Consider the following 121,896-nt stretch of genomic DNA (forward strand, 5'->3'; position numbering starts at 1 on the left):
CCAGCCAATAAAAGCCAATTTAAGCCAAAAGATAACTGAGATCTAGTATTAGTAAGATAATTTTGACATCACTTAACCCCATACACTTAATGTTGTACAAAGTGCAATTCTGAATTTCAAAAACAAGAACACATAATTTCAGAGCACAACGGTTTTCCCCACAGTGGCTCCTGAGGGGATTGTTCCGGTTATTTATCGCTGGGTAACAAAGCACCCCAAAATATGGTGACCCGAAACAACAACCATTTTGTTATTTCTCCTGATTTTGTGGGTCAGCGGTTTGGGCAGATTTGAAGTCTCTCCACTTAAAGTTTCTTCTTGAAATCTTTTAATTAAAAATGAGCTTTTTAAATGATATGAGCAATAGTAATTGAGATGAGATGAAACATGCAGTATTTCTGAAGGATTACAGGTGATTCTTCTGTTTCTCGTGGTCACTCAGTGGTCAGCTGGCAGATGAAAGTCTGAAGAACCCAGGGTGACTCATTCACATGTGTGGTGCCTTGGCAGGGGTGTCTGCAAGGCTGGGACCAGCTGAGGCTGTCACCAGAGCATCCATGTGTTGCCTCTCCCACACAGGGATCACGGGGTAGTGTGACTTCTTACAGAACCACTGCCAGTGGGACTTTTTGGAGACTCAGGCCTCCAAGAGACAAGGCAGAAACTGCATGGCCTTTTGGGACTCAGCCTTGGAAGTTGCACAACACCATTTACACCCCACTCTATTGGTGGAGGAGTCCCAAATCTCCTCAGATTCAACGAGGGGAACATAGATGCTACCTCTTAATGGAAGATGAGTCAAAGAATTTAAGGCCTTGTTTAAAGCTGCCAAAGGTATAGAATCCATTGAAGGATAGAGGCACATATACCAAAGCACAAGAGCTTATTCACTCCACGTATTTTAGCTCCTAAGTAAAGGGCCTCTATGGATGTCTGATGTAGGAAAAAGGACAGTCAGCCTAACTAGGCAGAGGAATTCTGAACTCTCCTGGTACCTATTTCTCATATGTGCTGATTGCTGGTGAAATGAGTTAGAGGAAAACTTGGCTTCAGATCTCTTTTTTATTTTAAAAAATATACCTCCACCTAAATGTATAGTAGCAGATTCCCTTAAGTATCCCTAACAACTTGAAAATAACACTGCCTAATTTTCCAATAAGGAGTAATTAGGTAAGAACAACTTAGTATTGCAGAGTTCGTATTTTCTTTGTATTTGGTAAAACACAAGCTGGGGTTTTTTGTGCATATTTGTGGGGATTTTTTCCCCTTTGGTACACTTTTATTACCCTGAAAATGAAGATTCTTATATTTGTGGAGAAAATATTTTTAAACTTAGAATCTTAGTTCTTTTCTCTTTTTATTTGGCTCCCATTGGTCTGTTAAATGCTTTAATTGTTACGTTTATCACTGAACTGAGTTCCAAAGTACTGTTCCTAGACTTGCTTTCATGGAATTGCATTCATGATGGAATATGTCAGATATGGTATAAGTTAATCAACCTACAAAACGGAAGTGCCTTATTTTACACACCAAAGAGGAATTCTGACTTCATTTGTCACTGTCATCATCCTCCCTTGCATCATACAGGCAATGATATGTGCACATCAGGACAAGGCATCCTTGGCTTTATCAATTCAGAATTCCAGTTTGAAAGAGAACTGAGACAACTAGCAGCTAGTGGGTCCAGTAGGAAGGACACCTAAGCAGATCTGGAATCTGTCTGAGAAGGAAAGCTAACAAAAACAAGGATTTAATTCAGACTTAAGAGTTATTCCCAGTTTGAGAATGATGGTCTCATTGATATTCAAACCAAATCTTGATTGTCCTAAGTCCCCACAAGCTCATAAAGATACTCAAAGTCCCAGAAGAGTTCCCAAGAAAGGTCTTGCACACACTTAAGAATCAATCTGTGCCACCATTTGCACTGGTCTCTATGACACCATTTCTTGCAGTGTTTCTGAGGGACCTTGGACAATGTCCAAAGGTGCAAAACTAGATAGAGATATTCCGTGGAGAAGGTACGTTGGGTATAGTGCTGCCTCTGCTGGCTTCTGGAAACCCAAGCCATGCAGCACTGCTGGCCTCTGTCACTCCCAGCTCTGCATGGCCGCTACTGAGATGCAGATTGGTGCTCATTGCCTGGGATACTGCTGCTAGACATCTTCGCCATGCTCTGACATCTCTGCAACTACTTGCAAAGTGAAGAAGATGCACTTTATTCTCTGCTGTAGACTATTTGGAGGATCCCACTTCAGCGGTTGCTTGAATTTCAAAACAAGAAGAACTTTCATTCACACACCAAAATCCAGCAATGCTGGAAAAGATTGCACGAGTGTAGAGCCTACTGCCACTCTTTATATAAAACAACTTGCCTCCATCTCTCAGTCCTTTTGCTAATTTAACTCAGAATACCAGATTCCACTTTCCTACAATATGGCTTTTGTCATGTCCCCTGACACACTGCAAATGTAGCACACATATACCCTGAATATGTTTGAACATGTCTACATCCAATTTTAAACACACTTCTGAGTTCTTCTCCACTCTTTTGTGTGGTTAGAATAGATTCCTAAGGAGAGAAACATTTTGTTTTTGTACTTTAAATGTAACCAAGCCTCAATTGCAGCCCACCTAGGATACTACTCTGCCCCTATTGTTACCTTTACTATTCGGCATTGAAGAGCACCACTTTACCTGTCTGTCTCCACATCTCGACTGTGAGCTGCTCCAAGGGAGGAGACTTAGCCAAGTCTCTTGGTCACTAGTACCATCTAGTATTCCCAGTACCCAGCATGGTCCCAGGCATGTGGCAGGTGTCCATAAAATATCTGTTGAATTACTGACAAAGGAGAATTCAAAATGATGCCATAGGTCTATACAATAACAAAAGAATTGCAATCATTTATGTAACTGTCAAGGATCTGTTTTCCATAGTAGTAAGCATATAAGAATTTCTTCACAAAATGACAATGTATGTTGCTTAATAAACATGGAATAAATGATGACAACAATACCAGCTGGAACTCCAAGCATGACCTCTCCAAAACAGTGGGGTTTCAACAGTCTATTCATCTTTGTATCATCTGTGAAATGTCAATGTTTTATAAATATAACCAGAGCCCTTCCTACAAATGATTTTTTTTAAGTGAAGAAGACAAACAACCGAAGGAGGATAAAGTTTAAAAGTAGAGGCGTTCAAGTTCTCTGGAAGGGAAAGAGCATTACGGTGTGAAGAGACATCTGTGATTGTTGACTATAAGTGAACAACAAATTTAATGCAAGTTATATGCAAACGAGAGTCTATCATTCCCATTAAACATCCTATTCAGGTGCTTTCTATAACAATAGCAAAATAACAATAGTAATCATAATCTCTGCCAAAATGGTAATCAATATGATATTTTTTTCAATGGGATTTGGAGGATGAGACATCCCCAAAATGAAGCCCATCAAACAAACAAAAGACAAAATGCACTGATTTTCCGGAGTGATGTGTGGGCTGGAGCCTGTGAGCAGGGCAGGCAGCTCACACCAGAGCTGAGGGCCACACACCAGGACAACAAGCCTCCTCACAATGGTGTGTCAGTGTTTCCTCACCCGGGCACAGAGATGGAGGCATAGCGATGACTACCCTGTCCCTGGCCTCCTCCTGGGTATGCCAACAATGGTGCCACTTGGTACCAGCTGTGAGGCCCTGGGGCTCTGAGAAGGGACCACCTCATTTGCTGTGGATGAGAAAATATGAGAAAATGGTTTGCAGACAATGGTCAAGTTGCCACTAACCTCAATTGATTTCCACATAATCTAGAGACCCCCAAAGTCAGCCTTTCAAAGAATGATACTGCTTAGGTAACAGCCATTCTTTGGAGGGCATGTTTATTAGACAAATCTAACATTAATATAAAGATCTCCTGTTTGGCATTTGACCTGATTCAACCTTCAGGAGAAGCCAGGAGATACATAAAAGCCTGAAATTATCTTATACCCCCAAAAGAAAATACTTAAGATGCTCAGTACAAGAGATAATGTATCATACTTAAAATTAATATATATATATGTGCATTTTCTTAAACATTTCCACATGAAACTGGAAATATACAAACTTTTATTATGCTGTGGTTTGACAAAGAAAGGGTGGCTGTCAGTTTCTGCAGAGCTGCTGGATTGACAGCAGAACTGATGTCAATTCTTATAAGCAGCTAGCCAATTCAGCTAAACAATGAGTCATTTAAATCAAATGCTTGGTCTGATTATCTCTTTTTAGATGAATTAACTTGTTGCTTGATGAAAATGCTCAAAGAGGATCTGACATTTTAATGTTGGTAGATATGTCAGTCTTCATTAACAATTTTTTTTAAAAAGAGAGAGCAATCAAAACTGCCCAGTATATATTTTAGATGCCTCTTTACGTAAAATGCACCACCATGACCACCACCATTTCCCATAAAACAATTCAAAAACTTTCCCACCATTTCACTTCAGTTGTTCCACTCAACAGCAATGTGGAGCAAAAAGTCTGATGCTGTGTGATCAATGTCTGATTTTAGTAAGCAGCAAGAAAAGGGATTAAAATAAAATATATTGTAGGGCAAACCTTCCACAACGCAAGTTCCTACCTTAGCCCATAAAGTAGAAGTTTTTGCCTCTTCTGGGTGTTGGGAAGAACTGCCTCCCTCCCTTCCTCCCTCCCTCCCTTCATCATCCCTGCTCAGGAGCAAACTACTCAATTAGTCCGACCAGGCCTATGAAGCAGAAACTGAGGGTGCAGGACACAGTCTCTGTCTCTCCATCTCTTTCCTTCAGTTCCTGTCACTCAGAGTGGCCTGACCTCAGGACAAGCACACACTGCCCAATGTGCAGGCAGTGGCCTGGGCCTGTGAGGGGGACTCATAGCCTGGGATGGTCTGGTCCTGCCAGCAAACATGTGGGTGACCTCTGTTTGGGGGCAAGGAATTAGGAAGCCCATTTGACCACAGATGGACGTTGTGACCTCTGGTCAGTTTTATTAGTAATTAAGTTAAGATATTGATCTTCTATTTTTCAGTTGGCTCCAAACTAAGGAGGCAGAGAAAGGGGCATTATTTGTTACTCCTCCCAGAAACTCTAAAAATCTACTACTGCAGTCTCTGACCCCTGGGACACACAGCAGAGATGCAGCAGGAGGCGGGCGGTGGGCAAGCGAAGCCCCACCTGCACCCACAGTTAATCCCCATTGCTCCCCACTCCCTGTCTGTGGAAAAACTGTCTTCCATGAAACTGGTCTCTGTTGTCGTAAAGGTTGGGGACTGCTGATCTAATATGTTTATGCTCTAATGGTCTATTATATTTAATATGTAGATTCTTCATTTGACTTTCTAATTTTGGCACCAGATTAATCCTGAATACAGGATTAGGAAAACCTTGTATATCTACATACAAATATTGACATGTTGGTAAACGTTCAACAACCAGCTTTCTGGGCATAAAAAGCCTTGGTTTATAGCATTTGATTATTTCTGTGGTATAAATACTCCTACCATGGACAACTGCAAGCTGCCAAAGTGAATCATTGAATGCAATATGAGAAAGAGAGGCACACAACTTAGTCTCACAAGTGTGAAAGTTGTCAGAATCAAAATGGAGTCACTTGGGTCAAGCCCTGACAAACAGAGCCAGGGAAGGCCATGAGGGGAGGGTTCTCATGCACATATACCTGATAACAAGACTCTCACAAAAGACTGCAAAAACCACAACACTGCACAAAGACCACCATAACCTTACACACAAAAAATATATATTAATACTTCTGCGAGCACATCTGCCCAGCAACTGCCTGTCCAACCTTGAACTGACATCACCCATGCTATTGATTCTTGTAGCCAAGGATAATGGATTCAAAACAATAATTTTTCTAGTGTTTTTGCTTTAAAAATCCTTGTCTTCCTTTACCTCCCTGAATACACACATAGTTTATTTTACTATGGCATGAAAATCATGAGATGTGTGAAATACTTGAAGGAATCTCTTGCGGGGTCATTTTATTTATTTATTTATTTTCTATTTTTTTGAGACAGAGTTTCCCTCTGTTGCCCGGGCTAGAGTGCCGTGGCATCAGCCTAGCTCACAGCAACCTCAAACTCCTGGGCTTAAGCGATCCTACTGCCTCAGCCTCCCGAGTAGCTGGGACTACAGGCATGCGCCACCATGCCCGGCTGATTTTTTCCATATATTTTTAGTTGTCCAGCTAATTTCTTTCTATTTTTTTAGTAGAGACAGGGTCTTGCTCTTACTGGTCTTGAACTCCTGACCCTCAAGCGAGGGATCCTCCTTGCAGGGTCATTTTACAAAGTCATTGAGATTGTCTTTGTCTCAGGTATGCAAACATCAGGCCTTCTCTTTCAGGCTTTCCTGGCTCCAATTTGTTTATATCTGCAAATTTTGCATCCCCTTGGGTCATTGAGTGGCTTCCTGGATGGCCTAGATCCCCCCTGGTGTATCCTGTCATACCTGCCCCATGGGAAGCTCAACATATTTTGGTCATTTCCTGAGCCCTCTCCTTTATTACTAAAATTCGCAGTCTCTTATCCATCCCTTTACTCCCTGATCTTAATGTAGCTGAATAAACTTGAACTAGATAAACTGATACCAAAATTGAGATGTGTCAGAATCCCAGATAACATAAGTGTTTTGCAAATGGGATACTCCAAATCTTAACATAAGGACTGACTAATGTGAAAATTTTGAACACCAAGGCTAGAAAGGGGCAGTTATTAAACTGAGGGAACTATTTATTACCCCCGAAATTACACCATGGAATGGTATCTCAAGCTCCTAGTCTATCTCATATTTCCTGGCTTAATCTCCTCTATTTCACACGGTTCCACCAGGGTTATTCTTTCCATGACATGGCTCCAAACACATCACATCATTCCTTGTCTCAAAAACGCATAACATCTTTTCCTGCTTCCATCCTACCCTCCCTCAGTTGGCAGAACACACCTTGCCAGTGCCCCCAACCACACCACTGGGATGGGAAGCTGTTAGGACCAAAGAATATAATATATTTTCACACTGTCTCCCTTCCTCTACAGACATTACAGAAGAACTTTCTGCCCAAGAATTTGTTGAGACTCCAAAAGTAGAGAAAGAGATTGACTTTACAAGGGGGAGAGGGAAGTGTTTGGGCAATCTTTTTTTCTCCATTTTTTAACTGAAACTTTTATTGAGACTATTGTAAATTCACATGCAGTTGTAAGAAATAATACAAAGAGATCTCTTGTACATTTTGTCCAGTTTCTACCAATGGTTACACTTTATAAACTATAGTATAATAAATATTCTGACCAGTATATTGACATTGATACATATCCACTTATCTTACTCAGATTTCCCAAGTTTTACTTTTTTACTTCTTGTCTTCATTTACATTTGTGTTTGTATGTGTGTATTAAGTTCTACATGATTTTATCAACAGTGTACGTTTGTGTATCTACCACCATAGTCAAGATAATGACAACACTACAAGGATCTTTCATGTTGTCTCTTCACCAACCACACTCATCTTCCTTACCCTCTCCCCCATCCCTAAGACCTGTCAATCACTAATCTGTTCTCCATTTGTAAAATTTTGCCTTTTCAAAAATGTCATATAAATGGATCACACAACACTAACCTGGAGAGTCATCCAAGTTGTTGCATGTACAAAAGTTTGATCCTTTTTATTGCTAAGTAGTATTCCAGATATGTATAAGCAACAATTTATTTAACCAGTCATCATCTGTTGAAGGACATTTGAGCTGATTCCAGTTTTTTCCTACTACAAATAAAGCTGCACTGAACATTTGTGTATATGGTTTTTGTTTTTATTTCTCTGGGGTAAATGCCCAAGCGTGCAATTGCTGGATTGAATAATAGTTGCATGTTTAGTTTTTTTAAGAAATTGCCAACCTGTTTTCCAGAAAGTACTATTTACATTCCCACCAGCAATGTATGAGTGATCCATGAATTTACTTTTAGATCTCCTTTTAGTTCTTGTTTAGCCAAGATGTGCTATCAGAAGGTGGATGGCTCTTTAATGTCCAGCACTCATGAAGTTTCCTGATCAAAGCCTGAAAGCAGGAGGGTAAACAAAAGAAAACTATTTTGAATACTAATAACAGCTGGCATTTTCTGAGTGTTTGCTGTATGCCTGGTACTGTGCTAAAGACTTCCTGTGTTCAAATCCATTTGTTACTCATAGCAACCCTAAGACTAGGTCCTATTATCATCCACAGTTTATGGATTAGGAAGCTGAGTCTTAAAAATAGAAGTATCTTTCTCACAGTTACAGCTAGTAAGTGGCAAAGCTAAGATATGAACCTAGGAGACTGTGTGCTCAACTACCAGATTATTCTGCCTCCTGTATAATAATGAAAGACACATCTCTGTGTTTGCAGAAGCAGTTGTACAAGTTATGTTATAGTAGGGGCAATGTTCGTATTTTCAAATATAAATATAGATTTTACCATCTCTGGGAATTAATGTATATCCTTGCAATGTGTGTGTATGCATGTGTGTGTGTGCTTATCATTTAATAGGTATGCAATGATCTTCCCCCAAAGCCTGTACGTAACCCCGGCTAATGTCTATTCCTATCTGGTCTTCATCTGTAACTTGGAGAGGACAAAAACATTTCCTAAATAGTATGGGAAGGGAGTCAAGAAGAATTTATCCATAATACTTCAAAGTAAGGAGAAAGTCTTGGCAAACACTTCCCCTGTTAAGCATGAGCAAGAGGAAAATAAATGATACAATGATTATGCAAATATGTTTTAGCAAAATAAATAAATTCATTAAAAGGAGAGCAGATGAGAACAAGCATATAAAAGACAAGCAAAGGGCCCAGTCTGGAAGAAAATATATAGTATGTGTCTTCCATGTACCTTTTCCTAACCTGTCTACCTGATTTCCTTCTTCGAAATCCCATAGCACATTTTTACAACTGTCTTATGGCCATTCATTCACTCAACAAATGTCTGTTGAATATATACCATGAGCCTTATATTATATTTGTTTGTATATACATCTTATCCTGTCTGCCATAGAACAGTTACTTGAAGGCAGGAATTATGTCATACTCATTTGGTATGTCTACAGCACCCAGCAAAATACCTTCTAAAGAACAATGGTCAAAACATGTTTATTGGTTAATTAAATAAATGAACACTCAATAAGCATCTGTTAAATTGAACTGATTATACATTTTTGGAAGGTTGAAAGTCTTTTAATTTTAAAAGCCAAGTGACTCACATGCCTTCAGAATTATTCCAACTTTCTCTAAAGAGCAACTATGCCCCTTTCCTCTAAAAACACTGGCTGGATCAAAATCCTTGTAGAGGCAGAAGGTCAAAATAGCTAAATAGTAGAATAGTGATTTTTATTTACATCGCTTCTTCCTGGGGAGGTACAAAAGTCCTGAAAATTGACACAAAGAAGAATTTCTCCCTAGTGCTCCAAACCCTCACAGTCAATATCGGCTCAGAGACAGATTTCCAAAATGAGTTCACATTACTTAGAGTTTTCATCTCCTAATTGGGTGCTTTAATCACAAAAAGCTACATTTGAGCTATATTGCTCAAAACCTAAATAAAGCTAATTTGGCATATTGGTGATGAGATAATGTGAATGGAATTTAAAATAAAAGCAACACAAATACAAAATAATTTGCAGAATTAAAGGAATACCTTTTTTTGTTTTTGTTTTTGTTTTTCTTTTTCTTTTTTTTCTGAGACAGAGTCTTACTCTGTTGCTGGGACTACAGAGTAAGACTCTGTTGTTGTGCAGTGCTGCAGTCACAGCTCGCTGCAGCCTCAAACCCCTGAGCTCAAGCAATCCTCTCTTCTCAGCCTCCCATAAAGGAATACCTTCCTGAGATAATGAGAATTAGGTAACAAAATTATTTGTCTATTTTCTAGTTAGGGCTGTCTTTCCAAAAAAGGGCTTGTTGAAAGACATATTTCCCCCCTAACTCCCTGAACAGTGAGCAAAGAGTAATGTGCTGCCATCTACTGACAACTTAATGAAACAGCAGCTCAAGACACATTAAAATTAATTTTTTAAAAAACTGTTAAAATCTTCGAAACAGGTGTTTAGCTTACCTAGTTTTAAACATAGTAATTCATACCTGCAAGATTCTTAACTTTGGGGGGGATAATCATCATTAAAATTGGTGTAATTGAAGAAGAAAATCAATGGATGTGTGCGAATGACCACACAAATTTAAAGATTAGAAAGCTTAACTGTGGGCTTCATGGAGGACTCAAGTAACAGCTGACTCATCCCATTAAAAAGAAAAAGGGACAAAGGAACAGGGGCATTTCCATAGTAAGATGAGCTGGTAGTCCAGTCAGTCCAATGTTACATCACTGAGGAATTTTGTGCAGGAGGAAGAGGGTCACTCTCCATACGCTATGCCTCATGGAGAGAGGGCTCTGTCCTCACACAGCACGATGTTCCCTCAATGACCCTTTACATATCTATCCAATGTATCTAAACTTTTCTTTTATTTCAGAATATTACAGGGATACAAATGTCTTTGTCACATGAATTGCTTTTGTATAACCTGAGTCAAAGATGCAAGTGTGCCCATTACCCAGATAGTGTACATTGTACCCATTGGGCATAATTTCACCATCCTCTCCTCCCCACTCCCACCTGCGTAATTTCTGTTGAGTTTTACTTTCACCTGTGCACATAAGAGCTGATCAGTTAGTTCCAATTTAATAGTGAGTATATGTGATATTTGTTTTTCTATTCTTGCAATACTCCACTTAGTAGAATGGTCTCTGGTTCCATCCAGATTGTTGCAAAAGGTATTAATTCATTTTTTATGGTGGAGTACTGTATGGTATACATACACCACATTTTACTTTATTAATCCACTCATGAATTGATGGGCACATGGGTTGATTCCACACCTTTGCAACTGTGCTGCAATAAACATTCTAGTGCAAGTGTCTTTCTGATAAAATGACTTTTTTTCCTATGGGTAACTACCCAGTAGTGGGATTGCTGGATCAAATGGTAGGTCTACTTTGAGGAGTTCTTTGAGGAATCTCCATACTATTTTCCATAGAGGTTTGCAGTCCCACCAACAGTGTATAAGAGTTCCTTTCTCTCCCTGTCCATGCCAGCATCTATTGTTTCGGGACTTTTTGATAAAAGCCATTATTGCTGGGGTTCGGTGATATCTCATTGTGGTTTTGATTTGTATTTCTCTGATGATTAGTAACAATAAGCATTTTTCATATGTTTATTGTTTATTAGTCTGTCTTCTTTTGAAAAGCTCTGTTCATGTCTTTTGTCCACTTTTTAATGGGGTTGTTTGATTTTTCTTGCTGATTTGCTTGAGCTCTTTGTAGCTGCTGGTTATTAGCCCTTTATTGGATGTATAACATGTGAATATTTTCTGACATTCTGTAGGCTGTCTATTTGCTCTGTTGACTATTTCCTTGCTGTGCAGAAGCTTTTTAATTTAATCAAGTCCCATTTATTTTTGTTGTTGCTGTGATTGCCCTTGGAGTCTTCTTCATAAATTCTATGCCTATGCTTGTATCCAGAAGAGTTTTTCCAACATTTTCTTATAGAATTCTTATGGTTTCATGCCTTACATTTAAGTCTGTTATCCATCTTGGCTTAATTTTTATCAGTGGTGAGAGATATGGATCCTGTTTCAATCTTCTGTATGTGGCTATCCAATTCTCCCAGCATCATTTATTGAATATGGATTCTTTTCCCCAGTGTATATTGCTGTCTATTTTGTCAAAGATCAGATGCCTCTATGTGGATGGTTTTATATCTGGGTTCTCTGTTCTGTTCCATTGGTCTGTCTCTATTTTTGTGCTTGTGCCATGCTGTTTTGGTTACTATAGACTTGTAAGTATAGCTTAAAGTCAGGTAAAGTGATGCCTCCAGATTTGTTCCTTTTGCTTAATTAAGGTTGCTTTGGCTATTTGGGCACTTTTCTGGTTCCAAAGGAAGTGTAGAATTATTTTTTCTAGATCTGAGAAAAATAATGTTGATTCAACGCAATCCCCAACAAAATACCAACATCATTTTTCGCAGATCTAAACCTTTCTTGAAACCATCTTTCCAGCTAGCTCTCTGACTGAGTAAATTTTCACAATCAACACTCAATGAATAATATAAGCTGAGGTGGGCAGGGACCTGACATTTTATATTCACCAATATATTTCTAGTGCTGTAATGCAGTCCCCACCACATGGTAGGTAGTTTATAAATTTTACCTGAATAAATAAATATGTAGAGATTCTTTCTATTTCTTTTCAATCTTCTGTATCTGAGCTCCAAGGGGTGCCTCAGAATCCTAGCATCTTAAAATTCAGCACACATGGCCCAGTGGTTCATATTTTGTTTTGATTATTAGGATATTTCTGGTAAAAGATTATCTTGGGTCTGCATCACTAAGATAACTCCTGATTTTCCAGTTCGGTCAACATTATTTGTCAATTAAATTTTTAATACATTGTAAATTGAAGTATAAAAGTTAGTTCAGCGCTGTAGGTTAACTTTCCATGTGTCATCCAGAGGCGAAATCAAAGAAGAAAGTTGGAGAAGATCCTGTACCTAATTAAGAGAATTAGAAAGGGCCTTGAAAGCAATTAACTTAGACTTTCTGACTAAAAGAAAGTGACTGAGTTTGGAGAGGTACTTTCCCTTTTTCAGTCCACCGAAACTGGATTCATATAGCCAAACCCAGGGAGAGGCTGGGCAATGTTTACATTGCGTTATCTTCCAGTAATCACTTGCTTACCTTGGCAGAAGCCTAGAGCATGGCCTGGATGATCCGTACCATGTCTATTCTGCTCAGGGGTCCTCAGCTCTGAATTGTGTATTGATTAAAGAGATGTGCATAGACATGGAGCAAAGAGTCTGACACCTGGAGCCATAGCAATTTTTCTGGGAACTTTATATTCAACCATCCAATTTAATGCACTTCCCATGTTTGAGTAAGAAAGCAATCCCTGCCTTAGAAAAGAAGGGGATTTAACCAGTAACAAAAGATAGATAAAATGAGCAAAGTATTATAATTTTTGAAGATTCAAAGGAAGGGGATATCACATCTGTTTGGAGGGATCCTGACCAATGTTATGAGGGGATAGAATTTTTATTGATCTTTACAGATAAGTAGAGTTTTGTAGTTCTGGGATTTGGGTGAGGAGAAAAAACATAACAAATGACATATAGGAGACACTGAATATGTTTGTGAACAGGATGTGTTCAGTTTAGCTACTATGAGCCAAATCTTTACCACCGAAAAGTGACAGCTAAATTGGAATGGCAACATAATGTGCTGGCTCTGAAATCAGGTGCCTGGGTTGAGTCCTAACCCCCTCACTTATTTGCTGTGTGACTTTGGGTAAGTTATTTAGCATCCCTGGTCCTCAATCTCCTTTTCTGTAAAGTGAGAACAATAAAAAGGCCTATCTCGTAGGGTTTTTTGAGGATTAAATAGAAGAATTCATGTGCTTTGATTGATCAGTGCCTAGTATATAGTAAATGCTCAGTAAATATGATCTATCAAATTTGGCGAGTTTGCACTTGATTTACTAAACAATGGGGAGTTAGTAAAGGTTTCTGAGCAGAAGAGCTATTTGCCTGAAGCTGAAACTCAGGGTAATTAATTTGTCAATAAGGTTTAGGTTGAATTAAAGAAAGTTGAAGAAGCTACAATTAAGGATACCAGGTAGGGGGGTTGCACAACTGTCCAGGGGAGAAGTATGAGAACCAGAATTATAGGTAAGGTGGTAATAGAAGAAGGAAGAGGAGCAGAAAAGAACAGAAAATTTTGAAAAACTTTGAGAAGAATCATTGATAGCACTGAGTGTGAAGTTAAGGGATGGTAGGGGGTGGTCAGGGATAACTCTAAGCCCTTGAACCTGGGTCTTAGAAAATCATGAAGGAGGAAAAATAGAGATATGAAGAGAAAGTGGTTCAGGGGAAAGTTGTCCAGGTAGAGATCTCAATAGACAGTCACAAGTTTAAATATGGACCTCAAAAGGGAAGTCAAAGCTAGGTTAAGTACATTAAACTGAGGGGTAAAAGTGAAGCCTTGGGTGGAGATGAAATCATAGAGGATGTGAAGGTTGCCAAGGTCAAACTAACTGACTCAAAATTCCTCATTCTTTCTGCCTATAGGTATTACTTGAGTTCGTATACAACAGTGGAAAGAGAAAAGGGCTTGTAAATTTTAAAAAGTGAAGTTCAACTTCTGATTTCCCCATCTAGCCAGGTGGCACTTTAGCAATCAGCTCCCTTGTCTGAAAAAACAGAAACAATGTTAATACCTTCCTTGCAGAGTTACTCTTGAGTATCAAGTGAGGTTCTGGTCTCTTTCTAGCTAGTTCCACAGTGATCATCTGCAGGTGCAGGATGAAATTTTTCCACCTGCAGGTCCCTGAGGCTCTGGGCTTGTTCCTCCATACAGTACTCCCATGTCCACATTTCTCTTTTCTTCACCACTAAACATTTGAACGCATCTCTCCCAAATTTCCAAGGCTTGGTCAAATTCTACAGGCTGCTATACCAACTTCTCCTGACTAACCCCAAACATCCTGTCCATGGACCTCCTCTGCCCAACCACCCTTCCAACAGAAATTCAGATACTTTCGACCGGGTACTAGAAAAATGTTAATGAGAAAAAACTGAGATACAAGGAGAAAGTGGTTCAGGAAAAAGTAATTCTTTTAATTCCTTCACTCTTTCTCTCCTTTTTCATTGTGTCTTTCATAAAAATTCTCATTCCAGAGTCATATTTAACTTTATTTTATCAGTCCCGTAATTACTTAGTGCCTGTCAGTGAACCCTTCTCCCAATACAAAGTTAGCATCCCCCACACCACACACACACACACACACACACACACACACACACATGCACACGCACACACACAACAGTTATTTTGTGTATGGAGAAAAGAGCTATTACTGACCTCAGGACAGGCTTTTTTCTATTCTTTGGCCATAAAAGAAACCCCAATGACCCTAATGTGAGTCAATTGGTTCATTCTCCCCTTCCCCCGTCTTGCACAACAAATTCTAAACAAGTGGTGTTTTAATCTGTTTAATTTCATCTTGAGTGGAGCCCAGGACCTTCATAGATCAGCTTATTTCTACTTAATAGGCACCTTCAAATTTACTGTAAATTGCTGCAGACTTGAGGTGTCTTTCAGTTTCCAGGAAAGCCAGAATGCTCCTTTCTATGCTCTCACAGCATGGTGACCTGTAATTTTAGAATCTTTTGCGGCCTATATTTTGGTTTCCCTGACCATTCATTAGCCTGACAAATGCCTGTTATCACCTGAAGCATTTATATTCCAACCCTAAAATCAGTCTTCTACTCAGCCTCTCTTTGTCCTCTGGAAAGCATCTGGGTCCTACTAATGGATTTTCAAGGAAAAGCACGTTATAGTCTATCCAGTACAGTGGAACCCTGGATGCTCACTGCAAACTTCAACATCAAGTGTAGCCTTGACACATATCTTGCATCCCATCATAGTCAACAGCATGTATTAGTAGGTGCCCATTACAGGCTCTGCACTGCATTATGTGATGTGTGGGATGCAGAAGTAGAAATAAGGACCACATCTGTTTTGAACATGACTTTATACCCAGCACCTGCTATAGGGTCTGGCACAGAAGAGACAATAAAAATATTACTGATTGAGTGAATAGAAGCTCTGAGAAACCTAACACATGAGAAACTGTAGAGAACAACAAGTTAATTCACAGTTAAGGGCTCTCCTATATGGGTGCATCTATAAAGGGTACAGGAATTCAGAGAAGTGAAAGACAGGCTGAAGTCATTGTGGGTGAACCACGCACACGACCTTTAACGATAACTGCTACTGGAGGAAGTACTAGAGAGAGGACTGGAATTTCAGGTGGCAGAGGAAGATCACAGTGAAGGCTGAAAGGTAAGTCAGTAAGAAATCAGCTAACTGGAAGCTAGGGAGACACAACAGAGTAAGAAATGAGGTTGGATAATACTTGGGACTTGAAAATAATAGATATTAAAAGATAGAAGAATTGTCCGTAGGTCATGTGCCAAAGTTTGTTTTCTAGTTAGTTGTTTAGAATTCAAAATGGTTTTCTTTCATATGAAACAAGGCTACAAGTTGTGACCTAATTCATGAGTAGCCCAAATGGACATATTCTGCTCTTCATGAAATGACTAGATGGATAGATCCGCAGTTAATTATCAAGCATGTCTGTTCCTCTTTGGAGAATTTTCGTTTTCTAAAATTCTCAGAATAATATTAGAACAAGCCCAGCTAAGCCCCAGGAACATCTCAGGAATCCTTTCAACCAATCTTTAGTCTGCCTCTCTTCCTTCATCCCTCAATGACCATTTCAAACTTTCATCGATATCCTCAAGATTCTTGCCTCTGCCCATAGCAGATGACTTCAACAACATTTCCTGATAAATTTCAAACATCAGTGAATTCCTTAAATCTCTCAGCATGCCCCCCAAATGTATATATTACCCCTCTTCTAAACTTCTTTCCCTGCCCCTATTTCCTATTTTTTACTTTTTCCCTCCCTTCCTCTCCTTTCCCTTTTCTTCTCAGTCTAATCACCCTTTTTTCATGGGCTCTTCTACATTCCACAGCCTCAGCTACATATATATGAATACCTCCTTAAAAATGTATCACCAGATAAAATTTTTCACTGAGCTCGAGTCCTCTTTCCAGCAACATATCATAAAATCCACTTGGATATACCAAAGAGACTTTAAACTCAACATGTCCAAAATATAACTTGCCATCTGTGGTAGGCAGAATAGTCGCCCCATCAAAGATGTCCATGTCCTAATTTCTGTAACCTGTGATTGTATCAGGCTACATAGTAATGAGGTTCCATCAACTGAATTTAAATTAGAAACTATATTGGATTATCTAGGTGGGCCCAATGTAATCACAGTTAAAAAGGGAAAAAAATTCTTTCTATACTCTCAACACTTCTGACACTAAACATGTGGGTCTTCTCCACACCAAGCAATGCTCCAGTTCTCTGAACATCAACCGAGTGTCCTACAATTCAATTCCATTCTGACTATGTACACGTGGAGTTAGCATCATATCCCACAAGTTAAGGTCTCAGTGCTACAAAACTGTGCTCCTACTTCAGAGGCCAGCTGCAAGTCTGTGCATCCCATACTTTCTACCAAACGGCTACAAATTGGGAGGTCCCGTGACTCCCACTGTTAAGTTCAACAATTTTCTAGAATGGCTCACAGAACTCAAGGATACATTTACTTGTTTACCAAATAGGTATAAACTTGTATAAGTACAAAGTTGTACCCTTTATTATAAGGATACAATTCAAGAACAGCCAAATGGAAGAAATGCACAGAGCAAGGTATGTAGGAGAGGCATGGGGTTTCCATGCCCTCTCTGGGCACACCACACTCCCAGCACCTCCAGAACTACCAACCTCCATGTGTTCATCTACCTGGAAGCTCTCCAGACCCCTTCCTTTAGGGTTTTTATAAAGGTTCCATTGTGTGGGCATAATTGATTAAATCACTGGACATTGGCAATTGCGCTCAATCTGCAGCACCCCTCTGGAGGTAGAGGTGAAGGTGGTGCAGGGACTGAGAGCTCCAACCCACTGATCAGGTTTATAACTCAAAGAATGTGAGTACTATTTCAGTGTTAAGAAGCACATTAGATGAAATTGAGATATTTAGTAATATGATGCCTAAAATGATACCTGCTTATGTAAAATATATCTCTTCTCATTCCTTATAGTTTTTTAGTGTGCTCTTTTCCTTAAATTAACTATCTTGCTCAGAAATAGTTTATGTGTCTTTGCATTAAAAACATCTTCTTTTGTTTCAGTTATTACAATGTTGAGTGACTGCTCATTCTCTTCATCTGCCTTTGTATTTTTTACTTCTACTGACCAGTATTTTGGAGGAAAACAAAGAAATAGGATTGTGGAAAGATGGTAGGCCAAGACATGGAGACCTCCTTCTATAGACATTTAAAAAACAAAAACAAGTAAGTCTATATCTGGTCTTGCAAAAAGGGACTGGGGTAAATTCCAGGTGCGGAAATGAAGCAAGAACTGAAAACTAGGGCAGTAATTATATGACAGATGCTGTGATATTCTGGGAGGTGTTTATTAGTCTCCATAATCCTCTTACTTTTAACTCGTCACGGAGGGGTAGAAGATGACTCCTTCAGGCCTGTGTGAGGTGAGGTTGAAACTGAAAACTCTCCATAAAGCCAGGAGTCTAAAGGGCTTCCCCTCAGTGAAACTGCATTCTAGAAAAACAGGGAGCAGGAAAGAAAGCCTTTCACTTAGTGAAAAAATTATGTCACAGAGAAATCAACCCCCTGGTTCTATTCCTTGCACAAGCTTAGGACTGAAATCCCTCAGGGTCTAGGAATTCCCACGGCGAAAAAGTATAATTAAAAATTGGTCCAGGCAAGTGCCGCCCGTGTGTGAAGGACACAAAGCTACTATGGAGGGACACTCCCACAACACACGTCCTGTGTGATTTCTACCAAAGAACAAGCAAGCCCGCCATCAAAAATAACCAAACACGAGGGGAAACAGCCCACCATTAGTGAGTGCCAAAAGACACTAAAAAATAAGATAAGCTACATCCCCAGTGACATGAGATGAAAGAGCAACTAGAAAAAGACTACACCATTAGTATGTTTAAAATTATTTGAATCATATAATAAATTATTAAAATAGTAAGAAAATAAGATCCTGAAAGAAAAAACATGGAGATTTTACAGGATCTAAACAGAACTTCTAGAAAGAAAAAGATACATAGTCCTTGATGTTTTGGTGAAACATGGAAAATTTAACACAAGTGTGTATATCTACTTCTGAAACCCCACCAACATGAAAGTAAAGAAATTTTTTAAATGGCTTAAACATATAAGGACAAGATAATGGGAGAGAAGACAATAAATGCCAACAAAAATTTAGAAGCTAGAACTTAGATCAAGAAATGATAATTGATTTATTGGGTTGGAGAAAGTGAAAATCCAGATCCATGGTGTTGGTGCTGAGAGAGAGAGTGGTGGGGAATGAAAGAAACTATAAAGAATCAGGGCAATTCAAGCTACTGAACTGCAGAAAGTCCAGGAACGGCGAGCACCAGGGCCTCTGAAGACAGGGATGGCAGTGGGCCGAGGAAGGAGAATTGGCTGGAAGTCTTTAAAAAGTAAGATTAATGCTCAAATGTTCTTCTAACACCCAAGTAGCCAAGTGACTACCTCTAACTCACCAGGCAGAGGAATGAAAGTTAAACCAGAAAAGTTCTGAATTGGGGGACACCAGGCACTACTAAAAACAGAAGAATTAAAAGAAAGTTTACATACTGGATAGTGAAATACCCCTCCGTCTACTCTGCCCCCAGAATGCTGGCACCCAAGTTTATACAAATACCAAAACAAAAAGAAAAATTTTAAAGCAAAAATAACCCCAAAATACATATTACTCATGAGGAACAAACATTAGACACATAGATTTCTCAACAGCAACATTCAAGGTGGGATGACCAACCATTCGAAGTGGGATGACCAAACATTCCAGCTTGCCAGGGACTGAGGGGATCCCAAGAACTCTGAACATTTTGGTGCTGAAACCAGGAAAGTCCCCATAAACTGGGACAAGTCGGTCACCCTAATGCAAATGAAAGAGTATCACTCTAATGAAAGAGTATCACAGAAGTGTCAAAGAAAAATAACTTCCTCTTCCTGTTATCTCAATATATTACAGGAAAGATCAAGAATGAACCAGACCTGGCCCAAATCATTTAAAATATCTGTCTCTCAGGTTAATTTAATTTGCAAAGAGAATCATGTATAAGTCAATATGTTTCCCCCTTCCGTTCATCCTCCCTAGCAGCCATTTATTGCCCCTAAACAGAATTACCTATACTCTTCATCTTCCCCTTCTCTCCAAAAGGACAGGTATAAAAATATCTGGATCCCATTGGGATACTGAGTAATCACTCTGTGATTCTCCCTATGCACATGGTAAATAAACCTCTCTCATTAATCTACCTTACTTGTGAATTGATCTTTCAGCGAACTTTCAGGGGAAATGGCAAGTTTCCTCTCCTCCCTACAGAATATTCCTTTTAGGTAGTTCAACTACTCTGAGATTGCCATGTTGTAAGGAAGTCCAAGCCAGTCATGAGAAGAGAGGTATATGAGAGAGAGGGAGAGACAAGAGATTCCTAACCAGTCGCAGCTGTTCCCAACCATCCTAGCCCAGGCAACACGCTAGTTAGTGAAGAAGCCTTCATAGACATTCCAGGTCCAGCAAGTGCAACCTGAGAAGAAATATGGAACCCAAATGAAAGATAAATTGGAGCTCCAGACATAGAGCCTCAGCTAAACTGTTCCAGCCTTCTAAAGCGGTTTGAGCCAACATCAAACAAGCTGAAGCCCTGACAAACAAGCCATCACCACTGTGTCCTGCCAGAATTCCTGATGCACCCTATCATAAGCATAGCTGCTGTTTTAAGTCACTAACTTTGCAGATGGTTTTTAGGCAGCGATGGATAACCAGAACAGCACATGAATATTTATATTATTTTCTGTAGTTCATATTAAAAAATAACATACTTAAATGTCTTAACATTTTGAAGAAAAACTAAAGAAATAAACACATACTAGATTTTTGAAGAAGAATAAGCACAAATCAGAGGGCCAAAACTGATTGAGCCAAAAACACAGCTATCAACTGTCTTGTCAAAATTAAATGAATGAATGAAGTCCCTAAACATTAGGTTTCCTTTTTCTTTGAAGACACAGCTTCCATTTGTTTGCTCTTCTGTAATCTCAGTTGTGCTGCTAAAATACAAAAATATTGATTCTTGCTGAAGTTTTAGTAACTTAAATATGGAAGCAGCCAGAGCTCCAACCAACATTAGTTTCTTTCCCAAGTTTCTTTCAAAACTACTATTGCTACTCCTCCATCTATCCAGCCCAGATACTTAGACATTGTCTTAGATGCTTCACTTTTCTTTACTCTTCAAAATACCATTGATTCTAATTATTTGAAGATTCTGTATTTGCAAATTCACTTCTTCACTAAAATTTATTTGTAACCCAAAATAAAACTCATGGGACTTTCATGGTCATACCAGAGAAGTGCGGAGCAGCAAAAACTTGGAATCGTCCAACACACTCATTCCCAGTTGGACAGGGCGAAGCTCTCTGCCTTTTTGTTTCAAGTCTCATGCTATAAACAAATTCCCTATTCACATTCTATTTAGTGCCATGTTTTTGCATTTTTGTGCTTCTTGTTGGTGATTTCACTGTTTAAAATGACCCCCAAGCACAGTACTGAAGTGCTGTCTAGTGCCCCTTGCCAAGAAGGCTGCAGTGTGCCTTACAGAGAAAATATGTGTGTTACATAAATTTTGTTCAGATATAAAATATAATGCTATTAGCCTGAGTCCAATGTTAATGAACCAATATACATACATACATATATAAAATAAGGTATCTTTAAATAGAAATATACACAAAACAAGGTCATATGTTGATCAGTTAACAAAAATATTGTGACTAGAGGCTTGCAGGCACTTAACCCTTTATTTTCCCTAGGAGCAATGGTTCAGTATTCAATAATTCAATGTTCACGGTGACTTTATAGAACATAACTACCATGAATAACAAGAATGGATTGTAATTTATTACCATAGCTCAGAGGATTATTTAGCAGAGTAATTGTGAAAGACTGGGCTTTCTGGAGACTTGGAACCATTAAGGTTTGAATATTAAAGTTAATAGGAATTCATCTACACTGCACTCACCAGATGGTACAGCTGGCATCACTGTTCTTGTCCATTAGACTATAAACATCACAAAGGCAGGGAACAAATCTGTTGTATTATAGTCATGTCCCTGGAATCTATCATAGTCTCTGACACATAGTAAATGCTCAATAAATATCTGATTCACTCATTGATTTGTTCATTCATTTATTCATTCAACACACACCTATTGAGCGTTTCCTATGTGCCAGACTTTATGTTAGGTGATGGATATATACAGCAGTAATAAAACAGGCAACCTTCTTGTCCTCGGGAGCTTACATTCTTGTGGGAGAAACCAGGCAATAAACAAAAACTGTGAAACATAATATGTCAGGTGGTTATATGAAAAAACCTAAAAAGGATAAGCAGAATGAAAAGTACTAGGTTTAGAGAGGGTTGCTATTTTGGTCAAAGGCCTTTCTAATAAAGAAAACTTTGAAAATAAAGCTGAAGGAAATAAGGCAGTGATCCAGGTGGATTTCTGGGATAAGTACAAAGGGCTTGAGACCGGAGAGAACTTGGCCTGCGTGTGGAACAGCAGAGGTTAGAGGGCACAGTGCCTGTCTTAAAAAAGAAAGAAAAAGTGCCTCTCAAATGAGGAATGAAAGTGTATGCCTGGTTCTGCAGAGATAAATAAAAAACATTCCCACTTTTACTCTTTTGGTGAGAGAGTCAAACAGCAATATTAAATACAAATAGTATTTATAGTCAAGTAGAATTACCCAGCATTTGAGAAGGGCCATCCCTTCTTAGAGTACAGAAAGGGGGTAATATGATTTGATTGATAGGGTCTCTTCTTTCTCACGTGAAAGCCTGTAAAATACACAAAATACAATCCTGGGAGAATATTAACTATTTATGAAAGCAAAATATATGCTTTTAACCTATGACACTTGAGTTCTGAGCAAGAGGCTGTAACTGCTGTATTTTCAAATTTTGTTTCCCAGGAAAACATGAGAAAAAAAAAAGATAACAAAGAAAACAGGAAGTAGTCACAAGTTAACCTGTAATATTTCAGTTTTATTAGCAATACACTTCTTTAAAAAAGAAAATTTCTAGAGGTTTCCATAGCCAATAGTATTCATTTACCATTTCTTATGTTACAGTGACCAATCAAATATGCAAATGAGTATTATAAACCTGGACATTCACTAAGAGGTTATTTCCCACAGGTATTCATCTTTTTGATAAATAATAAGTCTATTTATTTTTATTGCTAAAAATACTAATGCTAACATCATCAAAATTCAAAAAGTTGATACAGAATGTTAAAAACAAAATCCTAGTTGAAATACAGATCACATAGGCCATAGTATCATTGTGTATCCATAATTTAATCATTGATAATTTAATCATTGATGATACAGTCAACACTGCCTGATTTCTCCGGGCCCTTCCATGTCTGAAAGAGTATTCCATTCTCTGCCTTCTCTTCTGGAACATGAGGGAAGGAAAATACTAGAGGAAAGACATCATATTTTTGGAGCGCCTGCACCCAGCAGTGCATTTGGCAAGAGCAATCCATTAAAGCTCATTACTTCTGCATGTGAATAGAGGGATAGAGTTGCAAACATACTGAATTACAACCTCATGAATTACACAACTTGTGTAAATTCAAATTGAATTTCAAGCCTAGAGCCAGCAGTGACAAGAATTCAAGTCCAGGTACCATAAAAAATCTACCAAGCAATTCCCCCCAGAGCTTTAGCGTGGAACCACACACACCAGACTGATTGCTTCTTGGCCAAGGGCCAAAGGAAATCCATCCTCACTCCAAAAGCCTAAAAGCACTGCTTATTTACTTGAAAGAAGTGTAAGAGACCTGAGTGGCTGACACGTGTGCCATGTTATGGAAATAACAATGAGCTAAAGCACCCTTGCCAGCCCCAAAGGCAAATATTATGGAAAAGAGAGCAGGGCCATTTATATTTTGCTTTGGCTTTCTCCTCCCCTCTTGCTCTGCCAGAATTCTCTGACATGACGTTTGCCTTCAGGGTTCGGGGAGCATCGTCTCCGCGGTCTGGCCTCTGCACATGAGTAAAAGTCAGTTTTCCATTTGCTAAATTATGTATGAGCTCAGCTGCTGTTGGAATTTTTTTTATTGAATAATGTTTAAATAAATATTTTATAAGCAGCCAGAGGCTATTGGTATTTGATACATTTCAGAAAATTGAAGAATAAAATTTAAATTGTAGTGTCAAAAGACAAAAAGATCAACATATCCTTGTTGATAAAACATTGGCACTATAAATGCAGTGGATGGATTTAGACAATTTTAAAAAGACTGCTTATCAAACCATGTTTTTTGAATTTAGATAAATTCTCCTTCAATAGGGAAATGAAGAAAATTATAGCACTTCAATTTCTGCTTTGATATTAAGTACCAAGTTGGATTTTGATGTTTTTGGTGCTTTAAGAATTAGATATAGCTTCTGGGCTTTATTCTGAATCTCAAACTGGCTAGTTTACATTGTTTTCAAGCTGTTGCTCTAGTAGTGGTTTTATCAATGATAAATTGCCTACATTTTCCAAGTTTCCTACATTTCACCTAAAACTGAAAGTTTGAGTTCTTTTTTAAAATATGAACTTAGTGCTTGCTAGCTAGGGTGTGAAATAAAAAGGATGAAAACTCAGAAGTTAAATGCCTTTGAAAACTGACTGAATAAGGAAGACAAGAGAGGAGTCAGATAAAACACTGAGACCTCAAGCCTGTGTGACTGGGAGAATGCTGATGTAAGAGCACGAACAGGATAAGCAGAATAAAAAGTACTAGGTTTAGGAAGGGTTGCTATTTTGGTCAAATACCAAATACCAGGTACCTGCTACCTCTGTAGTTGCTCCTGCAGTCACCTTTCCTGTCCCCTCAACCAATAGAGATCTGTTATACCAACAACATATGACATATTCTTTAACAAACTAGTGTACTGAATTTACTCCAACAAAGGGATGAGCCCCACTACAAAGAACTCTGTAGCTGGAAGACCTTAGTACAAGCCCTAACTTCTCTACCTTCTAGCTTTTTGTCATTGAGCAAGTCATTTTAAATTTCTGTGTTCTCACATGCAGGATATAATGATGTTAAAGCCCCATCTACCTTATGCGGTTCTTGCGAGGCTCGAGTAAGATCATTCACGTGAAATGCCCTACAAATATGAAAAGCATAAAACAAACATAAGATGATATTACTAGTTCTTACTTTTAAGGGCTTATAGTTATCTATGTTTCTGAAACTGCCAAAAAAATTAAAAACTACATAGCAATTGGCTTCCAGAATAAAGTCTCTCCTCCTTTTGTGTTCATGCACATAATCTCCATAAAAGGAAATGACAATATCTAAATTGTAAACCTCCTCGGTGAAGCTGAGTTAGGGAACTGCCACGAAAGAGCAAGTGAAGCTACATGAGTCACAGGATGATTGCTATGCACCTGTAGATACATGTATGGAGAGGAAAGCAGAAAATCTAAATTGGTAACAGAATTTTCATTGAATTCTCTTAATTAGCTCCACTCCAGGGGGTGTGAATATAATCCACTCTCCCCATTTCTGGAGGGTTCCAATGTGTCAGGAGTCTATCTATTTTTATTACACGAATTGCTTTACAAATAAGCACAGCGCGAAGCATCAATGCTTTATAAAAACTGCATTAATGCACTAACTTGTTCAGAAGCCAAGAAGTGAGTGAGATCACAGCCTAGAGAGAATTTAATGGACCCAGCTGGAACTTTTTCCCAGCCAACACCACTGAACACCTGTTAACAATCATGAAGAAGTTACAGAGACTATCAAACATGTAGTGTATTTACATCGCACTAAATTCCACGGTACAGCAGTGTGGATTTATTTTCTCCTTAGGTTCCCATGGCTAAATGTTCTCACCAAAGGGTTATCATGGAAAAACATCTCTCTCCCTACAAGACTCTCAGAGACATTCAGGATGGACCAAAACTGAAAAAGGCCACCCAAATAGTGTTCTCTAAATACCATTTTCCACTAAAAGGAAACAGTGCTCCCTGAAAAGTGACTGATCCCAGGTCTCAGGTAAGAAATGTACAAGATTGCAAGAAAACCCTCAGAGACAATTGCATTCATGTCAAAAGAACTCAGAAACCAACTTAAAGAGACTCCCACTAGCCATAGTTTGAGGCTCAATGAGAATAATAACTGCAATAGAGTGAAACACATCAAATATGTTTAATTTCATGCGTTTATAATAATATTCGAAAGGAAATGAAAGAAAAAGATGGCTCCATTGATTTAAGATGTGCCAGTGAATAAAGAAGAAAAATTCAACCATTTATCCTGCCTTTCTTACACAAATTGTACCACTGGGTAATAAAGTAGACAATGAGGAGAGATCTCTCTTTGTAGAAATATTCTACAATAAATTTGAATTAGAACATCGCTATTTTGTAACCCCTAGTGACATCATGGATTAGGTAACGATTGTCGACAGCTGATAATATCACCAGTTGAGAGATAACCAAATATTACGTGCCTCTTAATGAAAGAACAAAATAGTCTCCCCCATCTCCCCCCAAAACAAACCTGAACCTGAGTCTGATTAAGACTCTGGATCCAACGACCAGTTTACAGGAAATACAAAGGACAAAGGAACATGTTTAACAACATAGTGTTAACATTTGCTGATTGTATTTAACAAGAATATAATTAGAAAAATCCATACTGTAGGGAACAACCACAGAAAACTGGTTTCTTCAACAAATTGCAAATTAAAAGAGAAAGAAGATGGAGTTGAAACCTATAGATTAAAAGAGAGTTAAGAAGCATATCAACCAATTACACTGAAGGGACCTAACATGTATCCTAATTCAAATGGAGAGAGAGAAAGAAAGGAAGAAAGAAAGAGTTATTGTTATTTTTTTATTTTTTGGGCTACATACTGAAATATTTACAAACGAAATAATATCATTTCTGAGATTTGCTTCAAAATAATATGGGAGGGGAAAAGTGAGAAGGGTAGTGGTGTTCTGATAAATGCTTAACAACCTGCTTGCGGGTGGGTGGGGGCCTCATTTGTATTATTTGTGTCATCTGCTGATCGCCAGGGTGTCCCTACTCCCACCAGGACAAATTTCAAGCTATCAATGTTGTGTGACAGAACTTGGACTTGGGAAGAGATGTTTACCATCCATTCTTTCCAGGTGGTGTGAGCTGGTCCCAGCATACCACTGGAGAAGTTGCATAGGTTAAACAAGGTTGGCCATGAATTGGTAAGTTTTTCACTCGGGTGGTCAAGCAATTTCATTACATTACCCTATAGATTTGAAATTCTCCACAATAAAATATTTTTAAATGCAATTATTAACTTTTCTTCCCTAAGAAAACATGCAAAATGGTTGGGACACATTAGACACCCAAGGAAATAAGAAGTTGGAGTTTTCTCCGTCAAGTACTGTTTTGCACTCAAGTATATTCTCAATCATCATCTCAATAAAGAATTCTTCCTTACTGTTGCTTTTTCCTAAGGCACAGGGAAAAATGAGTGAAATGATATTTTTTTAAAAGTTATGTACATATTCTTATATACATTTTCAAACTGATGGACAAATTACATTAAAAAAACTTAGGGCTGGCATGGTGGCTCACGCTTGTAATCCTAGTATTTTGGGAGGCCGAGTTGGGAGTATTGGTTGAGACCAGGAGTTTGACGTTGCAATGAGATGGGATGATGCCACCGCACTCTAGTCTGGGCAACAGAGTCAGACCTTGTCTTTAAAAAAAAAATCAGAACTGAAATGGTCAACCTACAACTATAAAATTAAAATGTGAAGTCTTTTCAATTCTTTGTCTATGTCTCTATTTTCTTTTCTGCCTACCCTGTATCTACTTTTTCTCTTGATATTAAAATAAAACTCACTATTTACCATATTACTGATTCAAGACTATTTAAAAATCTTGTTTTCTTATACAGTTCAGCCAATTCTAATTAAAATAGAAACATTAAAAACTCATTTAAAACTAAAAATATGAAATTAAATTAAAAAATTAAAATCAAACTGCCATGAAAACTACTTTACCCAGCCATGCACAGTGGCTTATGCCTGTAACCCCAGCACTTTGGGAGTCCAAGGTAGGAGGATCACTTGAGCCCAGGAGTTTGAGGTTGCAGTGAGATATGATCACATCATTGCCCTCATTGCCCTCTGGCTTGGGCAACAGAGTGAGACCTTGTCTCTAAACATAAATAAAGAAATAAAAATAAAAAATAAATTAAGCCGGCAAGTGTGGCAACACATGCCTGTAGTTCAAGCTACTTACAAGGCTGAGGCAGGAGGATTGCTTGAGCCCAGGAGTACAAGGCTGTAGGGAGCTATGATCATGCCACTGCACTCCAGCCTAGAAGACAGAGCAAGACCTTGTCTCTTATATAAATATATAAACAAACAAACAAACAAACAAATAGGAAGCACAGCCTTTTGGAAAGTAAAATCCAGTTTTCTGAATTAACTTATATACTACCATTATTTACAAGTAATAACCCTATCATCATTCAGCTAATATTTCAACCTCTAGTTCCTAGTTTTGTGTTTATTATGTGTGTGTTTACTGGGGTGCAATCCCGAGGAAGGAGGAAGAGCCAATACAAGGGTGCACCACCAAGCAGGTCACAGCATGACTGATTGCTTCATCTCGTGGAAGTGTCTTCTCAGAGGCCACATAAATGAAGCCACCTCAAGACAATTCACCCAAGGAAAGAAATGGAGAGGAATTTATCTGCCAGCTTTTGTTCCCATTGGGCAAAGTTTCACCCAGTTGGGCGTTAACTCCCCTACCCTACCAGGTTGCTCATGCACGGGCCCCCAGCAGGTTCCATATCATCTCCCACCTCAGTGTTGTCAGTGTAGACTCTCTGGGGCAGGGGGCAAGAGAAGAGAAGTGACAGAGGAGAAGGCCATGTGAAGATGCAAGCAGAGGGTTTTGCAGCCACAAGCCAAGGAATGCCCCGAGTCACCAGAAGCGGAAGAGGCAGGGGAGGATTCTCCTACGGAGTCTTCAGAGGGAGAATGGCTTTGCTGATACCTTGACTTTGGACTTCTGGGCTCGGAACAGTTAGAGAATAAATTCTGTTGTTTAAAAAAATATAGTTTTTTTTTTTTTTTGAGACAGAGTCTCACTTTGTTGCCCAGGCTAGAGTGAGTGCTGTGGCGTCAGCCTAGCTCACAGCAACCTCAAACTCCTGGGCTCAAGGGATCCTACTGCCTCAGCCTCCCGAGTAGCTGGGACTACAGGCATGTGCCACCATGCCCGGCTAATTTTTTCTATATATATATTTTAGTTGGCCAGATAATTTCTTTCTATTTTTAGTAGAGACGGGGTCTCGCTCTTGCTCAGGCTGGTCTCAAACTCCTGACCTCGAGCGATCCACCCACCTCGGCCTCCCAGAGTGCTAGGATTACAGGCGTGAGCCACCACACTCGGCCAAAAAAATATAGTTTTTACTATTTTACAAAGTATGCAGACATCAATTTGAACTCTTTTATTTATATATATATATTTATTTATTTATTTATTTGAGACAGAGTCTCGCTCTGTGCCCTGGCTAGAGTGCCGTGGCGTCAGCCTAGCTCACAGCAACCTCAAACTCCTGGGCTTAAGCGATCCTACTGCCTCAGCCTCCCGAGTAGCTGGGACTACAGGCATGCGCCACCATGCCCAGCTAATTTTTTCTATATATATTTTTAGTTGGCCAGATAATTTATTTCTATTTTTTTTTTTCAGTAGAGATGGGGTCTCGCTCAGGCTGGTCTTGAACTCCTGACCTCGAGCGATCCACCCGCCTCGGCCTCCCAGAGGGCTAGGATTACAGGCGTGAGCCACCGCGCCTGGCCTGAACTCTTTTTGATGAGAAAGTTAGGATGCAAAGAGACATTGTTATCATGAATTTACTTCAAATTTCCTATCTGCCATTATCCGATTGCCTCTTAGGCATCACCAGATATTCATGAATCAGAAAACTTCACACCCACAATTTACACAGAATTTTACAACCTAAAGAGCAGCTTTTTGTTTCCTGATGAAATTTTTAACTTCTCTAGGTTTCTATCCCCATTGTTCTTTTTTCTTTAAAGATTCACCTGAAAAGGACCCAAAGCAACATTTTATAATGCTACATCATTCACTCTATTAATCAAGATATTAATATTAAACCTAGAGAGAGCAGTCCCACTCAAGTCCCACTTGAAGTGTCACATATTGTTATTATTGTGACCTCTTTATCTATAGAGTCTCAGCCAGTTTTCATTGAATTGTTTCATTTTGTGATTGCTCATGTTTCTAATCTGAGTTATTTAAAATTGCATGAAGAATTGGCAAATGATTTGCTAATGTTCAAATATAACTTCCTTCCCATAAGGGAGTGATTTCATAATTCTATCAAAATTGCAATCGGTTTTGTCAGAAGCAATTTGTTTTACAGAACACATTGCCTACTCCAAATTACAATTCCTGTAGCCTTCAGATATTTGCATTTTCTTTTAATGTTTCTGACATTATGTTATGGTGCTGAACTTAAACAGATTTATTGCTGGTCTTTCATATTTAAACATGATGGTACATTATGTGTAAGAACAGCTGAAAAGACTGAAGGTGATGTGCAGTGTGCAGTGTCTATTCGAATGCTACAAACAGGATATTTATTAAGTGTTCTCTGACTAACGGCTACCACTGTTTGTGTGTTTGGTTTTGCTCTGGAGGCTGCATGAAATTTACGTGGGACTTGAGCCTCCCGAGTCTCCAATTACAGCATCTCAACATAATCTGCCGGCTACTGCCAAATCCTAGTAATACTCCACTAGGCCGCATAACTCACACTAATATTTTTCCTGGGCCACTTTCATTTAGTTGTTAAAATTCTGGGGTATCTTCTTGTCATAATCATTACTGCTGTTGTTACCATTTCATTGTCATTATAATCACCATCATCAGGCAATGTATTCCAAACTTTTATATATGCTAGATTGGCACATATCACAGAAAAGTCTCATTTTCTGCTCTTGAAAGAAGATAAAATGTTTGGGTACATTTATCACTAACCTTGTTTCACCAATAATTACCATTTATTATTATGTGCCATGTGCCATTTTAAACAATTTATGAGCATTATTTTATTTAATCCTCAAAGTAGGAACTTCTGTCTGCATTTTACAGATGATAATTGAAATTCACTGAGGGTAGGTCATTTCCTCAAGGTCGCACAGCGGTGCATGGATGGAGCCGCCCTTTGATTCTTACGGGTAAAGGATATGTAAGTATGGAAGGACTTCTGGCCACAGGGGACAGAAGAGGGGCGCTGCAATCCATATTACGTTTATAGAATGTGGAGGGTGAAGCAGATGGGAAGCTCAAGGAGAGAGAAAGGATAAGCTCCCAAGTGGACCGATGGAAGAAAGCAGGGAGGGATAAAGGAAAGAGTAGCATTGTTACAGAGGTCTTAACTTCATTAACATAAAATATCCCTCTTGGTTTTATTTAATAGTTTTCACCTTGATTCAAAATTCATCTGACTTTAATGCAACAGTTATATTGAACGAGTTGAACTTAATAGAATATAAGAATAAGACAAATTTATTCTATCTCACCACTCATTAGTAAACTTACTCCATCAAACCGTCCATTCTTTGCCCTTGGATGAAATCTTGGACAGGTCTCATAGTTCTTTGGATCACTCTTAGATAACATATAAATCGTCTTTTTGTTTTGACATTTGGAGGTGCAATCTAGCGTAATCATGAGAACTCCAGACTCTACTTGACTTGGTTTCTCCCTTCTGCAGGCTTGGGTCTGCTTCATTGATGGAAGTCTATGGCAGGGCAGAGAAATGTGGTCAACTTCGTTCTTCTTTCCTCACCTCTTTCCTCCAGGGCTGGGTCTGGAGGAAAGGGACATGGTATTATCTACTGGTATTATTGTGACCTGGATATTCCAAGTTGACTGTTTTTCTTGAGGATCAATTTTGTGGGTTTCTCGGAGATATTACCACTAGAAACATCTGCTGTTGGTCCCTCAATACCAGCTGGCTGCTCCCCACTCTTCCTCAGCTCTGGACTCCAATGGGTGACCACTGAGGTGGGTGCCATCATTCCTCCTAGTAGTTCTTTGGAGCAGATTCCTTTTCTAGACTTCAGGACAGTTCTTCCACCCCACCCCCACCTCATGTGGCTCATTGTTGGTACAAAAGAAACATACACATTGCCCAGCTGTCACGCACCATCACTGTGGCTCACTCGCTAAGCCGCCTTGCCTCTCTCTCCTCAGTTACTTCAAGCCAATCTTGCCATGGTTCTTACATAGCCCATATGCTCTCATAATTCCGGGGACACCAATCACACTCTCTCAATGAGGCCCTCCTCACTTGATAAGAGGTGAAGGGGAATCACACTCTCCCCTCTCCCCATGACAGTGGAAGAAGCACACAGCATCCCAACAACTCTCTACAAAGTGCACCTTTCACTCCCTATTTTGTTGGAGACTAGAGAAACAGTCTTACACTGTGAGCATGTCCTGCTTGGAGGGTCTGGTACCTCACCTTAGATTGCGGATGTCTTAGCCCATTTTTTCCTACTATTACAGATTACCACAGACTGGGCAATTTATAATAAATGGAAATTCATCAGCTCATGATTCTGGAAGCTGGAAAGTCTAAGAGCAAGGGGCCAGCATTTGGCAAGGGCCTTCTAGCTTATTTCTCTTTATAATGGTTTTCCTTCTTATTTCAACATTCATATTTTTAAAAATCGGCGCTGTCAATGTCTAGGATTGATCAGAACCCATATCCTCCTTAATAAATAAGAACCATAACAAGGTTTTATTGCCCTTGGCACTCAACCAACTCCCTCCCATCACCCAAGTTGATTTAATGTTTTTGGATTTTAATTACAGATTATTATTAATCTTTTACAACCTATACGAGTTTCCAGGCTGTGGCATCAGTTTTGTAATGTTGTTTTCCTAAACAGACCCTAAGCAAATGATCATCTTCCTCTGGACTCCACATACTTTTCTCTTTGCTTTGAAGAGTTTATAAAATCAAATTGGGGTGGTTATCATTGGGAGACGCAGAGAGCACAGTGGGTAAGGCCTCTGTAGCTGAGCTTCAGCTCCTGGCCTCGCTCTCCACTGCCCACTTACGGGGAACGTTTGCTTGTTTCCCTGTTCCCTGACCTGCTGCCGTCTGAACATGGTCCTGACCACTATCCAAGCCCCTATGCCCCCACCCCAGTTCTTATTCTTTATTTTACTTCCCAGCGCCTTCTGTTACTTATTTAATGATTTCAGTGTAGGATGTGTGAAGGTGGGGAGTTATTTGCGTGTTTCACCGCAGCCATAAAGCAATTCTCACCCCTAGCCCAGGCCCATGAATCCCCTGCCTTAGTCATTGTTTCCAAAGTAGGAAGTCACTCAGTCCACTGAACCTTAAGGCTCTGGATATTTTGAGATCCTGCTTGTCCTGCTCCACATGGTCAGGCTGAGCGGCATCCTTACGCCTTATTATTACAGCCACACTGTCTATTGCCCTTGCTTTTTGGCTGGCTAATAATTCTCCAGGCCATAGGAGGAGATGATGCCTTGTCCAGCTCCCCAACATCAGGCTCTGGCACCCTCTAGTGGTCACTGGTAGGCATGCAATTTCAGCACTGCATTCTAGACCCTCGCCTCCTCACCATCCTCCTCAAAGGTATCACCTCCCATCAGTAACAATCCAACTGCAGGAGCAAGGACTGGAATCACCTCCAACATTGTCCCCTCTCTTGCTAGTACTCTGGAAGAAATTCACAGAGCCCTTGGAGACGCTCCAATCTTCCTCTTTTACAACAGAAGTGCTTACACCTGATTTCCAGGCAAGGCAAAAAGGGCTGTCGTCTGGGTCTTAAAACTGGGAAGGAAGCTGAAGGTGAGCAGCGCCTCCCTTTGGCACTGGACAGCCAGAAAACCTCCCTGGCTTCTTAGCAGCATTAAGATGCAGGTCCAGTGTCCCCACCAAGTGATACAACCACCAATACTCTCTGAGGACTTTGTCAGGGAATCTGGCAGGGACCTCTACCCACAGGTCAGGCACCCCACCTAATGCTGAAAGAGAACTATTCAGTCATGAGGTTTTACTTCCTAGAAGGACTCCAGTGGGACTGCATGAGAGGAGGAGGTAATATACATTGTTAATAGCTTGGACTTGCCTTCCCTACAACAATCCCACTCTGACCCTTGCCCAGTGCTCCAGCCGTATGGAGTGGCATTCCACCTTCCCGTGGCAATCTGGTTAGTGGGGGACGTTCTTCTGAGTAGGTAATCAGACACTCAGAGACGTTGGGCAGATCTGTACCTCCCACAGCACAAAGCTGCACTAACAATGGGTGACAACGGATACCACCATGAGGGGAGCAGGGGGCTGCTCTTGCCACCCTGTGGTCCTCGGCCATAACCAGTGATTTCCTAGAACAGGGGTTGGCAAGGTGTGGCCCATGGGTGAAACCTGGCCTGCCACTTGTTTTTGTATGGCCCACGAGCTAAGAATGCTTTTGATCATTTTAAGTGGTTGGCAAAAAAGTAAAAAGAATAAAATGTTGACACACGAAAATGATATGAAACTAAAACTTCCACGTCCATAAATAAGGTTTTACATTCATTTGTTTATATGTCGTCTATGGCTGCTTTAGTAGCGCAGCGGCAGAGCTGAATAGCTGCAACAGAGACTACATGTGGCTCGCAAAGCCAAAGATATTTACTATCCGGCCCTTGATAGAAAAAGTTTGTTGCCCTTTCTCCTATAAGACCCATGCCTTCTAATTCATCACAGACTTTGGGGACACCATTGGATGAGGTAAAGAATTTGTACTGGAGCCTCGCAGGGAATGAGTTCACATTGTGAAGGCCCTAACTGAAGATTTTAGATGAATCCATTAGTCCACGTGGAGCCTTCAAAGTTGGTGCCAGGATGAAAGCAGCACATTCTAGAGACTTTTAACATGGCAGCAGTAGGTAGGAGGAAATGAGTTAGAGAATTCAAGGAAGGAAGACCAGGGGTGAGGAAGAACAGCTTGACATAAAGAGCATCCAGGAAGAGAAAGAAATGGTCACTGGTGGCATGCTGGGGACAATGGCAGCAGGCAGCAGGCAGGCTGTGATCAGAGAGGCAGGAAAAAGGAAGGCAAGGCCATACACAAAATGTAGTCATGCAACATGAAGAGCCTGTGTCCCTGAGGCACCAGAACATCTCTGAGGGTAAGTGATTAGCCAGCTGGCATCATCCTTAACTGGAGGATCCTGCAGGTAGATTTACTTTTGCTTTCCACTAGCATCTTTTTTTTTTTTTTTGAGACAGAGTCTCACTTTGTTGCCCGGACTAGAGTGCCGTGGTGTCATCCTAGCTCACGGCAATCTCAAACTCCTGGGCTCAAACAATCCTTCTGCCTCAGCCTCCCAAGTACCTGGGACTATAGGCATGCACCACCATGCCTGGCTAATTTTTTCTATATATATTTTTAGTTGTCCAGCTAATTTCTATTTCTTTTTCTTTTCCTTTTTTTTTTTTTTTTTCAGTAGAGATGAAGTCTTGCTTTTGCTCAGGCTGGTCTCTAAGTCCTGAGCTTAAACAATCAGCCCGCCTTGGCCTCCCAGAGTGCTAGGATTACAGGCATGAGCCACCGTGCCTGGCCCCACTAGCATCTTTAACGTACAACTTAGCTCCTGACAGGTTATGGATATGGAGCAAAGGGATGGACATAAGAGGTAAATAGTTTGAGATTGATTACACAACTTTACATCATTGTATAAAATTATAGGTAGAGATGGCTGGAGAACTCTCTAATTCAATAAGTTTCTTCATAATCCTCCCAAAATAATAATGCTTCTGCCCAGATACCTCTGGACTCCTTGCCATACTTTTCTATGGGGTTGACATGAACTAGTTTGATTTGAGTTATTAAGGAGAGAGAATCACATAATTTTCCAAAGAAAATAAGGCTACATAATTGTTCCTATAAAACATCAGAAAATATGATATTATTTCAGCTTGGAAAAGTTTTATGAGCAAATGTATTTACTTCAGGAAAGGTGAAAACCATGAAACTAATGTGTTTTAAAAGAAAGTACATTGCAAAATGAAAATAACTTTATCATATTACTTAAACTTGACATATAGTACTATTTCCACTACTCTGAACATAGTCTCAGTTTGTGAATGTATGAGAAATTATAAAGTCCAAATTAAACTTTGAGTTTAAGACTTTAGTGAATTGAACTTCAGTGAAAAGTATAGTTGATTTTTACCTTTTATATTTCCATCTTAGGGTGGAGAAATTTTTCTACAAAAGTGGTTTACAGCAGCACAGATCTTTGAAACAAACATGGATGGAATCTTTTCAAATGACAATTCATTGTTGTAAAATAGTTACATAGCATTAATTTGGGGATAAGTCCCTAAGATTTTTGTGTATGTTTAACTTTCTCTTATCAGCCTCAAATTTCTTACACAGCTCTTAGTTCATCAACATCTTTCTATAGAACTTTCTTAAAATACTTTTTAAAATGTTGTTATATCTAAGAGCCTGTAAGATAAGAAGACTTTCTGAGATTTTTAGCCATAAAAAGCCAACAATTCCCATAGCCTATCCAATGCTATACTAGAAGCAATGGCCAGAATGAGATTAATACGTTCAGAACCCCTAAGCTACATCAGATGTGGAAGACTCCAAATGGCTTTTAAAATCATTATTTTCAGAGGGGATTCTTAACATAAAAACATAAACACTTTAAATGTATAGACAGAAATGCCACACTAAAAGAGGTAAAAGGGAAAGAGAAATTTAAAAATAGGAAAGACAGGTGAATAAAAAGTAAAAATAGAGAGAACACTGGCCCACTCTTGTTCTTTCCATCCTTGCCTTTCCCAGCGTTAGATTATTCATATGGACTCTCCTTCCTCATAAGAAGATGTCAGTGAAGTTCCTGGCTTCTGGCACCCATTGGTGGCTATTGCTGAAATCACAGTGTTGTCTTTGCAGAAAAGCAGTCAGATAAAGTAAATAAATGATAAGGGCCAAGATAATCTATGGGAATTTGGGAGTACTTGGAAGAGCATTTTATCCAGACTATTATTTCAGAACAATTTAACACTACTAAATAGAACAAATTAATATAATGGAAGGGTTAAGTTTTCAACCTTTGTTCTCTGAATTCTGCCACTTCCTAGTTCACTTAAATGAGTGAGTTAATCTCTCTAAGCCACAGACTCATAATTTATAATATAGAAATAATATTATAATGTATTAAATTATATTTACATGTCTCATGTAAATATATAATATATATTAATACCTGGGCCTTATAGGATTGTTTAGAGGACTAACTGAAGTAAAGCAATAATGTTTAGCATGGTGTTTTGCACATAATAGGCACACAATAAATATAAACAATTATTAGCTTTACTTCTCTAATTGCTTCATCTTCTAGAGTGTAATGATGAAGCAACTTGCTACTTGCACATGATAACAAGCTTTTGTCTCTAATTTTAATAATAGACACTGCAATTTTTAAGTGTCTACTATATACTGGGTGCCCTATATACCACCTCTCATTTAATCTCCAAAGAACACCACTGAATAAATATTATCATTCTCACTTTATAAATTAGGACCCTGAACTCAAGGAAATTAAGTAACTTACCCAGAGTTTCACAGATTGTAACTGTTAAACCTGGAATTAAATTGAGATATGTCTGATTTCATAGTCCATGTTCTAGGACAAAGATAGCACATAGGTTTTAATTAAAATTTCAAATTAGGCAGCCAAAAAAGCTATCAAATACCAGGCCACATCAAAAGGACTTAGAATCACATTTGAGAGAGCTTGTACTGGCCACAGATGAGACAACCTCCTCAGCATCAGAAACAATAGTTTAGATATCTTTACCAGTGTTCTTTATTTCTTCATGTGGATCTGAGGCTTAAAGACTGCATTTAGCATTTCTTGTAGAGCAGGTCTACTAGTGCTCTCAAAATTTATCTAGGGACATCTTAATCTCTCCTTTATCTTTGAAGAATAGTCTTGCAAAATATAGAATTCTTGATTGTCTTAGTCTGCTAGCATTGACATATCACAGACTGGGAGGCTTAAGCAACAGAAATTTACTTTCTCACAGTTCTGGGGTATAAGATCAAGGTGCCAGCAGAACTGCTTTCTAGTGAGGGCCTCTCTCTTTGACTAGCAAATAGCACCATCTTGCTGTACCCTCACATGGCCTTTTCTTTCTGTGTGTGTGTGTACTGAGACAGAGATCTATGGTATCTCTTCCTCCATTTATAAAGATACTAGTTGGATTAGGGCCCTACTCTTATGACCTCACTTAACCTTAGTTACCTCCTTAAAGGCCCTATACCTTAATACAGTGACATTAGAGGTTAGAACATATGAATTTTAGAAGGGAACACAATTCAGTCTGTAACAATTGTCTTTTGACAATTTCATTATAGTATGTCTTGATGTGTACCTCTATTTTACTTAGAGTTTGTTGAGATTCTTAGATGTGTATAGTCATGTGTTTCATCACTTTTGGCCATTAGTTTTTCAAGTATTCTTTCTGCCTTTTTATTTTCTCTCCTCTGGGACTCTATGATGCATATGTTGTTATATGTTATATAAATGGGCTAGAGATAACCCTTCAATTTTGACCTAAAATGGCTCCCATGTTGCTTATTTCTTCACAACAGACCTGGACCATTAGCCCAAAGTCCACTGGTGCCAAACTCAAATTCTCACACATCCAATTGCTTTATCTATAGTCCAAACAAACATATTTTTCACCATTTACGGCCTGCTTACTTTACACATTCCATGAAACTGCTCCCAATATCTACTTGCCATAGATAAGAGAAACCCTGTTAACTATTTTTAAAAAAAAACCCAAAAGCTACCCTTTGAAGCTCTCTGACTTACAGACTACCACATTGCTGCTCAGCAGTATCACCTAGACAACTAAGACCCCTCCCCCATTCCCCCTTCTCCCCTGGTAGTTCACTTATCCTATTTCCCTTCTGGGTAGTGATCTCACAACGTTGTCTCTGGAAGATTTCTTGTTGGGAGTGAATTCTCTCATGTGGCCTAAGCACTGCCCAATAATGCACTGCTTGTGTGTTACTTCCTCTCATGGTCCTGTCTCTTCTTTGATCCTAGATGCTTGTTGGTGGTTCACAGGTATCTTAAGCTCTGTTCATTTTTTCTTCATTCTTTTTTCTTTCTACTACTCACACTGGATAATAAAAATGGACATATCTTCAAGTCCAGGGATTCTTTCTTCTGCCTGCTCAAATCTGCTGTTGAATCTCTTAGTTAATGTATTTTTCAAATTCAGAATTTCTATTTGATATTTTTCTATAATTTCTTACTCTCTATTGATATTCTTTGATAAGACATTGCTCTCACGGTTTCCTTTAGTTCTCTGTACATTGTTTCCTTAAGCTCTTTGAGCATACTTAAGATAGTTCAAGCGTAATAAGTCCAATGCCTGAGCTTCCTCAGGGACACTTTCTATTAATTTTTTTCTTCCTGAGGATGGACTATACTTTACTGTTTCTTTGCATGCTTCATAATGTTATGTTAAAAGCTGGATGTTTTGAATATTAGAATTCAAAATGGGGCAATGTTATAATGTCCTCCACTCTCCCCAGCTTTGTTGTTGCTGCTTATTATAGCTGTTGCTTGTTTGTTCATTTAATAGCTTTTCTAAACCAATTTCTAAAGTCTGTGTTCTTTGTCATGTATAGCCACTGAAGTCCTGTTCCATTACTTTAGTAGTCAGCTAGTGATTTGATGGAGATTTCTTTAAGCACTTAGAACAACAACAACAAAACTCCCTTTGTATTTGCAGGCACTTTTTGTATGGGTTGGGGGCACTTAGCCAAGCAGTTTACAACTCCACTCTAGCCTTCATTTTCTGCTTGTGTGGAGCCTGAGGGTCAGACAGAGCTGAAGGTTTAGGGTCTCCTCAGGTCTTTTCTCAACATGCTCTCAGCACTGGGCGTGCATATGGCCTTCTATATTTCCCACAATATGCAGGAATGTATTCCTTATTCCCCAAAGCATTTCTTTCCTCCCCTTTCCTCCTAGGCTTTTGGTTTCTCTATTGTTTATCCCAGCTGTTATTCCTTATTCCAGGTGGCAACAGATAATACATTTGCATTTTAGGTTAGGCAAAATAAGGGCAAGCCCCATGAGCAGGTCTTTAGGAAGTCACCAGACAGGTCAAAACTAACAGCTTAGTTCTTTGAAAATAAGGCCTATGTTGCTCTTTCAGGTACTAGTAACATGTACTAGGAATGAGGGCTATTGTCTTGAAGGTCACTGCCATGCTGGAGAGTGGAAGATAGTACCAGGTAATCAAATTTGCCAAAATTAGGCTGTTTTTTTCTTTATTAAAGGTTGTCCTGCCTCTTGTAAGCTTTTGATTAGATTCCAGAATCCCCTCAAAAAGTACTCTGAGAGTTTTTGCCAGCTTATTCATTGTTTTTGTGGAGGGATGCACTTTTGGAGTTCCTTATTCTGTCATTTTCACTGATATCTCTCTTTTGCCTATTATTAAATTGATTTGTTTGCTTCTCTATTTTTTTTTTTTTTTTTTTTGAGACAGAGTCTCACTCTGTTGCCCGGGCTAGAGTGCTGTGGTGTCAGCCTTGCTCACAGCAACCTCAAACTCCTGGGCTCAAGCAGTCCTCCTACTTCAGCCTCCCAAGTAGCTGGGACTACAGGCATGTGCCACCATGCCCAGCTAATTTTTTTTATATATATTTTTAGTTGTCTTTATAATTTCTTTCTATTTTCAGTAGAGACGGGGTCTCGTTCTTGCTCAGGCTGGCCTCGAACTCCTGAGCTCCAACGATCCACCCACCTCGGCCTCCCAGAGTGCTAGGATTACAGGCATGATTCCGTATTGTTGAGTTTTAAAAGTTCTTTGGTATTTTGGATACAAGTTCTTTATCTGATATGCGATCTACAAATATTTTCTCCCAGTCAGCGACTTGTTTTACATTTTAACATTATCTTTTGCAGAGCAAAAGTATTTTATTAAGTCCAACTTATCCATTTTTTTCTTTCATGCATTATACTTTTGGTGTTGTATCTAAAACTTTATTACCAACTACCAAATCATACAGATTTTTTCATATGTTTTCTTCTATAAACTTACAGTTTTGAATTTTCATAGGTCTATGATCCAATTTAAGTTAACTTTTGTGTAATATGCAAGGTCTGTGTCTAGGTTCATTTTTTCTTTTTGCACGTTGTCCAATTATTCCAGTACTATTTGTTGAGAAGATTGTTTTTTTCTCCGTTGAATTGACTTTGTGTCTTTGTCAAAAATTATTTAACTTTATTCATATCAGTCTATTTATTGGTTCTCTATTCTGTTCCCTTGATCTATATGTCTATTCTTTCACTAATATCACGTTGTTTAATTACTGATATGGTTTACATGTTTAGCCCCTTCAAATCTCATGTTAAAATTGATCCCCAGTGTTGTAAATGGGGCCTGGTAGGAGGTATCTGAGTCATGGAGGAAGGTCCCTCATGAATGGCTTTGTGCTCTCTTCTCGCTTTATTAGTTCATGTGAGAGCTGCTTTTTTTTTTTTGCAGAATATTACGGGGGTACAAATGTTTAGGTTGCATATATTGCCTTTGCCCTGCCTGAGTCAGAGCTACTAGCGTGTCCGTCCCCCACCCAGTGCACACTGCACCCATTAGGTGTGAATATACCCATCCCCTCCTCCCCTGGTTGTTTAAAGGATCCTGGTACCTCCTTCTCACCCTCTTGGTTCATCTCTCGCCATGTGACATGCCTGCTCCCTCTTTACTTGGAATCTCCCTGAAGCCCTCCCCAGAAGCAGATGCTGGCGCCACACTCCTTGTACAGTCTGCAGATCTGTGAGCCAAATAAACTTCTTTTCTTTATAAATTATCCAACCCAGGTATTTCCTTTATAGCAATACAAAAAGGACTAACAGAATTACTGTAGCTTTAGAGTAGATATTAAAATAGGGTAGTGTGAGTCCTCCAATTTTGTTTACTTTTTTAGTTTTGCGTTGGCTATTCTGGGTACAAACATGTATCTTTCACGTTATCTCTTTCAAACACACCATATGAGAATGATTGTCAAGCATGGTGAATTTTCAGCTATACAGTATTAGGTAAATATATGTTTGCAAAAGAGGAATAAAGGTATGCCAATGGTCCCTTGTTAGGCAAACATGAAAAACAATAGGCAGATTCATTGAAATGACATAAAAAAAGGGCAGAAAATCGGTGAGGCTTGCTACTCTAAACAACAGTGGAAGATGTGGAGTTATTGACACGACCATCCGGGATCCCTAGACTCCATATATGACTGTCATTCAAAAGATTTAGTTAGATAAGTGTTTGAATTTGTGAATATACTATTGCTAAAACTATTACTACTGTCAAAACCATTTATGACACCTTGATCATGACAGAGATCTAACTTTACTAGAATTAATACACAAAGACCTCTAAGTAAGTGTATGCTTTAAAAATAGAATAGCTAAAAGTGTGGGATGTTGATCTAAAAGTAATGTGTGTGACAAAAATCACACAAGAGATAGTCTGTCACATTCTGTACCAGTTTTGCCAAAGAAGAAATTTTAAAATAAATTTGTTGCTAAGATGAACAAGTGCCCTATACTGATTCCTGATGTCTCTGGAAAATGTGAGTAAGTCTGAGAAAATGTCAATGAGAGTAGATTCTTTTAAAGTACTGGAAAGACCTCTTCAGCTTCAGGGATAATTCAAGGCTGCTACAGAATTAATGTCCCTGCTTCCAAATTAGTTGAGGTACTCAGAATAATGGATTTTCAAACAAGCAAGAAAGCTCAGGGAATTTTATTTTTATCACCATTTGAAAGGAAACTTACTACTCATTTCTTCCCTCGAGTAATATAAATTTCAAATGTCTTCTCTTTAGTACTAAATGTTTCAGAATTTTCAGGAAATGCTAAATGTTGGAACTAAAACAATATGATATTAAAATAATCAGTGGGGATTCCACTTGAAATAACTCAATCTCTACTAAAGGGAAACCATCTATCCAATATCTTCCTCTGGAAACAATATGGCAAGATAGGATTACATGGCCAATTATCTAGCATCTCATTTCCCCGTGCCTCCAAAATATAGGAACTCTTTCTTTTGGGTTGTATGATGAAGGAACTTTTTCTATTTGATGCTATTAAAGTTTCTTTTGTGTGTTTTAATTTAGAAGAATTAGTGTCAGCTCTTAGCATATCTATTTGATCAGCTCTCATCTCTGGAGGCCTGTCTTTGTTGATCAGCTCTGGCAACCTATGGCTCTAAGCAAGACCTGCTTTGTCTTTCAAAACAGGTGAGAGCCATAACCAGATTGCAGTGTCGCCTTGGAAAGCAACTGCTACTGAGCACTGAGACGCCCTCTTGAGGCGAGGCAGCTTTTGATATGCGAACTAACATGTTTATATTTTCCTTTAAGGCAAAACCTCCCTTGACTTCTGAAATCAAATCTGTCTCTAAAAATACAGGGGGCATTTCTATAAATCAGTATTCTTAGGCTCAACACTGATGACGATTGCTGCTCTATCAAGCACTGGTGGGAACTTAACACCATTACATTGTGTTCCCATATATTCAATATCATCCCTCCTGAGGCTTTGCCACATGCAACACTTCTCCAGAGATAATGACCGTTAGCCCTCAAGTGTACACATTGCATTGTTGTGCACAGCAGGGGTGAGCAGATGTCTCCTCACCTTTATAACTCACTCCATGAGTACCATACTAAAGACATTTAGAAACCTGTAGGTTAAAGATTTTAATGAAACAGCTTGTTGGTTTTTACTTAAACATTTAGTTTTCTCTTCTTGGGACCCAAAAATGTGTCCAGGAGGCTAGACTGAAGACAGATTAGTAATAACCATCAAGCTGTACTTATTAATAGAACCCTTATTCTCCCAGAAGAAGATACAGCAAAATCACAAGCTGAGAATCTTCTATGCTCAATCAGAGAGAAACTTTAACAAGTTGTTGTTTTTTTTCCTTATTAAATATAGAGTGTACAAAAGTATAATATTTAACTTTAAACTGTTTTATTTTTGATTCAGCAATTCTTTATTATTGCCTCATTTTTTTCATCACTATAAAGATAGCATGGGACTTCTGGTTTCTGGTCCAGTATGCAAAAAGCTTGAAAGTCACCACTCCATCCTAATAATAAGTGAAAGTCTAAACAAACTGAAAAATCAAGAACTCTTCTTACATCCCTCAGAGAAATAGGGTCATGGGGCAAACTGTTGTCCCTCAAATTGAAAAGACAGAGAATCACAATTTATGGGAACACAAACTCTGAAGAAGAAAACTCCATGGAAACCAGCGCCTGGTTTGCCTGGATAGCAAAACCTAAACTGTAATTGATGAATTATTAGAGGCTCAGTATGGACAAGCATGAGAGTTAAAAACTCCAGGGCAACCCAGTCATGGGGAGAAGCAGGCGTTTTGTGAGTTTTAAAGTCCAAGAAGGTTGACTGGGTTTTCACAGTGAATATCGGAGTATCGCCTGCTTCTGGCAGGTGGAGGGGAAAAGAAACCTTTTGAAATACAAACTTTTTGTTTCCTTGATCTTTTGTATTGTTTTTTAGTCTCTATTTTATTTATTTCTACTCTGATCTTTCTTATTTCTTTCCATCTTTTAATTTTGAGCTTGATTTGTTCTTTCTTGTCTAGTTTCTTAAGGTACATCATTAGATTGTTTATTTGAAGTATTTGTACTTTTTTTGATACAGGCATTTATTGTTATAAACTTCCCTCTTAGTACTGCGTTTTCTGTATCCAATAGATTTTGGGATGTTGTATTTTCATTTTCATTTGCTTCAAGAAATATTTATTTATTTATTTAACAATAAAACAATAAAAATGATACAGAAGATCAAGGAAACAAAAAGTTTGTTTTTTGAAAAGATAAAATAGACAAACCTTTAGCTAGAGTAAGAAGAAAAGAAAGAAGAGTCAAATAAATAAAATCAGAAATCATAAAGGAAACATAACAACTGAAACCACAAAAATACAAAGAATCAGGAGAGTCTACTATGAGCAACTATATGATCCAAGTTGGATCATCTGCCTGAAGGGTCTCAGCTAGTATCACTGAAGGTTTAAAGGGTTTGATCCACTGACCTGAGAGTTGGTGCAGCAGTGGGCACATGACCATAGGCTCCACTGGTCTTATCATATACTACACCACCAAGAAACTGCTAGACTGATAGAGCTTTGGACTGACTTGTTGAAAATTCAGCAGAGGTGCTAGCTTGCAAAGGATACCCTGTGACAGTATTATCCTCCAGGACTCAGTGCACATTCTACATAGATATTTATTATATGGTACTGGGTCATCAAGAGGGAGAATTCATGAGTCCAGGAGCTAAAGAGCGGAAGTAGGAGTATCTCTACATACTACGATTCCCAGGGATTCACTGGGAGTTGTAACTTTTCCCCCCCAAAGTTAGAGGTTTTGGCTACTAGAGAGAATATGCTTCCACTAGGGGACATAGGAAAAGTCCCAATAAACCCCAGCTGCTGCCTGGTCACTTCAGTCTCCTCATTCCAAGAATGAGGAAGGATAGCAGTTGTCCTCCTGGCAAGGTTAATTGAACCTGATCTTCAGTAGGGAAGCTGTTACATAAGGGGGATAGGAAAGAATATGTTTGATACCCACATGACCCATTTGGGTTTCTCTTGCCCAAGTAAGATGGTACATGGACAAGTGTAGCAGCCACAACCTGAAAAGGGTCTGGTGATGGACTCAGGCCCTTCAGTGAAGAGGGTCTGGTTTATTCCATGAGGTAAGCTACTGTCTTGGTCTGTTTGGGCTGCTATAATAAAATATCAGAAACTGGGTGCCTTATAAACAACAAAAATTTATTTCCCACAGTTCTGGAGCCTGGGAAGTCTAGGATCAAGGCGCTGGCAAATTCAGTGTCTAGTGAGGGCCCAAATCCTGGAGCCTTCTTGACGTGTCGTCATATGGTATAAGAGGCAAGGTAGCTCTCTGGAGCCTCTTTTATGAGGGCACTAATCCCATTCATGAGGTCTCTGCCCTCATGACTTAATCACCTCCCAATTGCCTCCTAAGACTATCACAATGGTGACTAGGCTTCGAAATATGAATTTTGGGGCTACACAAACATTAAGACCATAGCAGCAACCTAGACCAGCAGAGTAAGGGGAATCTAGAATGCGTGGCAGAGGCAGGAGATGATTAGCCCCAAGAGCAGCTTCAGGGGCTGTAATTAACCCTACCAACCTTCTTCTAGCTCCTGGAGGCCCAACAGAATTTTGGAAGAGCTGCTCCTAAAACTTCTTATATGCAAAGGTGTAGACAGTAGTGGATATCATGGGACAATGCAAATTTCTCTGAAAGTGTTGGAGGCTGACAATGCTCAACTGAATCTTTCCCCAGGACCTTTCTGGGTGCAGCCAAAATGACTGGTCAATGAAGTGGCATAAAGTCTGCAGAACTCCTTTAGGAATGACTGAAACCTCTGTTAGATTGATTAATCCTTTTAATATTATAAGTTTAAAAAAATCAAAATTGAGTAAATAATAAAGGGGATTTATTGCCCATATAACTGGGCAGGTATCAGGGTTATTTGAATCAGTGGCTTAATGATGTCAACAAAAACCCAGTTTTGCTCCATCTCTCTGCTGGGCCTTTCACAGAGGCAGCCTTATTCCTAAGTAGCTCTGTTCATGATAACAGAGCAGCTGCAGTAATTCCAGGGTTTATATTCCCACCCCTCATCATCCAAACGGAAACAGAGCAAGCTTTTAGTAGCTTTATCTGAAGAACAAGGAAAAATCTCAGAGTCACCAGCCCTTTAAGTTTTATTGACAAAAATTGGCCAAAGGAATGTCTGGGTTTTCTAAACTACCCACTGTGGCAAGACGTATAGGATTACTTTGAGCAGTTTAAAATAATCAAGATTGATTCCTGGAATTGGCGGTATATTTTAATCCTTGCCTTCCACAATCACGTGGATGCTACACAAGGGGGAAGCATGGAAGGGATGTTGTGGAGGCAAACTGTACTCCTTTGCTAGGGTTGCTATAACAAAGTACTGCAGACTGGGAGGCTTAAAGAACAGAAACTGATTTTCTTACAGTTCTGGAGGTTAGAAGTCCAAGATCAAGGTCTTGGCAGGGCTGTTTCCTCTGGAGACTCTATACTTGAGTCTGTATTGTAGTGAGTATTGTAGATGGCCATCTTTTCTCTGTTTTCACATGGTCTTCCCTCTGTATGCACACATGTCCATGTCCTTATCCCCTCTTCCAATAAGGACACCAGTCATATTGGATTAGGGTACAGAGCTCATTTTAACTTAATCGTCTTTAAAAAAAAGACCTTATCTCCGAATGTTACATTGTGAGGTGCTTGGAGTTAGGACTTCAACACATGAATTTTGGGGGACACAATTAAGCCCATAACACAAACCTAACATCAGCATCAATCACGTATTAAAATTATGTTCATCTATTTGACTATTGTACTACATTGTAAATTCTTTAACAGCAAGAACAATGTTTTATCTATCTTCATACTCCTAGTGCCTAGCACAGAGCCTGGTACCCAGTAGGAATTCAAAACAAGATAACTGCTTGTGGAGAACTGTAAAGAGTTCATTGCATTTGGCAAGTATGAGGTGACTTTTTCCAGGCACAGTTTCAGAGTGGTGGTGACATAAACCAATTTGCAATGCGCTTACAAATGAATGGACAGATTTGACAATATAAAAATTAAAACCTTCCATAACAAAAGCCACCATGAGTAAACTCAAAAGATGATGATGAAAAAAATAGTACCTGCATATATGGAATACCAAGAGTTAACTCTAATATACAAAGGATCATATAGAAAGATCAGAAAAAGATAAAAACAAACATCTCAATAAAAAACACACACAAAGGCTATGAACAGTCCAAAAATATATGAAACGAATTCCCAGTAGTAGCCAGGAAATACTAAATAAAAAAATAGTAAAGATAGCATTTGATGCCTGTCAGACTGACAAAAATTTAAGATTGATGATCTAGTCCTGCCAAGGGTGTGGGGAAATAGGCACTCTTCTACATTTGGATTGGAGTGTGAACTGCAATAATGTTAGAGATAATCTGGTAGTGTGTCACAGATGACATCTTTAGTCACAAGTAGCAGGAAACTCAATTCAAATAAACCAGAAAAGTTATTTATTGAGTCACATAACTGAATAAATGTCTTAGTTCTGTCTTCCTCTGAGTGGAAGGCATTCTCAGTAAGACTGTCGTTGTGAAGAGAGCTTACATACTTACAGCAACAATCCCAGCACAGAATAAAAGTCGTTGATCTAATTCTGATTGGTTTTAATTGATACATGTGCCCATACTTGAACTACTTAACACTATAACTAGTGGGCTGCTATATTCTTATTAGCCAGTCCTGAGTCAATGTAGAAGCCAGTGGAGGAACCCAATACCATTTGTAACCCACAGATTAAGAGAGGATGAGGAGTAATTCATTTAAAGGAAACTGAGGTGTTGTTACCAAAAAAAAAAGGAGAAATGGATGCTGAGTGGCAAAAAAACAATACATACCCTCTACAGGCAGTATTTATTGAAATAAAAAAATGCACATATCTTTTGGCTCAACAATCTTACTTTTAGCAATCAATTCTATAGAAAATAATTGTATACTTTAAAAAAAGTTACATATATAAGGATACTTATTCCATAATTGTTTATAATGCCCAAAATCTGGACAAATCTGCATTATCTATCAATAGAGAAATCGTTTCACATATTTTGGTACATTAACACATATGTAGTTAGTTGAAAGAATAAGCTAGATAAATATCTTTAATCAATTGTTGAGTAAGAAAAAGTTAAAGAAAAATACATATGTATTTGTAAAAATAAAAATCAAAACCTCTACATGTGTATGTTTCTGAAAACACTGGAAAAAGTATTGAGGGAAACATTAATCTTTTAACATTGGTATTTATCTAGGATTGGGATGAAGACAGGAAAACTTATCTTTTTGTTTATATACTTCTGAATATATTTTATATATTTCCGTGTTGTTTGAATTGTTAAAGTGAATGCTTATTACCTTTAAAAACAGAGTAAATAGAAACTGAAATGAAGAAGTAGTCTTAGAATTTAAACTATTTTTATGTTTGGTGCGAAGAGAGTTAAGTCAGTCTTCAGTAAAAGAGACATTAAAAATATTGAAGACAGACCCACGAAGCAGGACCCTGAGTGGATGGAGGGGATTTGTTTAAGAGCACAGTCCCAAATGTACAAGGACTGTGATGGCTTCTGTTCCACAGGGAAATGCAAACAAACAGAGTAGTTCTTCATAAAATTTAGTTTTTTTGGTTTAAAACACATTTCTTTTAGGAAATCATGGTGGCAAAGGATGGCAGGACTTTACAAATATATACTGTGATTTGTCAGGATCAAAAAGTTAGCAGTATTATATCAGTTCCCACATTGTTAGAAATGCTAATGGTCTATAAAATCTCAAAGTCTGGAAAAAACAAATCTATACCACAAATAGAAAGCTAAACCTTGAATAAGAGAAATTTCTTCCTCTGTGATAGAGCAAAACAAGTACACATGGTTACAGTCATAGACAGACTTTGTAGGTACAGGGAAAGAAGTTGAAGACTATAATATATATATTGTGGTAAGATCTTTTGCTGGGTTGAGGAGCTCAGCAGGAGTGATTGTGAGGTTGAGACTTGAGGGGAGTGGTAAAAATGTGGAAAAGGTGCTGTGGGGAATGGAAGACCAACCTAAGAGTATACTGGAGTTTTCAAATTCGGAGTAATACTTGTCTGTATTTTATTCAGATTGCCAGCTCTATTATGAAATTGTCCTTGGTTCCTATATTAGTCGGGGTTCTGCAGAGACAGAACCAACAGGATATATAGAGATGAGAGAGGATTAATAAGGGAAATTGGCTAAAGCGATTATGAAGGCTGAGAAGGCCCACAACAGGCTGTCTGCAAGCTAGAGACGCTGAGGTGTGAAGTCTGAAGGCCTGAGCACCAGGGGGCAGTGCTGGCGTAAGTCCTGGAATCCTGGAGTTTGGCGTTTTGATATGCGAGGGCAGAAGAGTATATCCCAGCTCCAGAAGACTGAGACCAACTCGCCTTTCTTTTGTTTTTGCTCTACCTAAGCCCCCAGCCGATTGGATAGTGCTTGTCCACATTAAGGGCAAATCTTCCCGATTTAGTCCACTCAGACGCACACACCAATCTCTTCTGGAAACACTCTCACAGACCCACCCAAACACAATGCATTGCCAGTTGTCTTGGTATTCCTAACCCAGTCAAGTCACAGCTACAATTAGCCATCACCATCCCCTTTGTATTTTCTCCCTCTTTTGATACCATCTTCGTCCCCAGATTTTGTTTTTATTCCCTTATGGCATTTATATTCTTCCTTAGTTTGTTCTTGTATTAATACTTATCTGAACCCACTAAACTGTCTCTGAGACACTGTTCATCTATACACACATCAAAGCTCCTCCTAGATGGATGTCCAATTGCTTGTTGCTGGAATAAATTTAATTCAACATAGAAAATGGTTGGATAGTATTAGCCTGATTAAAACACTTCACAATTGTGAAAACAGAAATAAACCATTGGCTTTTAAAAAAAATTCCTGTAAATTAATTTTTTCTTACAGTATTATTTTTCATCCCTCACATAGATATTGTATATTTGGTCATGTTTTGCTTGTAGGAGTCTTAAACTGTACACTCTTTGAATTCAAACATTTTTACTGTATAAAAATGCCAAATTAAAATAAAAATTTTCTGTAATAGATATGGAAATTGAGGACCGAAAATTTAGGCAATTTGTTCAAAACTGCAAAGGCCTTAAGTAACAAAGTATTAGAACCATGTTTTCACTTAACCCAGTTTCTTTATGCCATGATTTCCTAATTTTATTTTGTATTTGATCTATAATAGTTAAAGTAATAATAACAGTTATTCCTGATAAAGCTTCATCAAGATCAGTACTTTGATTACCCTTCATTTTTAAAGATGCCACTAGGAGTTTCTATCGCTGTGTGACAGGACTGATATTTTCAGTGCCTGGCAAAAGTGCCACATACCAATTGGGCATTCAGGTGAAGGCTGTTTTATGATGTGTATCATTTTGTGTTTTTTATGGTTACAATCAAATCTATAATAAAATGTTGACACTGATGGTTGGTATATCAACTTTACTCTTCCATTTTATAGTTCATCTTTTATTTATTTAAAAATCTGTACCTTTTTATATTGTAAATAAAAGATATTAAAACAGAGAAAATAATAAATCTTCATGTGTAAACATAATGAGGAGCATGCTGTATATACGAAAATATACATGGTCTTTTCCCTGGAGAGGCAAGAGATGGCTTACTATAGACCACCACCCTCTTCTACTTGCACATGAAAGAAGAAACCACTAGCACATTGACATTAAGAATACTTTTCCTTAAAACATGCTCACATAATACCTAGGAGGCCAATTATAAAAAGGTGAAAAATTATCAGCCAGGGACTAAACACATCAAAAGGTTTGGTATTGTTTAGTTTTGCTGAAATTATACTCCTATCAACTTAAAAACTATAGTTTTCTATTTGGCAAATGTTATCATTTGGGCTTTAATTTTGAGAAAGAACATTTTCTCAAGAACAAAAAAGGCATTTTCAAATATAAAACACACGCACAGAAGAATGTTCCCATCAGAAGTCTCTATCAGGAGTTACACGCCTAGAAGCAGGATTCTCTAAAGTGAATCCTAGAGATTGTACACATGACAAAGCTACATCTTTAATTCTGCTGGATGGCTCATAGTAATAGTGTTTTTTGATCTGGTTATATAATTCTTTCTTTTTTTGGCTTCCTGCAACATTTTGAGAAATATCATATAATTCTTTCAACACTGATTTTCACTGATTCTCTTAACTATCATCCTCTGTAAAGTCCTTTGTAATGTAGTATTTGCTCTGATAGTGAGAAGGAAAGGCACTTCATAAGAATTTTGCTGTTTATCAGAAGAACGCATTTTAACTCCTCTAGATTATTGTTCCCTCAAATATCACAAATACCGTAAAGCCGTCTAAATTCCTAAACCTCAAAGACAAATACATTGTAAAACTCTGTAGACTTTGAAAGAGACAAGGCTGCTATTCGTGTATTCTTTCAGCATTTATCGAGTCCTAAGTGCCAGGCGCTGCTGTTATGAAAGTAAGACATCGTCCCGATCCTCGCAGTGTGAGACACGCACTGAGCAGACCTAACACAATGCAGAGATGAGGCTGCCAGAAAAGCGACGCGCTCGGTGCAGAGAGCTGGGGACACCGCAACCAGCCTCGTCTGCGAGAATGTGGGAAGCGGCCGAGAAGCGGTCGGTCGGCAGGGTCTCCGTAGAGTGCGGAGGCAATTCATCCTGGGCAGGGGTCAGTGTGGCTGGGGAAGGAGAAACCGGGCAGCCGACAGGAAAAGGTGCAAGCTGGGAGCTACCGAGCCCAGGCTAAGCCGAGCGCGCAGGGCGGCGCGGAGCAGCGCTTCAGCCCCAGCGAGCGGTAAGCGGGACAATGGCGTGGGCGGGGGCCCGGAAGGGCAGTCAGGATCTTGCTGCAATTGTCCAGAAGAGAAACTATGAGGTTACGGAGTCAGTGACCTTCGAAAAAGTCTATAAAGACATTTCTGATGTAAAACAAAAGATCTGACGACCAGCCGGGGACGAGTTGACAATGAATGGCACAGGTTCCACATCGCAGACCCCAGCAAAAATCACACGTCACTAACCGCCAAGTGGAGGTCTTTAATCATTATCAAATCTAATTTTTTGATGCGGGATGAAGACAGGGGAATAGCCCGGAGGCTCGATGAGTCACGTGGGAAACCTCTCGCCTTAGCATTTAAAAAATGCCCACCAAAAGGAAAGGAAGAGGTGGGCTTACAAGGTGCTGACACTTCAACCTTCCGGCAGGACGTATTTCATTCAGGTGGGCAACTTCGCCAGGTGAACACGCAATCCACCGCCAAGCAACACACGGACGCTCTTCTCAACATCAGATTACCATAAAAATCGGAGAGCACACGCCACGCACACCCTCTCAAGTCCAGTTCCCCAGAAGTCTCTTTCATTGTCCTCCACGACCGGGCCGGTAAGGCCACCAAAACAGCTAGGACACAAACCTCCCCACGCTGCGCATGCGCACCATCCGCAGCGTGCGCGGAGGGCGGGGCGGGCAGGCTGTTTCCCAGAAGGCCCCTGCACTCGCAGCTGCCCTTCCTCCCGCTCACAGGCAGCGCGGCGTGACTCCGCCCACCACGTTTCTCGGCTCAAGCGGTGGTTTGCCAGCGCCCCCCTGCGGTCCAGTTGAGCGCTGCGGCTGTGCACGCAGGGCCCCAACGAGCGAGTAAGCCGTGTGGCAGGTCCCGCCGCTGCCATCGTCACCTTAGCGCGCCGACATGTGGCGGCGCGGCTGAGCGGAGCGGAGAGAGGAAGGGGGGAGGAGGGAGACGCACGGGGAGGGGAGGGAGGAAGCTAGACAACGGGGGAAGGGGGAGCAGCGGTGGCGCAAGCCGCGCGGAGCAGCGCAACCGGGTCCGCTCCCTTTATCGCCGCCTCCCGACCGGGTCAGCGGAGCCGGTGCCCCAGCGCCCCCGGAACACCTCAAAGCGGACGAAGGAGTCCATGTTGGGGAACTTGGCGGCAGAGTGACGGGGACCTAGGGATCTGCCGTAGGGCCGCCGCCGCCGCTGGACCAAGCGCCTCGACCTCGGCCTGAGGTAAACACGGCCCGATCCCGGGGCTGGGAGCGTGGGATCGGCTTGGGCAGCCGAGGGGCGAGGTGGGGGTTAGAGGCCCGCGCCGGGCGGAGGAGCGGGCCTGGGGCGACCGCAGGGCCGACAAAGTTTCGGAATCTCGCGCGGCCCAGGCGGCGTCCTGCGCTCGGAGGAAAGTTGGAGCTGCCACTCGAGGCGGGGGAGGCTGCAGCCGGGAGGGCCCCCTTCTTTCTCGCTCCCTCGAGAGGGAGCCCCCGCTCTGGCCGCCGCCGCCTCACTGTCGGGACTCCGTCCCATTTCCTCCTTGTGGCCTACGCGCCTCCCGCCGCCTTGGCTGGCGAAGCCCGTGCCCGCCCGGTGCGAGGTCCCACGGCGGGGAGAAGGGGTCCGCGCCAGAACCGTCCCAGGCGCCCTGGCCCCCCCCCAGTGGAAACGTGTCCTGCTGGGCTTCCGGGCCCTCTTGACCCCCGTGTCTGCTTTACTTGGGAGACTTTGCTTTTGTCGCTAGCATCCAAGCTCGCTTGTGAAACCAAACTTTACTGCGCTGTGACCTCTCGAGTGCGCAAATAGGGAAGAGCTGGCGCTTCTAAACATCAGCTTCTTACTCCATGCTCTGAACTTCAAACTACTCTCCCACCCTTATATTTTTAAAACTCGCTTTCTGGGCTGACAACTAAAGGTCCAGGAGATTTAAACTTAGCCCAATCAGTAGCCCCTCCTCAGACCAGAATTTTGGAGCATTGAAGAGATTTCTTATAGATGGCTGGCGGTCTTGCCACCTACACGTATTTTGAAAAATTGTTTGAAAAGTAGACGCCTGATATAGAGTACTTGATTCAAATATTAGCAGATTCAAATGTTGAATTTTGAAATCCCTCTAAGTATGTTTCTCTGCTGTGTTACATAGTGTCTACAGGCTGAGTGTTTTTCAATCATTTTGGATGACATTTTAACTCACATCCTCATACTACCAGTGAACTGAGATATTTAAGCAAAACTGATGAAAAAGTTTTTAACATAATGCTTTGGCTAGTGGTATTGGTCAGTAACATGCTGATCTTACATTTTCCCCGATTTGGGAATTTCCCCCAAATTTTGGGGAAAGCATATTAATAAATGCATTATTTTCTTGTTTTGAAAAGAAAAATTCATGCAGATGACTATCTCAGCAGCAGAATATTGAAAGCAGTAAGTTCTTTTTTATTTTTTTCAGACAGAGTTTCACTCTGTTGCCCAGGCTAGAGTGCCGTGGCATCAGCCTAGCTCACAGCAACCTCAAACTCCTGGGCTCAAGCAATCCTCCTGCCTCAGCCTCCCAGGTAGCTGGGACTACAGGCATGCGCCACCATGCCCGGCTAATTTTTTCTATATATTTTTAGTTGTCTGGCTGTTTTCTTTCTGTTTTCGGTAGAGACAGGGTCTCGCTCTTGCACAGGCTGGTCTCTAACTCCTGACCTTGAGTGATCCTCTGGCTTCGGCCTCCCAGAGTGCTAGGATTACAGGCATGAGCCACGGCACCTGGCCTGAAGGGAACAAGTTCTTAAATAACTTGGTTTTGTATTTTATTGGTAATTGTATTAAAATCCTGGTATGTAATCAAAACTCTTTCCAGGTAGTTGCTTTCTCTCTCCTGCTTCTTTGGCAGTTGGCTTAATCATCTCACTATTTGGCTATTGGTTAAAAGCTGCAGGAGGAAGTTTGTGGGCCTTTGTTTTTGTTGTGGTTTTTACTGATTGGGCAGGTAAATGAAATTTTGAAACAGTCTTTGGATTTCTTTTGTTTTATACCATCCTATCAAAGATAATCTGAATTTATTTATATTGTATTTATGCAGTAACAATCATTCCATTTCACATTCAGATAGTGACTTTTGCCTGAGAATATGAGTACATTTTAACATTTCAGTAGGGTAAAACTGGAGTTTTAGCTTACTGCGAGTATACTTACGCTGTAAAGACATTCTTCACTATGTTCAGGGGGAAGAAAACCATAGAAGAAAATGTAAAAATATTCCTAAATGTGCTGCCTGAAAGCATGTGTGGTGGAGAAAATGTTAAGGAGAATTTTTTGTTGTTGTTAATATCTACATGTGGTTAATATCTACATGTGGTAATGGGGCCACTGGGTTAAGATGGAAACTTTTCAGGGGTTATTTAGCTTACCCATCATCTTTTGGGCACTAATTAGGGCTTAGGCAATTTTCTCGAAATCTGTGCTGTTAATCAGCAGAGATAGGGTGAATCAGTGCAGTTATATGATGCTGTTGATTCATCATCAATAGCATCTCTTAATAATAACAAAGTACAGTATTATACTACCCACCAGCATAATACTGAACTTTCTAGGTACATCAGAGAGACAGTTGTAAAACCTTAATTAAAGAAGGTGGCAGGCATAAAAGTAATAAAAAGAAAGTCAGCCGTAGAATAATTTTCATTTTAACTTCCCTTTAGCAAGCTCTCCCAGCATCTGCTCTTGTCTTTTAATGGTGTCGATTGGATCTTGACTTACCTTGCCCAGTGAAGTAAAGAAATTTAAAACACAAATACTTAATTATATCCTCCGTCTCCAAGAATAAATTAACAGCCTTGGACCTTGCTTATATCTAAACAGTAATAACTGTTAGTAGCACGGAGTAGAGCCCAGAGTTAAAATATCCAGTATCATTCTGTTGCTATTTCCAAAACTCATCTTTGCATTGTATTTTTTTTAAGTTGTGGCTTTATAAATTCCTAGTACTTAGGCACATAAAAATTCAATATAAAATGTAAAAACATCATCATCATCTCTCGTTTATAAAATAACTTCCTAAAAAATCACTATGACCTTTGCCTGATCTACATATATAGTCTTTAACACTCAATAACCAGAGTGATCCTGATAAAATGTCAGATCATGTCACTTCTCTTCCCAAATGGCTTCCCTTGTCAGTCATAGTAAAATCTGTCCTTACTATGAACTAAAAAGGTTCTGAGTGATAGGAATCTCCTCTTTGACTTCACCTCCCTACCCTTTGTCCAGCCTCATGACTATTCTGTATAAAGTAGCAGCCCCTCCTCCTACATTTCCTATCTCTTTTTACCCAGCATTTTTCTCCATAGCACTTATCACTTTTTGACATACTGTATAATTTAGTGTCTTAAGTTTATTGTATTTTTACTTTAATGCAACTTCTGTGAGATCAGAGCTTGTCAGTTTTGGTCACTGTTTTGTCCTTTAAACACCTGAACAATTCCTGACATGTAGTGGGTACTTAATAAATATTTAATGGATTAACATGCTTTTGGCTATAAATGTTAAAAATAGTAATTGTTGTTTGAAACTTTAGATTGCGCAAGTCTCAGTTTGTTGCATAAACTACCTGGACTATGTTCAGTTCAGGGGTCTACGTTTTTAAAGGAGAGTATGATGGTAATGTGACCTTGAAACTGTTTTTTGTCATAATATGGAAGGAACTAAGAATGCTTTAAGAGTAGCATAATTGTATTATTGTTTAAAATGTCGTTTGGAAGCCTTATTAGATTTATTTTTGGTAGTTCAGAAGGCAGAAATAGGATTGTGTTGGTAGGTATTGAAAGAGGAGAGGCAGCAAGAGTGCATCTGGGAGGATAACTTAGGAGGCTTTTGCAGTAGTCTGGAAGAGATGGATAACTTGAATTAGGATGGGAATTGTGGAGATGGGCTAAATGCATGGAATTGGAGATCAGACATTAGTTGATAGATTGAAGGTGAGGGAGAAGGAAATTTCAAAAATGACTCTTGGCTTACACAGCTAGGTTGATGGTGGTGCCATGTAAGGACCAAAGTTCTTTTTGATTTTGTCACATGGGACTTGAAGTATTAATACCTTTGGAGCTTTCAGGTAGAAATTTCTGTAGGCAATGAAATATATGGGTCTGAAATTCGGAGGAGGGGTTATCGACTGGGACTAGAAAATTGGAGTCACCTATATTGGTTATTGAAACTATAGGTAAGGGTGAAGTTGCTTAGGGGCGGGAATATAAATTGGGATTGGGGTGGGGGAGAGAGCCTTCAGTGGAACCACAGTAGCCTTTAACATTAAGAAAAAAAAGTTTGCTGGAAGAATGTAAGCTTCCAAAGAGTATAAGAAATAGTAGGTGAGTGGGGTTACAGAAACCAAAGGAAAAAGAGTGCTCCTAGGGGATAGTATTAGGGTTAACCGTTGATGAGAACTTAATAAGGTAAGAACTAAAAAATTTTTTATTGGCTATAACCTCATGGAGCTCATTGGTCTTCTGAGCAAGCAGGACAGTAAGCTGCTCATTTTCAAACTGCTACTCATGTAATTGCTTAACTAGATCTACAAGTACTGAGATCAAAGTGTAAGAAATTATCCTTCAACATTACGGAAGGAGCTAATGTTTATCAAGTATTAACTATGTGTCAGCCACTCTGTTGTAGACATTTTACATACATTTCATTTTATCTTTTCAGTAACCTTGCAGTGTTGGATGTATTAATCCATTTTATAGAAATGAGTCTGTGGCTCTAGAGAAGTTAAATGACTTGTTAAGTGTCAGAGCACTTGCTAAGTATTATAGATAAGTTGTAGATAAGTTCATTTGACTCTTTGGCGTTTAGTTGTTATATCACTTGGCCTCTCAACCTCTAGATCAGTACTATTCAGTAGGTATTTCTGTGATGATGGAAATGTTCTGTATCTGCACTGTCTAACACAGTAGCTAATAGCAACATGTGGCCATTGAGCACTTAAAATTGTGGCCAGTGCAACTGAGGAGCTGAATAGTGGTTACTGTATTGGCTATGCAGATATCAATCAAAGGTGGCTGAAAATCTCTGAAATAATGAAGCAGAATCTTATAAATAGAAGAGGTGAAAATACATATTGTTTTTCATTTGAAAGGAACACTGCATTGCTTATCTGCTAGTTTAGGTGCTGTAAATGAATTTTGTAGGTAACATTTTAAAAAAACAATCTCAAACTTTCAGAAAAGTTCCAAGTACATAACCCATCAAAAAATCAGGAAATTAACCTTGCTATATTACTACCTTCTAATCTCAGACCCTCTTCAAGTTTTGCCAGTTTGCAGAGTAATTTCCTTTGTAACAAAAGAATTCAATTCAGAATTCTGTGTTGCATTTAATTGTAATGTCTTTTTAGACTCCTTCAGCCTAGAAGGTCTTACATTGACTTTTGTGACCTTGATACTTTTTAAAGATTATAGGTTTTGTTTTAAAATGTTTCTCAATTTGGGTTTGCCTGGTATGTCTTTATGATTAGATTCAGATTGTACATTTAGCTTGACATTCATTCAACTCATTCCTTTGCATTTCTGTTCTGTCATTGAGCTCTTGTGTTAGATACTGTATTTTTTAGTTCTTAAATTTCCATTTCTTTTTATAGTTACTATTTCTCTGCTGAGAACTTCAGTCTTTTTGTTTATTTCAGAAGTGTTTATTTTTTCTCCATGGAGCATAGTTATAGTAGCTGTTTTAAAGTCCTTGATAATTCCAGTATATGGGTTATCTTGGGATTGGCAGTTATTGTCTTTTCCCTTGAGAACTGGCTGCATTTCCTGATGCTTTCTTTGTATGTCCACTAGTTTTGGACTATCCTGGACAGTGTTATGTTGTGTAGACTCTGGGTCCTGCAGTAATCCTCTGGAGAATGTTGTTTTGTTTTGTTTTTGTTTTAGCAAACAGCCCATTAGGTTCAAACTATAAATCTCATCTTGCCTTTTGGGAATGATAGTCCAGCCTTAGTTCAGTTTTCAAAGCCTTTGCTGTACAGCTCTAGGTCTATCCTATGCTAGCTGAATGCTTGTGTGGCTCAGCTAGGACTTGTACCGGCTCACATAGAGAATACAGGAATCCCCTTCATCAGACTCTCTCCTTTCCAGAATTTTCCCCTTATCCTTCTGCCTGCAGGGTCTGCCTTTCCTGGTTCCTTTGGCTGGAAAAACCCAGAAAAATGAGGCTTCTCTCAGACTTAGAGACACCTATGCCACTGCCACCGCAGAGCCACCCTTAGGACAAAGCTGTTAATACAAGAGATGGAGTTAGCTGCTTTTACCACTGGACTTAGGTAAATGTTACTTAAATAGTTACTTAAATACCATAAGAAAGTGGTGTTCAGATGAGTTGTTGGATGACTTATGACCCTTATAGAAAGAAATCCTTATGTCAGTGTTAGGTAGTTTATAGTGTCATGGTTAAGAGCCCTGTAGAGCCAGATTACCTGGATTTCAGTCCCAGCTCCTCTACTTGCTAGGTGTGTTTCCAATATAAAATGAGGGTAATGACAATGTCACTGTAAAATGAAGTTAATCTCTCCGGATCATAGTGATTATAGTGGTTAACATATATATCTCATATATGTATATATAGAGAGAGCACACACATTTAGAACCATGCCTACAAATAATATGTGCTGTGGTTGTTATACATATAAATAATTTATTTGAAGCCGTTTTTGGGGCACTCATTTGAAGGCATGCTGCTGTATCCTGGTAATATAGTGACGAATAGGGCAGATAACAGCTTAACACAGGGGTGGGGAACCTGTGGCCTTCTAGGTCCTTAAGTACAGTCTTTTGACTGAATCCAGATTTTACAGAACAAATCCTTATATTTTCATTAATACATTTTTGTCTTTTATATTTTATTTTTAAAATGAACGTATTTAAACTACCAAAGAATAAAGTATGTTTCAATAAAATAATCCTCCAAGATTGACTGGCACAATTAGAACATTAGTAAGTTAAATTGACAGCTGCTACACTCATGATTTAGTTCTGACTTCCCCTGCCTGACTGGCACCACTACTGCACGAGGCTGGTTGGTGAGAGTTTATGGGGGTCGAGTACGCCAGTCTGTTATCAGCTTTTGACAGCAGTGCATTGTGTTTCTGTTTGAAGTGGAATTTGTGAATAGTTGTACAGCCCAAGAATATTTTTTAATTCTGTCTGCTTAACAACCCATCATGTCAAAGAAGACCAAGAGAAGGCTGAAGGAAGAAAATAGATTTTTTTTAATGAGGATTGGGAATTTTAGTATTATCTTGTTTGTGCTAAAGATAAGATGATTTGCTTGCTTTGTGATACTGCAATATCAACATTAAAGAAATGCAATGTTCACCAGCATTATAATACTCATAAGGACCACAAATATTTTAAATTAGAGGGAGAGGTGCGAAAGGTTGTACTGCAGAAATTAAAAGATGAAAAGCAAAAGCAGTTGTTTCAGCAGCAGTAAGACCTAGAAGTAATGCCACTGAAACAAATTATAAAGTAGCTTATATACTCAGGAAAAAAAGGAAGCCATTCAGTGATGCAGAAATTGTGAAAGAATGCACTGTTGAAGCTGTAGGATGCTTAGATCCCAATAACGTTTCAAAGTACAAACAGCTGCCTCTTTCAAGGAGAACCATGACTGATCGGCAGCATGAATTAGCCTTCAACTTAACAGACTTTTAAAGGAAACTACATATATATATATGTATATATATTTTAAATTCAGTAGCTTTGGATGAATCAACTGATACTACTGACTACTGCGCAGGTTTTATACTTCATTTGGGTCATAACAGAAGATTCTGTTTTCTACAAAGAGTTACTCGCTTTGGGCACTCTTGCAAACAGAACATGGGAAATAGATATCTTCAACAACTTTCAAGATAAATGTCGTGAAGTTGGACTTAATTTGGTAAATTTAGTGAGTAAGAGTGTATGTACAGATCGCGTACCTTCCATGACAGGAAAACATGAAGGGTTTATTGCACAGATAAAACAAAGTATTAACAGATCCAGATGCTCTCATTTCTTTTCATTGTATCTTGCATCAGCAAAATCTCTGCTGAAGCTACTATTTTAAGTGACACTTTGCAACAAGTTATAAGTGTTGTTAACTATATTCAAAACTATATGCAAATGCAACAGGGCATTGTCAGTTTTGTAACATGCTAAAGTTGAAGGATGAAGGTATTCAATATGGATTTGTCTTATCATTCTAAAGTTTGTTGGCTATCGCAGGGACTGATGTTAGCCAAATTTTCTCTCTGCAAGAACAGATAGTTAAATTTTATGGAGAACAGAATCAGTGATATGAATTATTGAAACAAGATTTCTATAGGAATGCAGCATTTCTGTGTGATACCATGTCAAATCAAAATGACTTCAATATTTCTTTTTTGTTGTTGTTGTTGAGACAGAGTCTTACTCTGTTGCCCAGGCTAGAGTGAGTGCCGTGGCATCAGCCTAGCTCACAGCAACCTCAAACTCCTGGGCTCAAGCAATCCTACTGCCTTAGCCTCCCAGGTAGCTGGGACTACAGGCATGCGCCACCATGCCCGGCTAATTTTTTCTATATACATTTTTAGTTGTCCAGATAATTTCTTTCTATTTTTAGTAGAGACGGGGTCTCGCTCAGGCCGGTCTCAAACTCCTGACCTTGAGTGATCCTCCCGCCTCAGCTTCCCAAAGTGCTAGGCTTACAGGTGTGAGCCACCGTGCCCAGCCACTTGAATATTTCTATACAAGGTAAAACTAAGTCTATGTATGATGTGTGGCAAAAAGGGCAAGCTTTTTGAAAAAAACTACCGTTTTTCAAAACACTTCTTCAAAAAGAAATTTTGAATGAACGTTTTTCCCAGTTAGCAAAGGTCATTGATGAGCAGGATGATATTTGCGAATCATTTGAAGAATATGCAATTAATAGGTTATAGACCTGTTAATTGGAGAATGCAATGAAAATTTGAGAATCATGACATCACATTCAAATTAGCATTTCAGTTTCACCCAGTTGATATCACCAGAACACCTAAGGAACTACAGATGGAATTGGTTGAGCTCTCAGTAGATGACATTTTAAAGTCATTGTTTGATACTAAGAAAGATCTAATTGAAATATGGAAAAATGCAGTAGAATACCCATGCCTTCAGCAACATGCCTGAAAAATGCTTTCTTGCTTTTCAACCACATGTTGCTGCAAATCTATATTCTCCTACCTAACCCAAATCAAGATGGCCTTAAGGTCACAAGTGGTTGATACCCATTTGGATAGAGAATCGACTGAAACTGGGGACCTCCATGCTGCAACCAAATATTCAAATGCTTTCCGAGAAAAAGCAGACATAGCAAAGTCATTAAAAGCTTAGTTAACTGTAAAATAAACAAATAGTTTTCATTTTTTTGGAATTATTAAGTACATAGTAGATTTTTCAAAATAATGTGCATTTGTAAGTGTCTCTAATTGAAATTTCTTGAATGCGGCCTTATTTGATTACAGCTAAATTAACGCAACCTTCCAACATGAAAAGGTTCCCCACCCTTGGCTTAATAGTTTTGCAGTCATTTGAATCATTAGGAGTGTTGCCATTTCTTGTTTGAATGCTTTTAATTTTCAGTGACTTGAAGTAATATTGTGTTATTTCCTGGCAAATTGCTAATGGATTCCAATTCTGCTACTTACTACTGGTTTTGTGACCTTGAACAAGTTAATTTCATTGTATGTAGAAAGGGGATATTCCCTTCACAAGGTACTATAAGATTTAAGTGAGATAATTTATGACTTGTTAGAAAGTACTAGCTTAAAATAGTTATGGAAAGCTTACCCAAAAGTCCAACTTATGGTCACTTGTAGATTTGTATAGTATGATTGCATTTAGGAAAAAAATCCCAATGTCTAATGCTAATGTTGAAGAGTACTTTTTTCCCTAAATTCACATAGTATGTAATATATATCTGGATTAGAGTGGTAGTATTTCATAGGAGTAGGATTGTGAAATGCTTCTTTAAATTCTGTGTAAAATATTCAGTTGTAGACACATTGATATATACATGTAACAATAAAATCATATTTGTCTCTGGGGTAACTACCTAGGAGGATGAGTTTGTGTTTAAGAAATTCAGATAATAGGCATAGCTAAAGAGTAGATGTCCTATTTACTATGCAAAATAATTGCTTTTTTTTCAATCTTAGTTTTGTATCAGCAATTTGTATTAATTTGTAAGGGCTTAGTGTGAAGAAAGTGATCATTTCTCAAGGAACCAAAGAGTAACATATAGGATTTGTGCAGAAGAGACTAATTTTTGGAATTGAAACTATAAGGCTTAAAATATCTTGTTAAAACAGAGTAAAATTTCAGAAGCAATGTTTTGAACGTTGTCCCTTTTTTCCTATTGTTGTAGATGAAATCCATTCTCACTCTTCTTTAACAAGCATTTGTATGTGGTCATTTATATTATTGTTATTATTTATTTTTTGAACAGGCTCTTGTTCGGTTACTCAGGCTGGAGTGCAGTGGTGTGTGATCACAGCTTACTACAGCCTCAAACTTCTGGGCTCAAGCGATCTTCCTGCCTCAGCCTCCAAAGTAGCTGGGACTACAGGTGTACCCTGCCATGCCTGGCTAATTTTTAAATTTTTTGTAGAAACTGGGTCTTGCTATGTTGCCCAGCCTGGTCTTGAACTCCTGGCCTCAAGGGATCTTCCCACCTGGGCCTCTCAAGATTCTGGGATTATAGGCATGAGCCACAACACCTGGCCTATATGTGGTCATTTATTTTCACTAGTTCTCTTCCTTTAATTCTTAGGATTTTGCTATGAATTGAATGTTTTTGTCCCTTCCAAAATTCATGTTGAAACTTAATGCCCAAATCAACAGTATTAAGAAGTGGTACCTTTAGGAGGTTACTAAGCACGAGGATTCTGCCCTCATCAATGGAATTAGTGGTTCATATGAGGCCTGGAGGGAACTAGCTGGGCCCTTTTTGCCCTACATCCATCCCTTCTGCCATGTGAAGATGCAACAACAAAGTGGCCTCTTAGAAGCAGGGACTCACCCTCACCAGACACTGAACCCTCTGGTGCCTTGATTTTAGACTTCCCAGGCTCAAGAACTGTGAGAAATTTCTATTATTTGTAAATTACCTAGTCGAAGGTATTTTTTTATAGCAGCACAACTGAACTAAGATTTGTTTATTTGCAAGTGTTTTCTGTACCCTACATAACTTCCCGTCTCCCTTATTTGGGAGGTGGGTAGATGGACAGGGATTGCCTTTTTGACACAGAACTCTTTCTAAGGAACAGCAAGGGTTAAAGTAAAAACAGAGTTTTCCTGTTTTGACTGAAAGAAAAGGGTAAAGATTTACCGGTTCTTCCTCCACTTCCATAGTCATTCTTTGCTATTCTGCTTGCCAGATGTGAGCGTACAGTGCTATTGATCCTAAGTGGTCTTTTAGTCTTCTTGGGAGTTAGGTTGTGAAATGAGTCTATAACGTCTCACTGTTCTTTTACTTTTTGTCTCTAATAGGCATAAGGCTTAATCTTCTACATATAAATTGTACTTTTCACATGTATAACTCTTCCCTTCAGGGGACCTGTAACAAGCATTGAGGAATTGCTGATCGATAAAAACAAATGTAAGAGCTTTAAGTTTGACTTTATTACTTAAATTAGTTAATGTCATTGTACGTTAGTAAAGGGGATGAGAATCTCAAGGATGTATGAAGATTACATAATCAACTCTTCCTATCCTCTCCTCCATACCTTAAGCAGGGGTGGAGTTATTGGAGAAGAATTGAATAAATATAATGACATTGGAGGACATATAACATACTACTGTTTATGATGGCGTCTCACTTTGAGAGATGGTGGAATCCTGTCATATATTATGATTTATTAAATTCTTTTCATGGTAAACTATCCAGGCATATAGAAGGCACTGATTTTTCTTTTTATAAAGTGCTATACTGTAGATATGTTCTTCCCATATGGACAACTGTCACATAAGAGCGTAACCTAACCTGGGAGTCAACTGTAGTAGATCTCTTCCCCCAGACAATGAAAAAGTGGCCAACACCATACCATCTCTAGAATCTTGGAACTGATCTATTTCTACAACTCTGTGTTAGAATTTAGTGGAGTTAAATAGTGCCTATGGCTTTTAATGTCTGTATGTCCACAGGTTATGGATGTGTGTTGTTTCTTAGACTTTTTAGTGTTATAGAAATACAGAAAGGAGAGAGAGAAAATTCAAACACCTTCTGTCAAGCTTATTTGTGGCAATATAATTTGGGTGTCCTTTATGTATTGGCAATAGTTAGAACCATTGGAAAGACTGAGACTATGAAGTTGACAGTGAAAAAGTACCTTTGTAGAAAATGTTAACAACTTACATTTTAGTCTGTAATTGCTCTCGTGTTAGTCTTTACTTTTTAAAAAAAATTTAAATTTTATTATTTATATGCAGTAAACTTGACTTTTTTTGGGTGTGTAGGTCTGTGAATTTTAATACATATATAGATTTGTATCATCACCACCACAGTCAGGATTCAGAATGGTTCCATCACCCCCCTGAAATCCCTTGTACTATCTTTGTAGTCATACCTTTCCCTTACCCAGGTAACAAATTTTTTATCACTGTAGTTCTGACCTTTCAAAAGTGTCATATAAATGCAAATGTTTAGTATGTTACCTTTTGAGACTGGCTTCTTTCACTAAGTATAATGGCTTTAAGATTCATCCAAGTTGTTGAATGAAATAGTACCATTGTTTTTATTTTGATGAAGAGCAGTATATAAATTTGTTCTTTTCTTGTACTACCTTGGATTTTGGTATCAGGGTGATGCTAGACTCATAAAATGGTTTGGAGAGTGCTCATTTTCCATTTTCTGGAACAGATTGTGTTGATTTGGTGTTAGTTCTTCTTTAAAGATTTAGTAGAATTCACCAGGGAAATTATCTGGGCCTGAAGGTTTCCTTTTTGGAAGGCTTTTAACTGCAGATTCAATTTCTTTAGGTAGTTATAGAGCTATTCAGGTTATCTACTTCATCATTCTTGCTAGAGGTTTAAATTTTATTGATCTTTTCAAAGAATGAGCTTTTGGTTTCATTGATTTTTATCTATTTTTCAGTTTTTGATTTTATTTCTGCTATTTTCTTCCTTCTGCCGGCTTTTGATATATTTTCTCTTTTTCTTGTTTCTTAAATTGGGCGTTTACATTAATGATTTGAGGCCTGTCTTTTCTGATATAAGAAGTTTAATATTATAAGGCATCTCACATATTTGAACTAGTGACATGGTTGGATTTAGGTCTACATTTTATTTTCTGTTTGTTCCCTTTGGTTTTGTTCCTCTGTAACTTTAGGTTATTTGAAGATTTTTATTCCATTTTAATTTATTGTACTATCTAATTTTTTTTAGTAATAGCTCTAGGAATTATTATACATACTTATATTTCACAGTCTTTTTAGAATCAATATTTTATCATGTGAAGTGAAATGTGGAAACCTTACAACCATGTAAATCCCTTTACTCTTCCCCCTTTATGTTGTTACTGTCTTGTGTTAAATCTACATATACAGTAGGCGTACCTTTTTTAATTGTGCTTTACAGATACTGTGTATTTTACAAATTGAAGGTTTGTGGGAACCTTGTGTTGAGCTAGTCTGTTGGTGCCATTTTTCCAACAGCATGTGCTCACTTCGTGTCTCTGTATCATATATCGGTAGTTCTCAAAGTATTTCAAATTTTTTCATTATTATTATATCTGTTATGATGATCTGTGATTAGTGATCTTTGATGTTACTACTGTAATTGTTTTGGGGCTCTACAAAGTGTGCCTATATAATATTGCGAGCTTAATCAGTAAATGTTGCTCGTCTTCTGACTGCTCCACCAACCTGCCATTCCCCCATCTCTCCCCTCTTCCCCAGGCCTCCCAATCCCCTGAGATACAATACTGAAGTTAGGCCAATTAATAACCCTACAATGGCCTCTAAGTGTTCAAGTGAAAGGAAGAGTTGCAGTCTCTGACTTTAAATCAAAAGCTAGAATTGATTAAGCTTAGTGAGGAAGGCATGCCAAAAGCTGAGATGGGCTGAAAACTAGGCCTCGTGTGCCAAACAGTCAAGTTGTGAATGCAAAGAAAGTTCTTGAAGGCAATTAAAAGTGCTACTACAGTGAACACGTGAATGATAAAAAAGTGAGACAGCTTTATTGCTAATAGGAAGAAAGTTCGAGTGCTCTAGATAGAAGGTCGAACCAACCACAACATTCCCTTAAGTCAAAGCCTAATCTAGAGAAAGGCTCTAAGTTTCTTCAGTTCTGCAAAGGCTCAGAGGGGGGAGGAAGCTGTAGAAGTTTGAGGGTAGCAGAGGTTGGTTTATGAGGTTTAAGAAAAGAAGTGGTCTCCATAACATGAAAGTACCAGGTGAAGCAGCAAGTGCTGATGGAGAAGCTGCAGCAGGTTATCTAGAAGACCTAGTTAAGATCATCGATGAAAGTGGCTACATTGAACAACAGATTTTCAATGTTGGCAAAACAGCCTTTTGTTGGAAGAAGATGCCATCTAGGACTTTTCATAGCTAGAAGGGAGACAGACGTCAATACCTGGCTTCAAAGGTCAGGCTGACTCTCTTGTTAGGAGCTAATAATGCAGCTGGTAACTTTAAGTTGAAAGCAATGCTCATTGACCATTCTGAAAATCCTGGGGCCCTTAAGAATTAAGCTAAATCTGCTCTGCCTGTGCTTTATATTATAAATGGGACAACAAAGCCTGGATGACAGCACATCTGTTTACAGTATGGTTTCCTGAATATTTTAAGCCCACCGTTGACACCTAGCTGCTCAGATGAAAAGATTCCTTTCAAAATATTACTACTCATTGACAAAGCACCTGGTCACCCAAGAGCTCTTCTGGAAAAGTACAAGGAGATTAATGTTTTTGTGCCTACAAACACAACATTGATTTTATAGCCCATGGATCAAGGAATTATTTTGAATTACAAGTCCTATTCTTTGAGAAATGCTTTTGTAATGCTATAGCTGCTATAGATAGTGATTCTTCTGATGGATCTGGCCAAAGTAAATTGAAAACCTTCTGTAAAGGATTTATCATTCCTAGATGCCATTAAGAATATTCATGATTCATGAGAGAAGTAGAATTAGAGTAGAACCTGAAGATGTGATTGAATTTCTGCAATCTCATGATAAAACTTGAATGGATGAGGAGTTGCTTTATATGGACGAGGAAGGAACATGATTTCTTGAGATGGAAACTACTTGGTAAATATGCTGTGAACATTATTGAAATGACATAAAAGGATTTAGAATATTTCAAGAACTTAGTTGATAAAGCAGTGGGAAAGTATGAGAGTATTGACTCCAATTTCAAAAGAAGTTTTACTGTGAATAAAATGCTATCAAACAGCATCGCCTGCTACAGAGAAATCTTTCATGAAAGGAAGAGTCCATCAATGTGGCAAACTTCACTGTTGTCTTATTTTAAGAAATTGATACAGCTACCCCAACTTTCAGCAACCACCACCCTCATCAGTTAGAAGCCAGCAACATCAAAGCAAGACCCTCCACCAGCAAAAATATTATGACTAGCGGAAAGGTCAGATGATTATTAGCAATTTGTAGCATTAAAGTATTTTTTAACTAAAGTTTGTACATTGGGTTTTTTTTTTTTTAGACATAATGCTGTTGCACACTTAATAGACTACAGTATAGTGTAAACATAACTTTTATGTGCACTGGGAAACCAAAAAATTTGTGTGACTCGCTTTATTGTGGTGTTAGCCGTATTCTGCTGGTCTGGAACCAAACCCACAATATCTTCAAGGTAAGCCTGTGTTGGAAATCCTTTCAGAAAATGTTATAAATGTTTGCTTTTAATTACCAAACATATTTTAAAGAATTCAAGATGAGAGCAGTTTATTATATTTGAGATATTTATCATTTCTGTTGATCTTCCATCATTTCTAGCATTCTGTTTCTTCTGATTGAAGAACTTTCTTTAGGAATTCTTTTAGAGCTAGCAAAGAATTCTTATCATTTTCATTCAAGTTAGAATGTTTTTTATTTCATTCATTCCTCAATGTTTTCATTAGTTAGAGAATTTTAGGTTTATAGTTCTTTTCCATTTGAGTACTTTCAGGATGTTGTTCTACTCCTTCTGGTTTGCATGATTTTTGATGAGAAATCACCAGTGATTTAATTCATTAAACCCTTGTCTGCCTCGTAAGTAATGCATTGTTTATTTGTGGATGTTTTCAAGGTTTTGTGGGGTTTGGTTTTTTTATTGTTTTTTTTTGTTTGTTTGTTTTGGTAATGTTCAGCAGTTTGACTATGACATGTGCAGGCATAGATCTCATTGGGCTTGTTCTATCTGAGATTTGTGAGCTTCTTGAATGTAGAAGTTTGTCTTTCACCAGATTTTGGGAAATTTCCAGCCATTTTTTCTTCGTCGTCCTTTTTTTTTAAACACTGTGATCATTTTTCTCTCCTTGGACTCTTGACATGAATGTTAGGGTTTTGGTATTGCTTCTCGGGTCTTTGAGGTTCTAATAATTTTTTTTCCAGGTCTTTTTTTTTTATTCCAGATTGGATAGTTTCTACTGATCTATCTTCAAGTTCACTGACTCTTTACTCTTTCGTTTCCATTGTGTTATTGATTCTATCCAGTGTATTTTTTTTTCCAGTTACTGCATTTTTCAGTTAAAATTTCTGTTTGGTAGTTCTTTATATCTTCTGTTTCTTTGCTGTGATTTTTTTAGCTTTCGGTTTGTTTCAAAAGTATTTGTTCATACTTGTTGGAGCATATTTATCTTGCTTTAAGATATTTATCCACTCATTAGATAATTCATTTACATAATTCACTCAGTGCTCTAACATCTGTGCCATCTTGTTATTGGTTTCTGCTAATTGTCTTTTCCCAGGAGAGTGAGCTTTTCCTCTTCTTTATACCAAATACTTTAAATACCTTTGGATTGTGCTCTGGACATTTTGAATGTTATGTTATGAAATTTTGTCTTGTATTTAAATGTTACGGAGAATCTTGATATTTTTGTTTTGATAGGCAATTGATCTAGTTGGAGTCAGGTCACAAGCTCCAACCAGCTTTCTGTAGATTGTAGTTTTAATCTCAGTTCCATCTTCAAAATTTTTATGGTACCATTTGTATTTTTTCAGTGAATACACTACGCAGTAGCCAGTCTGTGACCTGCATAAGGGTTTCTCTTATATTTTAGTTTCCATAGTCCGTTGTGCTGCTTATGGTTAAATCCATATATGTGCAGCTCCAGGAGCTAGGAGTTCATAAATAATTTACTGTTATTTTCTCAAGTTCATTACTCTCTGTTACATCTGTGCTGTTTTCTGCATCCCTGGGACCCTCTTTTCTGTCCTCTGGCCAGAAAGCTTGGTCTTCATTTATTCCACTTCCCACAAATGTGTATGGATCCAAGACAGGAAGACAGAGGAGAAAAATCAAGAGTTTGGTCCAGAGTTTCTTCATCAGTGATGATGGTTCCTCTCACAGTTTTAGGCTCCTGCTATTGCCACTGTTGCAGCTACTCCCCCAACAGGATTGCCTGGGAACTGGGACAGGAGAAATTAGAAACAGAAAAAAGGAGTGATTTCCCCCACTCTTTCTGAGCGTTAGGAGACCCCTTTCTCACTTCTTAGACTGAGTTATAGGGATTCTCTTAGAGCTCTCCTTGTTGTTACTAATGCCTACTTCTAGGTTTCAAGCTCCATTAAGCCCAGGCTCAGGGATTCTGAGTGGGAAGAGCTTAATGGTTTTATTTAAGACTGAGATTTGGGTGGAAGAGCCTGTATTAATAGTAATGGTTAACATTTGAATGCTTATTGCTAGACAGTATCATAAGCACAGGTTTGCATAACTCTAGTGCCCAAGTTGTTAATCATGGAAATGCATCACTTAGAATGCCCCCCTTTAAGTCAAATTTTGTTGGATGGAGGGTTGAATTTGGGGACTTGTTTGTCTTGGACATAGGATTGGATAGAAGATAAAGAGGAGTAGACTATCTGAGAGAAGTTCCTGGAGTTACTGTGGATTCTCTGAGGACCTTGGACCTTAGCCATGTGAATCAATGTAGTCTTTAGCATCTTCACGAAGTGTGCTTTGTCCTTGGCATAAGTATGCCCAACATAGCTACAGTTTTTACTTTTTCCCAGAATCCCTTTCATTCAACTCTGGCTCCCATTTATCGTATCACTACCCTTCAGAAGTAGGGTCTGTACTGGTAGGGTTGGTTTTGGGAATAGAGTGAGTAATAGAAGTTAAATTTCCTCATGGCTACTTATGTGTCCTGCTTCTTTCTTTGTATCCAAAGAATCTAGTTTTTTAGTTGTTACTTAGAAATATTAGTTGTTACTTAGAAAATATTTAGCTGTTACTTAGAAATGTTGATTTTCTTTTTTCGGTCTTTTGCCTTTGTCTTTCACTTTACTCTAGGGAAAACAAAGAAAATGGGCAAGCAAGAATTTTGTTACTGTTCCCTATTTCTCTGTTTTTTTCTAGCAATAATAATGATCATAATAACAGTCATTTTTATTGGATAGTAGTAAAGTTGCGATTTGAATATAGACGTGCCGGACTCTAAAGTTTGTAGTATTAAACAGGACGTAGATATCTTTAGGTGATGGGCTTACTTGAAGGGATGGTAAAAGCAAACAGGGAGAAAGACTTTTGAAGTGAACTGGAAAGGAGAAGAGTTACGTTTTGAGAAGAAACAGACTTTGGAAGGAAAAAAAGATGAAGAGAAGGACAGATGGGTAGCAATTTGAAACTGAACCAGACTAGCCTAAAAAAGATTAGTTTATATTGCTAGGGACCTCTGGTTCCTTCTCTGATTCCTTGAAGCATGAGGTGCTCTAGCAGCTGTTATAGTAGAACATACATTCTTAGCACCCCAGATATAACAATTTCTAAAATATCTGTACTGTCTAGTATAGTAGCCAGTAACACATTGGGCTACTTAAGTTTAAATTAATTAAAATTTCATTAAAATTAAACATTTAGTTTCTCACACTAGCCATATTTCAGGTGCTTGATAGACTGATTCCCTGTTGGGCAGCGCTGTGCTAGAGAATTGAAATGTCTTAATATACTACTGTTTTTGAGTGCACTGTAATGGCTCGCCTAGGATTCTGACTTCCGTGTGTTCCAGGGTATCTGTGGGAAAATGACTTTTGAGTTCCTAAAAACCGATTGGTATCAGTGGGTGTTTTTTTTTTTTCATTCCAAATTTCAAACTTTAATGGCTTCTTAAATAAAAAATGAAATATAAAAATTAGGTCATTCTCAAATTGTTATGTGAACGTATTTGGAATATTACTTTCAGTATCTTACAGAAACAATATATAATGAAATGGCAAGATTCATTATACAGTATATAATGAAGCTGGAAGATAGAAATGTGTTGAATTATTATGTTAGGGTTATAGACTAAAAAGATATTTTAGCTTGGAAAGGTAAAGCCTGGGAAGAAACACTAAAAATTGAATTTGTAAGTTATAATCATCTGAAAAGGAAACAGTTTACCAAAAATCTGGAATTAACATCTATTCTTTGAAATTTATTTGAAGTAAATTTAGAACTATTAAAAAATTCATTTTGGCTTATAGATAATTTATAGAACTTACTAGAAGAACTAATGAGTAGTATAGGTAGACTAGGACTTACGATTATAGAACCATAAAAACTTAATAACACAAAATTGGGAAATATCTAACTTTTCAGTTAACTACGAAGTGGATAGTCTTGCCCCCATCCACAGCTCACTTCTTAGGTCATTTATTGACCACAAATTACTGGCTAGGACCATTGCTTTGTGTGGTATTCTGGTGTTCCTGTTACTGGAAATTCAAAGCAAAGCTGGTATTCAAGAGCCTGGATTCTTAGATTAAAAACTGGAGTCCAGGCAGATAGATAAACATGAAGAAGTTGTAAGTTTGTAAGTTGTTGAACTAAAATTTGTGACTTTTATCTAGTAAAATGCTAAGACCCTATCAGTTTAAATGAATAAATTAGTAATATGACATAATCATTTTCAGGTATAAAGACAGTTAATATGGGGTATTTTCAGGACAAAGCATACAACAAATTTGGAACACTTAAACAATTTTTAAAGCAGATTCTAACATAAAGGCAGCATATAACTTGATTGAAGTCTCTTAATTTCTCAGTGATAAACTTGTTACATGTATACTTCGTTTTATGAGTCTTAAAATAGAGGACGATATTTATTGTAAAATATTAATGATAAATTATAATTTATATATAAATATAAGCTTTCCTCCTTATTCTGAAAGGAGGAAATGTGAAAATAGCTATCAGACTATTAGATTCGACAAATAAATTATTGAGCTACATAAAGGGATACTATATTACATCTCCTGAAAATTTCTTAGGTTCTTAAAATATTGTATTAATTTTAAAATTGATGTTTGATCACATTGAATTAACTCTGGCTTAAATATTTTTTATTCTCAGATATTTAGGATAATGGGGGAGATAGTATGGTATGAATTTTCCCAAATAAAAAAACTATGCTTGATTATGGATTATGCAGGAGCACAATATGACTCTAAAATCAACTACATTGGGAAGCTGTCTAGAGCAGTGCTTCTCAGGCTTTAATGTACATGTGAATTATGTATAGATCTTGATAAAATGCAGATTCTGATTCACTAGGTATAGGTAGTGCCTGAGATACCCTGCATTTGCAACAAGTTCCCAGGTGAATTTGTTGCCTTTCTGCTTGAATAGCAAGGAGAGTAACCTTTGACTACCTGATTAAAAAAATTTTTTTTTGATTACATAATAGATGTATGTATTTTGGGAGTACGTGTGACATTTTGATACATTCATATCATGTGTAATGATCAAATCAGTGTAATTGAGATATCTGTCACCTTAAACATGTAGATAATTGAACTGGGAACATTCAAATTATTTTCTTCTAGCTATTTTGAAATATACAGTAGATTATTGTTAACTGTAGTCACCCTGCTGATCTTATACTAGGTCTTATGTATTCTATCTAACTGTATTTTTGTACCCACGAGTCAACTTCTCTTCATTTTCCCCTCCCCGCATCCTTTCTAGCCCCTTATGGCTACTAGTCTACTCTCTGTCTTCATGAGACCTACTTTTTAATTTCCACATGTGAGTGAGAACATGTGATATTTCTCTTTCTGTGTCTGGCTTATTTCACTTAATATATCAATCTCCAGTTCTATCCATGTTGCTACATATGACAAGATTTCATTCCTTTTTGTGGACGAGTAATACTTCATTGTATATATATGCCACGTTTTCTATATCCATTGATGGACACTTAGGTTGATTCCATATGTTGGCTATTGTGAATAGTGCTGCAGTAAATATGGGAGTGCAAATGTCTTTTTGATACATTAATTTCCTTTTTTTGGGTATATATCCCCAATAGTGGAATAGCTGAATCATATTGTAGTTTTATTTTTAGTTTTTTGAGGAACCTTCATATTGGTTTCCATAGTGGTTGTACTAATTTACATAACTGAATTTTTTTATAGTGGTCTTTTGTCTAAGTACTTCTAGTTGCTCAGATCAAAATACTTTGGAATTATTCTGGATCCTTGCTCTCTAACAAATACTCCACATTCAACCTACCCACACATCCTGATGGCTATATTTTCAAAACACATCTGAAATCTGAGCACTTTCCATCACCTTTGCTAACGCTCTGGTAAAAGCCACCATCATTTTTCCCCTAAGATTATTATAGTAGTCTCCGTGCTGGCCTCTACTTTTTCCCTTGCCTCCTCTGCTCAAAGGAGAGAGGCCAGTGGCTCCATGTCACTCATAGAAGAAGCCAGTCTCACCTTAGCATAAAAGATGCTGCATGATCTTGTCTTCTATTACCTCTCCATCCTCATCTACTGTTTTTCTTCTTTTTCACGCTATTCTAACCACATCCATCTTTTTGTTGTTCCTTGAACATACCAGACATGCGCCTGTGTCTTAGGACTTTCATATTGGCTGTTCTTTCTGCAGAGAATGCTCAGCATGGGTGTATTGGCTATCCAAATAACTCCCTTGCTTCTTTGTGATTGCCAGTTCAAATGTCACTTTATCACAGAGGCTTTCCCTAACAGTAGCTTCCCCATTTTTTGACTCCTTTTTAGCCATACTGTTTTTAATTTTCCTCCACAGCACTTCCCAACATCTAATACTAGATATTTTAGTTACTATTTTGTTTATTTTGTCTTCCCACTAGCGTGTAAAGGCAGGGATTTCTGTCTGTTTGTTCAGTACTGTACTTAGAGAATTGCCTAATAGTATACCTGTAGACTCAATAAATCTTTGAGTTTAAAAAAATCCCAGAAGAGGTCATTGGGCCTTTGCTTGAATACCTTCTTTATTTTATTTTATTTTATTTATTTTTTTTTGAGACAGAGTCTCACTGTGTTGCCTGGGCTAGAGTGCTGTGGCGTCAGCCTGGCTCACAGCAACCTCAAACTCCTGGGCTCAAGCAATCCTCCTGCCTCAGCCTCCCCAGTAGCTAGGACTACAGGCATGAGCCACCATGCCCAGCTAATTTTTTCTATATATTTTTAGTTGTCCAGCTAATTTCTATTTGTTTTTTTTTTTAGTAGAGACGGGGTCTCACTCTTGCTCAGGCAGGTCTTGAACTCCTGAGCTCAAATGATCCTCCCGCCTCGGCCTCCCAGAGTGCTAGGATTACAGGCATGAGCCACCGTGCCCAGCCTGAATACCTTCTTTGATAGGTTATTCTACCTCTCTTTAGAACACTTCATTCCATTAGAAGATGACTACTGTTGTTCTTAAACTTTCTGTTCTTCCAGGCTAATCATGCTTATTACTTTATCATTTTGCATATGATAGAGTTTCCAGGCTTATCACCTTTTTGTCCTTAAATACCAGAACTAAAACAAATGTTGCAAATGTAGTCTAAGAGTGGGAAGTTTTCCTCATTCTACCTTTATTAAGGCAGATTGATTGAGTTAAGACAATTTTTAATGGCTCTAATGCTGTTTTGAGCTTTTAATTCGCTACAACCTTAAAATCATTCTTACATGTTTCTAAGTTTCTTATCTTCTGCTTTTGGAGTTGATTTTTTGAACTAAAGTGTGGGACTTTGCATTTCTCCCTGTTTAACCAAATAGGGAATTTTCCCAAATGAAATTTCCCAGACAATTCATACCTTTAATGTAGAACTATCATGTGTCAATTATTTTAGAAATAAATGGAAAAATTCCTGTACATATGGAAGTATCACAACTTATGAAATTGGGGACTTCTTGAGCCTAGATATTCTAAAATGTATTTGGACATTTCATTGTAATCGTGTGTCTTGCATTAGTTCCAGAAGGAATATTGAGTTAATTTAAAAAAAATGATTTTATCTCTTAATTTTCTTCCTTTTGACTACCAAATTGACTTTCTTTCCCACATTTCTCATTTTGGCCTCTTATAATTAATATTTTCCCAGTCCTTTAGGACAGAAATTCATTGAGTGTTTCCCTGTATTTTCTCACCAAACCCTGTATTTTCTCACCAAATTCTTCAGTTCTTTCTTTTCTAATCACTTCATAGCCACTTACTCTAGCTATTCAAATCTCTCTGCTTCTAATCTCTCCCCAGTGTAATAATTCTATACTTTGCTGGCATATCTACCTTTTAAAAAATTTCATTTACATCATCTTTTTTTTACATCTTATCACTCTTATTCAGAAAGATTTGTAAGATTGAATCTGAGCTTATTTCTTTTATTATACTTACTGTGTGATCTTTCAGATGTCCTTGACTTACATGCCTACCCTTCCTCAGTACACACACACACTTTCCCTCAATAGCTGGCTCACTCTTCTTAGTCTTGTCAGATTGGCCTAGCTAAATGCTATTTTATTTCTCCGTACTATTGTGCTCCTTGAATGCCTTCCAAGTTCCTGAACACACATAATTCTCCAAAAATTCCATTCCAAATTGATCTCTTTTCCTTAAGCTTCAGTTGTGTTTGTCTGTGTCACAAAACTTACCATTTAGTCTTGGTTGCTTAATAGTAATATAACGCTTTTCTTTTCCATAAGACTGTACTTTTTAATGGCAGGGAATATGAAAGAGTACTGGATTATGCACAGATTGTCTTGTACTGTGTTCTTTTATGCATAAAATAATTTCTTACTGGTCAAAATTGTTTTATTAAAAAATTGATATTGGGAAGAGGCAAACATAAAAATTGTCTATTATAATTCATCCTACAGGAAACCCTTTTCCAAGGAGAAATGAAGAAGAAAACTGTATATACCCTAAACATGGCAGATAAGGAGTATGAAGATATGGAAGGTAACTTTTCATTTTTATAAAATTTGTGTGTTGAAAGAACAACTTAGTGTTTCCAAACTGTTCATTTGTATACATTTAAAAATACACAAGGAGTTTTTAGTTTTTACTTATTTTTGTTGTTCTTAAATTTTGAAATAAGAATTTAAGAAGTATACACATTTTTCTTTTCCTCCTCTCATATCTTTTTTTTTTTTTAATTTAAATTTTAATTTTTTTAAGACTGACTCTCACTTTGTTGCCCTGGCTAGAATGCAGTGATGTATTCATAGCTTACTGCAACCTCACACTCCTGGGCTCAGGTGATTGTCCTGCCTCAGCCTCCAGAGTAGCTGGGACTACAGGGAGTAGCTGGGATTACAGGCCCCTGCCACCATGCCCAGCTAATTTTTTCTATTTTTAGTAGAGACAGGGTCTTGAACTCCTGACCTCAAATGAATTTTCTACCTCAGCCTTCCAGAGTGCTAGGATTGTAGGCGTTAGCCACTGTGCCCAGCCCCATGTCTTGTTTGTAGTTGATCAAAGTTTTTGGTTTGTTGAACTGTTTGCTTTTATTTTTCTTCTTAAAGTTTTTTTCTCTATTGTTTCTGTTTTTGTTACCTTTTTAAAAAAAGTTAGCTTTGATATTTTTCTCTGCTTATAAAGTTAATTTAATCTTCACTGTCAGCACAAGAATAATTTTAGAACACTTTAACGCTAATCATCCTACTCTCAGTTTATAGGTTATAGTTATCTGTTGTTTGGGTTCTTTTATTTCAGATACCACAAATTAGATGATATTTTATGCAAACAATGTTTGCTTGGGTTTCTTTCCTCTCTATTTCTTTTCTTCTTTCTGAAAAAATAAGAAGTTTCTTTAATAAAGGTCTATTGGTGGTAAACTAAGTTTTCATGTCTATTTTATCTTATTCAAAATTATTCAAAGGTAGTTTTACTGGGTATATAATTCTGGATGGATTTTTATTCTCTTAGTAATTTAAAGATACTATTTAACTATTTTCTCTTTTTTTTTGTTGCTGTCAAGAAATCTCAGTCTAATTGTTATTCCCTTGCACATCTTTTTCTATTTTCTGCTTTTAAGATCTTGTTTTCATCTTTGATGTACAGCTTTGCACCATTGTTTCTAGGCATGGACTATTTTCATTTCTCAATGTTTATCACACATTGTGTTTCCTTTTATTTCGCAGCCATTACTTCTTTGTTGCCTCTCCTTTATTCTTTTCTGTATTTCAATTAGTATGTTAGACCTTGCTCTGATCACATTTCTTAGCCTATCACAGATTATATCTCCTTTTCTGTCTTCTAGAATCCAGGTAGTTTCCTCAAATTTGTCTTTTAGTTCATTCTTCTGGGCTGGACCAGCTGATTAATCATTTCTATGTAGTATTTGAAAATTCTGATACTTGAAGCTAGTGGGTTTCTAGATTTGTTTCTGCTGATTCTCTCTCAAGGCAGCTTATTTTTTTAGGTTTGGTAATGTTTGATTATTAGGTCATATTTGATTAATTTAATCTATGGAATTCTGAGGGTCTAAGTATTCTTTCCTGTAGAGGATTTGTATTTGCTTCCTCCTGAATCTGTGCTGGGACCACGTTAGCCCATTTAAGAGGCTTGGCTTAATACTGGAATCCCTCAGGTTCATTTCTCCTTAGAACCCCAGCATAATCCTAGGGCTTAGTCTTGGGATCTGAACACTATTACGGAGATTTGTACCCAGGACAATTCCAGCTTTTCCATTTGTTTGCTGTATACTTTTCACATTTCAGTTGACAATCTCTTTATTTTTGTTTTATTTTTATGTCGAATTTTAGAGTATCTTTTATTTGTTTATGAGTCAGCAATGCATACTTTTATATGAGTTTCTTACCTTACTGGCAAGAGTTTAAGTTAGTACAAATCCTAAGCAAGAGGATAATTTTGCAGTATCTGTTCATAGTAAATGTATACACATGTTGATCTAGCAATTCCAATTTTTGAAATTTGAATTGTAGCTATACTTTTAAAAATGTGCAATAGCCAAATTTTTCATTACCATATTGTCATAGTCAAAGGTTAAAAACAAGTGAATGTCCATCAGTAGATTAAAAAAAATAAACAGACCAGTGTACACAGTGTTCTAATATCTGTGTGTAGAAGGGAATATGGAAGACTATGTATTAAGATTTGTTTTTCTGTGCATTAAAAAATAATCTTTGGAAGAACAGAGTTGTTACTTGTTGCATTGGGTGGAACTGGATGGATGAGGGTAAATTTAAAAATGTTTTTAAATTTTTGAACCATGTGAATATTACTTATTTATAAATTAATGAAAAGTTTGTTTCACTCCCCCATAAAAAAATATAAGGAAGTAAGTGTTGTGACTATTGGGCTCAAGGAGTATGTTTGTTATATTTATCTAAGATCTAATTTGTTTTGTAGTGAGAGAGCCCTTTAGAATAAATATCTAGTTCACTGTCCTCCCAGAAACACAAGTCATTTGTTCTGGAGAACTTGAAAGCACATATGGCTGTTTTACTTCACAGGAGAAGAAAATAGAGATGATACTGCTACCACTGGTCTGTTGTACAGTGAAGCTGACAGATGTCCCATATGTCTTAATTGCCTGTTAGAGAAGGAAGTTGGTTTTCCAGAAAATTGTAATCATGTGTTCTGTATGACGTGTATTCTTAAATGGGCAGAGGTAAGTCTGAGAATAAGTATTAATCCCCATTAATACATTATTGTATTTTAATTCCCTAGCATGATTTCATTCCACCTACAGAGTTGATATTGCCTTTCATAAATTATTTCACAGTAATATATATTTTTCCTATCTTAGACAACTTTCCCTGTGTTATATTCAAATTCTGACAGTTACTGCCTTCTAATTTTCTTTTATTGTGCTTTTTTTATAATTAAAAAATTTTAAATGCATACTTTTAAAAAAGTTAATAACCTTATAGGAAGAACAGATCAAATTATTTTTTTCTGGTAGAAATGCAGTAATTCATCTTAAGTGTACTTGACCTTCTTAGGGTAGTATCTGTTTACTAGTAATAACATCTTCTTTTTGTTTTATTAACATATTTTTCAGAGAATTTTCACATAGGTTATTTGATTTCTTGTTTATATCAGCCTTGTGGAATAACCAGAGCAGATGGAATAGTCTTTCCATTTTACGGATGAGGAAACTTGGATTTTATGTTCTATAACTTGGCCAAGAACTTACAGCCTAAGAGACAGAAGTGAATTTAGCGCTCCATTTTCTAATTCCTGTTTTTAATTTTAGTATGAACTAATTTCTGAGTTAGAGATATTACTGAAGTTCTTCATAGGTTGTGAATGATTAAGAAAAAGGACATTTTGGACTTTAAATGTATTATGTTGACTCAATTTGGGCCACATATTTTGAAGTAAATATTAATCCATTATAAGCCCCATTATTATAAATTGTTAAATAAAAATTTATTGCTCTTCATATTAATCATGCTATATTTTCTGAGTTAGTATTTTGTCAGCATGTAAAAATTAGTAAAGGAGATCTGTCTCAAAAATATTTTTAAGTATTACTGCATTCAAATTATTTGATGTCTCTAAGCACATTAGAATTAATTGCATATTACATAATTAGGGTTTTCAAAGTTCCATGTTTTACATGTATTTTCATTAATAGTGTGGAAAGGAGAACTTAACTGTATATTTAATCTATGGCCAAGTTCTGAGAGAAGGGAAAAAAAGATTTGTTATACCACTTGAATTCACAGTAGTATATGTAAAAACTTTTAATTTAAATTAAAACCTAAACTGGTCTTTGACAAGAAGGGACACTTAAGCATAGGTAAAAACGTATTTGGGGGGGAAAGTACTTTGAGTTTTGCTGAGTTAATATGGTTGTTAAGTCTCTCTGTGTCTTTGTAATCATTAGTGATTAATGAAATAATGCATATTTTTCTCTGCTTCCCAACTAAAGATTTTATCTGTGTTGAATTTAGTGCACCTTGGTTGCATTGTGATTAAATTTTTTTAAAAGGAGATTTTGCTTTGGGTAGAGAAAGGAGTATTGCTGGATGGGTGGAAGGTTTAAATGTGGTTACTTTCCATAAGATTGTATTTGGTGACCACATAATTGCGAACTTCAGCAACTTAATCTGAGTATGTTTTTCTCTAAGAAAATTAGAATATATAGATATGATTCTCCATCCTCTCTTGTGGCTCCAAGTGCATCTTTCATACAACTATAAGCTTTACCCTAATGTACATGTTCTAGGTTTCTCTAGAGTATGTATCTAGAAGTGGAATTGCTAGATTTGTAGACTGCACATATTCAACTGTATTAGACAGTGATAAACTTAATATATATTTTTAACCCTTGTTGAATATTTTTAAGTAGAAAATTCTTGATAACATACATAGTGTTGCAGTCAACACCTCTCTTGCATGTGATAGTTTCCTTCTTTCGACATAAACATTTTGTTGAAGCCAGATTGCTTTTCAGAAGAAATTATTAATCTTCTGTACTGCTATCACAAATTGTGATTCTGGGTGGGATGGGGAGGAGTTGTTATATCATTTAAACAAAAGTAATTAACCTTCAAAGGGGAGAATAAACAGAGAACATTCTGAATTATTTCATTGTCTCTAATGCATATGTCATCAGTTAAATAAACCTTTAAGTTGAATAGTAACAAGAGGACAATCTACTAATAAATTGCTCGTTATAAATTATAAATGAAAGTTGGCTAGCAAAATCACTTAGGCTTTAAAGTAAATTTTCAATTTGAATCTTTTATAGCTGTGGTAAAAATTAGATGTATTTTGAAGTATATAAGTGCTTTGACAAATAGAATGAGATTTCAAATTCATGAGTGTTTTGGTTCTCTCTCTCTTTTTTTTTTTTTAAATCATCATTAGTGAAGATCTCCCCTCATTTTCCTCAATCTCCTTCTGTTTTAAAGAGAGGTATGCAGTTTACTTTAGATTTCAGGATTAGGAATAAGTGTCTATATTTGGTCTCCTAAGGGACCATGCCTCATATAAGCTAATGCTTTCTTAAACATTCTTTCATTTAATTCACTGTGTTAATGTTTATTTGATATGTAACACAAGGATTCTGAACTCTAGTAATTTTTTTTCAAATTCCTCATGGAGAAGTTAAAATAAGTTTTAAAAATTGGCCAATAGTTTAAAATTTTACTAATATTCACTTCTAATAGAATAGTAGAAATTAAAGTGAGATTTACAGTGGTTGGAAATCTACGTAATAAGAAAACAGCACAAAATGTATACAGGTTCATCTTTCTAGACTTCTGTGTCTTTCAGAAATTTTGCTGTGCTTTTTGAGATTTATACTCAAGGTTTACTGAAATATGATTCAGAATGGATGTTGAGCACTGGAAATGGACTAATTTATTTAAATTCTCCTGAATATTTTAGGCATTGAAGAAATTCTTACAAACTCTGGTTTGTAAGAAACCAGTGTTTAGAAAAGTTAAGGTATGTTGTAGTCTAGTGTATGTATTTATTTTGGACACGATCCTGAAATTTTTCATGCCCTTAAAATAGCTATATTTAAAATGAAGGTTAGTTTTAGTCTCTTCAGCTCTACAATTTTGTTCTGTGGCTATTTAAACAAAAGCTATGTAAAGACTTTAAAGTGATTAAGTAACTGAACTTTTGTAGTTTCTAGGTATGTCATAGAATCCATTTTACTTAGGGCAAAAGGATTCAGGGTAATAGAACATATAGTGGCCTACATGGCCCATAGCCTAATTGCCTGCCCTTAGGGACACTAGAACAAATTGAAATTAAGCATGTATGACTATGTTTAGTTTCAAGGAACTCATAGATGGTAAGCCTGTTGGTTTATATGTTAAAATGAGGGTGATGATGTAGAAATAGAATACTGAACATAGATAAAATAATTTGACACTTATGAAAGGTTGAAACTTTTGTTAATATAAACCATTAGTTTTAGAGCTGAGAATCTCAAACAAAAGAAGGCCGTTGAACTGATGAAATATGTATACAGTCAATATACTAAAGTTAATCAGCTGTTTAATTAGAAAGTTATTTATTTTACCCATACTGTGAGTGAAAGCAGAATCTACACTTATTGATAGTTTTTTTACTTACACAAATTTAACGTTGATTATCTGAGTTTGCACATTTTAAGTAATTAGAAAGGTGAAGGCTAGAGAAGTGTGACACAGACAGTAGTAGTAACAATTGATTATAATTATGATCTTCTACAAACAAGATACCTCCCCCACAGACACATACACATGCACACAGGTTAAGAAAATAGGATTTATGGTTTTGCACAGTTACCAAGAAGTGGTTAAAATTTTGGCCCTTAAATGGTTAATGTTTGAAGCATTTAAAAGTTCTACCTGTGTTTAAAGGGGCCAGCAATATATGTGGTTAGGATGTTCTTGATATCTAATGGGGTTTTTATCTTTTAAGGGAAAATATGCCCCTATCTTTTAAGTATTGTTTTTTAAAATGTGATTAGTTTTCCATTATAAGCAAATTATCCTCTCTCAACTTGGTCATTCATTTCATATCAAATGTTGACAGCTTCAGTTTGAGAGAGTAAGGTTAACAAAATCAGAACTGGACAGTTGGCAAAGGTGTGCTTTCTCTCATGAGACTAGATATGAAGAGTCTTACCAAGGTGACACAGTTTTTGAAGAAGTCGAATAGCAGTGTTCAGTGCAGACAGGTGAGGAGTATATTTTTGAATTAATAATACATACTGAAAAATCAAAGTATGAGTAGTTGACTTATATCTGTACTAGAGCTGTGTTTTATAAATAGGTGTTTCTTTATGAAATAAGTGGAAATTTCTATATCATTCTGGTAATTAGATTACTTTTCAGTAATATGATTCAGCAAAGCTTTGTTATCTAGGTTTTTTTTTCAGTTAGTTTTTCTCAAATTTTAATTTTTCTTTTAATTCCTGGACTAACCCAAACCTCTCTATTATGTACTTCTCTGTGAACAATAATATAAATATATTTGTGGAATACCACTGACATTATTCTTTTATAATTTATAAAATATTGTCAAATATGTTTTCTTATTTAGTTATTACACCTGTACAACAGATGATCAGGGCTCTCTATCTTCATCCTTAAAGTGGGTTTGAGAGATTGCTGGTTTTGACTCCTCCACAACTTGAACTTGTGTCTGATTTTTTCAGATCTACCACTGTTTTCACCCTGTGAATTAATCCTTTGGTAGAACAAAGAATATTTTTACATTGTGAATACACATTACCGAAAGCATATATATAAAGATTTTCATTTAATACTCTATTTACCAGTTTGGGTAAATTAACATGTATTTCTGTGTAGCCTAGTTTTAAGTATCAGAATATGTTAAATGATTTATACAGATAGTTTACTGAATTTTCTGTTTTTATACTAGAAAAAGAAAGTCTTAACTATTAAATGTCAGAAGAAATTTAGATTAAATGTAGTTGTACTCAACTCAATGTAATGTATCTGGGAGAACATGAAAGGATTTCCTTTGAGCAGTTACATGAAATGCATTCTTACTTGGTGTTAATTTTATCGCTGACAGCCATTTGACCTTTAGGAATATACTTCTGAAAGCTGGTATAAAGAATCACAGTTTCACTAATATGGATTGACAAGACTGTCTTGAAAGAACTGACTAAGTGTGATAGGGAACTTGTAGGCTGACTACAGGTGAGCACTTACTTTGGAGGTCCAGGTTAGGTGTCTTGGAACCATCAGTGAGAAAGGATAGGTCCTGGTGAATTGCTTTAAAATAAGCATCAGCCTCTAATGGTATGCATTCTTAAATCATCTTTATTAGATTTTGAACTGCAGTTTTATATAATATGCTCTATCTGTTAGGAGAGGTAGATGTTTTAGAAATTCCCATGAATAGGCAAACTTGCCTATTACAAGCATAGGTACTGGGGTTTAGTCTTTAAGCACTTACCTTTAACACTTGCTTCTCTCTCTCTAGGAGGGGCTATCTGTAGGCAGCCTATGTGATTGAGGATAGAGCAGCAGCAGGAAGCAAGAAATATTAGAAATCAAGAATCCTGAATTCCCAAATAAGGAAGGTTTCCTGTTCTTACATTTAAATATGGGTTTGTCTGAGCTGGGAATTTACAACGCTTCAGAATACTAGGGTATGTTTTACTGAAATCATTAGGAAGATTATTTTCTATAATAATTGCCTCCTTGACTGATATAAATAACCTTAGTGTAGAGCATTCACATTAAAAGGTATGCTCTGTTTTTTAATACACATTACACTGTAAAGCAGTGAGCAAATTTGGTTAATATTTTAGTTGTATCATATAGTCAAATGGTGTTATTAGACTACTTGATTATGAAACTAAATTAGATACTTTAAGAATTATTGGAAGTCATTAAAGTGAATATTGAAGGGTATTTTGTTGTATATAAGGAAAAAAATTTGGTATAATTATCTTTAAAATTCTTTTTTTAAAAACAATGAATATAATATTAAAATTTTTTTACATTAGTTTAAAATGTGAACTTTTAACACCTCACAGCTTAGAAATTTTATCAGTTATTCTAGTGATACAATCTCTACTTTGAAAATGAAAATTAAAATATCAGATTTTTCTGGATGGATTTCTGCTGGATAAAAGGGTGAGGTATCCTTGGGAATGCCTTAAAATTAGGCCAATCCACACCATTTTTAAAAACCTACTTGTAAAAATTTTTCTATTAAAGCTATTTGATCACATATGTAATTTAATGCTTTATTAATGAACTTTGGTATGTATTAAATTAGCCTTATAATGTTCTTACAGTATACATTAACAAAAAAATAAAGATCCACTTAATTTTTAAAATCTATTTTGATTTTTCATTGAATTCTTCCTTAATCACTCTTAATTTATTGAAGTACTGAAAGCTTAACTCAGGATAACTTAATTTCTTTTCTGTTTATTTCCCCTTTGAAATGCTTTGCTGAGCTTTCTGAGGTCAGAAATGGATAACATTGTTTCTTAGCCATAGCAAAGATAATTTACGTACCATAGATAGCTTGGTTTCTAACCTATGCTTTCCTTTACTGGGGAAGATAATGAACCAAAAAAAATTAACTTGTTTTCTGGTGTTAACTAAATTATCTTTAGGAAATTTAAGTATATACAGATTGTAATGATATATAGTAATTTTCTGACAACTACTTTTTTTTCCTCCTATTTTCTTTCTTTTTGTTTTTGTAATAGCAGTGGAACTCTCTCTTCAGATGAAATGTTAGCCAAATCCAAGACAGTTATGCTTAAGGAAAAAAAAAAAGTGAAAATCTTACTCAGAACCCTGTTATTTGAAACAAATCAAAATGGAATGGCTCGGGTTAAATGGTCAAATTGACAGTCATAAAGGAAAAAATGCCATTTAGCTGATGTCAACAGAGGAAATTTAATAAAGAAAAAGATTATATAACTTCAGTGTCTTTGAAAGATTTAATGAATCTGATAGAGTAAATTTCTTTAATATGTGGCTTCTTTGGATCTTAGTGTTGCAAATTGAAATATCTAAGCTAGATTAGTAAAATACTTTAATTTCCATATATTTCATGAAGTTACAAATTCTAAGAAAAATCATTAAAAATTCGTCTCTCTCACATATGTATATACATCATATTGCATTTGTCTTTTGTTAATTAACCAAGTTTTTTTGTTAGCGTAGTGAAGCTAGTTGGTGTTTACAGGACCTTACGTAATACTTAGTATATGGTACATATTCTTCTAAGAATTATTAACTCCCATTAATTCCCATAAAAACCTTTAGAGGTAAGTTCTTATTTTCACAAATGAGGTAACTGAGGCACAGAGAGACTATGTAACTTGCTCAGGTTTATGCATAAGACAAGATATGAAAGTAGACAGTAAATGCAGAGCCTCTACACATCTGTTAAAATAGTTTTTTAAAAAATATTGAAGGAAACAAATTTTCACTTACTTGCCTAAATTTACCTTTAAAATAGATACAAAAATACATTTTGAAACTTCGGTAAAAATAGGAAGCACTTGAAAGATTTTACTTTTAAATTATTCTTTTAAACTATAAATGTAGCATTAATATAATCTCTAAGAAATTTCATACAGTTACGTTAATGTGCTAAAAACAATCACATAGTTACAATGTTGAGTTCTTTGAACTAGAATTACTATTTGCAATGTATTATTAAAAAGATGTAGACTGCTTTGTTGCTACTTGTAGCAAAGCTTCTTAAGGTTAAGTTTCCTGTAGGGAAAGTAATAGCATCCTAAATCCATAGTACTTGAAAGTAAGCTGAATTGGCTTCTACCTGTCTGAACTGATTTAATATAGCAAATTCACATTTCCTAATTCAGATGTGGTAAAGCATTTTCTTATGAAAGCTGACTTATTTATAGGAAAAAAAAATCACTTTTTAATAGAGTGGTTTATATTTTGGCTGCTCTCAAAGTGATTCATGAGCTTTGTGAAAATGTGTTAAATGATCAGTGACCACACACAGTCCTTTCGACCTGTACTTGTATAAGCATATCTTGATGATGTGATAAAGCCCAGAAAGGCAAAGATCACAACATTTTCCACTAAGGAATAATATGGTTTATCTAGATTCCATCACACTATCTTTGGTCTTTTAGACTAGTGCTATTAAATTGTTAAAATTGTGTTTTACTTTTGTAACCATAAGTGTTAATAATATCACTTTTTGGTATTTTCTTCATAGGCTACAGTCTTCCCTCGTACCCTCGTAGAAAACATAACTCCATTATTAAGTTATTTAAATAATGTAAACCCATTCTTACAGCAATATTTAATAGTATTGTCAGAGAAACTCTTAATTATAGTTAATGTACAGGAATTTTGAAAGGACAGGAAATATATTTATATCAAAATAAATAACACTGATTTATAATCATAGAGTGAGGGACCAGTTTCCTCAATAAAGAACACCTACAAATTTGAAAAAGACTAGCCACCTAATTAAAAAGTTAGACAAAGATCATGAATAGCTTAAAGAAAAGGAACTTTGAATAGTCCTTAAAAATATGAAAATATGCTCAACCTTACTCATATAAAAGGAAATATAAACTAAAACTATTATGGCATACCATGCTGTTAAGAATGGAGCAGTTGTGAGTTACTCTTATGAACAGAACCAATCTAAGATATGTAATTAAGAGAAAAAACAGAATTCAGTTCAGCCTATGAATTAATTGTACTTTATATTATATTAAAATGATACATATACGTATATACATTGGTTATCTACAGAAGGATATTTAAGAAACTGCCTCTGGAGAGGTCTTCGAAGTAGCTGATGGGAGGGGTGGAGGAATACATTTTTTTCCCATATCTTTTAAATATTGCTGGCATGACTACCTATTTAGAATAACCTTTGGGAGAAAAATATTAAGTCATAGAATATTAAACTCTGTGAGGGACTTGTTCAAGACATTCCTTTTACAGTTGATTTAAAGTTGCCTTAGTTTAGCATAACAGCCAGCTTTATATCACAGAGCTGCTGATTTCAGCCTAGCTCATGTTTTGTTTTATCAGTAGTTCTCAACTGGGCAGCACTTCTTAATGGGATCTTAATGACAGATCCTGTCTCTTCTTCGTCATTGTATTCCAATTATCTAGCATTCAGGAGGTGTTAAGTAAATGTTTGAGTGAATGAAACAAATTTAAGGTATTTATTGCTCTGTGGCATGGTACAGGCTGAGAGTATTTCATCTTTATCTTTGAAAGAAGAAAAATATTTTTGTTTCCAGTTACAATGGAAAATTTCCAAGTGTATTTACTATAGTATAATTTCAATCTATTCTAAAGAAACATTTGTAAAGACATAATTTATTAATCATTTTTCAGACACTGGCTTCATGTCCTATTGACCGAAAACCATTTCAGGCAGTGTTTAAATTCAGTGCATTGGAAGGTTGTGTTAAGGTAAGTCTTAGATTTCATTTTGAAGTGTGAACTATATAAAGTTAATTGAGGCTATTGTGCATTGATAAATTTCCAGTTCGTATATATTTGAAAGTTGTTCTACTTTAGGTTTAATATGTGATACTATGCCTTCTCAGCATGACAAAGTCAGCCCTTTCAATGGGGATACTGAAATACTGAAGCTTTTTACCTTTGTCCCCTAAAGAGGGCATACCCATAGTGGTCACCTTGTAATATTCCACAAAATATATTAGAACTCTCTGTTGCTTTAAAAGAAATTTCACACTGAGTCTTAATTACAGAATACTTTTTTAGACTATTTAAGCATGAGGACTCTGTATTTCAAAAACATTTTTTAATTGGATAGCACTTCAAATACATTTTTTCGACTGAAAAAAGATTTGAAATGGACTATTAGATTCAAACGGCGTTGGCCCACTTAAATCCAAAATACCTAAAAACTATGTTTTCATGGAAAACATTATAATTTTGAGATTAGTCAATAAAAGTAAATATAAAATGATATTTTTGTTCTTAAATGCTGGTTACATCATTAATGTTACTGTCTCTGTAAGTAGGAAAAGGGATGGAAGCAATGTACAACTCTTTAAGCATTAGTTCTTATCAGTGTAGGTATTTATAATTTGTTTTGATATATTTTTAAGCAGCTGAGTTTTGATGCAAGGTATAAACAAACCTGCAATTCAGATAAAGTGATATATGTAAAAAATTATATGCTTGTTGTGATTGTGTAACTCTATTGCCATCAAGGCAAATTAATATACATCTTGGAGAAAAGATGTAACATTATATAAATGTAATATAATAAAAATTAAAGTGTGGCTTCTCTGGAAGACATACTCTCTGCTTTTCCAAACTGTATATGTATGTGCAATTGGATGAACTGGCTTCCAAAGATACTTTTCTGTGAAATTTTGTTCTGTTGCTTAGAATGTATGTTTATTTGATAGAGGTTGTATTGTGTTTAAATTAAAAATTTGGTACCCTGCTAATCTAATTTTGTCTAACTTAAAAGAGATTTCTTGTCATTTGAGATATTTTCCACATTCTCCTAATGGCTTCCTTTGACCTTAGCTGCTTTTGAATCTTCACAGTATTGCCTTTTTCTCTTTGCAATGAAACTTCTTGAATAAGGCTTTTACCTTTTCTCAATTCTTACTTTTCACCTCCCACAGAGTTCATCTTATTTTGCTGAGACTGTTCTCACTAGAGTCTAGACTTATCTGCTTACTTCCAAATCCTATGGTTTGTTTTCTGCTTGTAATGTTGTTGACTACCATTTACTTCCTTTTGGCTTCTAGGACAGCCTTCACTTGTGGGGAAGGGAGGGGCAAGAGAGAGAGAGAGAGTGTATGTGTGTGTTTTACTTGTCTGACCTTTCACAATCTTCTTTATCTCCTTACCCTTCTGTTCCTTTTCTTAATTACTAGGGCTCGTCATAGGGTCTTCATTTCAATTCTCTGGGTATACTTTCTCCCTAAATCTTCTCAACTGTTCAGTAGCTTTAAGTACTACCTATATTTGGATGACCTCTAAAATTCTGTCACTAGTCTGGATCTCTTTACTGAGAACCAGACCAATATTTACAATCACTTGTACATCTCTATCTAGAATACCAAAGGAATCTAAACAGTTGACAAATCCTGAACTCATCTCTTTCTCTACCCCATTCCCCAGCCCTAATTGTTAATGGAATTACAACCCTAACTGATTCATTCTCCATACCACTGCCGAAGTTATCCTCCTAGAAAAACAAATATGATCATCTGATACACTTGCTTTAAAAATTCCGTTTACTTTCTGATGCCTATAGAATTATTTTCTTGTTCAAGGACCTTTATAGTCTGGTCCTGAGACATTTGATCAACTTCATATGTGGTTACTCTTTTTTTTCCCCGTCTGCTTTGACTTCTTGCTGTTCCTTATAACTCTGTTTTCTTTCTTCCATCTAGAATATTTTTTTCTTAAACAAATTACTACCCATTCTTTAATACCAACTCACAAATCATCTACTTATTAAAGTCTTTTATGACATCCTCAGAAAGTTAATTTTTTAGTCTTAACATATATATACAAATCTGCATTCATATCCCCGTTATGAGCACTTAATCTATTTATGTGACAACCTGTCACTATTTTGTTTCCCCAGAACTTAGCACACTTGCTAAGCTTATGGTTTAGCATGCTTGAATGAATAAGCATATGTATTTGGACTATATTTTCCATTGAGACAGTATTGTTTTTGTAATTTTTTTATCATTTCAAGGAAGAATTGAAAAGTTATTTGTGATATTGGATTAGTGCTCTAAATAGGTGATACTATTTTTCTCACAGGTTCAAGTAAAAAGACAGTTGAGAGAGGCAAAGGACAAGAAAAATGAAAGCTCTTTTAAGAAACAACTCTCCTGTCATGAAAATTGTAAAAGCTGTATAAGGTTAGTGATTAACTTTAGAAATAGAGTCCAAATGAGGGGAACCAGAAATTAACTGTTACAAAAAGGATACTCTTTAAAAAAAATGAAGTGGGGTTTAAATGTATTTAATTACTTCTTTGAGAGCACACACTTGATCATTTAAAAAAGGACCAGCTGAAATCTGAGAATATAATTTGAACTCTATCTTTGGTAAAAAATTAGGTCTTTTTTTTCCCAGTTTTTTTCCTAATCTGTTTTGGACCAAAACTTTTATAAAATAAAAATGTTATAGCAGTGTAAAATTTCTATTAAAATTTCTGAATGCTCACCCTCATTTTTGTACTTATCACAAACCAATAATAAACATTTCATAGATAAGCATTGGTGTTCACACCACAGAGTAGCACTAATCTAGTTATTTATGGACAAAAAGTAGAAAGTAACTAAAGATATAGCCCAACATTCTCCATTAGACAGTTGTAACTTAAACTACTTATCTCTCCCATTTTGCTTTTTTGCGTTGTAGTAGACACTTGCTGTCTACTATAACAAGTGTTTATATTTAACATTTTTTTTAACATATCAACTGTTGGATATTTACAGGATATCCTTTTTTGGAGTCTTTTGGATGTTTTTAGCAGTCCTGTCATTCAGCCTTCTGTTTATTGCAAATGCCTGGTTTCTCCAGCATGTAGACAAGATCCATTCAATTTTGCCTCTCTCTTCTAAAACAATAAAACCCCAACACCCTTTTCTTTCGCATACTTTCTACTAGTTCCAAATAAGGGATTGTAAGTGGTATTTAGTTTCTTGATAGTGACCTCCATTTTAATTCACTGAAGTGGAGAATAGCAACTGAGTGGGAATTAGCAACTAGTCATGCTTTCTTTGCTAGAATTTCCTAATAGCTCTTTAGAAAAAAGTAATATCTACTTACCTGTATTCTACATGGCTCAGTAGCCAGTCATGATCAGCCAATAAGATTATATTAGTCTTTTAGAGACAGGGTCTCACTCTGTTGCCCAGACTTGAGTGCAGTGGGGTGATCATAGCTCACTGCAGCCTCGAATCCTGGGCTTAAGTGATCCTCTCACCTCAGCTTCCCAAGTAAGCTGGGACTTCTGGTGTGTGCTGTCTCGCCCCAATGATTTTTTAATTTTTTTAGAGATGGCGTCTTGTTATGTTGCCCAGGCTGGTCTTGAACTCCTGGCCTCAAGCAATCCTCCCACCTTGGCCTCCCAAAGCTCTGGGATCATAGGTGGGAGCCACCATGCCCAGTCAAGATTATTTTTTAAAGACAGAAGATACTACTCAATATATGTTAGAATCTAGTTTGACATTCTAATATTTCATAGGAGTCTGTGAGAATATTACAGCATTTACATGATTTTCAGGATAGTTAATAAAATTGTTACATAATAGATTTCATTTTGATGGACAGTGAATTGAAAATAAGCAAAATGACAGGTTTCTCTTAATTATTTCACCTCTTTATTGATGTTTACAGGAAAAAAGTCATCATAAGAGAAGATCTATTAAGTGCGAAATTTAATGACTTAAAGATGACACATAGTAAGTGACTTTTTGCTTGTGTGTTCTACCTTGTTTGTTAATTTAATGGTTGTGCCAGAGTTCTCATTAGTAACATTTTGGTTTGGAAAATAATCGTCTTTGGAGCTCTGTATATTGTGTGGAAAGTACTACATGAATTTTGTTTTCATGAAATCATTTATAATGTTCCCTGCCCTTCCTTTTGCTCAGCTCGGAGAGAGAGGAGAGTGATTGAGTGAGTGAGTGAGTGTGTGTATGTGTGTGTGTTTATGTGTGTGTTGGGAGAAAAAAGAGTTTCACACAAAGTTGGTGTTTAGCAACCTACATTGCAGTCTTACTTCATTCATTAGTGCAGAAGTCCTTAGGGGAGATGAGATAAAATACCTGGTGGCCAATAACTGTAAGCAGCAGGAGAGAAGTCTGTGACAGCAAGAAACTAGTTCACAACTCCCACAGGCAGTTATGGTTTGGCCTCTGTCCACACTTCTAATTTGAAACTTTAGAAATAAAGCACCTCCAGCATAGTTATCTATGTGAGCAGTTAAATTTTCCTGTCTATTCTTGTCTGGTACATGATTTTCTTAATACAGGAAGATTTTGCAGCAAGGCCTGAATAAAATGGCACCATTCATAGTGCTTTCTAACTCTTTCTTTGGGTTCAGGCTGTTAATTCTGTTCCAGAGAACACCTTACTGTGATCTGTTTGTGATCAAGAGGTGGATATTTATTTTCCAGGCTAGGTTACAGAGAATTTCTGCATGCATGTGTGTGTGTGTGTGTGTGTGTGTGTGTGTGTGTGTGTGTATCTATATCTATATGTTACTTTTAGTGAGTTATGAAGGAATTAATAAATTCATTATTTTAATAAGTAAATAACTTCATTTTTATACATTTTGAATACACAGTTTGACTATTTTTTGTTTTTGTTTTTCTGATTGGAATTAATATCTCAGGTTATATTTACAGATTAACAAATGTTCTCAGTTTGATAATTTACAATTAAAGTGAGATTGCATTAAAAGTTGTTTTTTTTTTAATCCCTGGAATTTAGTAGTTAGAAAAGCATTTTTCTTTTATTAAAGAACTTTAGATGTGAAAACAGTCTTTGTTTTTTATGTCATTGCTATAGGTTAGCATCCTTTTTTTATGGATAGTCTTTGCTTGCCAACTCTAGGATCTGATATAAAATTTACTGCTGAGGAAGATTAAATGATGTTACAGATTTTCTCTAGATGATTTGGCCCACTCCCACCGTGCAAATCTTAGTTTTAAGACCACTGCTTCAGTATAGTGGAGGTCATTTATAAGAATCTGTGAATCACTCTGACTTAAGATTTTGTTTTACTATTTCAAATGTGAAATTTTAAACAATTTTTTTTGAGACAGAATCTCGCTATATTATTAAACAGATTTTTTAATGAACATCCTAAGCCAATTCAAGATTAGATAGCTAATTTAAAATTATAATTGTTTTTAAAAAAACCATTTCTACCAGAAGGTTAACATTGTCCAACTCCTGTAATTTAATGTCATGTTTACTTAAGATACCTGAAGTCATTTGTTTGGTTTAGGATAAGCAGAAATATTCATTATACTTTATGAGCAGACAATACAAAAGTGCTGATGCCTACATTAGTTATGAGCACGTCTTAACTGAACCAATCTGTACTGATTTGAAGGGAACTGGGCACAATATCACCCTTGTTAATGGGAGATATGTTCCAAGACCCCCAGTGGATGCCTGAAACCAGAAATAGTACTAAACTCTATCTCTGTTATGTTTTTTCCTATACATACATACCTATGGTAATGTTTAATTTATAAATTAGGTGCAGTAAGAGGTTAATAATAAAATAGAACAGTTGTAATAGTATATTGTAATAAAAGTTATATGGATGGGGTTTCTCTTTCACAATATTTTACAATACTTTACTCACCCTTCTTACGATGAAGGGGGGATAATATAAGATTTCTTCATGCTACTCAGAACAGTGTGCGATTTAAAACTCATGAATTGTTTATTTCTGGAATTTTTCATTTAGTATTTTCAGACCACTGTTGACCATGGGTAACTACAACTGCAGAAGGTGAAAATGTAGATAAGGGGGGACTACTGTATTTATTGATTATCCATTTAGTTACTTTTTCTATGATGTTGCTTTTTACTTGGGGATTTTAATAAGTCTAACATGGACAGTTTTTATTTCTGTATTGAAATAGATTATTTACCTGATTAAATAACTAGGTATCATGTTTAATCAAAATTTTCAGGCTTAAATTCTATTAATAGACTCATGGTCAACATATACTTTAGAAGATGTTTATAGTTGGAGAGGCAAAAGGGAACTGAGATCACTCATTCAGTCAGTCAGTACTTACTGCGCCAAGCACAGTTCTAGACTCTTAAGGGTATAGTATCTTTTTGTGGACAATAAAAATATAAATATATAAGACAAGTGGTGATATGCTTTAGATGCTTCAAAGAATAAAGCAGAGTAAAGGGCTAAAGGGTAATGACATTGTGGAGGTGATATTTTATCTAAAGGGTCAGGGAAAGCCTCTTGGCTAAAGATACATTTGAGCAGTGATCTTAAAGAAGTAAGGAATTAAGCCATGAAGGTGTCTCAGGGAAGAGTGTTCTAGGCATGGGAAGATTGTCTTAGGCAAGGGAACAGCAAGTATAAAAGCCCTGAGACAGGAGTATTCTTGGTGTGTATAAGGAATAGCAAGGAGTTTAGTGTGGCTAGAATCTAGAATGATTGAGTTAGATTGATGGAGGAGGAGGAGGAAGAATGAAACACGGGGAAGTAGGTCATTTAAGGCCATGTGTGGTGGGAAGTATTTTCAGGGGTAACATGATGCATTTTTAAAAGACTACTCTTGCTATTAAGGGAAGAAAATCATAGGAGGGTAAGAGTAGAAGCCAAGATTGACTAGTTGAGTTGTTTTTTTTTTTTTTTTTTTTTTTTTTTTTTTAGGGTGGCTTTTTTCTAGGCCACAAATTATGCTGGCTTGGGCCAAGGAGGTATTAGTGAAGGTGATGAAAAGTGGTTCAATTCTGTATCTGCAGTTGACCTTTAAACATTGCAGAGGTTAGGGGTGCTGACTTCTGTGCAGTCGGAAATCAGTGTATTTTAACTTTTCACTCTCCAAAAATTTGACTACTAAAGCCTTCTGTTGATGGGAATCCTTACAGATAACATAAACAGTCAATTAACGCATAATTTGTATATTGTATGTATTGTATACTATATTCTCACAGTAATGTAAGCTAGAGAAAAGAAAATGTCATTACAAGATCCTAAGAGAAAAGATATTTTCTCTTTGTTGAGTAGGAGTGGATCATTATAAAGATCTTTATCCTTGTTTTCTTCATGTTGAGTTGGTTGAGGAAGAGGAGGGGTTGGTCTTGCTGTTTCAAGAGTGGCAGAGGTGGGAGAAGTGGAGGATGTGGAAGGAGAGGCAGGCACATTTGGTGTAACTTACATTGAAAAAATGCAGTTAAAGTGGACCTATGCAGTTCAAACCCATGTTGTTCGAGCATCAACTGTATAATATTTCAAAGGTGAAACTAACAGGATTCCTGATGGGTTGGATGTAGGGTACAAGAAAGACAGAAATCAAGATTGACTCCAAGGTCTTGACCTGAGCAACTGGTAAAATGGGAGCTGTCAATTGCTGAGAATGGGGAAGGCTGGTAGGACAACATTTGGGAGGATATGATCAAGAATTCTCTTTTGGGAGTGTGGAATGGTGGCTGCTGCAGGGAGGAAAGGGACACAGGGAGCTATTTGTCAAGGGGTACAAAGGTTCAGTTACACAAGATGATTAAATTCTGGAGACCTAAGATAGAGCAATGTGAATATGGTTAATAATACTGTATTGTATACTAGAAATTTGCTAAAAGGATAAATCTTAAGTGTTCTTACTACACACACAAAAAAGGAAACCAGTAACTGTGAGGTGATGGATATGTTAATTAGTTTGATTGTGGTGATTATTTTCACAGTGTATACATGTGTTAGAACATTAAGTAGTACAGCTTAAATATATACAATTTTTGTCAATTATACCTCAGTAAAGATGGGGGAAATTCTTTTTTGGATATGTAAAATGTCTGCTCTACAACCTAAGTAGAGATGCTTTGAAGCAATATGGATGGTTGTATTGGTCTAAACAGAGGTTATTAATATTAACATAAATAAGATCTGTTCCATATTCAGGTTATTTTAGTGGTGATCAGTTTATATTGAGAAATGTTTATTTGTGCCTGACTCCTAAGTTAAGTAGACAGTTTCTCCCAGTTGTTATTTCTTTCCTCTTGATTTAGGCAAAAATGTTTAAGATCATTATGATCAGAAATAAGACCAAAAAGGAAGATTAAGATCATAGAGTTTTGACTGACAAAGCTAAACTTTCTGTGTATTATATCATAAGGAGTAATGCTTTGCAAATGGACACCATTAAAAGTCTTTTTCATTGGGATACAATGTGGTGAAACCATTTTAGAAAAACGAACCCAGTAAAGGTATTCCTAAAGGATAGGGGAGCCAAGTAACCTGTTAGAAGTCTGGAAAGCTGTCAAAAGCAAAAGTTAATACGCTAACTCTGTCATCTGAGGTTATGTTGCTTTTTGTCTTCATAACTTATTTAATATGTCTCTTACTTGGTCAATACTCAGGAGCTTTTTTTTTTTTTTTTTAAACATTTTAGCATCTCTGAAATGAGATTCTGTGTTATTTGTCCTGTATGACAACAAGCACCAGCATAGTTGCCACTGCCTACAAATGTGTGAGGATACAAAATGCTGTCATTAAATTTGGAGAATGGATAGTAGAAGCTTAGAAGAAAATCTTTAGATAATTGTGGCATTCTTGTAACCCCTGGGTCCCTAATTGAGAGAGAGGGTGTTGGGCGAATGCCAGTGTGTGCCCACATTCTGCAAAGAGTCAAAGTTGGTGAATTCTGCATATTTAATTGTAGAGCTGGTTTAAGTCTAGCATCAATGATTTAGTAATAGTTCCTCTATGAATTTTCTGAAGAAATCACCACTGTTTTTGATAGCACAGAGGATGAAACTGTGTGAAAAAACAGACATAGACAAACTTAAGAGTTGAAAAGTAATTTGAAAAAGTTGGATTCTACTTACATGTAAAGAAGTTTTAGGAATACTTAACCAATTTATTTTGTGTATGTATTCATTTTTCTTTCTTTCTTCCTTTCTTTCCTTCCTTCCTTCCTTCCTTCCTTCCTTCCTTCCTTCCTTCCTTCCTTCCTTCCTTCCTTCCTCCCTTCCTCCCTCCCTCCCTTCCTTCCTTCCTTCCTTCCTTCCTTCCTTCCGTCCTTGAGACAGTGTCGCTTTGTTGCCCTGGCTAGAGTGAATGCCCTGGCATCAGCCTAGCTCACAGCAACCTCAAACTCCTGGACTCAAGCGATCCTCCTGCCTCAGCCTCCCGAGTAGCTGGGACTACAGGCATACGCCACCATGCCCAGCTAATTTTTTCTATATATATTTTAGTTGGCCAGATAATTTCTTTCTATTTTTAGTAGAGACAGGGTCTCGCTCTTGGCTCAGGCTGGTCTCAAACTCCTGACCTCGAGCGATCCACCTGCCTCGGCCTCCCAGAGTGCTAGGATTACAGGTGTGAGCCACTGCGCCCGGCCTCATTTTTATTTCTGATTTGATTTAAAAACAGAAAAAACTATACCTAGGTCTATATTAGTTTCCTAGAGCTGGCGTAACAAATGACCACAACATGGTGGCTTGAAACAATAGAAATTTATTCTCTCACTGTACTGGAGGCTAGAAGTCTGAAGGCAAGGTGTTGGCAGGTCTGTGCTTCCTTCTGAAGGCTGTAGGAAAGAGTCCTTCCTTGCTTCTTCCTAACTTCTGGTGGCTCCCAACAATCCTTTGCATTCCTTGTTTATCTCTTCAGTCTCTGCCTCCATCTTCACAGGACCTTCTTTTCTGTCTCTTACAAGGATCCTCTTACTAGATTTAGGGCCCATCTTAAGCCAGTATGATCTCATTAATCCTTATCTTAATTGAATTGCAAAAACCCCATTTTTATTTTATTTTTTAAAAAAATATACGTTTGCACAGAACGACAAATGGACCCCTCTGTTGTAGCAAAAGGGGCAAGACACCATTTTTAAATAAGGCCATATTTGGAGGCTTATGGTGGACATGAATTTGGGGGGGATATTGTTCAACCCCACTACAAGCTCTAAAAGAGCTCTTTCAATAGTTATATGAAAAAATTCTAAGTGATAATAAAATACTGTGACCTACCCCTGGTGCCCAGATTGTTTTCTCTAAATACCATTTCCCAGTAAAAGAACCAGGCTCCTTGGAAAAAAGAGCTGATTTAGATCTGAGGTAGTAATTAAATAGGATGTGCCTAGAACATTTTTTCTAACAGAAAGTAAGGACACTATCAAAGACTACTAGGATTGTAATGAGAAGACTTGGGAAGCGATTGGGCTCTTCGTAACTGAAAATGGGACAATTTGAGCATCAGGAAGGATAATAAGAACTATAATTATTGAAACCCATTAAATATGTTTGAATCCATGAATTCATTATACTTTATAAGTATAAATAAATAATTGGTCTCTTTTGGAGGAGCCAGGAAATTTGTTTGAAAACTGGTAAATGAAAGGTAAAATCAAGCATCTACCTTGCGTTTCCTAAACTATAGGATAACTTTAGGATAATGGAACAGGTGATAGAGGGAAGTTTTGTTTTTTAGAAGTAGTTCAGGAAATAATTGAAGAAAGAATTATAGAATTTGAATGTCGGCATTATGTAAACTCTAATGAGTTAATGGATCTAGGCAGTGATTAGCAATGGCCACTAGCGAAGTAAAAAGAGAGACAACCAGACATTAAACAGTTACATTAATGGAAATAAATAACACCACATATGTGTCTGTCCCTCCTCATCCCCCCAAACCTGTGCTTAAGAGATTTAACTACTAATTTAGAGGATATAAAGGAACAGAGATGCATGTTAAATGACAACAAGGGATGCAATCAGCAAAATTCAGACCATAAAACAAACGACCTAATGTCTTCAGTCAGCAAATTCCAAAGAGTTCAAAAAGTGGAGAAAGGGAACCTGTAGATTAAAAGAAATAAACATTCAGCCACACACGTTGTATGGATTATATTTGGGTTTTATTCTAACACATTGTGAAAGGAAAGTAAAAAAATATAACTTTGTGAGATAGGTGTGGGAAATTGAACATTGGCTAGGTATTTGATATTAAGGAATTATTGGTTTTGGGTTTTTTGTTTTTACTTGTGATAATGGTGTTAAGGATAAATTTTCCCCAAAGAGTACTTATCTTTTAGGGTGAGTTATGTATTGAAATCTTTATTCGTGAAATGATACCATGTCTAGGATTTGTTTTAAAATGATCTTGAGGAGGTAATAGATAATTTTCAAATTGGTCATGAATTAATTAATAATTGTGGAGGTTGACATATGGGTATATGGGTTTTCATTATAATATCCTCTCTACTTTTGTATTTGTTTGAAATTTTCTGTAATTAAAGTACTATGAGAATTTAATTGGCCATTTTCTACCCATAGTGGTACATAAATAATTCTAGGTCTTAGAGTTAATTTCAGTGAAATATAGGATGTTGTCTTGTTTTTGTGTTTTTTTTCTTAGTAAGATTTTAAGTTTTTTTGAGGGTGGTGATTACATTTTCTATATAATATAACATTTCCCAGTATATTATACAATGTGGTAATAGCCCTTGGCCACAGCTACCTGATAACAACGTAACTAAATCTATAGCTGTAACAAACAGAAAACTGAGACTCAGTAAACTAAAGTGGTAAAAAACATGTATGATAGCATCAATTTCAGGAAAGTAGTTTTCTCTAGTGTTGGAAGGAGACTGGAAGATAATGGGGAGGGGATGATAGGCTTTAGTTGCATCTGGAATGTAAGCAATGTAAAGCAGAAATGGCTAAATGTTAATAATATTCGTTAAATCTGCTCTATAGGTATCATTTTTTATACTTCATAGAATGTTCAAAATCATTCATAATTATAAACTTTAAAATTTTTACAGGCTAAGTATCTTATCCAAGATCATATTGATAATTGGAGTCACCAGAATTTGATCGAGTCTTCTGACTCCATATCCAACACTGCTTTCCACTACAGAAAAATATTAAACCATGATAATGTTACCCACCATAAGCCTCTCATGTTATGGCTGTCTATAACTTTTATAATTTAAATTATTGCCTTATTCTGATGGGTCTTCTGGATCATAAGATATACTTTTGAGCTCAAAAATAATTTTTAATGTAAAATTAACTCTCTTATCATTTTGACAGCATGATGTCTGCTCCCTACTATCAATTAACTATGATTATTTTTCCTGACCTTTCAGAAATGTGATATAAATGTCAAGGTTTTTGTCAGTCTAAAGTTCATAAATCATGGCCATAAGAACAGAAGTTTTAGGAGTTTTAACCTTTAATTTTCACATTTCTTATGAGGTTTATTAGATAGTATTTATTAACAAATTGCCTCATTAGAAGACTCTAAGAGAACCTATAAATGTTACTTGAGATTATCTCAAAGTTTAGGGGCAACAGAGAAACAAGTTTAGAACTTTAAATGTTGACATTTGATGACTGAGCAAAGGACTAAGAGACAAAGTTAAGGTGAAATTAGAGTTAGTGGGAGATTGTGCAAATTGAGTACATCTTTATTTGCCCAGTTACACTGAATAGAAACCGTGGTACATCCTAATGATAATTTAAATTTATTTTTGCAAAAGAACTACTTGAGAAAATGTTATATATCTGGGATTGCTTGGGTATATTTTAGAAGCAACTCTGATTAGCGTCTTTAATTTCTTAAAGTTTTTTGAAGCAGGATGGGGCTATTTTTTAAACATAGGTTTGTGACTTTCTACCTGAAGTTATTTGTTATATACTGTTCAAACTAATGAACAGAGCTTATGAATTTGTGAAATTCTTATATCTTGACTGGAAATTATTAGTATAGCCTATAAAAATCATATAACACTAGTTAAAACTTTAGTAGGCCTGATAGACCATTTGAGTTTTGTACCTGTGTTTTCCATTAAAACAACTGTGACTCTGGTAAGATTACATAAACTATTTAATTTAGTTTCCTCGTATAATGAATATGCTATTTCAAAATACGGAGGTATTTTGAAAGGTTAGACAGCAAACCTATTAGCAAATTTGTTGAAAAGTGTCACTTTCATTCTTCTTTCATCCTAGATAACTGAATTAGCCATACTTTCTTGTTTTTAATCTCCTTTATGTACTTTGTTTCTTGGAATGGACATTAATCTTTACTTTGGGCCAATAACTTATAATTGATGTAGTTTACAAAAAGTATCCCCTTTCAAGTATTTCTTAATATAGTGCTTCTTTAACTACATGCTAGATCCATTTAATTATATCTTTATTAACTTTGGAATCAATCAATCAAACTTTAATTGGCTGCCTGCCAAATACTAGCTTTGAGCTCAGAGCCTTTATTATATTGGTTTATATTGTTCAAAAAGGATGTTTTCATGAAACATCTTTTGGGATCAGTGTATCCTGAAACATGTTTTGGGATATGCTGAATTAAAACAAATAAGGCAAGCTTCCAGTTAAGCATAGTAGGTAGAGCACTTGTTTAATGCTCTGATTGGCTCCCCAAACCTCACTAAAATGACAATAAAAGAATGAAAAGAAGAATTTTAAGCCACAAAGACAAGAAAACTAGAGAGAAGGGATAGCTCATAAGAGATGTACACAGAATAGAAGCTTGAAAGTGATTATATGAAAGGGATGATAAACTGTCTTAGCAGAAAGTTGACACCTAAACCTTTCATGAGGAGAGTGAAGAATCAAGTCAATTCACATACCATCAAACCTTAGAAAGTCTCAAGTTTGTAGGCCTCCATTATCTCTGATGGCAGAGATATGTGATGGTGCCAAAAACCAGAATTGGTTGAAAATTTTTTGAGAAGCAGTTTATCCTGTGGATTCCTTGCCTGAACCAAGATAGAGGAAGGGGTTAAAGACTGGAGGTTTACTGGCTAGAGTGAGTGGTTAAGCCAGATTAAACTCTAACATAAGTGATGGTAGACAAGCAACAGGGTAACGAGAGGGAAATTACTTCAAACGGTGAGGCTTCTAGTCCTCTATCCATGATCATTTCCCAAGGCAGTGGCAGTCTTGCTTATTATATTCCGCAAAATAGGAGATAGGAGGTACATTCTGGGATACTGTCTTGCCCAAAAGAAAAGACTTGGAGATAATGTCATTTGGAAATCTCCCAGTGAAATAACCGGATATCTGTTTGATCACCTTACAATGAAACTCATTAGTTGAAAGGCTCTGATCACCTATCCACACGGTTTTCAATCAATATTTTAGTGTCCTACAAACAATCAGGGATCATCAGATATTTGGAGAAATCAACATAATAAAGATCAAAACAGAGATAAAATGAACCTGATGGGAAATAGTCCCAATGCTGGAAATAGGGAACAACTTTTAAAAAGTTAATATTTTTAGCTATAAAAGAAGGGATATTTCATCAGTGATACAAGAAAAAAACTATTTTAGGAAAAACTTTTAGGAATTAAAAATATTACAGCAGAAATTTAAAAATTCAGGAGTAAAACAAAAACTGAGCTGTCTTAGAAAGTAAGACAAAGTTAAAGAGATAATAGGATATTCACTGAAGAAATTCAATACCGAATAATAAAATCTCAGAAAAGAATTCCAGAAAGGAAAAATCAAAAGGTAGAAAGTTATCAAAAAAATTAATACAAAGGAAAATTTCTCAGTATAGTAGGGCATGGATGTCTGAATATAAAGAAATAATTTACCTAGTAAATGAGGAAAGAATTACACCAAGTACTTCACAAAATTCTAGAATTGTGAGGGTAACAAGGTCCTAGAGCTTATATAGAGAAAATAATAAGCCAATTATAAAAGATTAGGGGCTAGAAAGTGTCATCCACAACAGTTGGGGCAGTGGAGCAAGTCCTTGAAAATTCTGGGGAAAATAATTAGTAACTAGAAAATTCTATACCCTACCAAACTATCAAGTGTTAATTGCAGGGTAAAATAAAGACATTTTCTAACACTTAAGAGCTCAAAAATTAATTCCTATATTTTCTCACTTCTGCTGGAGGATGTGTATGGTATGCTTCACTAAATGAGATAATAAATGGAAGAACAATGTGAGATTAAGAAAATGAGTTCCAGCTCAGGAAAAGATAAGAGTAACAGCATGATGACAAAGCATAGTCCCAGAATGACTGTTGAACAGCACCTTTGAGAGTTACCAGGTCAGATTAGAGCAGGACAAAGGAATAGTATTTCCAAGAGAACAGGGAACAAACTTGATAGATGAGTTGATGTGTTTGAGTATATCTAGAGGGGATTTATACTTTGTTGTAGAGTTAGTTAAATTAATGGTAGATAATACAGAAAAAAAGGAAAAGAGAAAACAAAGCAGTTATGAACCCCAGGAAAAGCAAGAAACCATACAAGAAAAGTAATCATAATTCAGTATGTGGTTCAGCTGTGATCAGTGTTTATATAGTTATAATATAATACTGTCATATCAAATACTGATACATTGAAAAGGACAATATGGACAGAGTGAAGGTATAAAGAGAAAAGTCTTTATCTTCTGTAGTTAAAAAAAAAAAATTGCAAAGTACCTGAAACCAAAAAAATTTAGGTAGAGTAGTATAAGGATGTTATTTAGAAGTAAAAAGGTAAATGTTAAAAGAAACAGCCAAAAACAATTTGATGAGTGCTTTTGGGAAGCAGAAATTAAGGGTGGGTATTTCTATAGTTTTTCTTTATAAGCCTAGATTACTTCTTAAAGTATATACATGCATTACTTTGATAAAAATTAAATTAAAAAGTACATCACTGCTGTCCAAAGATAAGTAGGGGGTGGATTTGTAAAGCAGTCTCTGGGAAAACACAATTTAGACAAATTCACCAGTAGTGAATATTTTAGAAATTGTAACTGGAGCTGCTGAGTATTTATCTGAGAATTACCCGGAAATGTGTGAAATAGCTTTTGGACTAGATTTTCAAACTTGGCATTGGCCAGAAAACTAATAGTTCTTTCCGTAGAGAACATTTTGTCTACCAATAGCTTCCTGAGATAGGCTTCAAAATGAAATAATGCTATATAAACAGTATATACTTACTGAGTGTTGAATGAATGAAACCTGAATCAAACAACTCAGCACCTTTAGGACATAAAAGACATGCGGTATCTATAGCACAGCAATTCTATGTCTAGGTGAAGGAAAATGGTGGTTATTTCCAAGAATGTAGCTGGGTACCTACCATATGTTTTTACTCCTGGCTTTTTAAGCAATTTTAAAAATCAGTGTATCATCTTTTAAAAATACATCAAAGGCTAAGGCAGTAAGTTTCTGGAACTCAGCCCTCTCCCCTGCCCTCAACATTGAAATTACATTTGTTAAAATAGTTCTGACTGGATGGATAATAGCATGAAACCAAACAGCTGTTGTATAGTAACTTAAAAGGAAATTAGTATGCTATTAAGTAGAAAATAGGCTGTTACCAACTCAACTAACAGAACACCAAAATCTATATGGTCCTCCAATTTAGGAAACAGGCCTGCTAATTATGTGATTTATTTTGAACAATGTCAGTAGGGCTTTTGGGAGGCAACCAAAGCTGAAGATTAAAAGATAGTTGTCATTTGCACTGTAGACAAGTTATAAGCAATGTAGCCACCAACATTGCTATAACAGAAAGCTGTTTCAGTCAGCACTTCTACTTTTCCTTCTAATTGTAAAGTTTGAGGAAGAAGAGTACTTACTTGAAGTGGGCATCACTGGCTAAATGATAATTTATGGTTGACAAGGGCTGATGGCTCCAGGTCCCCTGGTTAGCTCCTACTTGAGATGAGTTAACAGTACTGTTTTTTAGATAATAGTTGGAAAGAAAAAATTAAGTGCATTACTGACATTAAATAGCAGGACTTCTTGTATATACCTTTTGTTACAAAATAGTTTAAGTTTACATAAGGTGGCAGCAATTTTTTTTTTTTTTTTTTTTTTGAGACAGAGTCTCACCCTATTGCCTGGGCTAGAGTGCTGTGGCATCAGCCTAGCTCACAGCAACCCCAAACTCCTGGGCTCAAGCAGTCCTCCTACCTCGGCCTCCTGAGTATCTGGAACTATAGGTGCACGCCATCATGCCTGGCTAAGTTTTCTATTTTTGGTAGAAGCTCTTGCTCAGGCTGGTCTTAAACTCCTGCGCTCAAGTGATCCTCCTACCTTGGCCTCCCAGAGTGCTAGGATTACAGGCGTGAGCCACCATCCCTGGCCAGAAAATGTTGACTAGAATTTTAATATTCATATGTCCTGAGCATAGCAGTTTTACCTACTTTACCAGTTTTCTCTATTGTGGCCTTTTATATTTTCCTTGTATCTGTAGCTTAACAAGATAAGATGAAATTTGCATTTGGGGAAATTGTGTAAATGGAAATACTGTTATTTGAAATGGAACTTTTCTACATATTTTAACCCTTGCCCATATGCTAGTATCAATACTGGTTTATAGTCTTTGAAGTAAAAATTAAGACAAATTAACCATGTCCTTTTATGTCTTTGTGCAGGAAACTCTTCATACAGTGAAACAGAAGGAAAGAAAAATGAAGCAATAAAGATATATAAGGTTTGTTGAAATAAAGAAAATTTTTTTCTTAGATAATAACTCTGTATGGTTACTTAGTACATAGCTCTAGTACCTCAGGTATATAAAAATATTTTAATATAACTGTTATGTACCTATTATGGAGGCATTTTTATTTGCTGTTTCACTAACTACTTTTTACTTTTCTAGCCTCAAAGATCAAATTGGCGTACAAGTCAGTGCTTCAGAAATTTTTTCTCCAACATATTTTCTTCTAGTAGTCACACTGGAGAATCTTCTTTTACCTGTAGAGCTTATTGGTTAGTATTTTCTACTTTTAATTGATGCTGTCTATACTTGATGTTTTAATGATTATGATTAGCTTTTCATAGAAATTTAAATTCTGGGCTCAATAAAAATTATCAAAAGGCCCACCTTGTTTTTGTTTTTTTCTTTTAGAGAATAAACTAGCTTTTAAGACAAAACCGGTTATTTTGTGAGCTTTTATATTATGCATTGACTGTCAATGACAGTGGGCTTTGTTTTCATTAATAAATTGTTCTATCCAAGCTTCTTATATAATAGAGAAGTAGGCTACTTATTAATTGTAAGGAGTAGTACCTAACAAAGCGGAAACCTTTTAGAGCCTACGTAGTCATCTTTGAATCCTAGTGACTGGCACGTAGATACTAAGTAGATATTTGTGGAATTTGAAGATTAAATTGGGATTTTAAAACCACATATACAGTTAGCTGAACTAACAGGACAGAATAAGATTGTGTGATTTAATTTTAGAGCTTGGCAAGGTATTCTAAGACAATAATTATATCTGAGTAGCTTTTTGAAAAGCTGAACTTTTCAAAAGTTCATCCATTTTGGGATGCAGTAATCATACCCTCCTTTATTTTCTTCTTTTGTCTTAGGCTAGTTTCAAGTGACAAACTATATTGCACCTAGAATGCCTTTCTTTTAATAATGAGGATTTTAGTATGAATTGATTTTTTTTTATCCTGTCACTTAAGATAGAAATTCAAGCATTATTTTTAGGAATCAAATAAACATAATTCTGATTCATAATATAAAAATTTTACTTAATTTAAGAATTAGTTTATATCCAAAGTGTTTAAATAGAAAAACTTTCTTATTCTTGTATGTGTGTCCCATAATGCTAGGTACAAAAACTGTTGCTATTCTTGATATAACCCAATTGTTTCTTTGAACTTAAAATTTTGATGAAGATCTGAAATTTATCTTTTAGTACAGAATTTATAGAAGTCAATGAAACCAGTGCATTGATTAGGCAGAAGAGACAGGAACTGGAATTATCATGGTTTCCTGATACATTACCTGGAATTGGAAGGTAAAACAAAAAATTGTTTACTAAAGTGTTTACAGGCTAATATGAGCACAAGATATCATTAATATGAATACTTAAGTACAGGGGTACCTTATTGAACAGTTATCTGCCTAAGGAAGTTTGTGCACATTAAACTTTGATGTTTCAATTGCCTAACGAAGATCGCTATTTAAAGGACCTCTTAGAAAGTAAAGAATCCTTAATTTATCTGTTTAATAAGTATAGATATTTATATGCTAGATTTATTTAAAATCGAGAGCACTTGAATAGTAAGATTCATTATTAGTAGTACCATTTAAACCTGCCATCCTTCCTCTACTCTTCCCCCATTGCAGTCTCACATGTGAGCATTGCTTTAATCATATTTCCCTGCCTGGGCTGGAGTGCAGTGATGCAATCATAGCTTACTGTAACCTCGGACTCCTCAAGGGATTCTCCCGCCTTAGCTTCCCAAGTAGCTGGGACTACTAGGCCTGGCTAGTTTTTCTTTCTCCCTTCCCCTCCCCCTCCCCCTCCCCCTCCCCCTCCCCCTCCCCCTCCTTCCCTTCCCTTCCCTTCCCTTCCCTTCCCTTCCCTTCCCTTCCCTTCCCTTCCCTTCCCTTCCCTTCCCTTCCGCCCTGCCCTCCCCTCCCCTCCCCTCCCTCCCTTCTTTCTTTTCTTTTCTTTCTCAAGGTCCCACTGTGTTTCCCAGGCTGGTTTTGAACTCTTTGTCTCAAGTGATTCTCCTGCTTTGGCTTCCCAAAGTGTTGGAATTATAAGTGTGAACCACTGTGCCCAGCCTCAAAAATGTCCTTCTAAATAATTATTTGATCATGTGCCTATTGTTCATGACTTTCTGTACTCTGGTTCTTTCTTTCTTAGTTTAAGTCCTCAAGCTACTAGCCCAGTGCTAGGTACATAACATATATTTAAATCAAGCTCCCAAATAAAGATTAAGTTTCCTGCCTGAGTTTTATGTTCATTTGTATAACATATTATGACTTTATTTTATATGTCACTATGATATAGTTTGTGTAGGGCATTCACTGTCTAGGAATGACAGTGTAACGTAAATAGAAGTAAAATTAGGAAGTCTAGATAGGTATACTATGAATACTATGAAATCCTTCTTTACAGTTGCATATTTTTAAGTATACATGTACCAGTCACCTTTTTTCTCCAGAGCTTCTCCTACTGCAGAATCTCGCTGTATATTGAATCAAATAGTCTTTTATTAGGTAGACCTAAATTTAACAAAGATAAAGAAACAAAGAAGCTGGGAAGTGGATTGAGTCTGAAAACAGAAAATTTTGGGGGTCTTAAGAGGTCCTTAGGGACACTGTGAACTTTGAAGAGCCCTCTTCAGATCAAGGCATTTTAGAATACAGTGTGGTGATAGAAATCAGTTCATTGGTTGCCTGGAAAGGAGGGAGAAGGGTGGGTGTAGAGAAACATGAGGGCACTTTCTGGGGAGGTGGAAATGCTTTGTTTCTTGATTGGGGTGGCAGTTAAACAGATATATACACTGGTCAAAAGTCAGCAAATTATACGCTTAAAATCTGTGCTTTTATTTTATGTTGAAATTTTACCTCAAAGTTGATTTCTTATTTTAGAGTAGTGTAGAAAAGAATAAAAGCTAAAAAAAATTCTTGACAAAATAGTACATTAAATTATTTTAAAGAGAAATATCTGTATTAAAGTTGCCTTCACCTCTTGCGGCCTTTCCTCTTAAGTTATCAGAAAAACATGCTTTTAAAGGTGTTTCTTTGCAGCCATTGGTAACCATCTGTAGACTAGGAGTAACCTTGAATTTACATTTTTAGTTTTTTGGGCGAAAAAGGTTAAAGCACTATATTTTAATATTGCTAACTTGATTTGGAGAATTAATAATTTTAAATTGCTGGTTTGATTTTTTTTTTAAACTATTTAAACAAAAATGTCTTTATTTTGTTTTGAATTTTCAGGATTGGTTTTATACCCTGGAATATTGAAATGGAAGTTCTTCCTCTCATTTCTTCTGTGTTGCCAAGAACTATTTTTCCAACAAGTACCATATCTTTAGAAAATTTTGGTAAAGTTTGTAAAATGTTTTTTTTTTATTTTAAAAACTGTTATTTCTTCCAGTTTCATAAAAATGTGAGTGTTGATTTAGAAAAGCTGTAAAATAAGGTATAGTAACTCCTAGATATTTCTGCAAATATTTGGACAGTGACTTTAAAATCATTCCAACTAGAATATATATACACAATAGAATACTATTCAGCCCTGTAATAGGAAATCCTGTCAGTTGTGACAACACAGGTGAACCTGGAGGACATTATGCTGCTAAGTGTATAAGCCAGACACAGAAAGACAAGTGCCACATGATCTCACTTATGTGGAATCTAAAAAAGTTGATCTCATACAACTAGAATGTAGAATGGTGGTTACTAGGAGCTGGGGTGCCTGAAGGACAGGGGATTGGGGAGGTGTTGATCAAAGGATATAAAATTTCAATCAGATAGGAAGAGTAACTTCAAGTGATCCATCATACAACAATGGTGACTATAGTTAATAATACAGTTAGTTGACCCTTGAGTAACATGGGTTTGAAATTCGTGGGTCCACTTGTACACAAATGTTTTCCACTAAATATAGTGAAAAAGTTTTTGGAGATTTGTGACAATTTGAGAAAACTTAGAGAAAGTATCTAGCCTAAAATATTGAAAAAGTCGAGAAGATATGTCACTAATGCATAAAATATATGTAGATACTAGTCTCTTTTATTAATATCATTTGCTACCATAAAATATATACAGATCTATTAGAAAAGTTAAAATTTATGAAAACTTATGTACACAAACACAGGCTGTGTATGGCACCGTTCACAGTCAGGAAAAATGTAAACAAAGATGCATAACTGCATAAAATTAACTTATTGTGGTGAGTTCAAGTGTTGTGAGTAACCACTAAATGTAGTGTAATACTAATGATCTCCAAGTGAACAGTTTTCCCTTCCAGTAAATTGCATATGGCAGTTTACTGGATCCCTTGGTGATAATGTCATGTTTAATGCAATACCTTAAACCTTGAATGACACCATGGGACCCATATGAAGTGGCACTAGTAATGCTGGAAGTGCTCCCAAGAAACAGAAAACTTATGATATTACAAGGAAAAGTTAAATTGCTTAATGAGGTCAACAGTTGCAGTTGCCTGCCATTTCAGACAGACAATTCATCTTGTAAACAGATGATGTAAACTTACCGTATTGATAAATACAGTACTGTAAATGTATTTTCTTTCTTGTGATTTTCTTAACATTTTCTTTTCTCTAGCTTTATTGTAAGGATATAGTATATAATACATATTAAAGATATGGGTTAATCAACTGGTTGTTTTATCAGTAGGACTTCTGGTCAGTAGTAGGCTATCAGTAGTTAAGTTTTTGGGGAGTCAAATGTATGTCAGTTTTTGACTGTGTGGGGAGTTGGTGCCCCTTAAACCTGCACTGTTCAAGGGTCAACTATATTATATTGAAAATTGGCTAAGAGAGTGGATGTAAGGTGGTCTCTACAAGAAGAACTATGTGAGATAATGCAGATGTTAATTAGCAAGATTCAGTCATTCCACAATGTATACTTATAAACATCATGTTGTACATAGTAAATACATACAGTTTTATCTGCCAATTTAAAAATAATCATCCCAAGTAAAAAGTCTGTTTTACAGTTTTAAGAAATTATGATGAAGGCTTTGAGGGACTGATTAGAAGTCTCCTTTCTGTTTAGGGCTTTAGTATCCAAACTATAGATCTTTTAGAAGTAACATCTGTTAATTAATTATGAACAAAAAGTTTGAGTCTTTATCAATTCATGGATAACTTGACAGTTTTTCTCCTTTTTGCATAATACCAGTTCATAAAGCAAATAGCAGTTAGCAGGCCAAATATACAGGTATTGTACCTTTTGTCCTTATAAAATTGCCCACACAGATCCAAATCTAGTTATAATTTATTTCAGTGTCATTAAGAAAAAGCTGATGAACACCTCATATTACTCAGATATTATTAGCTATGCATTTATTCATAATTTGATTTATGAGCATTTTGTTTTACTCTATTACAGACTGTTGTACGCTAAAATTAGCTAAAGCCAAACTATTACTTCTTAAAACACATTTACTTTTTTAAAATTTTAATTTTACTAGGTACTTCTTACAAGGCATTAGCACATACCCAAGAAGGAGAAGAAAAGAAGCAAACTTCTGGTACGTCAAATACCAGGGGATCAAGACGAAAACCTGCAGCAACAACTCCTACAAGGAGATCTACACGTAACATGAGAGCTGAAACAGTCAGTCAATCTCCGAAATCCCCAATATCAAATAATTCTAGGTGTGATGCCCCAGGTAACAATAATCCATCTGTAAGTGTTTCCTCTTCAGCTGCGTCAGAAAAGCAAACAAGACAAGCTCCAAAACGGAAGTCTATAAGAAGAGGAAGAAAACCACCTTTATTAAAAAAGAAGCTTCGGAGCTCTGAACCTCCACCTGAAAAATCATCTTCCAGTGATTCAGTAGATGAAGAAACAGCAGAATCTGACATACCACCTGTGCTAGAAAAAGAGCACCAATCAGATGTAGAAAGTAGTAATACTAGTACTGTGAAGACAAATGTAGAAAACCAGTCTGCTAACTGCTTGAAAAGTTTCAGTGAGGAAATAGAAAGTGAGAAACATGCTGAGAATCGTGATATAGAGGAAAATGTAGAATCTTCATATTCTAAATCTTGTACTCAAGATCCTCCTGTGCTATTTGGAGAGGAAGAGGAAATTCAGAAACTTGAGAATACAGATAGAGAGGCTAAAATTTTGTGTTTAGAGAGTGAGATTTCTGAAAATATTTTTGAAAAAGGAGGTGATCTATTAGAAAATCAAGACCAGATATCTGGACCTTCAGAATCAGAGGTAAAGGCAGATATGTATACAGATCATCCTCCAAACGATTTTCTTCCATGTTCAGGATCTGAAAGTGAAGTACACCCACCTATATGTAGTCCCTTACCCGAGTTACCTGAGAATGCAGAGTCAGTGGTTAATGAAGAAAAAATGAGAGAGAATCCCATAACAGAAATTATTGATCATAAAGATTCTATAGTAAAAATAGAAGAGCTTGTAGAGAGTCCCAAGTTAGAATCTTTTGAGGGTGAAATGATACAAACAGTGGACAGAAAATCTGTTGAGAGCTTAGAGGTTCATGTTGAAACTGAAGATACAGAAATAATTACAACAGGTGATACTTCTGAGAATGAAAACGTCAGTAGTATTCAAGACTCTGAAAATAATTTATTAAAAAATGATCTTCTTAACACCAAGTTGGACAAATCTTTAGAAGAAAAGAGTCAATCTGTGATTGAACATCCCAGATCTACAGAGTTGCCTAAAACACACAGTGAACAAATTCAGAAGCATTTTAGTGAGGACAACAATGAAATGATACCTATGGAGTGTGATTCATTTTGCAGTGACCAAAATGAACCTGAAATTGAACCATCTGTAAATGCTGATTCTAAACAACTGAATGAAAATTCTGTGGCACTCAGTTCTGAAAATAATGTACTGTCTTCTGATCCTGCAAATGAAAAGATTGAAACTGTATCCCAACCATCAGAAAGCTCAATGGATATAATAGATAAAGCCAAAAAGCCTCGTACTCGAAGATCTAGATTTCATTCCCCATCTACTACTTGGTCTCCCAACAAAGATTCTGCACAAGAAAAGAAGCGGTCCCAGTCTCCATCTCCCAAAAGAGAAACTGGAAAAGAAACTAGGAAGTCTCGATCACCGTCTCCTAAGAAAGAATCTGTCAGAGGACGGAGAAAATCTCGTTCTCAGTCCCCCAAAAAGGATATTGCAAGAGAAAGGAGGCGATCTCAATCTCGGTCTCCAAAAAGAGATAGTACAAGGGAAGGCAAAAGATCTGAATCACTGTCGCCAAAAAGAGATACTTCTAGAGAGAACAGAAGATCTCAGTCAAGAGTGAAAGATTCCTCTCCAGGAGAAAAATCCAGGTCCCGGAGCAGAGAAAGAGAAAGTGATAGAGATGGACAGAGGAGAGATCGAGAAAGAGAAAGGAGAACCAGAAGATGGTCTAGGTCCAGATCTCATTCTAGGTCACCCTCAAGATCCAGAACAAAAAGTAAGAGTTCATCGTTTAGTAGAAATGACAGGGACAGTTACTCTCCCCGGTGGAAGGAAAGATGGACAAATGATGGTTGGAGATGTCCACGAGGAAATGATCGATACAGAAAGAATGATCCAGAGAAACAGAATGAAAATACAAGAAAAGAAAAAAATTATAACAATCCAGATGTTGATGATCCAAATTCTGAAAAACGTAGAAATGACTGTCCTAATTGGGTAACAGAAAAAATAAACTCTGGGCCTGATCCAAGAACCAGAAATCCAGAAAAGTTGAAAGAGTCTCACTGGGAAGAAAATAGAAATGAAAATTCGGGGAATTCTTGGAATAAAAACTTTGGTTCAGGTTGGATGTCTAACCGTGGTAGGGGTAACCGTGGACGAGGCACTTACAGAGGTAGTTTTGCTCATACAGATCAGAATGAAAGTAGGTGGCAAAACCGCAAACCCCTCTCAGGGAATTCAAATAGTGCAGGGAATGAGTCTTTCAAGTTTGTGGAACAGCAACCCTATAAGCGAAAAAGTGAACAAGAGTTCTCATTTGATACACCTGCAGATAGATCTGGGTGGACATTTGCATCTAGTTGGGCTGTGAGAAAGACTCTGCCAGCAGACGTACAAAACTATTATTCACGACGAGGCAGGAATTCTTCAGGCCCACAGTCTGGATGGATGAGACAAGAAGAGGAAACAACTGAACAGGGTAACATATTCTCTGTTTCTTTATTGATGCTGTTTTATTGGAAGAAAGAGGTTATAAATTTAATAACTTATTTGTATGAATTGACATGATCCTTATTTGTAGTTTTATGTTAAACTGAACCTCGGTTATTTACAAGTCACTTTGCATTATGTAAATATATGTACATATATTTATGTACATTTAATATATATTTTTAACCCCACCCTTGCTCCAAACCTTGCCAGACTTAAATGTTTGATGTACTGTTTGCTACAGTAGAAGAATTTGGGATGTTCTTATGCAGGGTTTAACTTCTATTTCATTTATTTCAGATGTGTGCACTTGAATTTTTTTGATCATTGTTCTCATAAAAATACGTGCTCTAAAAATAAAGATTTATCTTTCCTTATTTTTCTTAAGAACATTGCAAGAAAAAAGCTGTTGAAGATATAAAAAATTGATTAACCATACTTGTAATTTAATAACTGAGTCTCGTTTTATATGACTACTTTTTCAACTAGTCAGTAACTTTCATTGGTTTTGTTGTACTGAGTCTGTCTATTGCTATTTAATTTTACTGTAACCAGTGGTTCTTTGCTTCTCTGTCTAAAGAGATTTGTAACATGATTTTTTTCACAAGTCTTTTTTCTTTTGGTAGATTCTAACCTGAAAGACCAAACAAACCAACAAGTTGATGGTTCTCAGCTGCCTATAAATATGATGCAACCACAAATGAATGTAATGCAGCAGCAAATGAATGCACAACACCAGCCTATGAATATCTTCCCATATCCAGTGGGTGTTCATGCCCCTTTGATGAACATCCAACGCAATCCATTTAACATTCATCCTCAGCTACCTTTGCATCTCCACACAGGAGTGCCTCTTATGCAGGTAGCTGCTCCGACCAGTGTGTCTCAGGGACTACCACCACCCCCACCCCCTCCCCCACCATCCCAACAAGTCAGCTATGTTGCTTCACAACCAGATGGAAAGCAATTGCAGGTATGTTTTTAGCAACTCAGGTTTAATCAATGCCATTGTAAACATTTTAGCTATTAGAGACAGATGTTCAAGAAAGGGAATCCTGGCACCCAAAACAATTGTTTATTTGATTATAATTTTAGGAAACCATCATAATCCCTCTTTCACTGTCATCCTCCAGACACCCCAACCCCCAAATAAAAAATTGAATACATATCATCAAATATAAGCCACAGTGTGCTTTTATTTATATCTAAACAGTTTTTTGTCAGATTAAGAAGACCAAATTGTGGGCCAAACTAGAATCACATAGTGGACGCTATAAAATTTTTCTTTGTTTTCTTGGATTTTGGGGGTGGAAGAGTGGGAACTAGTGATTAAGTATTGTGATGAGGCTTGTATTGTCTTGTCCAAACATTATATAAAGCTGTTCATTATCTCTTACCATCTGTGTTTCATTTTCATTAACTTACCATGCTAAAAAGGAAGAAGTACCTCTGAGACAGAAAATTTGAATAATTTGCAAACATTTTGTTACTTAAGTTTTATGTCTGCCTTTTAAAAATTCTAGAATCCTGTTACATGTAGTTGGAAGAGTAGGGAAATGGAATTTTAGAATTTGGGATCTTTTTCTGCTATCATCTCACTGCAAGCCATTTGTCTGCCTCAATTTCTCCAATCTGTAAAATCAGGGTGCTTACTTTAATAGTTTTGCAGGGAAGATACAGTTCTTTAAATGCTATTCTTTTCCTCCTTGTTTTTGTTACTGTCAAAACATTACAGTACACATTTATACTTTTATGACACATCTAAATTAGGCTCCGTTTAAGAATGTTATTTATTTTTCTTCAGATAGCTCTTTAGATACAAATAACCTGAATTATGCATTTCTTTTAAGTACTAAGGTTGATTTGCTTTGTTTTTTAATGTTATTTCTAATACATAACTAAAAGACTTTATTGCATACAAGTAATTTGTTTAACTGATGATAACTTTTTAAAACAGGGTATTCCTAGTTCTTCTCATGTAAGTAATAACATGAGTACACCAGTCTTGCCTGCTCCGACAGCAGCCCCAGGAAATGTGGGAACAGTTCAGGGACCAAGTTCTGGTAATACTTCGTCTTCAAGTCACAGCAAAGCCTCTAATGCTGCTGTAAAATTGGCAGAAAGCAAAGTAAGTGTTACAGTGGAAGCCAGCGCAGATAGCTCGAAGACAGACAAGGCAAGTTCAAGGTTGAGAGCAACCTACATAATTCTGTATATGATAAAGATGAAAAAATACCAGCTTTCTATTGTATGAATGGTGAAGGGAATTTATTGTTAGCAGTCTTAAATCCCAGTATTATTTGAAGGGTTCTATCTAGATGTGTTGATGCCCAATGAATTACTGGTACTATTTCATAATTATTTTTAGAAATATTTGATATATGTATTAGTAAATAACTTTTATATTTGTCACACTGATACTTGAATTTTCTTTTAATGTAAAGGTGGAATATTTTCAATTTCATATTTTTAAAGAAGCTTTTTTAAAACATGTGATTAGCAAATAATAATTATACATTTTCTTTTCATCAGAAATTGCAAATTCAAGAAAAAGCAGCGCAAGAGGTAAAATTGGCCATTAAACCATTTTACCAAAATAAAGATATCACCAAGGAAGAATATAAAGAAATTGTACGGAAAGCAGTAGATAAAGTAAGTTACAGCTTTAGTGGAGTTATGTGCATATTGTTTTGAACCACTTCTATTTTAATAAAGGAATGCTTAAATTTAATTAAAATAATAAAAGCTAGCTCCTACTAATTCTTGTCTGCTTTTTTACCTTTTGCATAAGTTCGTATGAGATAGGAAATGTGAAAATAAGTCTGGTTATCTCTTTGAGGTTGTTTTTCACAAAGCTTTCCATTTTGCTTTAATCCCTTTAAGCTTGAAAAAAGTTTTTCCCCCCTTTTTTCATAGGTTTGTCATAGTAAGAGCGGAGAAGTAAATTCTACTAAAGTGGCAAATCTGGTTAAAGCCTATGTAGACAAATACAAATATTCACGGAAGGGAAGCCAAAAGAAAACTCTGGAAGAACCTGTATCTACTGAAAAAAACATAGGCTGAATTGGGGAGCACTATAAAGGACATTATCAAGATATCTGCAAAGTGCAATTTCAACATGTACCATTAACTGAAAATCATACATAACTGTGATTGAAATTTGGTTTTGATAAAATTATTTTTTTTAACGTAGGATATAATGTTTTGTTCTAAATAAATAATAGTTCTGCACTGCAACTTCTATATCCTTCCTTCCCCTCCCCCTGAAAAGAAAATTTCAAGGGAAAGTAAAGGGTTTAGAGGAAGGTGCATTTTTACTAGGACTGTGTTATAGTGTGGATACTGGAAGATGTACAGCTTTTTGATTAAAACAATGGGGTGCATAAATTAGAGACTTCTAAGTGCACTGGTTTTGCAAGAGATATATATATTATACATTTATTCTGTCAGGCTAAAAAATAAAGTATGAACTTTATGATTTTTCCTTTTAATTGTAGAAAGTTAAATAATGTATTACCATGAAAAATATTTCTAATATTAAATAGAACGTACCAGTTGCAGGGTTCCTAATGTGTATTTTTACAGCACATATCTGAATAAATTGCTGAGATAGAAGACAAATTATCACATGAGTAAAATTTAGTGTTCAAAACTTTGAGACACTCTTCACCTGTTGTGTGACCAAATAAAGGTTATGCTGCTTGTTTCTCTTTTGTGCCTTTTTTTCCCCAATTGAGATGAAGCTGTTTGATTTGCCAGATTATAACTTTGGCAGTTCAAAGTCTTTGTTGAATTTAGATGACCAATTTGAGAAAAGTGTTGACATTGTAGAAATTATGTTCTTTCATAATACTTTCTACCCATCAGAGATGATAAATTATTTGTGCCAACTGGAGAATTGTGTTAAGTTGTGACCCTTTCCTGGGACTAAGGTAGATTTTCAAGACTCACTGCATTGGCTTCAGATTGTTGTTGCTCATCTATCTAATCACTAATGAAATTCTTTTCACACTTGAGAAATCCTCAAATGCTTGACAGTGAATAAAATGTTAATTTGGTAACTATGTCTTGGCCGTTAGTCATATTGCAAAATTCTGGATATTAAAACCTATGTTTTGTTTGGAAAGAAAGGGGGAAATTGAATAATGAAGTCTTGGTTAGGTTTTCAGGGACTAGGGATTTGGTTAATTTTTTTAAGTACTAGAGTATGTTAATTTTTATAAAAGGTAAGTCTAAAATGTTCAAAGAGGCATTATTTTAATTGGCATCATGAAAGAACAGTGGGTTCTCTCCGTGGTAAACTGTCTTTCATTCCAGTAACAATTTTCAGTAGATACCAAATAATTGGAAAGCTGTTCAGATAAGATATTAATGGATCCAAGGTAGATAAATGTCTCAGTGAGATAAACTGATCATTTTACTAGCTAAACTCTTTAGCGAGAGCATTGCTCTATAGGACTGTGCTTTTCTGAAGTAAAGATTATGTGTTTTTTAATTTTGTGTGCATAGTACTTTCCTGGTGCTAGCTTTGATAGGCAAAATATTTTGAAATGTTGGCTCCCATTATTATTGTGCTAGTTCATAAGCTTTGTTAGGTTATGAGTATAATCCTGAAAGTATTTCCAAGCAGTTTTTGATCTTCATTCTACATTTCTGGGCATTTGTAATATGGTATTCTACTGACATATATATTTTTAATTAAAGTTTGTGTTTAGATTATGTTGGAGAAGTTTGGAGTATATTTCTTCTAAGAAAATAAATATTAAGACAGTGTTTCAAATATCAGTGCACACCTGAGTTGTTTTGGTTAAGAACTCTAGAAACAATTGTGGGAACTTTCAATCTATTTTGGGTTAAGGCTGGTTCACACTTCAAAAATGTTGTAGCAAATTGCTGTGCTTGTGCTGATTAACCACACAATACATAACTCTTCCTGCATTTTCTTTCAGTGACATTTAGTGAATTAAGTGACGTTTTAAAATGTGCTTATACCATTTAGCTTTTGCAAACAAATTTTAAAGTTTTGGAGAAAACCTATGTCGTGTGGTCAAGAGTTAAACTCTCGTATATTTGGTGGCACTCTCATGAATTATTTCTACCTTTCTTGAAAATAACAAATATATGTTCCATATCTGGGGCACTGGTTAGACTGCATTGAAAATAGCTAATGAAGAATGTTTCTGGATTAGAATTCAACCTTTTTAAATTCTGAAATGTTTAAGAATGTGTTAGAAAATGCATGCTTTATGTTGAAAAAATACGTTTTATTAACATTCCCCATTCTTACTTTTTTCCAGAAACTCACATTAATGTTGCATGTGCACAGACTTAAAAACATTTTGTAGGGTTACATATTGTTATTTATCAAGATTCAGTATTGACTTGACCTTTGAAACCTTGGTCCCTTTAACTTACTAGTCACATTGACCGATGTTTTAGGCTATAGAGATGCCTAGAATTTTGAGACTAATAGAAGTTATCTATGATTTTAACATTCCAAAAGTTTTATGATTTATTTTTTTTATAATTACATTTTCTTTATTACCTTCCTTTAAATGGTTACAGTGTGTACTCTTTTAATGTTCCATGGAAAAGATGTAGCTTCAGAAGCACAGTGGTTGCCCCACGGTCCATGAGACATTGTTTGTAGTATGAGGTTGGCGTGCTGTCTACTGAAATAATACTCTTAAATATGTAGTGTGTAATATTTTCTAATAAATTCTTTTGATAAACAAAGTAGTGTCTTTAACATTTTATTATGAAGGTTCCTGGGAAATGGTGACTTACTTCATTATGACTCTTTTCAAACGTGTTGAAGTATTGGATTTGTAACAGAGTCACTGGCATCATGTTTACATTAATGTCCAAGCTCTAAAGCATGCTTAGAGTTAGCTATCGGCATGTAAAAGAGAGAAGAGACTGAAAAAAGGGGAAAATTCACCTGTAATCCTACCATTCAAAGGTAACAACAGCTGGCTGGATGTGGTGGCTCGTGCCTGTAATCTTATCACTCTGGGAAGCTGAGCAGGAGGACCATTTGATGCCAGGAGTTCAAGACCAGCCCGAGCATAGCAAGACTGTGTGCCCGTAGTCCCAGCTACTCAGGCAGCAGAGGCAGGAGGATCTCTTGAGCCCAGGAGTTTGAGGTTGCAGTGAGCTATATGATGAGGCCACTGCACTCTAGTC

The 121,896-nt window shown here is 36.7% G+C and overlaps 1 protein-coding gene across 1 annotated transcript; it reads left to right on the top strand.

Annotated features, from left to right (window-relative positions):
• Positions 1 to 53,421: 53,421 nt before the first annotated feature.
• Positions 53,422 to 121,446, top strand: SCAF11 (SR-related CTD associated factor 11). The gene is made up of 15 exons (XM_045553969.1): positions 53,422 to 53,713; positions 77,776 to 77,857; positions 80,377 to 80,534; positions 89,719 to 89,796; positions 92,152 to 92,252; positions 93,739 to 93,803; positions 107,465 to 107,523; positions 107,692 to 107,801; positions 108,740 to 108,841; positions 110,782 to 110,888; positions 113,006 to 115,699; positions 116,337 to 116,683; positions 117,668 to 117,886; positions 118,243 to 118,362; positions 118,627 to 121,446. Exons 2-15 carry the CDS (start codon positions 77,797 to 77,799, stop codon positions 118,771 to 118,773), a joined length of 4,368 nt encoding a protein of 1,455 aa, XP_045409925.1. The 5' UTR covers positions 53,422 to 53,713; positions 77,776 to 77,796; the 3' UTR covers positions 118,774 to 121,446.
• Positions 121,447 to 121,896: the final 450 nt, after the last annotated feature.

Source organism: Lemur catta, chromosome 6, assembly GCF_020740605.2.
Source record: "Lemur catta isolate mLemCat1 chromosome 6, mLemCat1.pri, whole genome shotgun sequence".
Classification (NCBI taxonomy): Eukaryota; Metazoa; Chordata; class Mammalia; order Primates; family Lemuridae; genus Lemur; species Lemur catta.

What these genes read in the sequence shown, in the direction of transcription:
- SCAF11 (XM_045553969.1), top strand. Translation starts at nt 77,797, where the DNA reads ATGAAGAAGAAAACTGTATATACCCTAAACATGGCAGATAAGGAGTAT. An exon ending in CATTGGAAGGTTGTGTTAAG is followed by an intron (nt 89,797 to 92,151) that starts GTAAGTCTTAGA and finishes TTTTTCTCACAG; the next exon opens with GTTCAAGTAAAAAGACAGTT. An exon ending in ATAGCTCGAAGACAGACAAG is followed by an intron (nt 117,887 to 118,242) that starts GCAAGTTCAAGG and finishes TCTTTTCATCAG; the next exon opens with AAATTGCAAATTCAAGAAAA.